This window comes from Callospermophilus lateralis, unplaced genomic scaffold (assembly GCF_048772815.1).
Source record: "Callospermophilus lateralis isolate mCalLat2 unplaced genomic scaffold, mCalLat2.hap1 Scaffold_63, whole genome shotgun sequence".
NCBI classification, from domain to species: domain Eukaryota; kingdom Metazoa; phylum Chordata; class Mammalia; order Rodentia; family Sciuridae; genus Callospermophilus; species Callospermophilus lateralis.
Genome location: NW_027514713.1, coordinates 1,324,218 through 1,468,396, shown reverse-complemented (window position 1 = coordinate 1,468,396; position 144,179 = coordinate 1,324,218). Strand labels below are relative to the sequence as shown.

Sequence of the window (144,179 nt, the reverse complement as noted above, 5' to 3'; positions counted from 1 at the left end):
AGAAAGAATGAATACACAATGACTGCCTTAAACAATGAGAGTATTGCTCCTTTTGATCTATGACAAGGGGTAAAATGGTTCAGATACTTCAGGACATATGCATTAGTCCTGATATATCTGTAGACACTCACTTCTAATATATCTGAGGATATATTATTGCATATATATTTTGTAATTAATTTATTCCATAATCCTTTTGATCAGAATATATGATTTTTCAGCGGACATGGAGGGAACAGCTCATAAGCAGTTTTCAGGTCCTGTAAGCTCTTGTGTGAACAGCTTACTCCCATGCAGAGGGTAAGAGGAGCCTCATCTAGCAGGCAAGGATCTGAAATTAGTTTTGCCTTCCTGGAACATCAGGTATCCTGGGATGGGAAGAGGTCCCAATTTCACCCCTGAGCTGTAGGCCACCAATCTGTCTCCATAGTGTCCATCTGGTCTCTAAAATTAGATTCTACCCTTCTCCAATGTTTTATTCTAGCTCTTAAGAGCAGATCAGGGCCTCAAACCTTAATCAGTCTGCACTGGGAAAAGATAATACTAATAATACTACTAATAATATTCTATTAGCTATTAACCCCTTGTTCACACCCATCTTACCTTCATTCTTCTTCAAGCAAGCATGTAATTCCTGTCAACATCAGCCCAGTGACCAGATGCAATCTGCTTCTTTCTCCCTGAATAGAGTACTATTACTGTTGCCTGGAGTCTATTTTCAGAGGTGCTTAGGGCCTCCAGTCCACACTCCTAAAGATTGAGTCTTGTTCAGATTAGGCTTCAGTTTACCATATTCTATTACATATTATGTGCATTTACAGGTTTCAGACTCTGAAGATAATTGCCCTAAACCAGAATAATGATCATACTCAGCCTAGGGACCATTTCATTTGCATCCCCAAATGGCTGCTGCTTGTGAACTTAAAATTTTGCAGGTCCTATTTAGACAAGAAACTATTGCTGCTAGGAGATATTTGCCTTTTTGCAGCAGTTAAGCAAATCTGTTGTATCTTTGTGGCTATGTTCAGACATGAGCTATGTATTTCCCGAATGCATAAGCAATGACCTTCTATAGGTTGTTAGTATAGTTTTTAGAAAGCAAATTTTGAATAATAAATTATGAATGTCTTTAAAACAGATAAAACATAATTTACATATTGATGCATGCTCAATACCTGTTCCTCTTAGTTGGAGATTAATGCTATTAATGATGACTTGCTGTGTGGATATTGTACAAAATCATGATTCTCCTTGAAAGTATTACTTCAGAGATTGTGTCATTAATGAAAATAATGGCTAAATTGTGTTATGTGCATGTATAAATATGGCATAATATATTCCACTATTATGTTTAATTATTATGCACCAATAAATAAATAAAATAAAATATCACTAATCTATGCCAAACTAAGTAGTTAGTTTTATTAGGTGGTAGAAGAGATGGTACCCTTGTATATGTCAGTAAATAAATTTTTTAAAAAATACTTCATAGGCTCCTAATAAATTTTTAAGTGTTTAAAAAAATAAAAAACAAAAATAATGAAAACAGCATCCAACAAGTGTTTTTAATGATAAAAAGAAAATACAAATGAATTAGTAACAGAAAACACTTATATATTGATCCTGGATATGCCAGTTACTTTACATGTATTAATTTATTTAATTCTTACAGCAAGTTGATAGGGATAGAAGCCATATTAATTTGCAACTGTCTCAGAGGAGTAAAGTTAACTAGTATTTGGCAGAGTTGGAATTGAACCCAGAGAGCTAAAGTGTTTTTTTTTTTTTTTTTTGGTCCTGGGGATTGAATCCAGGGGCACTTTAATAATGAGCACATCCCCAGCTCTTTTAAAAATTTTGTTTTGATACAGGGTCTTGTTAAGTTGCTTATGATCTCACTAACTTGCTTAGGCTGGCCTCAAACTTGGGATCCTCCTGCCTCAGCCTTTTGTGTTGCTGAACTTATAGGCATGCACCACCCTGGCCAGAGTTTGAGCTTTTAAAAATCAGTTTTATCTTTTGTTCTATTTTAGTCAGATCTACAAATTGGATTGCTTATTTTTCCAACACCTGGCATTCTTTCTCTACTGGTTTGAAATGCTTTCTGTTTCAAATACTGAATCCCTACCACCTGGGATGTTTCCAGGGCATCTTAATGCCTTTGATGTTTTGTATATAAATTATCCCAAAGATAACCATTTCAATTATCATACATTAATTCTTTTTAGGAATAGAGAATGAGTAGAATTAAGAAGGAAGGGGAAAAAATATAGACTAAGAAACAGGCAGCATATTGAATGAAGAAAATAAAGACAATCTTTGATCATGAGAAAAGGTGAGGAAGGGATATATGAAGTTAGAAGGAGCCAGAGGGTATTGACCTGTGTTATAGTTGTGGGTTTTCAGGAAAAGAGTAGGGAATTTTAGAAGTCAGTTTTAAAGAACCAGTAACGTAGGTACCTAAATTTCTCAGGTATAAAACTTAGAGGCAAAGTGGATAGTAAATTTCAAGAATAAAAAAGGTCCTTTTATTAATTGGAGCAAACATCTATCATGAAGTCATTTGAAAATCCTCTCTCTGTCCCTCACAGGATTGGGAAGTGAGTTGGAGTAGAGGGAGAGGAAAGAGGGCTTCACATTGCCCTACTGATTCATTTCTTTGGCTTGTTTTCCAGCATCAAATACTTTTCCTTCCCCCTCTGCTAACATTTCCTTTTCATGGGAACCAAATTCTTGAATAAGAACTTGAACAGGAATAGTGTTCTGCACTTTAAATTTAGAAAATGAACCATTTTCTGTGCTAGAGAAAAGTCTGTGTCTGAGAACATTATCTCTATAGTGTACTTCGTACTTCCCGCTTTGCCTTTTCTTTCATTGTGCTGTGTTATTTATCTGCTATCCATGTAAATTTCTGACCAGCACAATATGAAGTATTATATCACAGCCACAATAGTCCACTGACATCTCAGTATAAATATTTCTGTAAAAATAAAAATAAGGCTGTGTTGCCAATGTCTTACTAAGGAAAAACAATTCACAAATATGTCAATGTAAGTTTGTGAACTACTTTTAGATATCCATTTTCTTCCATGATGATTACCATCTGACACTGTGCAACACACTTTTATGTGAAATACCACCAGAATAATTATGGGGTACTTTAATTCTCTTTATTTCTGTGTGTGTGTTTTTTTCTCTTTCTTTTTTAACCTCATTAAAGGTTTATTGTTTTCTTCCAATGTTAAGTGCCTTTACAAAAGTAATGATTTGTCAGACATAAAGGAATACATTTTGTTTTAATTTTTGTAAACCAGTCTGAGCAATTGTCACTGTGTCATTGTTCTTTGGATGCTAAATAGAGAAGAACAAAGGCAATTTCCAGACTAGTGGTCATGCATTGTTTCTGAATAGGCCATCTGAGATTGGCCTGTCATATTCATTCAATCAGCCTATGTGATTCTCATCTAAACTTAGACCTTGTAGCATCTCACTAAAATAAAAGCTGTGCTCTAGCTGTGCTTCATGTATGTTACCCAATTTTTATTAGTACTCTGTACCCTAAGACCTGTCAAGGATTTAGGAGGCAGACATCAATCTCTGTGAGATCTTTTAGTTTGATCCTGATTTTTCCCCCCTCACTTCCACTCTTGGTGAATTTCCAAATTTATGGAATGTTGAAAAATTAAATGTATGAATAGAAAGGTTGATATGTATACACAATTTGGGGGGGACAAGTTGGAATCCAATACATTGTGAAAGATCCAATATTTTAGACCACACACAGCCTCTGATTTAGAATGGTTTGATTTGGGAGTTTTTGATTTAACAATTGTGTATTCAATAGAAATCATACTTTGAATTTCAAATTTGAATCATTTCCCTGGTAGTGCTGTGCCCTCTGGTTCTCTCACCATGCTGGGCAGTGACCTTGAGCCCAGCTCCCAGGCAGCCAAATGAACCTCTGTGATTGATCATGAGGGACAACAACTCATACTGTACAAAGGACCTTGTTGTAAGCAAGGATGTTCTGTACGTTTGGTCTACGAAATAATTTTTGACTTATGATATTTTCAAATTTACATTGGGTTTGTCAACACGTGACCCCCTCCATAAATTGAGGATATTCTGTAAATTTTGTAAAATTTTCCACCAGAGGTCTGAATTATGTTTGTTTTGATATTAAGGAATTATCCAAAAGTAAGAGTCCCTTAGATTGATTTGGTATTAACAGAGGAGCAGAGAAGAGAAAGCAGTGGATTTCCCTTGTAAGTTTGTTCTTTTCAGTGTTAGGATTAAGAAATATTGCTGTAGATGTAGATAGTGATGGTAGTGGCAGGAGCAGAAATACCAGCTATCACTTTTTTGGGCTCCTGGCTGTGTCTTTGTACTGTGCCAAGTGCCAACTACAAAGACCTCCATGTAATCCTCTCCATCTTTTTGAAGCAGCTATTATTACTAACCTGAAATAGTAGGTGAGGAATCTGAGACTCAGAGCCCTTGGTATTTCATAAATGTTTACCACAGAACAAATTGCCACCCCCAGGAGACATCTGTGTTTATGTATGTGTTGGATGAATATTTCCAGGTGTGTTGGGGGAGAGGTAGAGTAAATTTTGAAGGGCTTCCAAAGAGTCTTCTTCACTTTCTTCCATTGAATTCTCCCTAGACTTTCATGTATCCATGGCTGTTCTGGAAAGAGACATTAATCACCCCAGACAATATAGGGAACACAGGATCTTCATGAATCAAATGATCCTTCAAATGAATATACTAAGCAGGGGTTATTGCCAACAAGTTGCCTCATTACAAACACAGTTTAAAATAAATAACAAGAAGTTGTTCCAATCCTTGTGTAAACTAGGCATATGCACGCCTGTCAGAGATGACTCTAGCAAATATCACTTCTAAGGGTTAACATCCCACTTAATATTAGATTCTTTGGGAAAGTAAAAGTTAAGTAAAATAGGCCCCAATTTTTGCAGGTTATTTTTGAGTTTTTAATGTCTTCCCTCTCATCATGGGAGTGCTTTTTCACTTAAACACTTTAAATTTATGTGTCATTTTAAAACTTAGAACTCTGGAATAATCAGTACTAAAAAATTGTAAGAGCAAAGAACCTTAGCAAAGACTCAAGATTGTGATTACAGAAAAATGAGCAAAGCAGGCTTTGCATTAATAAAAAGAAAACAATATTAATGTGTGATTGCATGCCATTTAACATTAAACTTTGATATAGAGTTAATAGGAAATAGTGGTGACTGTGGCAAACTAAAGTGAATATGTTACCCCCTTAGCTCTAGCCTGCTACTGTTGAGGCTTATAGATAAGCCCCATCCTGGGTTTCTCTAGGTGAAACCCAGGATGAAAATTCAGAGACTGTTATTTTGACTCTATGTGAATGCTTCCCTCCCCTCCAGTTTAAATGGTAGAAGTTAAGTCAATATTTTAATTGCATTGTGCTATGTTTAGAAATACCTTCATTGTTTTTGACCTCTACATTAGAGTTTGTGGTTTTAGGACAATGGAAAGTTAAATGCCCTATTAAAATAATATTTTTGCAGGTTGAGTTGTGAGATGAATTTATAGGAATTGAATTTGCAGAAAACAAAAACAAATTTAAAAAAGTTAAACAAAACCAACAACAATAACAAAAGACACACTTAAGAAAAGTTTGCATTTTTGTAGTATTTTACTATAGGCATCTCAATGTTTCCCAATTTTCACTTTGACTTTTAACAATCTCATGCATAGCTGTAATTTTTAATGTTTTGGATTTCTCTTTCATCTTTTCCAACTTCAATGTTCACTTTTTCAGTCATCTATTAAATGTCTTTAAAATTTGTGTCTTATATAAAATATACCTGTCATGTGGACAAATGGTGAATTTTTTTCTCCTGAAAACTTCTGAAGTTTTGTTACATTTATTTTTTGTCTTTTTGAGGTGAAAGAGACTACACTACAAATGTTTTAATTGTCTTTGAATCCTGGCTAAGGGAGTCTTTAAAAATTTAAAGAATGAGATAAAAATTTATCTTTGCCCAGCTTCTGAGATGAATGAGTTTTAGTTGATCTGAGAAGGAGTAAAACATCTTTTGTGGGAAATTGAGCAGATATTAAAAGTAACAGTGACACAAGTCCCTATAATTGTGAATCATAATGACCATCATAGTCTTTCACTGGGGGTTTGGCCTGCAGTCTTTTGTGGGCAGTTATTTGAGTAACCCAGGTGTGATCGTTCAATGGCTTGCAGAGAAGTGAATACCCTTGAGGGCGGGTCTTAAGTGCTACTGAATAACTAACAAGTGATTTATTATCCATACATTGTTGCTATTTTGTATGGATGGAGCCTTGTTATGACAGCTGAAGGACCAGTGAATGACTCTTCCAAAGATGAAAAGATGCTGCCTGTGTTCTGTAGGGATCTGTGGTCTGGTGGGAAGCAGGAGTGCAAACCAATATTATTTTATAACAACTGCTTAGTGTGTCTGAGTGGGAAAGACACTGCTCACCACACTAGAGTGCACAGGGAAGTCTTGCACAACAAAAAAATTACTCAGCTCCAAATGTTAGTGGTGTCAGGATCCAGATATGCTGCCACATGTGGTGGAAAAGGAGATGATGTGCTGTCCTGTTCCAAGTTGCTCATGCGTATTTGGGAAGATGATATACCAGGGAAATTAATTATTTGGATTGCCCAACCTCTAGAACAGTGAGTAACAAATTTCTATTCTTTATAAATTACCCAAGTTAAGCTGTTTTGTCATAGAAGTTTGTTTGGATAAGACAGTCCTTAGGGGCCTGGTAAAGATGTCTACATTATATTCTTTGCAGGTAGGGATACTTTGAAGATTTTATGCTGGATAGTCAGGCTGCTTTACATTTTCAAAAATGATCATTGACAATTGCATAGATAAAAGTTTTAGGGAGATGGGAATAGAGTCTAGAAGTTAATAATAAGAAGTCTAAAACCTATGGTAAAATAATTATAAGACTATTTTGAGTTGGCCATTTTCATGAGTTTGCAATTTTTGTTATTTTCTTGCCAAAAATGAGATGGAAGAATACTGGTATCCTTTTCTTTGGGGGTAATCAGGAAATGGAGAGGGAGCCTAGGGCTTCCCCTCACACTGAGTCTTAGGTATACAGCAGGGGCCAGACTAGGAAAGACATAGGGAAGGAGAGCAAATAAAGCTGACTTGTGTGAGAAATGATGCTTGGGACATGGCAAGAGAAAGGTTGAGTTCAATGAAATGGTAGCCTTGAGTGGCGCAGATTTATGGTGATGAATCTTGAGCATTAAATATGGAATTACTATAAGAGTTCTCAAATATTTTGTTTTTCAAGTTATTATAGTGAAGTTATTACACAGTTTTAGCACTTAACTTATTTTTGTCTCATATATTTTAGGCAAGTGCTTTACTACTGAGGTGCATCCTGTCCCATTTGTTTTTATTTTTTTAGCTAGGGTCTCTCTAGGTTGCCCAGGGTAGCCTTGAACTTGCAATCTTCTCTCAATTTCCTCAGTAGCTAGAATCACAGGCATGTGCCACTGTGCCTGGACTAACCTTCTTACCTACTAATATACCAGATGATTTACTATTTATTATACATCTGGCTTATTCCCCCAGAATAGAAGCAGGGACTTTTGGCTATTTTCTTCATTAGTATGTCCCATATGCCTAGACCAGTGCTTCCCCAGGAGTAGTTTGCAGACGTTGGGCATTTTGTGAAAACGTTTCAGGAGATACACAAGGTCAAAACCATTTTCAAAGCAATGCTGTGGACTTGCTTTTCTTTTTTTATTATTCTGACATGTGCAATGGTGGTGCAAAGGCAATGGTGCATAAAACACTGATTGTTTAGTGTGAATCAAAACAGTGGCATGGACCTTTACTGAAAGTAGTTACTGTGGACTTTACTGTCACCCACTTGTAAGGGGTAAGGGGAGAGACAGTTTTGCTTAAGAATATTCTTGCTAAAACTGTAAAGATGAGTTTTATTAAAACCTTGGCTGTAGAGCACATCGTTTTTAATATCCTGTGTATCCAGAAGTGCTTCTGTTGCTTGTCCAAGTATGATGATGGTCTCCAGGAAAAGAACTGTGTGTCGGCTTGAGTAACTAGGAACATCATATTTACTTGAAATCATAGTTTGCAGGACAAACTATGGTTACTATTTCAGAGTATTTGGGCATTTGGCAGACATTTCCTCAAAAAAAAAGTTTTGAAAGAGAGTCTGTCACTTCAAGGAAAACAACTGATACTGTTGATGATAATAGAATTCAAGCTCTTAAGTTAATTTGGGGTTTGGAAAATTTGTGTTCGTCTCTGTGAGCTTGACAGCTTTCTAATACATAATGACTTTTCTGATTAGCTGACTATGGTATTAATAAGTGTGATAAATTCCTTTCATTATTTGATGAAGTATGACACTATTTGGAAGATAGCTATAATTCTCAGTGAATCAATGCTGCATAAAATATTATAAAAAGCCACACATGGTTGAAGTTATCCCTTCAACATGCAAGATAGACCAATGGATTTTAATGTAACTGTATGAAAATTTAACAGATATTATTTCCAATTCCATACTACTAGTGACTTTTAAGAAACTGCTATTTACTGAGTTTTGGCATTGCATGGAGCAATAATACCCATAATTGAATAAGTTATAACAAGGAACATACTCTTCCATTTTTGAACTATTTTGTGCAATGGGGTGTATTTTCTTCATATAGTTCTATCAAAAGCACATATGATAACAAATCAAATCAGAGCATTCATGAGAATTCAGCGAAGCACTGAAGAAATTTTCAAATATTTAAAATAATATACTTTTCATTGAAATTTTAATTATTAACTTCAAAATAAATTTATAAATGAATGAATGAATGAATGAATAATTATTTTAAAAATCCTCACATTTAATTTCCGATATATTAAGCAGTCTTCAAGTGGTCAATTCCTGTATATTTTTTATTTCACTGGATTTTTTACACTGTTGAGTAGTTAACCACTGCCTTGTTCTCAAAGCTCTCTATTTTCCTGGTTCTTGTGACACCATCTTCTTCTTAAGCCTGTTATTACCTTCTTTGGTTTCATTTCTTCTGCCCTGGCTTCTAAATGTGATTGCCCTAAGATTCTCTCTTGGGGTCCTTTATCTTTTCCATTTATACACTTTCTCCAGTGGACAGGGGTTGGTTGTCTCTTCTTTTTTCTCTTTCCCTGGGTTATATGTTCATGCTAGTGACACTCTTTATCTTCAGTCCTGATCTCCCTCACAGAACTGCTCCGATTGGTACAGCCAACTCCTGGCTTGGGATCTCCGTATTGGTGTCCAGTAAACATCTCACACTCAACATGGCCACAATGAACTCTGATTCTCTCATCCCAAACCCTTCTCCTGTATCAGTCTTTACCGTTCCAATAAAATGGCAGTACATGATTAAGGCAAATTCAATGGCAAGTTTTTTCATTTATTAAGACTTTATTTTTTTCTCAGGAAAAAAGTCAATCTTTTAAAGAACTGTGATGTGATGATATTAACTTAAATTCAAAAAGATAAAAGGAAAATACAGTTTATTTTTATTTTAAATTTGTTTTTCTAAAATGAATGTACTTTTTTTATTTCTATATCAGTGTAGCCCCTTTGAAATTTTCCCTTTCTGCCATTGCATATAATATGTTATCTCTGTCCACACTAAATAGTCATATTTCCTAGATGATAGGGTATTGGTAAGATGATTCTGAATGTAGAATATGTATAGGAAAAATAATGATTAGTGCCTATATGACATTGTGAAACTCATATTGGCATCATGTGTCTAGAATCCAAAATGTAAAATCTGTTGGACTTTTGAGAGTGATCTGTTATGTGTGCCTCTTATGGTTTGTGTAAGAAGTGTCTCCCCACAACTTGTGTGTTGAAGGCTAAGTCCTCAGTGCAGCAGTGTTCAGAGGTGGGATTTTGGGAAATGATTGGATCACGAGGTATCTGACTTCATCTATGGATTAATTCATTGATAACTGAATGCACTATTGGGAGTTAGTGGAAACTGTAGTGGTTGGGGGAAGTAGATCACTGGGTTTGTGCCCTTGGGGACTATGTCTTGTCCCTGGTCTTTTCCCCCCACTCTTTATTTTCCACCCGCTCTCTCTGCTTGCTGGCCATTGTGAGCTGAGCAACTCTCTTCTACCATGACCTTCCTCCATGATGATCTGCCTCACCTCATGCTCAGAGCAATAAATGGAAAAAAGTTGCAAACCAGGAGCTATAATAAACCTTTACTTCTTTAAGATTTTAACGTCTGGTATTTTGGTCATAGCAATGAAAAACTGGCTAACAGTGCTGGATTGATACAGTATGGGGAAGGAAAAAATTGAGGGAGACTAATTAGAACATTATAATGATAAGAAAATTGTATTTGGAGAATGAAATTTTTGCATGTCATGGCCTTACTATTGAACTAGCAGCAGCACAGATGTACAAACAAGGAGAAAAGAGATTGCTGTCATCTTCCTCTTCTTTCTTAATGAGTTTCCTCCTCCTTTTGACCTCTCAGTAGCAAATTGGTGACATTTTTAGGGTTATGAAATTTTGATCAGCACATTTAATTTAACATGTGCTTTTATCAAATATATGATAAAAGGAAAACAATTTCTGTTCTCTGAGTGGGAAAAAGGTGGCTCATGACTGGAATGGTACCTAGGAAGTTGTTGAATGGGCCACTGTTAGAGGAATGCTGGAGTACTGAGTGTATTGCTGTAACACCTGTGGGTTGAAAAGTCCTTGGAGTGGCACCTGCCAGCCTCACTTACTCCAAATTTCACATCCAATCATATTTCAACCACCTATCTCTGTATTTCTCAAGCCTTCCAAGATGATCATGACCAGTGTGTAGTCCAAGTTGTAATTTTCATGGGGTGGGGTGGAAGGCAATCCTTGGTCAGGGACCCAAAAGCCCCACAAGGTTGAATATGAAGGTGATGGACAAAGATAACCATTACTTGAGTTCAGAGTCAGAATGAAATAAACGGACCTGTTTTCCCCATTAAGAGTCACATATGTGCCCCTCTAAGCCTTGTTTTTTTTTTTTCCATCTGGAAGAATAAACATTAGAGATTGTCCATCAAAAGGTGGTCCCTTGACCAATATGCAAGTCACTGAGGAGTCCTGCTCATAGTGCAGATTCCTGAGTTGTAAACTAGTCTGCTGAATCAGGCCTTCAAGGACTAGGGTTAGGAATCTACATTTAGGAGAAACTCTCTAAGTTTTAAATACAATATAGAGTTTGAGAATCACTGGCATTAACAGCTGTTTTCCAATGTTTATTTTCCCATATACTTGTTTCAAAATGAAGATTGTCTAATTCTAATGAAATTGTGCACAAGCGATAATAAATGAATGCAGACAGAAAACAGTGTATAAAATCCCTCATATATATATATATTTGTCTAGATTACTAGTGCTTCCTTGATTGATATGAAGATTAAATGCCCAATTGCCAGAGACTGAAATAACTCTGTGGATACTGTTTGTTAAAGGGTGGTTCTGAAAACATGTATTTATTTTTGTTTTCAGGAAGAAAGACTTAAACATTTTCTAAAAAATGTCAACAGTTTTTATGATTGTGCATTTCCAGTAAAACATCTAAATCTGCCTTCAATGTTGTATAAAATGAAGCCCTTAGGAAAAATAAATGCTTGGTCAGAGATGCTAGCATGTTCCAGGTTTCCTTATATATACAGTTTAACAAAATATTTCATAATGTCCTGGAGGATAAGAAATTTAAAAAATTGTCAGATAAAGATGTGGTGTACCTTATTAGTTTGTATGTTCCCTTTTAACTTACATTTTGACTCAACTTTGTAGCTTTAAAATTTTTGATTTCATAATGTGACTGAGTTCTATTTATGAAGAAGGGGTTTATAATTGCAGAGGTGAAGTTTAAATTCTACTTGCACGAGAGGTTACCTGTTGACTGTGCGATCAATGTAAAATGTAAACTAGGCAAATAAACCATCCATGTTATTTTAAGACTAAATAAAAAGATCTAAAGAGAATATCTGGTATAAGCCCCTGGAAAATACTCAAGAAAAGCAAAACTAAAATTAAAAATTAAACAGAATAAAACCAATTAAAATGGTACTCAAGAATAATTTTCCATGGTCATTTATGATAACTTCAGATAATAGTTCAACAATTGTATCACATATTTTCAATAAAAATAAAGGTTACAGCTAATACTTATTCATTGTATTTAATTTAGCTGATGATAAAGAGTTGGGGCTAATAGTGGTTTTTTGCATCTTATTTTTGTTAGGTACTAGGAATTGAGCCTAGGGGTACTTTCCCCCTGAGCTACATCTCCAGCCTTTTTAAAATTTTTTGATTTTGAGATAAGGTCGGGCTAAGTTGCTGAGATGATTTGAACTTGGTATCCTCCTGTGTCAATCTCCCAAGTTGTTGGGATTATAGACTGGGGCAACTAGTTTTGAAATGTCTTTATAGTTATAGAATCTGAAAGGTGAATTGGTAGAATCAGAAATATGGATGATGTTGATGCTTATGCTAGAATTGAGTTCTTGAGGGCTCATTTGTTTGATTTCTTTTTAATGTTTTTTTTTTAACAAAACACATGTTATGCTGAATATTTTGAAAATAAGGTGCACAAAGGCCACCTTCCTACCACATGTAGGAAACTGCTGTTTTCATTTTGGTATATATGCTACCTATTTTTTTCAGTATGAATAGACACATTATACATGTCTGTAGATATACATATATATTAGGTGTGCTACTTAATACATGGGTTTCACCAGAAAATATTTTAAGAATATCTGTCCTATATACACATTTGCATATGTGTTTACATGTAGTTTTCTTCACATTTCATTTTTTTAATGGTGCTGGGATTGAATCCAAGGCCTTCTGCATGCAAGGCAAGCACCCTACCAACTGAGCTACATCCTCAGTCCCTTCACATTCCATTTATGGTTGTACTTTTGTCATAACTACAAAAGTATCATTTGTATATACTGTATTGTATTTAATGATTCCCTTATTGATAGACCTTTCAATAGTTTCCAGTATTTCTCCTTTTCTAATCAATGTTCTGACCCCTCAACGCATACCCTGCTTTTGTTTTTTGGTAGTAGGAATTGAACTCAGGGGCACTCAACCACTGAACCACATCCCCAGCCCTATTTTGTATTTTATTTAGACACAGGGTCTCACTAAGTTGCATAGCTCCTTAGCATTGCTGAAGCTGGCTTTGAACTGGTGATCCTCCTGTCTCAGCATCATGAACTCCTGGATTGTAGGTGAGCGCCACCGTGCCAGGCTCTGAAACCCATTGTCTGAATATTTTTAGGATTAATTTATAGAAGTAGGATTTCTAGATTTAAAAAATGCCCTTTTAAATTTTTGAGAAAGGTCTGGGGATGTGCCTCATTAGTAAAGTGCTTGCTCAGCATGCACAAAGCCCTGGGTTCAATGCCTACATCCTAAAAAGAAAGAAAAAGAAAAAGAAAACCCTTTAAGATATATTCAAATTGTCCTTAGAAATATGTAGCAATCATAATTTTGGAACATTATGAGCAATTGTTGGCTGTGTTAATCTCTTAAGTCTTTGTAAGTTTTTATTAATCTCCTAAATCTTAGTAAATATAACCTACTAAAGATATGATTCTTGCCTTAGGTTTTTGTTTGTTTGATGAGATAGCCTGAGGTTCTCCTATGCTTCTGTATCACCCTAGTAGTTGATGTCCTGTACAGTCCTGTCCTGTCCTGACTTGCAGGTGGTGGCAAACTTCTTAGACAAGGGAAGGAATGAATTATTTTTGGTGGTGGTTCTGGGATTGGACCCAGGGACTCTTGCTTATGCTTTACCACTAAGCAACATTCCCAGGCTCTGGATGACCTTACCTGGTCACTATATAGTTAATAAATGATGTTTTGAGGGTATAAACCAGATTTGCTAAATGGAATGTCTCCTTTTCCTTGTCTTTTAAAACTTTGTTTTTAAAGCTCAATATCAATCAATCATTATGCTCTATTTAGGTATCAGTCAAAGCTTAATGGCCACTGAGAAGACTCTATCCCCTCCCTTCCACAATCTGGGGATGGAAGCCAGGCCATTGAGCATGCCAGTCAAGCTGTCTACCTCTGAGATACATCCTGAGCTTGAGTCTGGATCTTTGAAATACTATTGTGCTCATCTATCAACCACAGGGAAATGAAGAGCTCTGACCTGAACCCAGAAATTTAAATTCTGGCTTTCTAAAAGTGTGTTGTATGGGGTGGAAGTGAGGAAAGGAAGTTCTTTCATTCCATTTAGAACCTGAAAATGGTTATTAGAAAGGATGTGTGTGTGTGTGTGTGTGTGTGTGTGTGTGTGTGTGTGTGTATCTATCTATTTCTGACTCTCTAAGTTCTAAGGGAGTCACCTCAGAATTCCTGGCTCTTTTTTTTATCAGAAATACTATTTTTTTTTATTAGATTTTGGTCTCTTTGTACTTTGCAATGCTTACACATTTAGGAAACACCTGGCCCTAAATATTTACTTCAGAACTTAGAAAGCCTGATGGATAAATTTAATTCATATATATTTGATCATTTTTGGCTCTGTTCGACATCATAAAAGGAGTTTGATTCTCAGGTAAAGAGCAACGCACCAGGATTTGACATATGGTAACAAAACTGTTTTCGGCACCCGTCAAAGCTTAGTGGCCAACATTTTACTCAACTATTGGATTTTTGAGCTTTGTTTTTTTTTTTGTAAAAAATGAATTGAATCTTGATCAACAGCCAGTCATTTTTATGAACCTTCTGTTCCCTTCATAACGTCTTTTCTTGTTTCATGCAGGCATTCTTACATATAATGAGCCAGTGTGCTGCAGCAAAGGTGGACAAGAATGTAACAGAAGAAACTGTGAAGGTGAGGGGGTGCAGAGGGCATGAGTTCCCCATAGATAAGGTGGTCCCTGTGGGATGCTTTTTCAGGACCTTCAATGTGACTGTGGTTCTATTCTAAGTTCCTGTGCCAGTCATTTGCATTGGTAATGGTATGAAAAGGTGTAATTAGGGTTTGGATAAAGGGAGGTCAAGAATAGGGCACATAGGGCATAGAGAATTTTTTTTTTTCAAATCAAGATCTTAGAGACATTTGCAAAGAGAAAGGAAAAAAAAATTCTAAGAAATACGACTAAGAACTTCAAGTTCTAGGAGAGGGAGGAAGTCGAGGGAGGTGTCAGATGATTGCTAGATGTTGTTCAAGAAGGCAGGCGTGGGCAAATGCGACTTCCTGTCTCTGTGATAGCTAAAGAATTCAAACCTGGATATTTTACTGTGGTTCATCAGAGAAAGTCCATATGATATCTTTAAGTCAGACATAAACATATAAATATTTTCTTTTAAAATGTAGGAAAAGGGTGCTGGGGATGGAGCTCAATGGTAGAGGCCCTGGGTTTCATTCCCAGCAAAACACACACACACACAAAACACCACACACACACAAACACACACACACACACACACTAATGAAGAAAAAATTGTGAAGAAAAGAAAAAGGATAGCAAATGAAAACTAATTATACTATAGTGATTATTTAAATTGTATAAATTTCAGAGGATATTTTAGGTTCTTCTGACCCCATTTCCTCAAAATTTAAACATCTTTCTTTTATTTTTTATTTATGCATTACAATTATACACAATGTTGCCATTGTTACATATTTATACATGCACATAACATTTAATTGGACCCATTAACTCTAGGTTTCATCTATCATATTGAACTCTGTTAACTCTGAGTGATTTGGGCTCTATTCTCAATATAAATTATGTCAAGAAAATATATTAATGAGAAGCACAGTTACATTGACTCTTTTCCTTTCTGTGGGGAAATGAACAATTTCTGTGCAATTTTATCATTCCATCAAGTGCACTTCCTCACAAGTGCAGGGCAGAGCCTGTACTTAGAATGTCTTATTACTGACATTATGGGAAAACTTTTCTCAGTGAATATGTATGTCTTTTTAGGAAGAATAAATGCTAGTCTGTGACATTTATTCTATTATTTTTGCAATATCTAGGAAAGGAGTTTCCCAAAAATTTTTACTGACATAGCAGTTAGAGGGAGCTGAAAATTTTGAAGGTCCATGTTTTCCAGATGATATAAAAATATAACTTTACATGAATTTTAATTTAACTAATATGAAACTAGGGATAAAAATAGAAAGGAAATTGGCTGGTCAGGTAACAAACTTCATATTGAATGGTCTTCAGAATGTTCCTTTCACACTCTTGCCCATGGTTACCATATCACACTTTCTGGTAATTTAAAGAACCTATAAAATCAGATAATGGCGTATAAAACCAGATTCTTGTGTATACATTTAAGTGCCATTGAAAAGACATATGCCATTTTCTGGGTCTAGATGCTTTTAGAGAATACCAGAATCAAAATATGTCTTGCAAAAGCTGATTTTTTCTTCTTCTAGGCATTCAGATGGATATAGTTGAAAGAAGATAAAAGGTTATGAGGCAAATAATGATCTATTGACAGCAAAGTTGCGGATTATTGCTAGGCTTTTATATGTTTGCTTAATTTAAGATGACAGAATTTTTGTGATGCTGTGAGTGAAAATACTAGGCAATTTTGAATCAAATACACAAAATATTTCCACCATTTACATGTTTGTCACTTTCACATATTTTTAAAAACTTCAAGACAATCTTGGCACCTAATTGGATATACACAGTATTCAATATGAAAGAACAAATGTAGGTGCAGCTATTCATTTTGGATATTTTGGAAGGAAAATATGTGTATCCATTTGATGGTGGATTTTTCTGGGAGGTGATGTGCTTTGGTTCTAAACCAGTGAAAACTTTGAGGTACCCTGTCAAGGACCATGTTACTGGCCATATTGATTTTCTGATCATAGTACAATCTTTTTTTTTTTTTTTTTTTTTTTAAAGAGAGAGTGAGAGAGAGGGGGAGAGAGAGAGAATTTTAATATTTTTTTTTTTTTTTTTTTAGTATTTGGCGGACACAACATCTTTGTTGGTATGTGGTGCTGAGGATCGAACCCGGGCCGCACACATGCCAGACGAGCGCGCTACCGCTAGAGCCACATCCCCAGCCATAGTAAAATCTTTTTAGTCTCTGGCAGATAATTTGCTGCTGTACTGCTGTTCCCTGCAGCTTGAGGAAGGGAGAAATAGTTCAGTTTGAAAGGATTAAGAGAAAGGATAAAAATTATAGGCTGCCTGTTAAAATACCCTGATAGTATGTAAGTGTTTTTCAAAAGTAGAGTAGAGTGAGTCACGTTTTACCAGAAAAGCACAGTCGTGTTTCAGTATGATTAGAAAAAGGTAAAGATTTTTTTCCTTAGTGTCAGTCAGCTAGTGTAATGAGCATTATTGATTAAAATGTTAGGATCAATAAAGATTTAAAGTTACAGTAGAGGAGACCTTACAGAGGAGAAAAAGGTTATGGTCTGTTGAGTAGGGAGGCAATTGAATGCTTTGTAGAAAATTGATTTCTTAAACTTGAACTGTCAGTTACTCTGCTTGGCCTTCATCAGCATGGATTCTTCTGCAGAATTTGCACAGAAAACAATATGCATTCCTATAAGACTCATACACTAAATATTCGTGAACATCATGTACAATGAAAAGTTCATTATTTAAGGTTTTCCAAAGAATTCTCCATATATATATATATATATATATATATATATATATATATATATATAATTTATGTTTTACATATATATAAATATATATAAAAATATATACATATTCATATTTTGTCAGATTCTATTATTTAAACAGTAATGTTTTAAATCTCTTTTTTTCTCAACTCATCAGTATCAAAATCTACCAAACATATTGGACTTTTTGTGCTACAGCCTCATAACCAAGGATCAGGAGTTAGATATTCCTTACACAGAAGCAATTCCACTGTTATTTGTTTGTTGCTTATTACTGTTCTTTATAGAAGAAAATACTGGACTGATCTGGAAAAAAATACATGAGTAGGATACCAAATCATACAGGGGTCAGTGCCAGAGTGGAGAAAAGACTGTAATCAAACTATCAACAAGTCAAGAAAGGAAGTAAAATCCACTAATCCACTAATACAAATTTTAGGGAAAACATCTCAACATAATGAGCATTTGTTTTTGAAAGTGTGTACAAAAATAACCCTAAACAATCCAGAGGCCAGTACCTGAAAATAGTAACAAGTAAACATGGGCTTTAATGGGTGCTGTGGAGAAAATGTGGAAAGGTATAAAAAAAAAAGGCTTAAGTGGAAGGAAAAGAACAAAGGCTGACAAGTTCCCTCACTTCTGGTTAGGACACATTTCTCAGGGCTATTCTTGCATTATATTTCCATATAACTAATTTAAATTTCTTTTAAAATTTTTACAAATAATGTTTTAGATTGGGTCCAAAAAATAATTTTTTAAAATCAAACTTGAACTTAGTGAAACAGTGAATTTCACTGCTTATTTTTCTAAGATATTTGTGCATGCATTTAAATGCAATAACTATCAATATGTAGAAATGAATGATAAACATTACAAATTCATTTCTTCTAAGTTGCATAAAATATCAATAAAAATAATAGTTAATTATAAAAGTTATTTAAATGCCTTTGGAGGAGCTCTTTTGCAAACAACTCATTATAGGTTCGTTTCAATTTTGAATTCTTAGTTTTGACTCTATAACCTGTTTTCAGGTATTCTGGATAGAGAAATCAGTAGTTCATGGTCTAGCCCTTTGATTCTGGAGAGAGAAATCAGTGGTTCATTGTCTATCCCTTTGATTTGGTGGATTTCTGATCTTGTAATCAATAGTTCACACTGTCTGGAAGAGTGTTTTAGAAACCAGTGTGTTCTCACTTCCTCATTCCTCGGCACACAGGTGCACCCTGAGTGTAACACTGGAGCAAGCCATCATTCTAGCCAGGAGCCATGGGCTGCCACCTCGCTACATTATGCAGGCTACAGATGTGATGCAGAACCAGATGAGTCTAATGCTTGTTTAGGGGAATTTTAGAACTCCCTGTGTTTGAAGGTTCCTTTGTTCATTCATCAGGTCAGGTGTCTGACTGATGCCTTGGTGTTTAGGGCACTTTTCCAGACACATGACTTGGTAAGGTAAGTCGTGGGTGAGAAGCAATCCCGTGGGATGAGAACTTGGTACAGACTCTTAGGTAAGGGTTCTCCAATAATTTTGGGCAACCATGGAAAAAGGAGGTCTATGCAATAATCTCAAGGAGAAAAGGGAATCGGCTATGAAAATAGACAGGAATGGACTAGGGGCTTGTGTAAGGGACAAGATAAAGGACATTTGGAATTTTCTGGAAGTTGTAGGTGATTTAGTAAACCTTGAAGAATGGATTGAGAGAGGGACAGGCAAAAAGAGATGGAAAAAATTTAGCAATATGTTTACTCATTACATACTTCTGGTGATCTCTCAGACTTCCATGCTATGCTAAGAAGTATATGTTTTATTTCAAGGATAAAGTGCTGACTTCAAATTTTGCTTTAGAGAATGAATAAACAGCCTTTGGGCTGTGTTTAGGTCACTGGAATACTCATAGTTGAGAATGTACTCTCTGAATTAATAGAATAAACTTTGTATGCCATCACCCAGTAGCTTTTTTAAAGAGTAATAGCTTAGTTTTTATCTTAGTTTTTAACATTTAAAATTCTTAAAAAAAATAAAAAAATTAACTAATTTCAGTTTTCTAATTAGGAAATGGGCTTAATCTAGAAGAAAAGGCAACCTACAGAATGACAAAAAATCAAAAGATACTAGTTTTTTGTTAGTTAGTTTGTTTGTTTTTTACTTTATTCTATCACTTTTAAGCTACCACAATAGCAAAACTCTTTATTTGCTGCTTTGGTTCAAGTTGTCCAGTGATAGTGAGTGATTAATTTTTAAGGTATGCATTTGCAATTATGACTGCTTGTATTTACCAAAGATTTAGTGTATAACTCCTAAGGAGACACATATATCCCTCTGGGCTTGCTCCCAAGATTACAGTACAGAATGACAACCAAGCCAATGAAAAAAATCAACAAAAGATTACCACTGAGCTCGCACCTGCGCTGTAGAGATCAGGAACAGTGAGGGCATATATATGACACTTCTGGGTAAGAACCCAAGAACCGAAGATTGACAACCAAGATCTTAGAAGGTCAAAGGATTTACTGAGTAAAGGTTAGTTCTAGCAGAAGTATGGGATAAACTGTTGTCCAGCTGCAAAGGACAAACATAGATGCAAACTGCCAGAGGGTTCAGGAAGAATTTTTGGAGAGTAAATATGCAAATTATCTTTTAAAAAGTAAATCAAAATAAACTTATGATTAGTCACATTAGAATTGTATTTGCATCGTTAATTTTATTGTATTGTGTCTCTCTTAGAGTACCAGGTTCCAGGATTGGGTTCTGGAAAAGGAATACTAGTGGGGAAAATATAGAACTGGAATAAGATGTGCCATATAGTTAATTGTATTGTACCAATACAGTTCCTGGTTTTTATCATTGTACTGTGATTAAGTAAAGGGTAAACATTAGGAAAAAATGATGAAGCATGAAGAAAAATCTCTGTTCCATTTTTATAAATTTTCTCTAAATCTAAAATTACTTTAAAGTGGAAAGTTTTAGCTACTCAATTGGAATTCTTTAATCCGTCCTGTCTTTTGTCACAAGTACCACTACCATGAATGTTTCCCTATATGCCTTTGTATTAGATCCATCTTAAGAGATTGGGTTTTTTAGGTTTCTTTTTAAAATTTTCTCCCTTTTTCTCTTCCCTTGACTTAGTTCAGTATTTGGAAGCTGGAATATTTCAGTTTCTTTTTTTAATGTATATTTTTAGTTGTAGATAGACACAATACTTTTATTTATTTTTATGTGTTTTGAGGATCCAACCCAGTGCTTTACTTGGCTAGGCAAGCACTCTACCACTGAGCCACAACCCCAGCTTCAATTTCGCAGTTTCTTAAGCACCCTTCCTTTACCTATGCCCAGCCAAAAACTCTGCTGTATGGTTCTCTATAGTAACTGATTTCCATTAGGAACTGGACAGTAATTATAACTTTACTCATGAACTTGACCAGTTTTAGAAAGTTTTTTATTCATGATGATCATTTTTGACTGGTGCTCTGGCACATGCCTATAATCCCAGCAATTCAGGAGGCTGAGGCAGGAGGATTTCACGTTTAAAGTCTGCTTCAGCAACTTAACAAGGACCTAAGCAACTCAGTGAGACCTTCTCTCTAAATAAAATACACAAAATGTATTGGAGATAGCTTAGTTGTTGAGTGCCTCTGGGTTCAATCTCTGGTCCCAAAACCAAAGAAAAGAAGAAGATCATATTTAAACTATGAACTTTGAGATAAAATTCTTAAACTTCAGAGATCCATATTGATGAGGCTTTTCCAGGAATTGCTTTAGAACTATTTCAGAAAGCCTTTTCTTGCTAAATATTATTAAGTTTAAAATAGTCAACTATTTAGCTAAAAAAAATAGGTGCCTGACTGTAACAGGACTGTGATTTCTGTTCCAAGAAGGTGGTGGAACAGCAGGTATTTATACTTAATTGTTTCCTATTTTCAGCATTTGAAGTTATTAATTATTGAGTCTAAAAATAAAGATATAGATGGGATGTTGAACAGGAAGCTGTTAAACTTATTTGAATGGTTCAGATGTCTTTAGAAATAATTATTAATCATTTTGAACAGCATAGCATATTTTTTTTTATTTCCCCCCTTTGCCACTGGGAATTGAACCCAGGGGATCTACAACTGAGGCATACCCCCACTTCTTGTTATTTTTTACTTAGAAACAAGGTCTCCTAATTTGTTTAAATCTTTGGCAAATTTCTGAGTCTGACCTTGAACTTGGTGTCCTCCTGGCTCAGCCTCCTGAATCACTGGGAATACATGTGTATACCCCCATGCACAGCCTTACAAAACCTTCATGCCATATTTTGATTCTTAAAAGCATTAATTTCAAAGATGTTCAGGTGCTGATTTCTCTTAGTCCTTAGCCAGTCTCTCTTGATGTTAAATATATTGTTGGAATAAGTATTCTACATTCAGATATTAATGATATTTAAATAAATAGTAATACAATTTAGAGCTAAAAGTGATTTTCCTGACTTCAGAGAGCAAGAGTTCAGAACACAGCAAAGAATTTGGAAGTGAGAGACTGGACCCCTCGATCAGCTCCAAGAAAAGTAAATCCCTGCCTTCTCTTTCCAGAGGGTTCAGCAGCTTTTGTTCTGCATGACTAATATACCTACTTTAGGATATGCCCACTATCATTCTTATAGTATTCCTGGGAATTGACCTCATAAACACCCAGTAACTAAATGTGATTAGGGATAAATGATCATAATTAAATGGATACCCTCCTATTTTGCACATTCCATTATGAATTTTAAAAAAATCCACATGGATAATACTAACAATTTTAATCCAGCTGGGCCAATAACCAAGATGCCATTTTCATTTATTCTTCTATTATCATTCATATTCTTTCTTCTTTTGGGATTGTCTTTCCTATCTGTGTCTATATAGAAGGCTCCTACTTAACCCACAAAATCTACTTTAGTTATCATCTCCTTCTAGTAGTCTTGTTTGTGTTCCTTTTCTCTTGTTGTCCTAGGTATCTTGTATATTGCTGTATGATAGCCCTTATGTTATTATATTATGCTGTGGTATTTTGTTAACATGTTTCTGTGCCCAACCTGAGTAAGAGTTTTCAGGAGTCAGTATGGATTTTAAATTTTATTCCTTTGATCACCATAGACATGCAATATCTAAACTGATTTCAAGAACACTTGAATGAGTAAGCATATTAACAGGGCTATTGTCTGAGATGCTAAATATTCACAGTTCATGCACCATCATAAGAAAGGACACCAGTCTACTTTTAAGACAAATGAACATAGTTAGCATCCACAGAAAAAATGTTTTCCTCTCAGTTTCCCTGGCGATTAGGGTAGGCAGTCATCTATCTTGGAGTGGGACAAAGCTAACTAATTTCTTCTACATTCAATTGGTTTTATACATTTGCCTTTGGACAGGAAGTAGTCTCCTGCAAACACTGTCATAGACAAGACACTTTTTTATTTGTTTTTATTTGCAGCACCATTACCAGAGCAAGAATGAAGACTGGAGCATTTGTGAAGTTATAGTTTATTCTGAAAAACTACATGGGAAGTGAAATTTCTTTAAAAAGAAAAAACATATCCCCCACCCGGAAATGGATGGAGCATTCATTTTATAGTTGCATTTCTTTTTAGTGCTAACTCCTAACTCTGTTTAATTCTTGTCTTGTTATCATTATCATCCATATTTGATTAGATTACAATCTACCAGTTTCTATTGCTGAAGAATCACTTCTCATAAGCATTGTCTCCTCAATGCCTTGAGCAGACATGGTATATTATATAACAGAGCCACTGAAGTGTAAAAATCTCAATAAAAAAAAATGACAAGATAATGGTTCACATGATGTTTTTAGCTAGATCTTATAAGAACTAATAAACAGTGGGTTTGGGATAAGACTTTAGCATCCTGATCAATAAGCCAATATGCAAGCCGAACACAAGAAAAGCAATGGATGAACTCACTTTCTTCTTTATTGGTTTATGTAATACTTGAAATGAAGCACAATAAAATTAGCCTGCTATAAAGTTAAAATAATAACCCTGAGAGAGAGAGAGATTAAGAGTAATTTTAAAAATGGATTTTATTTACTCTTTTATTCATTCTACAAGCATATATTTAGGACCCAAGAAATGCAGCCCACTCTGTTATGCCTCATGAAAAATGTAAAACTGAAATAGAAGTAGCTCTGGCCCTCAAGGAGCTTTTAGTTAAGTAGGCTTAGTGAGTAAAACATCATTGTAAACAAAGGTGGAATGTGAGAAGCTGTCCTTGGAGGGTGCAAAGAGAATTCTGAGCACAGAAGGCTGGGATTCCTCCTCAGCTGGAACAGCACCCCATCCTCAAAGGCAGTGAGTTGAAAGACACATTTGCCTCTCAAGCTCAGACCACCCAAAGGCAAAGCTAGGGTAGTGTTTCTGGAAGGTACCTTCACAAAAGTCTAGTGTGCTCTCTCTGCCTGAGATGGTCTTTGGTTCAAATCCCCCGCCCATCTACATCATAGTACACTACATGTGATAATAACTGTGACACAAACCAAGCATAAATTATCATGAGAACATGGAAGAATCCTGCCCAGCCAAAGGAGGGAGAAGGAAGGTCACAGAATGCTCCTGGTCTAGACATGGGGGCCCAGAGAAAACATCACATTCTGCAAACCATACTTTAGTCTGTGTGACTGACAGTTGAAAGTGATTTAAGAATAATGTAAAGCAAAGCTGGAGATGCAGGCAGGGGCCAGACCAGAAAGAGACATACCAGAAATACTGAAGAGTTTTCATCTTAACTTGAAGACAATAGGGCAGCATCAACAATCTTCCTACTTGGAAGAAGATCTGACTTTTAGAATTCATCTCAGGTGATATTAGAAGGGTCTATTTCTAAGACTGAAGATAGAACTTTGAAAGGGACTATTGAGAACCCTGATGGAAGGGTGGATTAGAACAATGCTTAGAAGGCAGACTTATTAGTCTTTGGACACAAATTGAATGAAGATAAATAGGGGAATGGAGTATTCCAGAGTGACTATAAAACCTTTGACTTGGGTAATAAAGGGTTTTTGGTTATTGCCCCTGAGATAGTGGATCACAGGGACTTCCATGTGGTTTTATTAGTGGGCAGTTCAACACATTGGTCCAAAGCCAAGGAGAGGCAAATAGGTGGAGCTGTGGTTCTATGAGTCATCAATATTTAGAAAGTCAGTGAGGATATAGAAGTAAATTTTATTGCCATGGTGAGTGGATAACAGATGAGAGAAGATCCAGAACCCACCAGAGAAATGCCAATAGTGAAGAGAAAGCAAAGGAACAGGAGTGACAGTCAAAGGAGAGCAATTGGAAATGTGGAAGTAAAATAGGAGCTGGTTGTTCTGGAATTCAAAAAAGGAGAAAGTGGCTGTGGTCACACCATAGAAAGAGTGAATGTAATAATTTTGGCAATCAGAATGCTAGAGAGGAGTGTTAGGGTTTAATAGTGCTGAGGTAGGTTGGTTCTGAGTAGTGACAACGGAAAGTCTACTCCTGGGAGCAGGTTTCCTGGACATCTTGGCTTCATCACATTTTGCATACTCCCCCTCTAGGAATCATTGTCTGAAACGTGTCAGAAACTACTTTTGGTTTTAGGATATCAAGGTGGATGAGAAGCTTTCCATGTGCTCCAGGCGCTTGCAGTCCAATAGAATGGAAAATAAAAATAGATTTGGGCGATTAATGAATGTATTTTGATTGAATGGTGCTGAAGTAGGGGTTAAGGGCAGACTTCCTCTCTTTGGTTTCCTCATTTGCAAAGCAATTGTCAAATTTTCATCAACAACCAAATATGACACTCCAGATGTCAGATCACTAGTTGTGGCATATTGGCCTTGCTTTCTGTTACAGAAAATCCAGAAGTATTTTGCTGTAAAGACTTTATTTGTGTAATGGGAAGACCACATCATACTATAGTGGTTAAAAATGAAGAAAAGAAGAAAAGTGATTTTGAGGAATCCCAGATTCTGCTATATGATCTTAGTGAAGTCTTCGTTTTTTGAGATTCTATTTTCCAATCTGTAGGATAAAGACAATTGTCTTGAGATAGAGTACCATTGGTACAAGAACCTCAGATGAGGCATTTACGTTGTCGTCTCTATTAATAAATGTTATATTTTTTCCCATATTGAAAGATAAAGAGTGTGGGCTGGGGTTGTGGCTCAGTGGTAGAGCGCTCACCTAGCACGTGAGAGGCTCTGTGTTTTATTCTCAGCATCACATATAAATAAATAAATAAGATAAAGGTATTATGTCCAACTACAACTACAACTAAAAAATAAATATTAAAAAAAGAAAGATGAAAAGCCTGATCTATAGAATAAAGTTTGAAAATTCTTCTCTCTGCTAATTTGAATTTGGACTGAATCACCAGCTCCAAAAATGGCTCCCTGAGCCCAAACAGGAATAGTAGAAAGTGGAGCCAGGAACAGACCTCACTCCTGCAGGGCACTGGTAGGCATGAGTGTAATGAGCTAAAGGAAGAGCCCCAGATGTTGGGCAAAAAAAGGCCTCCCGGTGCCCAACAACTTAGCTGCCAAAATACAAATGCCTCAGAGCACAGCTGGAGTCCAACTCTTTACCTATTACATTTTACTTCCAAACTTCATCTGCCTGCTCTGAATTCCCAGAGCTCTACAATTTCCATTACAAATGTGTCTGAACTCAAATAACTGTGAGTTTCTTCCAAGAAGCCTCAGAAGCTGAATCTGTCCAGCTCCACAGAACCCAGAGCTATTATTTCATTAGGTGATCACAGAGAGTAGCCTTTTCTCCAATTTGCAAGGCAGACATTTCAGACTCATCTACCCAGTGGCATTAGTTACATTCTGTGCAAACATGCAGAGCAAGGTAACGGATGTGGTGGCACAGCGCAGATCTCATGGGGCAGGACATCCACCACGCATCCTCCTCTTTCTTTTATACCTGAGTAAGGCCACTGTGCTTTCTTACTCCTTATGCAGCACTTTCAGGGAAATAAGAGGACAGAAATTAAGGAGGAAAAAAAACTTCTGATCATCCAATTTTTTCAGCCCTGAGAAAGCAATTTGAAGTAACACCCAATCTTTCAGCTGCAAAAAAACATTTCAAGTACACCAGCTCAATTTAATGCATTCTCTTCTCTAGTAAAGATGAAATAAGCTTTTATAATGTGACATGTCCTTAGTTCACTATTCATCTCTTCCATGTAGATAACATATAGAACATAAACCACCTTCCACACTTGAAGTACGTTCAAAGATAATACATTCTGCGTTTCCTAAGAAAATTCATATTTTTAACCAAATTTTCAACTCTAAATTAAAGCTTTCTCATTCTTCCCCATTGACTTAGAATTAGCATGGAATTAAATGTCAAAGGAGAGGGAATTTATAATTTACTAAATAGGTTAACAATTCATTTAAGCTGTGTTCAACATAATGTGTAAATGTGAGTGAATCACTTCAGCTAGCCCTGAGTTTGGACTGCTTTTGAAAAAGGGAAAAGTTGGGGCTCAGAGTGTAGCTCAGAGGTAGAGTGTGTGCTTAGCATGCATGCAATCCTGGGTCCAATCCTTAGCACCAGAAATAGATAAACAGATGAAGGGGTAGTTTCAGATTCTGCGTTTAAAGAAGTCATTAGCTTAAGCTCTGCAGTGGCACCAGTGTGGCACCTTGGTCACTATTAGGGGTAACAGGTGTAGTCCAATCTCCAACCACTCTAGTTCAGCCTCTCTTCTTTCAGGATACACTGAAAGTTATGCACATGGCCTTGAGGTCACTGGAATTAGGGTTATCTGGCAGCTATCATGCTCACTTTTACTTTGGTTTTAGAATTAGGATTCAACTATTAAAAAGAAGGTGGAGACTGGAACTTGTGTAACCTTAGATAATTCCTTAGAATTTTTTTGTTAGTGCTCAAACAAGTAGACCTGGGCTGCAAAGGGGAGCGTCTCCAGGCATCTCCACAGTTAATGTTGATTTTTTGACCCACTTTAGAATCCACTGACCAGGTAAGCGATAGACGGCAGAACCAGGTGCCCAGTCCTTAGGAAACCCCAGCTAGTGTGCCTTTGAGATTCAAGCCTCAGGAATCTGCCATATCAGGCCATTCACATCCACACTACAGGCATAGTCCAAAATGCAGTTAACTTCAAAACTGGTCAAAAAACCAGCAGAACCCTGTGAGATAAGAGCTGGCTTCCTGTAAACAAGATATTCATAATGATAGAGGTGATGGCAATTATAATAATATTACCTCCTGGAACTCAGAGCATAGATTTTTTCACTACCAGCAAGCTAAGCAGGCTTGGATTGGCAGCACTGGAGCAGAACAGCAGGTTTTTAAAATGCAATGTTGCATAATCAGTAGCCATTGAGAGATGCAAAGAAACCTGGTTTTCTAAATCACAGAACCAAAATTTTAGAGTTTGCTTATTCATAAGCTATGTTTAGTGAAGTAAACAATGCATCCTTGACTTGCAGAACCAAAAATAATTACTTTCAATGTATTTGTTATACCAATAAAATTATATCAGGTAAGGTACAAAAAGTGGGCACCTGTCAAACTTACCTGTGCCTCTTCTAGGCTGTACAAGCTGTGTGAGCCCCCTTCCTTGGCTAGAGAAGAATGAAGAGAATCCTAAGGAACCAAGCAGGTAGAAGGTTCTGAACACTGGCCTTAACCAATACATGCTGGTTCAGCATCCTCCACTGAAAATAAAAGAACTGCATTTTTTCTTTCCTCTATATGTTTTCCCATGGTGTTTTATAAATAATGCTCAGTTTATACTTGGATATTTATGCTGGAAATGGGTAGGAGTTCATTCAGACTTCAGCCTCACAAAGTGATCTCTGATGATATGTCTTCATTTTTGGACAAAAATTCATCTCCAGAATTTATAGAAAAAAAATGTCCAAGATAAAAATATTAACTATTGGTCTCCTCTTGGATTCATTCATTTGATTGTATCTGTTTTCAGTTTCCCCAAATGGACACATGTAATAATGGATAGTTTTTCTTGAAGAAGTCTGTCACTGAAAAACACATGGTCACACTTGGCACATCCTCATTTGAAAGTTAAGAATGGTATAGACTGAGAGGCATAGGTTTTTCCATCCCCCATTCATGTCAGAGGAGGGTATATGTGTGGAATCTGGAAACAGATGCTTCTCTGTTTGTCCTAAGGGCTGCTCAGTAGAGGAGAAGAGAGTTTTCAGGCCTCCAGCAAAACTTTCTTCCATTACTTCCAAGTGTACTTTATGCTCATGAATAAGTCCAGTGAGCTGGTGCTGTCCTTGGTCTCTGCTGTGGGCCTGGCTTCCCAAGGATACCTGTCTTGCATGCTGTAGCATCAGTTGCCCTGGGTAGAGCATGGTATGGGGATCAGGAAGGTGAGGGAAAGGGGAATGGGTCAAGAAGAAAAAAATAAACCTATGCAAAAACTCACATGTCTACCTTAGAAAGAAACCTAAAACTCAATTTTTTGAAGCCTTTCCACAAGATGTCAGACTCAAAAGAATTTACCATCAGGAGTGCTTTTTTCATCCAAGTATTGTACAAGATGTGAAAAATAAAGCTTTACTTGTTATACTTTAAAAGGACCACTGGAAACCTTGATTGTGGACACAAAGTATATTCCATGTTCATCCTAAAGTATGTGTAATTTTTGTCATTTCTGCATTGATATAATAGTGTGGTTTTATCATTGTGAATAATTAACATTTTACTTTAAATTCATGATTCTCAAAATAATGGAAAGATTCTTCTTGTGTTTATAATAATTAGAGCCACACTTTTCTTCACAACAGGAGGAAGCTCTGAGAAAAGTATCACTAGGCAATTTCATCATCATGCAGATATCATGTGCTTACACAAGCTGAGATGGCTATGACATCATTAGATAGTGTAATTTCTGGGACCCCTGTCATATATACTGTCCTTCATTAACCAGAATGTCATTATGCAGCACATGACTGCATGTGGATTTAGACTAAATATGTGAAATAACTATGACTTAGGCAAATCATTATGAAATTTTAATTTGCAAAATCTAATAATGGCTTTCATACTATCATTAAAAATCTCCATCACTAGCAGTTGTGTTTTGAATAACAAAAATAATGTGTTCTATATTATGTCTGTAAACTTACTGGTCAAGGTAATAGTTGTCATTTGGCATGAAAGCACTTGAGACTCTTCTGTTGAGCCCATAGGTACAGCGATAAACAAGGGAACCAAGATCAAAGTTTCCAGAGAAAAAGTTGGACATTTTGAGTTTAATTAAGATAATGACCTTCACATAAGTCTCTATGTTAAATAACTCTTGACTCTCAGAGGTCTCACATTCTTGACATTTTCAGCAAGTGATCCTGAAGGCTCACCTACTTTGTAATTTTTTTTCCTATTCTAAAAATTCAATAACTTTCAACACAGGGCTAATGAGTGAACACAACTGGATAATTAGCTGGTACTTATCATGTTGTCATTACTGTCTTCTAGTCACCATCCTGGCAGTGATCCTCATCAGAGGCCTGTCACCTAAACATTTTACTTTGCCACATCTCCTGGGCCCCACTATCTGCTCTTTAGGTATTTACAAATTAACATATTTTAAAGGGTCTAATCTCTATAATAGAATATGCTCAATAATATTTCAGGGTTAAATGTAAGTGTACAATCTATCAGTGTATATGCCACTTACTAAATTCATGAAAGCCTGAATGGTTTACATTAACATGAGTCACTGTTTTTTTTTTTTTTACTATAATAATATCTGTAACTAATATTTACTAAATGATCACTGTGTGCTAAGTGGCACCTCTGATTGCTTTTCCCACATTTTATTACTAATTCACAAAATCCTCATAACATTGATATTAGTTGGTATTCTTTTTATCATTTCCATTTTATTTACATTTGAGGAACTGAAGCAAAGAATGTTCCAGTGACTTGTACAAGTTCGTATGACTCGCAAGTGATAGAAGCAAAATTTGAACCCAGGAAATCCTTTTTTTCTGAATATGTTATGCTGCTTTTCCATGTTGATATAACAACTATTGTAATATTACCAATTACTTGCTAGTAAAGTTGGAGTTATATGGCATGTGTTGCCATGAAAAGATACATATTGAGCTGAAAAAAATAGTGAATGGGGACTGGGGTTGTGGCTCAGTGGCAAAGCACTTGCCTCACATGTTTAGATCACTGGGTTTGATCCTCAGCACCACATTAAAAAATAAATAAAAAATAAAGATATGTGTCCATCTGTAATTAAAAAAAGTGAATGGAACTATGTGAAATGCCTTTAACACATGAAAATCACAGGATTTCCTGGACATTTTACCATTTGGATACACATTTTGAGGAAACCCAGGGCTGTTGCAAACTGAACAAAATATTTTATATCATTGCCTTATAATCTAAGATGGCAGTTTTAGATATATATTGTATGCCTGGAATGTAATGATATAAAATTTGACTGTTAATTCCAAAACAGTGGTAATAGTGGAAAAACAAAACAAAAAATTATCTAATGGATCAATTTTTTCAATACCATAATATAAATATGTCTCCTTAAGATACTGGACATTTAATTTCTTTGAATTTTAGAACCATCTTCCTCTGTAACCATGGTTCCTTCAAATATTGCTAAAACCTGCTAACTGTTCATCCAAACTCTGGATTTGGACATCTGCCTCTTCCTACCTAAAAGGGAAGGAGGGTCATGCTTTGAAATTTGGGATCTCTGCATAGGACCTGACTTAAAAATAATTAATTAGTGGGGCTTTGGTTGTGGCTTAGTGATAGAGCACTTGCCTGGCACATGCGAGACACTGGGTTTGATCCTCAGCACTATTTAAAAATAAATAAATAAAATAAAGGTATTGTGTCCATCTCCAACTAAAAAGTATTTTTAAAATAATGATTAGTAATTCAAAATCAATGCATCATAAATATTATCATAACTGATACATGTTTTTTAATATTATAAAATTTATTGTGCTGTTAAAGAGTATGAGGAGTTTGAAAACATCTATTTCCATTAAAATTTAAAGATGGGGAAGAATTTCTGTATTAGTTTTACTTTTGTTAGCTATGTGATGTTGAATTTAGTTTGTAAGCTTTATTTTAAAAACCAGTATCCCAACCTGAAGTCCCACACTCTCTTCTGTCCCTTCAAGTACATTTTTCCAGTGGTTTAGAGTCCTGTGCATTTTGGCTACTCTTCTTGCAGCAACAATATTCAATTTAAAATGAGGTCAACTTCTTAGGATACTAAAAAACATATGACATTGATTACAACTATTCATTTAAATTCTGTGATCATTAAACGAAAAAGGAAATGAAGTTGATCTTAATGATAACTGTACTAGCCAAGAAAATGAACAGGCAAGCAAATTGTAAGGGACAAACTGATTTAAGGAAAGCAAACCCTTTTCAAGTCTTCTGGCAGCACATTTTATAGGCAAGATTAGTATGTATTGATTTGGAAGTATTAGGTTGAGAATAATTGCTCCATGAATTTAAAAACTAAGAATATATTTTTACCTAAAATACTAAATATTCTTTCACTAGATGAAGTAGATCTTTTTCTGTATAACATGGTATAATGCTGATTATTGGGCATCTTTTTTATTCACTTATGTTTCTATAAACTCATAATAAGGAAATGTAAAATCAATAGTCATCCTTCAGGTCGCTTGTACTTTATATTTTAATTTAAATGTCATTTTCCTTTACAAGTACTATTGAAACTAGAGTGGACTGTGTTGCTCCTGAATTTTTGGAAACTATATTTAATATTTAAGGACTAATTTTATGTGTAACATCTTACTAAATTTTAGTTTGACAACTCATATGAATAGTGACTTAATATATATATATATATGCATTTACCTGTTTGTTGAATGGGTTGTCAGTTCTCTTCTTTAACTATTAGGGGAAAAGATTTTGAAACAGTTTAGGATGATCTGAATTTCAATTATGAAAAAATATTTTGTATTCTCTCAAGTGTTTGCAGTTTTAGTGATAATTCTCAGCAAAGCCTTAACTTTCAGAACAGGTTGGGAAAAATATAAGAGGGGTTGTGACAAAAATAGACCCAGGTGATTCCCTTTACAAATACTGGCCGCCACTATCTTCCTTGGTGCTGTAATTCCAAAATAGTCATTATGGCTAATCTTTGGTTTCAGAAGAATTTGGCTACTTCAACAATTTTCCATTAAAAGCAATGTCAATATTCATATTGGCAAGCATCTATGAGGAGGCATGGAAGACTGTTACATGGCCTGTGTATCTTTTAGCCTTTGTTCCCTAGACACAGGCCTACTTCACTCAGGATAGTTTGCATCTCTCTCTGAAAAGAGATTTCTGAAGTCTACTAGGTGTACAAAATGAGATATATCTGTGTGTATGTCTATATATATTGTATGTATTTACTATTGTTTTTATGATAACTCATTATAGAAGTCACTGAGATTCTTATGTCTTGTTTTACATTAAGATATAAAAAATGGAATTGTTCAGTGTATGTAATGTAGACATCAGAGCTGTCCAAAGTAGTAAGTGTACTTGGTTGAACATGTTTCAATCACTGATGCTGGTTTGATATATTTTAGTCTGCTTTTTGTAACCATTATTAAATGCCTGAAATAATAAGCTTATAAAGAAAAAAGCTTTATTTCAGTTTACAATTTGAGAGGTTCTAAATGATCACTTGGCCTCATGGTATTGGACCTGCAGCAAAGCAACAGATCCTGGCAGGAGTACATGGCAGAGCATATACACTCAACTTGTGATCAGGAAGCAAGGAAAGAAAAGGGACCAGGGTGCTGCAGTCCCTTTCAAGGGTACACCCCCCAATGACATAACTTTTTCTCATAAGCCCCACTTGCATGGTTCCACCAGTAGTGCCCTCTACTACTTGAACCTTTGAGGGAAATTCAGAATACAAACCATACTACTCACAATTCAGTTTGAAATTATTTGATCTGGCTTTGCCATCAAGAAGTAGCTGATTAAAAAGAAAATTGTTAAGTTTTAAAATTACAGTTCTACTAGAAACAGGAAGGTTTTGAAAGTTAATAACAGAATAAATAACAGAATAAATGTCATGTAGATATTCAACAAATGCTTTCAAGATTTTGTGGTTGTACATGGTGCAGCTGGTGGGTGAAGTGTTTGTGTTGGTTTTTGGTTCAGAAATCTTCAGTGTGTTTGTGTTTATTTATCACTTGTATGTTTTAAAATGGCAATATTTGTAACAAACCTATTCTAATATCATGTGCATATAAATATTGTATATAGTCAAGAATACTAAGTTGGTGAAATACTCTTGAAAACACTTTCAAATTTGAATATCTAATGCTTCAAGCAAATTTATTAGTTTCAGATGAATATGTATTTTTGTAACTGCCAAGTAAATGAGTAGAATGTAGCTTGTTGATTAAAAAATATTTTTATAAGTACTCATTTACACGGTATTTATTATTTTAAATAGCAAAATATCAAATTGGTTCTATAAATAGTAATTGTTTTAAGTATATCTATATTTAACATCATATAACATCCCAAATTTAATGATATATTTCATCTTAATGTGTGATTAGCCCTTTTCTTGTAAAATATCTATGTAATATAGTTCTGATCACTTCATATTTTGTGTATGATTAAAATTATCAGAGTGCATTATGTATTTTATGTCATTTATTTGTGTGTGCATTAAATATTGAAATAGTAACATTGTATCATAAATATCAACAATAAAGGGAATTGTAGTGTAAGCAGTGCAGCTTCTTTTCATTTACATGTAATTAATTCCTCTTACATTCTTCCCTGACTAAAAGACCAACTATGAAACAGATTTTTTTTTCACCCTTCAAAACTTCACAAACTTGACTGGCTCTGTGGGGTGTGCCTGGAATCCCAGGGACTTGGGAGGCTGAGGCAGGAAAATCACAAGTTCTAAGCCAGCTTCAGCAACTTAGCAAGGACCTATGCAGTTAGTAAGACACTATCTCGAAAATAAAAAGGGCTGGGGATGTGGCTCAGTGGTTAAGCACCTCTGGGTTCAATCCCTGATATTAAAAAATCATAAGCTCAGTTGAATAAAGTTGATATGTGTACATGAAGCAAATGTATATATATGAGCTGGAGAGATAGGAACTACTAGGAAGGAACCAGAATCAGAAGCTTGATAATGAGACATGGCATAGGAAACTTCATGGGAGATAAGACCTATGCTGTTCTCTGAATTAACTAGCTGAGCTTTCAAGGTGTCTCCAGTACTTAAATTACATATGAGCCATCTTCCTGGTTGCTGAGGGTGTTACAAATACACATTATTCCCTAAACATAAGCTTAAAGAAATAGGTATATTTAAGGTGATTCATGGAGTGCACAGACCAAAATGTTAACTACCAATGGAAAGCAATGAGAAGCACAGGCAATAGAAATTGAATTTAGATTCAATTAAACTTGAACTTCTGGAACATCTACAGATTACTTAGCAGCTACTGAGCTAAGCTGAAGAATTTGTAACTAGAAACACATATATGGCCATTGTTGTAATGGAATTTACAGGCTAAAGGAGGAAACATTGATATTAATATAAAAATGATGGGAGAAGGCTAGGTTAGCAAGGGCAGTGGCTTTCAGGACAAATAAAATTAAGCAGAAGGATAAGAGAAACTTTTTAACCTTGTTCGCTAGAACTGAACGACTCTAAGACAGAAATGCACTGGTATTTTGGTGGGGTGGTGAACAGATTCGTCTGGACAGAGGATAAAGATGTGCCAATGTGATTAGAAAAAGACAGATGGAAAATAAGATGGGGTTTGGCTGCTGTGCATCTCTGAAGGCTGAGCTAAGAGGTCTGGACATAGAGAGTATAAGAAAATTGAGATAAATAGCTGATGGCAGTGATAAGGAATTAAAAATTTCAAGTGGGAAGCTTGAAGAATCTGTAGTTGTTGAAGGTGTGGGCTAGCTTTGGAAATGTCAAAAACAATATTAATGGAAGAAGCAAAAAATCAATAACTGGATTTTACTATTTGCAGATTGCTAGTAGGCTCTGAGATGGCAAATTTAATACTGCATTAAGAGTGAGAAAATAGTATCAGCAAGTGTAGCCTGTTTTAAAATAGCCTTCTGGCCCCTTGTGTTACAGAGATGTTCCTGGGACATATAGGCACCCAGGCACACACCATGAAAGATTTGTGTGAGTGCATGTGGGGGTAAAATTAGGTTTGAGAAACACAAAGTTAAGCAAGTTTATTACAGGACTCCCCAACCTCCTAATGTCATAATAACAAACGTGATTTTGGAGGAGAGACGTGGTATGCAGTATTCTTTGATCTCATGAGAAAATGGGATGTGTATTGTGGAAGACTTGTTAATATTTCCCTGAAATTCAAGTATTCATCAAAGGACAATATGGGGAAACTATTCTGGGAAATAACATGAAAAGAAAAAAATAGTTAAAACACTAATGGGGATGGCAGTGTGTTTACCTGATGGGGTGTCACTGAGGCTTGAAGGAAGAGATGACAAGTATTTACATAAGTGAACAGTCACAGCAAGTTAGGGTTAAAAGCATTATTCTTTCACCCTGAACCTATGTTCAGGACACCATGGCCAGGAAGAGCTTATTCCACGGGAATTCAAAGGCATCCTCTTCCTTCCCATGCCTAGTCATGTGATGCGATATCTGGTTGGAGGGCACTTTGATATGTTAAAATTTGTCTCCAGTTTGCTCTGATTTCTGGACTAAATTTAGAATACTTGATAGCGATGGCCTAGGTATCAAAAGTTAGATGACTTAAAGACTAATTTTTTCTTCACAAGAAGTATTAAAAAGACATAGACTGTATGGGGTTCTCCAGCTTGACCTTGGTTGACCACTTGAAGATTATCTAAATGCAGTAATATGAATTCTGATTGATTGCTCAAAGCCAGATCATACTGTGACAGTATAAACCCCTAGATTTAGAAAGATATTTGTCTCACCTATGCCACCTCCAAGATTTCTTTAAATCTGAAATTTTCCAGATAACTAAATGTGGACCCTCTTCCTTGTGAATCCATGGGAGCAAGTTTTAGTACCAGACTGCCTGGAAATTCAGCAAGTCCTAGATGTATTAGACTCTCTGCCCTTGACTCACTATGTTGCTCTCATTTAGCAGAAGCCTGTGAACTCCTTGCCAGAAAAGTGATAAAATGTATTATTCCAGAGCTGTGTACTCAGAGGGAAAGGGAGTGATTACCCCATGATATAATAGAGTGTTCTGTTGAGGGCACTTTACTTCAGAGGGATGAAGACAAGTGAGAACATAAATAATGGTCAAAGAATGACTAAGGACATGTGGGGATTGATTACCAGGAAATATTAGGTCTACTAAGAACTGCTGCTGTTCTGACTGCCCACATGTTGCCTCACTGTTAAAAATGTTTACCGGAGGTTAGACATTAGGACTTTACCTAACTTTAGCAAGGAGGGAGCTAGAAACTGGAAGCTGGAAATACTGAATGATGAATAGACTGGAAGGTGCTGAGAGGCTTCTACACACAATCTCTGAAAACCTTATTTGAGTTATATAAGTCATTAAACAGATGCTTTGCTGGGAGAAACTTCTTTTCTTCATTCTCTTCTTGAGATTCTCAACATAAAATTAACTATCTTAAAATCCACAGTTCCACAGCCTTTAGTGTATTCACAATGTCACCTTTATCTACTTACAAATAGTTCTCATCACCCTGAAATGGGGAATTCTAAAATTAAAGCTTATGTTATATCGAGACAATTGAAGATTCACATTTTTGACTAATGTGGAGAAGCAGTTCAATGAAGGATGGATAGCCTTTTCAACAAATGGGGCTGGGATGGTCAGATGTTTGTAGGCCTGAAAATGATCCTCCAACTAAATGTTACACACTACACACAAAAAAATCAACTCGAAATGCATGGTGGACTTAGATTTAAAATATAAAATTACAAAATGTTGAAGGAAAAAATAGAGAAGAAATTCTTAAAGATCTAGAGCTAGACAGATTTTTTGAGCCTTGACATAAAGAAAATCATGATCCATAAAAGGGAAAGTTGATAAATTGAACCTTATCAAAATTTAAAACATTTTCTATTTTAAAGCCTATCTGAAGACAATGAAAAGTGAGTTGCAGACTGGGAGAGAAGTGGAAAACCATCACATAAATCACTACTTTCTGAAGAAAAGAATTCTGAAAGAAAGTTGCAAAAGATTTCATGCTGTATCATTCATTCATACAAAAACTTTCAACCAGCAAAATGATAGAAATAGACAACAGATTCGTGTGTAGACAGGAGGGAAGTTGGTGTGATTAGGAAAGAGCAACAGGAATTGTTTTTACTTGACAGTATTCATGTCAATATTCTGGTTTGAAACTACTACACTTTTCCAAATTGTAAACCTTTGGGGGAAATTAAGTAAACAATACATATGATCTTTACTTAGTCTTAAGAGCAAAATACCTGAAAATTAAATTACATTTGTCAAAGTTAATAAACAGTATGATTGCTTTCTTGTCCTGTCTGCCTTCTAGCATTGGTCATTCAGAAAGTCAGTTGCACAAATTGAGCATTTCCTATATGAAAGATTTGGTATTAGCGTTTGGTAACCTGTCAAGGTCCTGAGGAATTTGTATTTCAGAAGTAGCAGCAAGTTTGTTGCCTGATTAAAAATCCCACTTCAGGACTTAATAGCTCCATGATCATAAGCAAGTTATTTCCTTTAGCCTCAGATTCCTCAAATGGTAAATTTATAATAATAATGCCATTTGCTCCATATGGCTATAAGATTAACTAAATAAGATCAACTAAATAAGATCTATAGATCAGAATTTAGCATTGAGCCTGACAGTTAGAAGCACCATTAATGGGAACTAAATGAAAGAGTATTAACTATTATGGGATTGATCTAAGTCAGTGATAGAAGGAAAGATCTATTCTCCAGAGACATTTCCTTAAGACAGATGGCTTCTTTGAGGAATTGAGAAATAGAATTTGAGGAGTTGTCTGCAGTTTGAAAGCATGGTTTCCCATGTGAAGGAGTTGTAGTGTATCTTGTAGGCAGGGATGAATCCTTGAATATTTTCAAGCAGGGGAGCCAATTAACTGATCAGAAGAGTTACTGTTCTGATGATTCATATAGTGTTTCTCAGGCCAAGCCCATCAGAACTTCTTGAGGAATTGTACTTTGGGGTACATTCTTAGTAAGCTTTCCAGGTTTGGGGGATTTTATTTTTTGATACCAGGGATTAAACCCATGGCGCCAAACTACTGCGCCATTTCTCACATCACTTTTCTGTTTTGAGACAGGGTCTGGCTAAGTTGTTTAGGGCCTGATAAAACTAGCTTTGAACTTGTGATCCTCCTACCTTAACCTTCTGAGCAGCTGGCATTATAGTTGTGCTACACTGTACTGGGCCCAAGTGGTTCTTTTTTTGTACATTTGTATTTGTAAATTGTTAATCGAAAAGTGGTAGAATTCTTTTTTGTTGTTTGGTACTGGGAATTGAACCTAGGGCTGCTTTACCACTGAGCTACCCCTCCACTGCAGCACCCCCCCCCCCTTTTTGAGGAAGGGTCTCACTAAATTGCATAGGGCCTTGCTAAATTGCTGAGATTAGCCTCAAACTTGTGATCTTTCTGCTTCAGCCTCTCAAATCCATGGGTTTATAGGTGTGCACCACTGCACTTGGCTAACAGTAGTGGAACTCCTTATTGTTGTTGTACACATAAATTTATTAAAAGGTATAGAAGTTTCTGTTGGGTCGGGTAATGACACCAAATGGGCCTATCCTAGATAAAGTTGCTAGATAATCTCTTGACTCTGGAGAACAGCCTGATACACAGGTGAGCATGTTTCCAATGTTGAGGCTGTTTACGTTTTCAGAATCCCAGATCAATGGCAGTTACTGATCCCTGGAACTGACCATCCTCTGGGAGATACAGCCTCCCCTGGGCTGAGGTACTGCCACCAGGTCTATAGCCTGTATTTCAGCACTCCATTCTCAAAACCTCATGAAAACCCAATGTTCCAGGCTTTAGTACTCAGCTGCTGGCGATCCTTTTGCTAATATGCAACGATATGATAGGGCACTCCCTTCAATAATCTATATTAAGTCTGCCATTCAGTTTTCTCATATTTGTGCACTTCTCATGGTGGGCCAGAGTCCTGGGTCCATAATTTTGCAGACCCCAGGCACCTGCCACAGTGATCCTCCATAAAGTCTATAGTGAAAAGCTGGAATTCTTAATGAAAGAGCATCTGAGAAATAAAGATGAGGAGATGTTTTGAGAAAGATTTAGAAGGTAAATTAACAAGAGTTGCCAATCCATAGGGTGCAGAACAGTGATTTGTAGAAACGAGATGGGATGTTGACAAAGTGTTTAGTTTGGACAGTTGGTCCCCATAGTGAGAGAAGGCAGGATGAGTAGCAGACTAGGAAGTAATGAAAACACATGCCCTTTGGCACAAGTTGAATTTGAGGACTTCTAGATGGAGGTAGCAAATAGACTTGTGGAAAAACTCATCTGGATTTCAAATGAAAGATGAGAACTGAAAAACCATCAAGTGTATGTGAATAATTAAGGCATCAACAGAAGAACGTGGGGTGTGTAGATTGGAGATCTGAGGGTACCATCCTGAGGCACTAAAATTTAAGCAAAAGAAAAAATTCTGTGAATGAAATAAAAAACACATATTTGAAGTGGTTGGGAGGAGAAGATCCAGTTAATTGGGTGGCCATACAAGTAAGAAAATGGAGTTCAAAAAGGGAATCATCAAATGATTTACTGGATCCTATGACTGAGAAGTAGAAAGAACCTTTAGTCCTTGAACTATTTTTATTTTTATATGTGTGTGCTTTCTTAAATTTTAGTTGCAAAATTTTAATGGGCTTTTCTAAAGATCAGGAACATTTTATTTTTTAAAAAATTTTACAGCAATAAACAGTCCTATGAGAATTCCTATTGCCCAGCACCTTTATCAACATGGAATGATATTTATATTAGTCCAATACTTTTAGTGTTAAGTACCAGAACCAAAGTATGAGTGGCTTTGAAAGCTAAAACCAACACTGAGAGACTGTAACAAAACTCTAAATGCTATAGATGACTCTTCTGGGCAAGACCACACTTCATGGTTAAAATGGTGATATCAGTAATTTCTCTTTATCTCCTTTTGCCCTCTTATACTGGCTGGCTCCTAAGAACAATCAGTTGACAATAAAGAAATAAAACGGAGAAAAATCTAAAAAAATTCAAATTACCACTATTTGCAGATGATATGGTCCTATACCTAGAAAATGCAAAATGCTGTACCAAAAGACTGCTAGAGCTAATATACAAATATGGCAAAGTAGCAGTTTAGAAAACAACATACAAAAATTAATAGTTTTCCAATATGCTAACAATGAATCTGCTGAGAAAGAAATCAGGAAAACAATCCCATTAACAATAGCCTTAAATAAAATAAAATACCCAGGAATAAATCTAACCAGGGAGGTAAAAGACCTCTACAACGAAAACTAGAAGAAATTGAAGAAGACCTCAGAAGACAGAAGACCTCTCATGTTCATGAATAGGCAGAATTAATATTGTTAGAATGAACATACTACCAAAAGCAATACACAGATTCAATGCAATCCCCATCAAAATGCCAATGACATTCTTCACAGAATTAGAAAAAAAAAAAAAGTCCTAAAGTTCATTCGGAAGAATAAAGAACCCAGAATAGCCAAAGCAATACTTAGTCAATAAAGCAATGCTAGAGGTATCATAATACCTGACTTCATATTATTCTACAGAATTAGAGTAACAAAAACTGCATGGTACTGGCTTAAAAACAGACACATAGACCAATGGTACATAATAGAAGTCATGGAGACACACCTACATATCTACAGTCATCTGATTCTTGACAAAGATCCCAAAAATATACATTGGAGAAAAGACAGCCTTTTAACAAATGTTGGTGGGAAAAACCAGTTAGCTATTTGAAGAAAAATAAAACTAGACCCTTCCTTCTCACCCTGCACAAAAATAAATTCAGAATAGATTGAAGGCCTAGGAATTCCACAAAAAACTATGCAACTACTAGAAGAAAACATGGGGTCAACACTCCAGCATAGAGGCACAGGCAATGATTTTCTCAATAGGACACCTTAGGCTCCTCAAATAATGTGAAAATTTAATAAATGGGATGGCATCAAGTTAAAAAGCTTCTGTACAGAAAGGAAACCATTAAGAATGTGAATAGAGACTCTACAGAGTAGGAGAAAATCTTTGCTAGCTACACTTCTGACATATAAAGAACTCAATAAACTTTGTAAACCCACCTCAACCCCCCAATAAACCAACTAATAAAAGGGCAAATGAAACAGCATTTATCAAAAGAAGAAATACAAATGCACAACAAATATATTTTTAAAAATGTTCAAGATCATTAGAAATTAGAGAAATGCAAAGAGAAACTACATTGAAATTTTATCTCATACTAGTCATAATGGCAGTCATCAAGAATACAAACAATATTAAATGCTAGAGAGGATGTGCAGAAAAATACTTTTACACTGTTGGTGAGATTATACATTAGTAGAACCACTGGGTATATCAGTATGGAGGTTCCTCAAAAGACTAGGTATGTAACCACCATATAATTCACTATTTATCCTAAAGAATTAAAGTCATTTTACTGTAGTGATACATGCATAACTATGTTTATAACCAAATTATGGAACCAGCCTAGATGTCCATCAGTGGATGAATGGATAAAGAAAATGTACACATACACAATGGAGTTTCACTCAGCCATAAAGAAAAATAAAATTATGTCATATGCATAAAACAGGTAGTACTTGAGACTATTATGTTAAGAAAATAATCCAAATGCAGAACATCAAGGGTTGTATATTTTCTTTCATTCACAGAAAGAACAATCACAGAAAGAACAGCAACTGTGATAATAAGGACAGTCAACATGTAACAGCATTTACAAGCCAGGGCATGTAAAGGCATTTTACATGGATGATTTTGTTCATTCTTTCATCAAATGCATGAGATATCTGTGATTATCTTCATTTTACAAATGAAGACACTAAGACAAAGTTTTAATAACGTTTTTAAACTTGGTTTTTAATTGCAGTAAATACATGTAAAATTTACCATCTTAACCATTTTTAAGTGTATAGGTCAATGATATTAAGAACATTCACATTGTTGTACAACCAATCTTTAGAACTTTTAATCTTGCAAAGCTAATTCTTTTTTTTTTTAAAGAGAGAGTGGGGGGTGGAGAGAGAGAGAGAGAGAGAGAGAGAGAGAGAGAGAGAGAGAGAGAGAATTTTTTTAATATTTATTTTTTAGTTCTCGGTGGACACAACATCTTTGTTTGTATGTGGTGTTGAGGATTGAACCCGGGCTGCACGCATGCCAGGCGAGCGCACTACCGCTTGAGCCACATCCCCAGTTCTTGCAAAGCTAATTCTATACCCAATAAACAACTACCCACTCCTTCCTCCTCCTAGCCTCTGCCTCTATGAATCTGACCAGTCTTAAGTATTTCATATTAATGGAATCATACAGTCCTTGTCTTTTTTAACAGGCTTATTTCACTTAGATCAATGTAATTGAGTCCATCCATGTTTTACTATGTGTCATAACTTCCTTCCTTTTTAAAGTCAAATAATATTCCATTACATATATATATATATATATATATATATATATATATATATATATATATATACCATATTTTGTGTATTAATTCTCTACTGATGGACACTTGGGTTGCTGGTAGCTTTAGGCTATTGTGAATAATATTCTGTTATGAACATGAGTGTAATATTGTAATAGCTGATCTTCTTGCCTATTGTTAAACACACTGACCTCATTAAAGTTCTTCTTACCCTACGGCCTTTTTGCTATCCTTCTTCTAGGAAAGCACTTCCCAAATTCTCCTGGATCAGTCTTATACTTAGCTCAACTCTTTGCTGAAATATTAGCTGCTAGAAGAAGAGGCTGTTCCTGTCAAACCCATCTAAAAGTGCATCTGTCTGTGTTGCATTCCTGTAATCCTAGCAGCTCAGGAGGCTGAGGCAGAAGGATCACAAGTTCAAGGTCAGTCTCAGCCACATAGTAAGATCCTAAGCAACTGAGCAAGTCACTGTCTCAAAATAAACAAACGGAAGATTTGGCTTAGTAGTTAAGCACTCATGGGTTCAATCCCCAGTACCAAAATAAATAAATAAAAATAAAGGTGCACCTCCACAGGCATGTGGCTCTATTGCACTTACTTTGCTATATTATTCTTTAGAGCACTTGTTGACATTAGGAACATGTTATGTATTGTATTATTTGGTTATTTTTTGTCTCCTCCTACCCTCAAAGTTATCTTCAAGAATGCAGACTTGGCCTATTTGTGTAATGCTCTATTTTAAATGCCTAGAACAGTATCTGGCAATAAGTAGGTGTAAGCATTTATTAATGAATGGGTGAATGAACAAATGAATGGAGTGGTGGAATCTGTATTAGAACCCAGGCCCTCTGCTTCCAAAGCCTCCACAGGGAAGCCCCCTTGTCTTATAAGATGGATGGAACATGAGAATGGAGTTTCTAGGTGGAAGAAAACTTGTGGTTGGGATGAAGCTCTTAAAGTATCAACCAGGTGCTGAAGGTTGAAGAAACCAGATCCAGGCATAAGAATGATAACCAAAATAATATCTTAATAATGGGTGGAATGGTAGCTCCTAAAATCTATGTCATCTATTAATCCCTGAAAATCTATAACTTTGGAAAAAGGATCTTTGAAAGTGTAAATAAGGTAAAGATTATGGAATGAGATCATCATGGATTATCTGGGTGGACACTAAACCCAATGACAGATAACATTAGAAGAAAAGGCAGGGGAAAATTTGAGATAGAAGAAAATCCATGTGAAGACAGACAACACGGATGAACCTGGAGGTCATTGTGCTAAGTGAAAGAAGTCAGACATACACAAATACTGCATGATATCATTCCAATACAGATTCATAGAAATGGAGTAGAAAAGTGGTTGCCTAGAGCTGAGGGGAGGGGACTAGGGAAATGGAATCTGGGTGCAAGGGTTTAAATTTTCAGTTATAAGATAAGCTCTGGAGACCTAATGTAAAACATGAGAACTATATTAATAATAATGTATTGAATATGTGGCATTTGCTACATGAGTAGATCTTAGTGTTTTCACCATAAAAATAACTTTTTGAGGTGATGAATATGAACTTGATTGTGCTAATGACTTCACAACTTACATCAAAACATGTTGCTGTGCACCATGAAGTATATAAACCTTGTCAATACAACCTATCTAAGATGGGAAAGGAAAGTCAACGAAACAGAGATTGAAGTGATACAGCCACTAGAAGGGATCCCCTGAGGCCACCAGAAAGTGGAATAGGCAAGGAAGGATTCTTCTCTAGATCCTTTGGGGGAGCAAATTCAGGCAGACATTTAGTCCTCTAAAACTTTAAGAGAGTAGATTTCTGTTGTTTTAAGCCAACACCAAGTTTGCAGTAGTTTGTTAAAGCTACCTGAGAAAACCAATATTTAGTGAAGCAAATTTAGTGAAGCAGAATTGATTAGGAGAAAAGGCTGGAGTTTAATGTTCTTGTTAGAGCCAAGACCCAAATTAGCAACAGCAAAGTCACATCTTGATGCGATATGTGTTATTGCATGTAATATTTCCTATTCCTCATCTGCAACCTGCTGGGCTGTGGCAATGGAAAAGGTTTCATAGGGCAACATCTCCACATTGTGGAGCTGGCTGGGAAGGTGGGATGGAATCAGCAAGTCCAGACAGCTGAGTACAGTAGGCTTAACAAGCTCCCTGTGCTGCTGGCTCCACAATCTTTATGATTTTGCATTCTTCACTCTCCAAATGCAGAGGGTAATAAAGATGTACAGCAAGTAATAAAATACTGAAGGCATTGAAAAAAAAAATCCCTACAAAGTGAATTATTGTCCAAATAATAAAAGAATTCCTATCTTTTTTACTAATATGAGAAAAACATTGAGGGAGGGGGCAAGAGGGAGAATGGATATAAACAAAGTGTGATTATGCATGTGTGAAGATGTCACATAGAACCAACCCTCCCCAAAGGCCAACTGAGATCTTAAAATAAGAACTGTATGCTTCAAAAAAAATTTTTATCCATATATGGATTACAATTTTTAAATAATTAAAAAGAAAACTTTTTTAACTTAAAAAATTTATTGTGAATCAACAATTTTAATTGTGTATGTTTATGGTGTACAAATTAATGTTATGATTTATGATATAATGTGCAATAATTAAATCAAGCTAATTGCTATTCATCATCTCAAATATTTTTTTGTGGTAGCAACATGACATTTACTCTCAATAGCTTTGAACTATACTGTGTGATAGATCTCATGGAGAAAACATAAACTTCTGAGACTTTGTACCCTTTGACCATCATTTCTCCACCATCTCAACTCACAGCCTCTATAGCCCAAATTCTACTCTCTTCTTCAATTACTTTGTTTAGTTTAGATTTCACAGTAAAAAAGCTTGTATGACAACAATTCTTCTTGGTCAGGAAAAACCACATAGCAACTGAAAATGTGTGGTATTTATCTATCCCAGACTTATTTCACTTAGTGTAATGTTCTCCAATTCTATCCATGTTGTTTCAAATAACAGAATTCCCCTCTTTCTAAGCATAAGTGGTATTCTTATTGTATGTATATACCACATTTTCATTATCCATTCATCACTTAATGGACACTTAGGTTGTCTATTACTTGACTTTGTTAAAAATGCTTTAGTGAATATGGGATAGCAGATATCTCTTTGACAAACTAATTTCAGATCTTTTGGGTAAAAACTCAGAAATGAGACTGCTGGATCCATTTTTATTTCTTAATGAAGTATGCTAACATTCTTCTAAGAAAAGGCGTGATCCATTTTTCCTCTTCTTTTTTTTTAAGAGAAAAGTTTTATTAAGATACATTTAGATAAAGTCCTTTCCCAAGACAGAGAAAGATGAATTAAATGATATGCTCATGCCTATTATAGGCTTACACTTCTAAAATTTCTTCAGTGACTATTTATCCTAAAACACTATTTCATATAAAAATTTTTAGAACTTTAGAATTATAATTACATCACATAAAATTATATAGCTGGTGCATAGTCTAACTGGGTATTTTGTATAATAACTTTTAATTCCAGAACTTTATGTTTACTGTTATAATTGATTACAATTGTCTTGGGCTGACATTAGCTTAATAATAATATTGTAATTGTATCAAAGACAGACTACTATTACTATCATACTAAGCTAAAGTTTTTGAAATTCCTCCAACTTTATTTTCAAACTATGTGACAAGCTTGTATGGTGACAGTTCTTCTTGGTCAGGAAAAACCACATAGCAATATCCCTGCTCATCTCTGCCATAATTCCCACATGGACTATTTTTTGGTTATCAATCTATTTTGCATCTTCATGCAGGTGGTATGGAATAGTGGCAAGAGGAAATATATATACAACAACCGACAGGTGTGAGTAAGAACTCTTCTGATTCTGTCATGAACTTGGCTAGGCTTTGAAAGATATGAATGGTTCTGCTAGATGGAGTTAACAAGGAAGAGCATACAGGATTTATGCTAAGATGTTCAGAAAATAAAAAGGTCTTGCTAATTGACTATTATTATGTTATCTTTTGCAAGGGAGTCTGAACCAATCTTTGCTAATAATGGGCACATTGACAATAAAACATGTTAACAGGTTAAACCAAAAGGAAAGCAGGCAACCAGATCATATTGGAAATTAACAAAGCACTGTGAGGGTCATGGAGGGTATATAGTGCCTCTTCAGCACATCTTCAACCTTTGCTAACTGCTTCATCATAAAAACTGAAAGCTGTAGTTTAGTTCAGAAAATAATTTCTGATTGTAGTAGAAGAGTTCATAAAAGCTTCTCTTTGGAAATTAATATCATCATGATGTATTTGGCTTTAAAGTGCTTTATTAAAATAAAAGTCTAGAACCTAGGCAAATATATTCAGTTCATATTTATGAAACAGAGAAATGCTTAAGAATTAGACTCATGGATAGAAATGTATCTCACTGTGAACATTTCTGATATATGAATATCCTGATTAAAAATAAAAACTCATATTGAGTGAGGATAAGTATTTTCAGAAAGTAGGGCAGCACTTTCAAATTGTAAGCATCTCTGCTGTGGTTGCTTAAGTTGAAGAGAATACCCACATGTCTATCAGATGTGTCAGCAATGATGAGGTTGGGAAGGTGGCACTGTGCAGTGGAGAGAACACAGGAGACATGATCTGTAAACCCAGGCCCTCCAGTCTGTCAAGTGGCTTATGGAAAACCCGGGATGTTTGAAGTTTTGCTTTCACATATGCTGAATTAGAAAGTTGGGCCAAACCAAATTTAAGGCCCCTTCCAGTTCTAAAAATATGGAAAAGGGAGCAATGAAATGTTCAAGAGTTCCAAATGGAAAAGGAAGATCATGAAATACTTCTCAGAGAAGATAGAATTGGAAATAGACTTGAGAGGACACAGTAATTACCTAGTCTCCAAGTCCAAGCCCAATTTTTCTTAAAGACAAGAAGTGCTCAGATGGCTGAGGAAAGGTAGAACCCATTTAGTTCATCTTTAAACAAACCCCTTAAATTGTGCTGAATATGGAAAAATCCCCCGCCCCCTTTTTGCTTTTTCTTCCTGAGGACCCTCTCTTCCAGCATGTTTCCATAAAGCACAAGTCACAATGTCTGAAGCAAATGTTTTTCAACAGACATGAACCCGCTTAATTTTCCTGACAATGTGTGCAGTTATGTTAAAAACTTGCATACTCTTGGGAAAAGATAGAAAGATACTGGCAAGCCAAAACGCCCAGAGGGGCAGATATATATATATATGTGTGTAATATATATATTACAGTGCTAATCTCTTTTTTTTTCAAAAAGTTTTTTGTGTGTAAACCTTATTTCCATGCACTGTTATTACACATGGCTACTATGTTCTTATCTGTAAGAGCCAAAGTTAGATTTTTTGTTACTGTTATTTCTCCATGTATTTTGGAGTATGTGACACATGCCTTCTTGAAAATTGTCTTTTAAAAAATCTGATTTAAAAGACAAAACAAACTAAAATAAACTCAGCAACAACAACCAGACAGCAACCCCTTTATCGAAGTCTGGAGGATTTCCACAAGTATTCTTCAACTAACTAGGGGCGAGGCAGTGGGTATACCTCTGAGATTTGGTTTCTGCAGTGCACATTCATTTTGGTAAATAAGGACATATTGAGGGATTTAAGATGTCAAGAACAAAGCAGGTGCAGAAACCAGCTCCAGATTGTGCTAAGAGGAAGGAGCCATCCCTAAGGAAATAACTAAGAAGGAAATATGTCTTAAATCTGTCTTTGCTGCTGGAAAATGGGTATGAGTTTGATTTAAATCCATAGCCCTGTTTACAAGCTGGAGAGCTCCAAAGTGCCAGCCATACATTCCTAACTGAACTTCCCTTGTCCCCCAAGGCCTGGAGCGCCTATCTTTTATGACTTCTCTCTGCATCCTGAGACCTCATTCTATATCAATACCTTGTAGGTTTCCTTTAAAATGCAGGAAAGGTGCTAGGCGTGTAAGCCTGGTAGTTCAGCTTCTCTGCAGGCCGAGGCAGGAGGGTCACTGGAGCCCAGGAATGTGCGGCCAGTCAGGACAACCCTGTCCCCTCTTTAAAAAAAAAAAAAAAAACAAAAAAAAAACAGGGGGGGATGGGCAGCAGAGGCGAGGGACATTCCTCCCTCTCTCCTCCCACTCTCCGGACTTCACACCTAGGGTGGGAAAAGAGGGTGGGGGCGGGGCGCCCAGGCAGGCCGCGGGGCGGGATCACTGCAAGCGCTCCAATAGCCCTCCAGGCTGGCCCTGTGGACACCGCAGCCAATGAGCAGAGGCGGGAGCATGGAGCAGCACTGTTGCAAAACATCCAACCTGGGCCTCCTGCGCCAGGGCGAGGGCGTGTGTGCACCCGGAGTTCGGGGGCGGGGTCTAGGGGACCAGCTCGGGATGGACAGCCTGGACGCTTGCAGAGAGCTGCTGATTGTTCCTCCGCGAGGGCAGCGGGGCTTTCGCGGTGCGAGTTTCACCCTGCCGGCGCGCGCCCTGCCCGTGGCGCTGCCACAGCGAGGCGCACGGGGCCCTGCGAGCCCCAAGAAGCCGTCCAGCCCCAGGTCTACAACTTTTGCGTCCCATCCCAGAGGAAGATGCCCGCCGGCGCCTGCGGCCGGCAGCCCGGATTTCTAGGCGTGCTCCAGACAAGATGGCGCGGCTGGTCCGGGGAGCGCTCGGGCCCCACGATGCTTGCCTTTCCTGCTCCTCCTGTGGCTGCTGCTCCTGCTTCAGCTGAAGCCGGCGTCTGAAGCCAGCGTCGCCTGAAGCCGGTCTGCGGGCGCCCTGCGCGACCGCCCTGCGCGGCCGCCTGCACTTGCGTTGGGGACTCGCTGGACTGCAGCGGGTGCGGACTGGCGACGCCATCCGGGGACCTACCCGCCTGGACACAGAGTCTGTGAGTGCCGCCCTTTCCGCTCTCCCTGCGTCCCGGTGGCTCTGTCACTAGGGCATGGCACGGGGCCCCTGGGTTTCTTACCCGGGAAGGGGTGCAGATTGGTTGTGTTTGGAGTTGTGTAGGCTGCAGGACTTTGCTTGGGGTGGCAGAGACTAGGTCGTGCATGGCGGGCAGGGAGAGAGAGCGTGTGTCAGGGTCTGGAGGTGAGCGAGTGTGCATCACGAAGGTTTGGACTTACGCAAGTGTGGGTCGTGGGGATCTGGAGGTGCGTGGGCCTGCCATGGGGTTTAGAGAAGGATGATCATGGGTCTTGAAGTTCTGAAGGGGAGTGTGTGTATCTTTTGAGAGTCTGGAAGTGAGTGATTCACTTTGGGGTTTGCGGGGGGCGGGGGAAGATGGGGTCGTGAAGGTTTGAAGGTGAGCATGTACCTCTTGTGGGTTTGGAGGCCAGCCATCATGGGTTGTGGCGGTTTGGAGGTTAGGGAGTCGGACTGGTGGGGTTTGTTGGAAAGCGGTCGTGGACAGTGAAGGTTTGGAGGTGAGTGAGAAAGCATGGGTCTTGGAGGTCTGAAAGTGAGCAATAGGTGGTGTAAGTCTCTTAGGGTTGTGAAGGTGAGCAAGTGCGCCTCATGGGCCCATGGACATGAGCAGATTGTGGATCCTGAGAGTGAGCATGTGTACCTCATGGGGGTCTGCAGGCCCATGAGTGTGGGTCCTCTGGGTGTGGAGGTGAGAAGTTGTAGGGTTAGTGAGTGAGTGAAAAGTGGAGATGAGCGTATTTGTGTTATGGCTGAGGATGGAGGGCGGGAGAAGTCTGGAGCAGAGTGCAGAATTCTGCGGATATGATTTTTTCCTCTCCCACCTCTTTGGTGTTGGTACTCCTTAGTATTGTAGTGGGGATGAATGAAGGGGACTCCAGTGTTCCACGTGCATTATTTATTAATGAGTGTATGTGTGTAGCAGCCTCCAGATCTGAAGGACCATAGTGACTTGAGATGGTTGTGGTGGTGGTGGGGTGTCAAGGGATCCCTTCCAGAACGTACTCAGGGGAAAGGGAGCTTTTTAAGAGTTCTTAGAGATCTGGGAGTACCCAGAATTTGTCCTTTTCTGCTTGATTGGCATGTTAGGGAACTGTGTTCCAGATCCTTCCTGCGTGCTCCCTGGGGCCCCAGTTGTGCTTCATGATCCAGTGGGGTTGGGCCCACCCTCCAGTTTCTCCTCCGTAAATGGTGCAAATTAGTTTTGGAGTCATGCTGCATCAGGAGAATGTGCCAGGGTCTTGACTGATTTTAGCAGTTTGTTTCTCCCAAAAGAGCACATTTCTGTGCTGTCAGGATTTTAACTTGTCTGGAGTTGGTGGGACACTTCTTAGAGGAGATTTGGCAGGGGGGAAAAAAGACTTTCAATTTCTGTAAATAGGGTGGAATAGAATGACCTTTTTTTTTTTTTTTTTTTTTTTTTTTTTTTTTTTTTTTTTTTACTTATAAAAAATTCGGTCCACGAGTCAAGTCCTGTCCATTTATCAGGAGCAGCATCTCTGTAGACCTCTGAGTACCTTCCAGAAAAGGCCTTGCTCAAATAGTCCACTTCTCAGTTGAATGTCATCTTTCCCAGAACATAAGGGAGGCGCAGCTATAACCTCAGGCATGACATTCACTGTTTAAAAAGGAGAAAACTGGTGATAGAAGTTTTAACCAACACACCTGTGGTTCAATCACAGAACACACAGACTGAGCCTGGCTACTGTGAGGGAAAGAAGAGAAGTTTTTTTTTTTTTTTTTTTTTTTTTTAAGGTGAAGATCTTGTGTCTGTCACAATGGGGCACATCTTTAGCTTGGCCTACAGGACACACTGCTCCACAAGCAAGTGCCATACAATGCAGAAGCTGGTGAGAACCCCTTAGTTGTGGTTAGGTGCTATCTGTCCCAGAAGAGTTCACTGACCCAGGGAAAAATCAGTGGTCCTAGGGTACTGGGAGGCAGAACCCACTACTGCCCTGAAGTAGTATTTTATTCAGTTGAGACAGCCTGGAGAGTTGTGGTTTTTCCTTTAGTGAGTATGTTCACCTGTTGGAAGTGTGACTCCATGCCATCTGTCAGAGGCACTGTGAGGAAGGCTCTTTAGCTCCCAAACAGTAACTTCCGGGAGAGGACAAAGTGTCCTCTTGTTTGCACTTTCCTGTAGTCACAAGATCCACTTTGCCTTGTCCTTTTGGGAAGCAGAACACAGTTTTTTGTTTGTTTGTTTTTTTAAAGGCTGTTCTGTTGCCTAGAGGTGACATTTCACACAGTTTAAATAAATACCTTGAAAATTGCACTCTTTTATACTCACACGTTTGATGATCAATAAATACCAAACTGGGTATTTAGAGCTTCAGGAGACTTGATTACATTCATTATGGTGTTAACTGATTAGATCTCAAGATTTGAGCAGTGTGTGATTTTTGGTTAACATGGGGTGACACGGCATACAGTATCCTTTGAAAAATATCTGTGCAGTTTTATTTCTGATTAAAAAGGAGTCACGTAGATGTGTTTTCCCTCTAATTTTTAGTTGTGTCAAACCATTAGTCTTACTCTGAAGTTTCTGTGAGAATATTTATACAGTTTGTATTCCTGGCAGTGATTCTGCAAGGCAGGAGTGGAGAAAGTTTCTGTATCTGATACAATAATGTTTCTTGTATTTTCATGGCGTTTACACCCTCTAAGTCCATCATGTCTCGAAAATGCTTTGAGCTAGTTTATAAGCACATGAACCAGATTTTACTTCAGCCAGTTCAAACAATTTCAGGCTGTGGGTTTGAGAAAGCAGGAGACCTGGGGCTTCATGGGACCTCCCTGCCCCCCAAGCAGTGCATCTAATTTGGGAATTGCTTCTAAGCCTAGCATAAAGGAAGTCAAACTTTTTAATAGTGAATGTGAATGTATTGTGAATAGAAAGAATAGAGCTGGTTGAGGGGAACATAGTTTCCTTCATAGGGCCTGAAGAAAATTTAATCAGTGCAGTCACATATAGTAGCGGAGCCATAACTGAGTCTCCCGATCCCATTACGTAGGTGAGATTGGCATGGTTCAACCAGCACATTCATAAATAGCAGCAGACACTGCCAAGCCTTATTCCAGCTTCCAAGAACCTTAGTAGAAGCTGAACTTCTTAGAACTCAGATGTGTGATTTCTTTGAAATTATTTTGGGGAGCATGGCTTCAGGAGATCTTTAAATACACTCTACCTTAGACTCTTACCTGTGGCGTAAATATAAGCACCATATTTAGTCACAGAATGATGTTGGCTTAAACGTTCTGAAAACTGAATTATGGCCTATTGGAATTGTGAGTGGGGAAGCAGGGAGGTCCTGGAGGCAGAACAAACCTTCATTCTTGTTCTTTATTGAGGGAAGATGACCTGAATTCAGAAGCAAGAGCATCACTCTAGTATGCTGATTTCAATTCTTTTGGAGAAGCTAAAGAGAAAAAAGGAATTTTTTCTACTTCCCATCCTGTTTATGCAAATTAGATGACTAAATCCTTCCCGAACTTAAACTGAGATTTATTTTCTTCCTTCCTTCCTTCCTTCCTTCCCTCCCTCCCTCCCTTCCTTCCTTCCTTCCTTCCTTCCCCTCTCCCACCTCTTTCTTTCTCTAAGTACACAGCTTGTCTAGATGGTCCTTCGGTATTCACTTCTGTCTTTTTATCTCCTTGCCTTCATATCACATAATCAACCTCAACAGACCTTGAACATCTGATTTTGAGGTTTTTTTTTTTTTTTGAATAGGGAGTGATTTATGTGTTTGTTTTGTGGGGCTGGGGCTGGAACCCACAGCCTCTCACATGCGAATAAGCACAGGCTCATCCCCGGAGCTGCATCCCCAGCTCTCAGGACTATTTTAAGCCCCAGACATGGCAGAGAAAATCCTGGAAGGTGCAAAAGCCCTCAAAGTTTAGGACAACTTGAGCTCAGAGTCTATTTTTTTTCTTTTCTCCAGCAAGTGTAGAAGGTGGGCCTTCCTCTCCTCTCAGCAGTGGTGATCTGTGGCTAGTTCCCTTAGCACTTTTTTTTTGAGTCAGCAGAGGTCTCTGGTAAATAACACCTGGACTGGTGTGAGTGTCTGGCACACCAGCTCCCAGTGCTTGCAAAACCATATACACAGCCAGAAGAGCATGCTGCTTCCAGGAAGTGGATTGTTGATGGAACTGAGTGATGGATGCAGAGGCTTGCTGCCCCATGGGGTGGGTGCTCCTCCTTGTTTGGAGGAGAGGAGATGCAGAGAGCTAACTGAAATAAGTGTTCTGTAGCCATCAAGGGCTTCCTCATGCAAAATGCCTCTGACTGGCTTCTCAGATTGAGTGCCTGTGTATAGGACATGAGTAGTTTGGCTCCATTGAAGGGCTATGCTTTGCCTAGGAGAAAAATTAGGCACTCTGATGTGGAGACATTTGGATTTCTTCACATCTCTATTGGAAACAGCACTTAGAAATGACTAAGTCATACTCTATTCTGCACTGTCCTAAAGACTAGCCAACTTGAAATCTTATTGAGTTGTGGGTCTCCAGTAGTAGTTGGTTGAATATGAAATCTTTTTTTATTGTTTTTGTTTTTTTTTTTTGATACTAAGGATTAAATTCAAGGGCACATAACCACTGAGCCCCATCCCCAGCTCTTTTTTATATTTTATTTAGAGACAGGGTCTCACTGAGTTTCTTAGGGCCTCACTCAGTTTCTGAGGCTGGCTTTGAACTCTTGATCCTCTTGCCTCAGCCTCCTGAGCTACTAGGATTATAGGTGTGTGTCACTGCACCTAGTGAGCATGATATCTTGTAAGTTTCTTAAATGGGGGGAGAGCTGAAAGCTGTTGACCTAAAAGGAAAAAACTTAATTTTCTAAAGCTATGAGGGCAGGAACGTGGTAAAATGGAAAAATAGCATGTGGCTGAGTTTCAGAAGACCTTGGGGTTTCTCTGCTGCTGATTGCCAATGGGATCTTGGGCTGGTCCCTTAATTTCCTATCTGTTGAGGGCTGTTTGACTTTCATCTCTACCTGAAGTGCCTGAAAACTTGGGTTGTGTGATGGCAGTATTTGCAGTGCTGCTGAGCTCTGTGTTTACTGCAGGGGACTTGAGTGTAAGGGAAGGACACCCATGGTTGCTGTGCTTTGTGTGGAAAAGCACACAAAAGCATGTTCAGGTTTATGATTCTGTCCTGATTGAAACAAAGAGGGAATAACATCACAGGATGGTCGGTGTTTAGTATACTTAATTAAAGAGTACTCTTTTGGGGGCAATAATGGAGATCAATACTAAGGTTACTTTACCACTGAGCTTCATCTTCAATCTTTTATTCTTCTTTTTTAAATTTTAAGACAGGCTTTCACTAAATTGCCCAAACTGGCCTTGTATTTGTGAACCTCCTCAGGCTCTCAAGTTGCTGGGATTACAGGCCACTGCGCTCACCTTTAAAAATGTTCTGCATCCCAGTGGCTTGGAGGCTGAGGAAGGAGGGCTGTGAGTTTAAAGCCAGCCTCAGCATCTTATAAAAGCCCTAAGCAACTCAGTGAAACCCTGTCTCTAAATAAAATATAAAAAGGACTGAGGATATGGCTCAGCAGTTAAGCACCCCTGGGTTCAATCTCTAGCACAAAATAAAATAAAATAAAATGATGTTCGCATGTTTGATGCCTCTGAGTGCAATCTTTAGATTGAAACCTCAGGCAGCCAAGAGCAAGAGGGTGTGTGGTAGGAGCCTCAGTGAGGGACCCTTGCATAGACCTTTAGGTGTTGTTGAGGAAAAGCAAATATCCCACAAAGAAAGCACAGGTTGAACATTCTTAATCTGAAATCCAAAATAGTCCAGAATCTGAAATTTTTGAGTCCCCGCATGACACCATGAGTGGAAAATTACATACTGTGAAACTTTGTTTTCTTTCACATAGACGTATTTTAAAATGGTATATAAAATTACCTCCAGGTCATATGAATCATAGGTGGATTCATGTATAAACTTGGGTCTCATTGCCATGCATACATTCTAAAATCAAAAAAAAATCTGTAATCTGAAACACTTTAGGCCCGAAGCATTTTGGATAAAGGGTGCTCAACCTTGCTTCCTTTTCCCTTTAGGCTCAAAGAAAACGTTGACTAATTCCAAGCAAGGGGCATGGCAGGTTTCAGAGGAGACCTCTCAAGTGTACCTTTCAGGGTGGAAACTCAGCAGCCTAGTATGTAGAGCCCAGTGGTTTCCTTCTGCAATTTTGAATCTCATTCTCCTCCTTTTATTGATCCAGTTCAGACAGAATTTTCCAGTCTCCCTAGATGTGTCTGGGTTGCTTCTTCGTCCAGTGACAATTTTGAAAAATTTGTTTCCTGTAGAAATTAGACTCCTACAAGATTTGCTTACCATGCAGAATCTAGAAGCTTTTATTTTCTATGCCTTAAATATCTACATTTCTTCCACATGAAATTTGTTACTGCGTTCAGTGGAAATTCTTGAGCTTTTTTCTTTTTTCTTTTTTTTTTTTTTTTTTTTTGGATACTGGGGATTGAACCCAGCATTGCTCTTCCACCAGCCACATCCCCAGCCCCTTTTTATTTGGAGACAGGGTCTCCCTAAGGGCCTTGCTAAATTGCTGAGGCTAGTTCTGAACTTCTGATCCTCCTACCTCAGCCTCGGAAGTGTTCACTCATTCGTTATCATGTAAATTTTTCTAAGTTGAAACTCACTTTTGACTTTTTCTCCCCCCCCCCCCCCCGCTTTAGAATACGTCCTTATAATTTGGAGCTTTGTTTGGGGGTACAGCTAAAAAGCAGTGAAATTGGAGTCACAGTTAGTGGTTTGGAACTTCTTGACAAAAAGTTGAACAGGACTTAGACTACTTAAGGACCAAAGGAAACAGTCCAAAAAAATTACATTTTCAAAAAAGCTTTTTCCCTGTAAGCCCCTAAGATGACCTTTTTTCCAGTGTGTTTTTTGAGGATCAAAGTAGGCCAAGTGATCTTCATACCCTTCCAGGAGCCTAGTATGTCACTATCAATCATTCTGTTTCTCCTGGGATTTCCTTCTGGTGGATCTATTATTTATCTCTCTCCTCTCCCAGAGGATCCTCTAAGTCTCTCTGATTAGAGAACTCTTCACACTTCCCTCTTTTATTCTCCTTTTTGCTTAGAAATTTGGGGTGTTCAGTTTCATGTCTGTAGGAATCCTTAAAAAATATTTTGCTTATTGCCCCAGGGCTTTCTGTCTTGGGGATGGGCCTGTTCTTTCAGGGCAGAAAGGGTTGCAGGATTTCCTTGTTTATCTTCGAGGGGGGGGGTTCTAACAAGCCTTGCCCCTCAAGTGTGAGTATTCCTAATTGGCCAGTGGGGAGTCCTTGACAGAAGTGACTTGGGAACACAGATGTGCAGGAAGGACCATCTTCTTTGCGCCGATGGCCTGTGTTCCACTCAGGAGCCAGCAGAAGGTACAGAGACAGATCCAAATCTCCTCCACTGCTGGTGCGCCTTGCAATGTAGACCCTCTGCAAGAAGCCATGGCTTGTGGTTTGTCTGATTCTGTACGTCAGAGAGACTATTTGACCTAAAACAAAATTATGGATGATTCTCCCCTCCTTTCTCCTTATTTTTTTGCCTGAGAACCACTTCAAAGTATCAGATGTGTTGGTGCCAGATGCTGGGCAGTTATTGTTAAAAGAATTTGGAAATATAATTGTAAGCAAACTTTGGTGGAGCAAAAAAGCAGATGGAGGTGAGTTCTTACTTTGAGGGAGAGAAGGGAATTCCAAATTTTTCCTCTATTTGGAACTGATGTCTCAGAACACTTGTTCTATGAGATGGATCATCTGTGAATTCTACATCTGGGAGTTATATATTGGGAAATGGCATTCCTTTTAAATGTAGAAGAATCACAAAAGTTTAAAGTTACAGTGTAGTTGGAAAATTCTAGTCAGAGTTTTTTTTAAAAAAAATTAGCATGGAGGTGAAATTGGCAGAGTGATTGGATATGAGAGTATGAGGCCAAAACTAGACATGTCCATATATGGAAAACAATATGATCACTACACTTATTTCTTGATATTCCTCCCTTTTGTTTTGAGACAGATGACATCTTTTTAAAAAAGTCACCAGCATCAGCTAATCAGAATCAATACTTAAAGCAAATGTGACTTGAGAGTCTGAATTGAAGCATTTGTTTTGAGCTTTTTGAATAAGTTCAGGCCCTGCTCACCAGTGATTAGCCCAGAGCAATGATTCAGGGTCTTCAGGGGGATAACACTGTGTGTTCATCCTGTTTGAACTCCTGCATCCTAGGTGTCTGGGTGTGAGAGGTGTGGGGGAAGGGATGGAGCAGCCATGTTGTTATGGGGCTCAATGATAAGAGTGGTGGCCTCTGGGCAAAGTTGGTCAATGTATTTAGTTTCCCTCTATAAAATGAGGATAATTAGTGGGTGCCTACCTCACTACACTTGTTATGAAGACAGAAGTGAAGTAATGTAGGATTTTTAGGACAAGGCAGAAACTTGAGGAAATGTTAGAATTAAAATGACAGCAGTAATAGCAATTTACATTCTCTTGGCAGCAGGATCCATTGTCATTAACTAATTGAATCATCATCTTAAGCCTATGAGACATTACTTCCATCATTTTTTTAAAAAAATATTTTTAGTTGTAGAGGGACATGCTACCTTTATTTTATTTATTTATTTTTATATGATGCTGAGGATCGACCCCAGGGCCTCACATGTGCTAGGCAAGTGCTGTACCACAGTACCACAGCCCCAGCCTTTTTAAAAATATTTTAATTAGAAAAAGGGTCTCACTGAGTTGCTTAGGGACCTCACTAAGTTGCTGAGGCTGGCTTTGAAATCATGGTCCTCCTGCCTCAGCCTCCCGAGCTGCTGGGATTACAGGAGTGCGCCCCACCTCACCTGGCTCACCTCTGACTTATACATATGAGGTCCAGGTGGTTGAATGACTTGTTGGGATTCAAACCTGTATCTACACGATGGTATCTAGAAAGAATACTGCTCTTCTTGCACTTACTCCATTTCAAATTTGTAAATCTCTTAAGGCCAGTCATGGGTCCTATAACTCTTGGGTGACTTAAAGCACCTAGCACAGTTCTGGCCATATAGCTGGTGCTCTATAAATGGTGTCTCAAATGTGATTATGAAGAGCATGCTTCTTCTCTAGGCATGTGTGTTGGCATCCATTTTTGGTTTTCCTCTTTGGTGAAGGGGGTTGGTGGCATGTACATATGTCTTGCCATCTGTTGTTTATTGTTTCTTTTAGTTGTGGTTTGTGTCCCTGCTCCATGTTTCTTTGGTTTCTGGAGAAACTGCAAATATTATATGCTGGGGGATCAAAAAAAAAAAAAAAGTAAACTATTTATAAACAGTAAAGAATCCTTGGATTTGGAAAGTGTTTTTCTCAAATAGGTGTATATTTGGTGACTTTATTGTAATCTCACTGAGGCATCATTGTTAGACAGTTTGCAATCCGAGGCATATCTCAAAGACAGGTGATTCCTTGCCCAGCTTTGTGTGACCAGCTCACAAAGAGCCTTGGTGATAGGCCCTGGTGTTAATGCTGACCCGGTGGTGTATTTTTAAATCAAGAACATATAAACAATTTAGCCTGCCAATGGAGTTTATACTCTGCCTGAAATCCTTGGCATGCTCTGGGCTGGGTGGCGCTGAGAGGTACATGTGGTCTTGGGAGAATGCTGTGGCCACCCTCTGCCTCCCACCATTCATTTAAAACAGGGGAGGGGGTGTGCAGCAGAGAGAGGGAAGGAAGGGGAGATTGTCAGTGATTTTGCTGATCAGTTTTATGTTAAACTTTCATTTTATATGCTTTTTCTGGGTCAGGTTATGCAGACTTTATTGGGGAGTAGAGGACCTCTTGACTCACTTCATTTATGGCCACAGGGGGCCTTTGCAGAGTTACAGAATGGAACCTGCGAATCCAGCTGTTGGCCATCCACTGGCCTCTCCAGGTTTTGAAGCTCCTTTCTATCGGATTCCACCTGCCTCTGTAAACCTGTGAGTCTTGTCAAAGCTTCCTTACAGCTGGGTGTGGTGGTGCACACCTGTAATCCCAGCAGCTTGGGAGGCTGAGGCTGGAGGATTGTGGGTTCAAAGCTAGCCTCAGCAACTCAGCGAGACCCTGTCTGTAAATAAAATATAAAAAAGGGCTGGGGATGGGACTTAGTGGTTGAGTGTTCCCAGGTGTAATTCCAGGTACCAAAACAACAACAACAACAACAAAAAAACACTTTTTAACACTGTGAGAGTCCCATGAAACTTACATGCAGTTCCTTCTGTCTGGAGAAAGTTGCTCCACATTTGCCTTACATCTTCCCCCAGAAACCATAGCTGACATCCCATTTGACTTGACTGTCCACCTGGGGGATTCTGCATTCCTTAATATAGACATTTTAAGGGATTAGCCTGTAAGCCCCCTGAAGGCAGAGACTGGCTTTGTTTCTGATTCACTGTTATTTTCCCAGAATCTAGTCTGAAGCCTGGGGCACATTAAATGTTCAACACAGGGCTGGTGATGTAGCTCCATGGCGGAGAGCTTGCCTAGCACATGTGAGGCTCTGGGTTTGAGCCTCAGCACCACAGAAAAATAAATAAATAAAGGTCTGGTATCCCATTGTCGACTCACAAAATGTTTTACAATGCTAGCACAGGTCTGGGGTTGAGACTCAGCGGTAGAGCACTCGCCTCGAATGTTCAAGACTCTGGGTTCGATTCTCAGCACCACATAAAGATAAATAACTGAAATAAAGATATTGTGTCCAACTGGAACTAAAAAATAAATATTTTTTAAAAATGCTTAGCACAGATGCTAATATAGATAAGAACATGGGTATTCATTTTATATAGTCCTCAAAGTCCTATGGATATGGCTTTCCCAGACAAGTAGAATCATGTAGACCTCCCAGGGCTCATCAGTCAGTACATTTTCTAGTTTCCTCCTCCCCTCATCCAAGATACAGGTGTGGAGGAATTTAGAAGGATGGAAAGAATAACAGATAGCTAGAACTTACAGAAGATGGACAGGCCAGCTGATTACCTGCCATGTTGATTGGCAGTCTTTGTAGCACTTCTGAATTTTGCTGAGAAGACTTTGAAATTCCATGTCCAGGTATTGTCACTGAAATCCCTTTCTCATGGACGAGGTGCCTGTGACTTGTCTCTCACAGGGGATCCCTAGTGGCTGGCTTTGGCAGGTGGGCGGGCCTCCACAGGTCTCCCCTTGGTGGTGGTTTGGCCAGGGCGCCCACTGAACATTTCCCCACTGTTGACATGGTCTGTCCTCTGCCCCTTTGCTGGAGCTGGGTTGCAGAGCTGGCCGTGGGGAGGGTTGCTTCTCACATTGACCAAGGCTGTCTAGACACCTTTCCCCTTGTGGTCATTTTGCTCAGTTTATGCTGAGCCCTCACCAGGCAGCTAGTTTTGGTTGCTGGGGCTCTTAGTGCCTTTGCCAAGACCTCTGCTTTGACAAGTATGATTACCAGGCCAAGGTAGTTTTTTCTCACTCTTTTCTACTGTCAGAGGGAATAACTGCTCTTCTTGACCAGAGGTAGTTGTTCAGCACTCAGGGTGGGTGACCGTGCCTTCAGAGCCAAAGTACTGATTTATGGAAACCTCTGCGGCAGGAGGGTTAAGGGCAAATCAGCGTGTAAACCTGGCCCCTCTTCTGTGGATCTCAGAGGTGAGGCACACGGCCTTTTCCTCCACAGCAGCAGGATCATTGCTGACCTGGCTCAGTGTGGGTCCTCCCTGGGTCATCGCCCAGAGAAGCTAAGGAAGAGCAGTTGGAGAGCTGGGCTCTGCCCCTTCTCAGACGTTGCTTTTAATGGTCACTGAGGTCTTGGGCTGTGGTTCTGCAGGGAGGCCTTTGTACCTGAGGAGCTGAACTAGTTTTCAGGGTTGGGTTGGGAGGAAGCTGTGTGCTATGGACCCATTACTCTAGTTCAGAGGTTTAGTTACTTTTATCTGAGATAAATGTTATGTATTTATTGAATAAGGAGAATACTACAATAGAAAAAAGACTCATTTATCTCATTAACTAGTGATAATTATTTTCACTTTATTGTATAAATCCGTAGTAGTGGCTCTGGTTGAATACTTGTTCGAAGCTATAAGCAAACAAGTAGTTTTGCAGTACTGGGGATTTAACCCAGCAGTACTCTATCACTGAACTACATCCCCAACCCTTTTTATTTTTTATTTTTTTAGTTGGTGATAGAACTTTATTTATTTATATGTGGTGCTGAGACTCGAACCCAGTGCCTCACACATGCTAGGTAAGTGCGCTATCCCAGCCCCTTATTTTTTTATTTTGAGACAATGTCTTGCTAAGTAGCTAAGGCTGCCCTTAAATTTGTGATCCTCCTGCCTCAGCCTCCAAGTCACTGAGATGACAGGTGTGTGCCACCATGATGGGCTTGAAGTTCTATATTTTAAAGACTAAGTATCAGGAATATTTTCTCCAGGCTTAAATGTTTATAAAGGGATGGTTTAAGTCTTTAAGTCTCTCTCTCTCTCTTTGATACCAGGAATTGAGCCAAGAGGCACTTAACCACTGAGCCACATCCCTAGCCCTTTTCATTTTTTATTTTGAGACAGGGTCTCACTAAATTGCTGAGGCTGGGTTTGAACTTGTGATCTTCTTTCTTTAGCCTCTGAACCACTTGGATTATAGGCATGTGCTGCTGCACCTGGCTAATTTAAGTTTTAATTAAAATCTCTCTTATATTGAGCATTTTAAGTTAGTTTTTCCCTAAAACTTTGTCAGATATCCTTATATGCATAATGTTTATGCATTTCTTTCCTTAGGTTAAGTTACCAAGTCCAGAGTGCTCTGGATATGCGAATTTTTCAGACTTCTGATGTCACTTTGCTCCCCGCCAAAAGGCAGTCAATTCACATGTGAACCTGTGCTTGCCTTTCTCACACCCTCACCAACATGAGATGCTGCTTTCTATTCCTGTAACCATGTACCCGTGTGGTGTATAAGGATTGCTTTGGGTTCATCTGCATTTCCTTGGCTGAAAACTTTTCACAGGTTACCCACATGCATTCGTTTTGAGTTTCCTTCTTTTTTTTTGATGCTCCATTTGATAAATGACCTTGGTGTGGACTTTGAGCATGAGTAGGAGTCTGTACCTCTAGGACTAGGGCTGAGGTGTTCCTGGGCAAGTGCAGGTGTGATTCCATGGAAAACTGCTTCCAGTGGGCATGGTCTATGTTTTTGACTCTTCATCCCATCCTGATTATGAGTTCTGGAGGAGAACATTGCAGTGGTTCTCAGGCTCTGGGGCTCTCCCAGGCTGCCTGAGCCCTTGCACAGCCGGCTTGACTCCCATGCCCTGGCTGCCCTATCTGTGGCTCAGTGTGCTGGGTACCTATAGCTGGTAGGAATCAGAGCAGTTTAATGTGGCTGAGAACCCTTCAGGAACAGCTTCCAGGAAATGGAAATTATTTTAAAACAAATTGATGTGGTTTTTCTGTCAAACCTACTTGGAGCATAAACAATGTTGGCCTGTAAGCTGCTCCCCTTCGACAGACGGGCCCGTGTTTAGAGTGTGGCTTTCAGCAGAGTAAACATGGGTCTCGAAAGCGAGTTGTCACTGTGTGTGTCTGACTCGAAAAGTAAAAGTAGTGCATGCATGGAAAGGGAGTCTCACAGAAAGTTCTGACATCAGAAGGTGGCATTTCTCAGTCATTTATTTTCCTACCACCAAAATTACCACTTCCTTCCAGGTTTTATTTATTTATTTACTTATTTACTTATTGATTGATTGATGATTGATTGATACTTAGGATTGAACCCAGTGACACTTAACCACTGAGCCCCATCCCCAGCCTTTTTTGTATTTTATTTAGAGACAGGATCTCACTGAGTTGCTTAGGGCCTTGCCAAGTCCTGAGGCTGGATTTGAATTTGCGACCCTCCTGCCTCAGTCTCCCGAGCTGCTGGGATAACAGGTGTGCACCATAGCATCTGGCACTTGTAAAGGTTTTAAAAGTGAGAAGTCCTTTGGTGTTAAAAGGATTAAAGGGAAAGAAATACCCAGTCAATGTCTATGGTGAGATAACTGATTTCATTTTGCTCCTTTGCCATCTGGGGAAATCAAAAACATCTTGCAAAATATTTTACTGTGTGTGTGTGTGTGTGTGTGTGTGTGTGTGTGTACATACACTGACACCCTCTAGACTGTGCATCTCTTGAGTTCTCTGCTGGGTTCAAGGTGGTTCTCCCACCCCCAGGGACAATATCAGCTGCATTAAATTGGCCACAGCCTCCCTAGAAGGCAAAACAATGCTTTTAAGGTCCTGATTATGTATTAATGAACAACCAGGCCAAGGCACACTTGCCAAAAAAGCTACAAAGGGAGAAAGCCACCTGTATCAGAGTGAACTTTGCTCTTAGAGTGTGGATGATGTTGGGTGGAATGGGTTTATTGCACAAGAGGAGCAACTGGACTCTTTGATGTGGGTTAGCATCCTGGCCCCATTAGGTTTGGGGACTTCCCAGTGAACTGCATCTTTGCTAGCCTGGCAGTGCTATTCGGTAGTGCCTGGGTGTTGAAAGAACTGTTCATGGCCCAGAGTACCTGTCTACCTGTGCACGCAAAGGTATGGCCATTCATACCCATTTCAAGTCACCTTAAATTTGAATGTGACATTAGCCAGGCATGGTGGTGCCTGCCTGTCATCCCAGCAGCTTGGGAGGCTGTGGCAGGAGGATCATAAGTTCAAGGCCAGCCTCACCAACTTAGTGAGGCCCTCAGCAACTCAGAGAGACCCTATCTCTAAATAAAATACAAAAAGGGCTGGGGATGGGGCTCAGTGATTCAATCCCTGGTATTAAATTAAAAAAAATAGAGTGACATTGAAACCCCCAGTCTCCACACTTTTCCTCTGCCAGGACTTTTCCAGAAATAGCTTGCTCTTATTGTCAACTGTGCCTGCCCAACCACAGGAAGGGGTTAGATCCTAATCTTAATCTAACTAATTTATTTCCCCTATTGTGGTGACATTTACTCCTGCCTTCTGGCTTTTTCCTAATTTCTGAATGACAGGCCACTGGGAGCCCTGCTTTCCACAGCCTTATTAAATAATTACTTAAAAGAAAAAAAAAGGATGCTCTTATGAAATCCTGAGAAATTGTTTTCTGGTGAGGGATAAACTCCAGCTGAGGTCTCTTGGCTCCTTCTGGGAAGCAGAGAGAAGAGAACTTGGTGGGAGGGAGTTTGGGTGGTAGTATCATGGTTTCACCATCTTAAATTTGGATATTTTGTCGGGTCTCGACTTTATTTGGTACTTAGAGGAAAAGGTTATTTCTGCATTTTTGTGGTACAGAAGAAACTGCGCAACTTTTTCCCGTCTGGGCTTTTGAAAGCCTGCTAAGACAACAGGATTATTTCCCCAGGCATTTTTGTATTTTAATTAGAGACAGGGTCTCCCTGAGTTGCTAAGGGCCTCATTAAGTTGCTGAGGTTGGCCTTGAACTAGTGACCCTCCTGCCTCAGCCTCCTGAACCCCTGACTTTCTAAGTCATTGAGGCTGATGTCAAATCTGAAATCCTGTGTCAGTGTCCCAAGTCACAGTTATTATACACAGGTGAGACCCTGAGTTTTTAGGATATTCAGAATGATTTAGTCATCACCACTCATTCTGGAACATTTTTATCACCCACACCAAATTCTGTACGTGCTGACAGTCCCTCCCTGTTCCTCCTTCCTCCCATTCTCTGGCATGACCTAATTCCTGTGTCTGTGGATTCACCTATTCTGGGCATTTCATATGAGTGGAATCCTATAGTGTGTGGCATCTTTCATACTTAACTATAGTGTTTCCAAGATTTTTCCATGTGTAGTGTGTATCAGTCCTCATTCTGTTTAAAAACAAATTTTTTTTGGTACTAGGGATTGAACTCAGGGGTGCCGAGCCACTGAGCCTCATCTTCAAACCCGCTTTTGTTTTTAATTAGTTGTAGATAAATCCACATCTTTATTTATTTTTAATGTTGTGCTGAGGATGGAACTCAATAATGCCTCACACGAGGCAGGTGCTTTACCATTGAGCTACAGCCCCAGCCCCCCTCAGCCCTTTTTTAATATTTATTTTAGACAGGGTCTTGCTGAGTTGCCTAGGCCCTCTCTAAGTTGCTGAGGCTGTCCTCGAACTTGTGATCCTCCTGCCTCATCCTCCTGAGCCACTGGGATTACAGGTATGCACCACCATGCCTGGCTCTTCATTTCTTTTTATGTTTGAATAATATGCAGTTGTTGAGCTATACCACATTTCATGTATCCACTTACCAGTTGGTGGACATTCAGGTTGTTTTGTCTTCCTGGATGTTAAGAACAATGCTATTGTGAACATGTTTCTACAAGTTCTGCATGGGTGTATGTTTTCCTTTGTCTTGGGTACTTAGTGAAGAATGGGTTTGGTGGGGCAGATGGCAACTCTTAAACTTTGAGGAACTGCTAGGCTGTTCCTGACGAGGCTGTGTGCACCTTTTCTCACTGTCACCTGCATTGTATGAAGTAACCCATTTCTCCATGACCTGGCCAGTACTCAGTATTATCCTAGAGGATGTGAGGTAGTTTTGATTTGCATTTCCCTGTTGACTGATGAGGTTGAGCCTCTTTTCCTGTGTTTATTCTCTAGTTGCATGTCTTTGTAGGAGAACTGTCTACTCAGATCTTTGCCGTGTGTTAATTGGGTCAGCTGTCTTTCTCTTGTTCGGTGTGGGCAGAGCTCATCATAAAAAGACCCAGGTATTCCAGTTTCAAGTCTCACACCCCAGATAGTTCTGATTCTCCTCTCCAGCTTACCTTCCTCAGTGAGAAGAGATTTCTTTTTAAGGTTTTTCAGATTTCTGAGATCTTCCAGTGGAACTGTAAAGGGGTACTACCATTGCTTCTCAATTTATGAAGAGGTCATAGCTCAGTAACCCTTCAGAATTAAAAAATGTTGTAAGTCTGAGATGTATCAAAAAGGCCCAACCTCCTGAGCATTACGGGGGCAAGGGGGGGTCAGCAGAGTGGGTTTTTCCCCCCTGTAGTCACAAGGCTCCCCCTGGGAGCCACAGATACACTACCACTGCACACAAACCACCCAGAGGGCATTCTACCTCTGTTCCAGATCAAGTATGATTTCTCCTGAACGTATCTGGCTGTTGAACCACTGTAAAGTCAAAAAATAGTTAAGTGGCCAGGGTGCTGTGGTGCACACCTGTAATCCCAGCACCTCCAGAGGCTGAGGCAGGAGGATTGTGAGTTCAAAGCCAGCCTCAGCAACAACAGGACCCTAAGCAACTCAGGGAGACTCTGTCTCTAAATAAATTACAAAATAAGTTTGGGGACGTGGATCAGTAGTTATGTGCCCCTGGGTTTAATCTCCAGTATCAAAGTTAAAAAAAAAGTAAAAAAAAAATTGTATAACTATCCTTGTCTATTAACTGGCCCCATCTCTGTGGGAGTAAGGCGGGTAGTAAATGTGGTTGAAAAAAGCAGTCACTATTCCCTCTCTCTTTTTTTTTCTTTGGCAGTACTAGGGATTGGGCCCAGGTCTTCACATGGGATAAGCTAAGCAAGTGTTGTCCCACTGAGCCCCAGCCCCAGCCCAAGCAGTGGTGATTCTTGGAATGAATCCGCAATTCCAGATTGTTCAGGGGAGCTTATCACAGTGTTTGCTAGTAGGAGAATGGGAGAATCTGCTCTGCTCTAACTTGAGGAGATTTGCTGTGTGTGTGTGTGCATTTATTGATCTCCCCGTCTGACTGCTTTCTCCACTCCAGGGTGATCCTGCCTGTGCCGCCGCCTGAGCTTTGCAGCTATAAATTAGAAATGCAGCACTGAGGCTGTCTAATTGTGGGCAGGGTAATTGCTCTTGGACAGGTTTACAATAGGAAGGTGTGAAATGCTTGCTGCAGAATGGAAGCTGAGGGAGGGATGACATCTCGAACTCGGGTGGCTGCAGGGTGGTGGGCTGACACAGCTAATTGAAAACTATGGCCCTGATGACTTTTAATGGGAAAACAAGAAACCAGAGAGAAAGTACCTCATGGAGTCCCTCAAGGAGGTCAGCACTGAATTTCTGCAAAGCACTTGGAACCTCTGAACTCAGTGTGCATGATCAGACCCTCTGGTTTTGGTTTTGATTTTCTACTCTGTAGTCCCATTTTAGAACTGAATGGAGGGCAGGGTGGGAGGGTTGGGGAGTGGTAAACTGACACAAAGACCTTTTAGGTGCACTTTGAAAGGATCCTGACAGCCTCACCTGAGGGGACTGCTTAGTGAGCTGCCTGGTCATTGGGCTGACCTCTCTAGGCTGACCTCTGCAGGCAAGTGAGGTAGCCCTTGGTTGACCCTCCAGGTGGCATTTAATTTTTTTTTTACTTTATTTTATCTTTTTCTTTTCTTTTTTAAAGATGTACATGACCGTTTGGTATATTTTGACATATTCTACATACATGGAATATAACTTATTACGATCCCATTCTCGTGGTTGGACATGATGTGGAGTTTCCCTGGCTGTGTGTTCATATATGAACATGGGAAAGTTCTGTCCATTTCATTCCACTGACTTTCCCATTCCCACCCCCCTCCCTTCCCTTCATTCCCCTTTGTCTGATCCAGTGAACTTCTTCCCTCCCCCACTCCTTTATTATGAGTTAGCGTCCACACATCAGAGAGAACATTCAACCTTTGGTTTTGGGGGACTGACTTATTTCACTTAGCCTTATAATCTCCAGATCCATCCATTTACCAGCAAATGCCATAATCTCTTTATGGCTGAGTAATATTCCATGGTGTATAGAGACCACCTATTCTTTATCCATTGACCTGTTGAAGGGCACCCAGGTAGCTTCCATAGCTCAGCTATAGTGAATTGAGCTGTTGTAAACATTGATGTGGCTGCACCACTGTAGTGTGCTGATATTGTGTCCTTGGGGTATATGCTGAGGAGTGAGATAACTGGGTCAAATGGTAGTTTCATTCGAAGTTTAATGAGGACTCTCCGTACTGCTTTCCAGAATGTAATAGTAGGCATTTTAAAACTCCTGAATAGACCTTGGAGTTTCATTTATGATGTTTAGAAACTGCGAATCTGCATTTTAAGAAATATTTTAGTTGTAATTGGACACAATACCTTTATTTTATTTTTATATGGTGCTGAGGATTGAACCCAGGGCTTCGCACATGCTAGACGAGTGCTGTACCGCTGAACCACAACTACAGCCCTGGGAACCTGCATTTTAAAACCTACTAGGAACGTTGCTTTGGAGTCTTGTGTGCAAGAGCCCCCACCCTACACTTCCTGGGCTCAGCTACAGGTCCTGTATACCCTAAGCCCTGCCTTCTCCTGTAGTTTCTTGATACCAGCAACTTTCTGAGATCTGGTCCAAGTAGGACTGAGTAGATTCCCCCTGCAGAGCTTTTTCTGGTGTGCCTTGTATTCCCCTTCAGGTCACAGATTAATCTCCTTTCACCATGGAGGGCCATTCCAGAACATCTAGGTGTGAGATTGGCTAATGTCTTTGTCAAGAAGGCCTCTGGAACATGTCTCTGCTTCCTGGCTTGGCCTGGTTTCTTCTGATTGCAAATTCCTTGAGGGCTGAGCCTATATTGTCGACCTGAGTGACTCTGGAGTCCAGCACCACTCCTGGCACATATCAGGTGCTTAAGACACAGTCTTGTGTTCAATGACCTTTAAACCAATTGTGCACGGCCCTTGGCTTTTCTGCTGGACACTTTTCTCCTGTTTGTGAAGTGCCTGACTCTGCACACCTCTCAAGGTGGCCCGCTGTTGGCTGCCCTATACATCTGCCCTTTTGTTTGGTTATTTTTGGGGTGCAGGTACCAGGGTTTGAACTCAGAGGCACTTGACCACTGAGCCACATCCCTAGCCCTATTTTGTGTTTTATTTAGAGACAGGGTCTCACTGAGTTGCTTAGGGCCTTGCTAACTTGCTGAGGCTGGCTTTGAACTTACAATCCTCCTGTCTCAGCCTCCTGAGCCCTTGGGATTACAGGCATGGGCCACTGTACTCCATTGGCTGTTACATTTTTGTCCCTGGGGTTAACTGTTTGCCTTTTCAGGACCACTTGTACACATTGAGATTGGTAGTTGGTTAAAACCAAATAACCAAAACCAAAACCTGCACTCATTTCCATTCATTTCAAACTCCATGTTCACAGCTTGCAGAAAAGTCCTTTCAGAGGCATGATGGAAAATGTGTGGAGATGGTGCAAGTGATAGAATGTCCCTTGAGGTGTGTGGTGGTTAATATTTGACTTGTTTAGTGAGGCTTACACGGACGTATGTGGCCTTGTTGCTATTATGGATTCCTGAACCTGGGTTGTGCTGTGGCTTACAGTAAGTCCCCAACTTTGGAGCTAAGTCAGGCCCTGAGGTTTAATTCCCTTTGGTTAAAACAACAACCAGCGACTGTTGGGTAATCCTCCTACAAGCAGCAGATTGGAGGCACTTAACTAGTGACTGGAGAAGACTGCATTGGGTCCCCCTTTCCCTTACCCTTGTCCCCAGTACACCTAGATAGGATTTTATGGTTCTGTCTCTGGCTCAAGGAAGAGAGGTGGTGAATGGTTGGTCTGTGAGGAAAGGGAATGCAGGGGTGTGTCTGGGATGCCAAGGTGTGTCTTCATGGAATGAGACAGGCTGCCTTGTGGCTTGGCATCTTTGGAGGTTGTCTGTTTAGAGGGGCCAAATGAGAAATGGGAAAAGCATGATCACTATAATGTCTTATAAGCAAAGCGGGGTCCCTTGGTGCTGCATCTCTGCATTGCCAAAGCTGCCTACCTGGGCTGTGTAACCCAGAGGCCAAGAGACTGGGCTTGTGGTGTGCCTGGCTTCATATGCTTGCAGTGCTGCCTGCTCCTAATGGCCACAGAAGCCATCGGTTAAATGAACCAGTTGTTCAGTGAGAGCAAGAAAAGGAGTGTTTGCACAAACCACCTTTAAAATTTCTTATCCTTGGTGAAAGTCAGTGGGTTTGTGAATTATTAACAGGAGTGTACATGAGGATATACTGGCTGTTTAAATGTTATATATACTTTTTATATAAGGAAAGAAATGAAAGCTGACTCCATTCTCAGCTGCTACCTTTTTTGGCTGTGGGCCTGCTCTCAGCAGAGGCAGGAGACTGGCCATTGGCAGACCACATGGGCACATGGGCACACGGGCATCATGTCAGCTCATCACTCACAGTCACATTTTGCTTAGAAGGCAGTGGAAGTGTTTTGCAGCCTGTTGGGAGGTATAAAGGTGAAGGTATAAGTTCCTTACCAGTGCCCAGAGTCCTGGACAGGGACATGGGAGGGCTGCCCATCTGCTGGGGAAGGTTGTGTCATCAGAAGGGTAGTGTAGCAAGTCAGTGAGATCTAGCCTGAGAAATCTGTCCTGTCACTTGCCCTGGGCTTGCAGGTCCTTCTTTAATTTGTCACTACACAAAGAGCCATCCACTAGGGCTTTGATTTACACAGAAGGGTGTCCCCTTGGTGGAAGCCAGGAAAGCTCATGGACAGAGCTCCAGCTTAGCACCCCATTGAAGACTTTGAGTCCTGGGGAGAGACTTGGAGAAAAATCCATCTGTGAACCTGGTTTCCACTATGCACAGATATTTCCAGAGTCCCCAGAGCCTCATACAGTTGATATATATTTAATTTGTGCTTATTAGTTATACATGACAGTAGAGTGAATTTTGGCATCATACATACATGGAGTCTAACTTCCCATTCTTGTGGTTGGACATGATGTGGAGTTTCCCTGGTCGTGTGCTCACATAGGAACACAGGAAAGTTCTGTCCCATTCATTCCACTGTCTTTCCTGTTCCCATCCCTCTCCCTTCCCTTCATTCCCCTTTGTCTCATCCAAAGTATGTCTATTCTTCTTGACCTGCCCCCCTTATTGTGAGTCAACATCCACCTCTCAGAGAGGACATTCAGCCTTTGATTTTTGGAGGATTGGCTTATTTCACTTAGCATCATAGTCTCCAGTTCCATCCATTTACCGACAGATTCCCTAACTTTGTTTTTCTTTATGGCTGAGTAATGTTCCACTGTGTATATGTACCACATTTTCTTTATCCATTTATCTGTTGAAGGGCACCTAGGTTGGTTCTATAGTTTAGCTATTGTGAATTGAGTTAACAGTTGAGATTAATGGGCTAATTATTTCATCTGATGTTTACCTGGGAAGACAAATTGTGACTTACTGGGAGTGGTACTAGTGGTGGTGTGTGGCAGGGGGCAGAAAATGGGAGGCTAAAGGGGAAGGGGGGAAGGAGGAAGATGTTGAGGAAGGTTGTAGCTGAGCATAAAGAAGGTTTCTTTATAGCTTCTTCCATGCTGGCTGGAGTTGCCTGCTTGGTGAGGAAGTGACACTCAGAAATGCCTGGGTTCAGTTACTTTTCTGCGGGGTCTAAGCCTTGCTCATTTCCAGTGCAGGAGCCATGCCTAACCTGGGAAGGGAGAGAGCAGGTGCCTCGTCTTCTTTCCCTGCCTCTTGATTGTCCTCAGGTGCAGTGCCATTTGATATTGGTTGTTCTACAATACTTGGAGAGCATTATTCTCAAACTGCCAGGAATACAGCCGACATAGTCCACGGGCTCTGCAGCCAACCAGCCAGCCTCTATGGCAGTGGCAGAGAGGAAACTCAAGGTGTAAATGAATCTCAGTTTGGGGCTTTGTAGTGGCAAATGATGTGAATGAGTGGATTGAAAAGGGTGCCTGGTTTATATGGCCGTGAATACCCAGGCTGTAGATAAATATTGACACCAATGGTGGGACAGGCCTACCATTTGTCTCCTGCCTCTAGGAAGAAAAGCTCTTTTCTCAGGTGCTCGTGACCTTATAAACCACCGTGACAAGTTGGTGCAGGTGCGCTCTGTGCTGCCACTCGGGATTTGAGAGTGGGTGGTTTCCATCTTGGGCTTGTGCAAGCTTTAGCCTAACCAGATCTAAACTTGCTTTGGCTTATTGATCCCAGTTGTGTTTGTTGCAAGTAAATGTTTCCAGCACAGTTTTGCCAAGTCATGCTTGTGTGACCTCACAGACTGATCTGGGGTGGGAGCTCTGAGTGGGGGGAGGACTTCAGAGTGGGAGGCCAGTCCTGGAGACTTGGTGAAATAAGGGTCGAATCTGATATCTGGATGCCCTTCTGAGCCAACTGAGCCTGCATCCTGAACCATGCTTTCATTTCTGTAAGTGGAATTGTCTTTTCGTAAGGTGGTTTGTTAAAAAAAAAAATAGGACTCACATTCTGTAGGTACAGTAATAATTATTGGCTGAGGTACAGTTTAGGAAGTAGAATTTATTGATAAGATCCACTTTTTTTGGTACCAGGTTGAACTCAGGGGCACTTGACCACTGAGCCCCATCCCCAGCCCCATTTTATATTTTGTTTAGAGACAGGGTTTCACTGAGTTGCTTAGCATCTCACAGTTGCTGAGACTGGCTTTGAACTTGTGATCCTCCTGCCTCAGCCTCCCGAGTGGCTGGGATGACATGTGTGCGCCACCATGCCCACCTGACAGGATCCACTCTTAAGACAAATGCCTTGGGAGTAAATGACCTAGAACTGCACACGAATGTTGTTGAGTGTAGATACAGAACATATGGAAGAGGTGAGGCATCTTTTTAGAGGCCTTGGTGAATGAATGAGTCAAAACAAACAGAACCCCAAAGAAAACCACAGCCAGGTTTCCAATTGACATAATGCTTGACTGTATTTAAGGATGGAGGTCACACAGATTATCTGATGCTTTATCCCTGTCATTTCATGGCATGTGAAGTTTCTTTTCAGGGGCAGGTATTGAACCCGGGGCACTCAACCACTGAGCCCCATCCCCAGCCATTTTTTGTATTTTATTTAGAGACAGGGTCTCACTGAGTTGCTTACAGCCTCGCTAAGTTGCTGAGGCTGGCTTTGAACTCATGATCCTTCTGCCTCATCCTCCTGAGCTGCTGGGATGACAGGTGTGCTGAAGTTCATATTTTAATAAGAAACCAGTCTGTAAAATAATGCCTGCTGAAAAGCCGTGTTGTCAAACCCGATTTCATATATTCTCAGCATTTCAACACCCAGCAGTTGAGGTCTTGCCACTGCCCCACCGTGGTGGGGAAAATCGTCTTTCAAGTTGAGAGTGTTTGGTTATGTCATAGTGTTATAGAAAGAAACACTTTTGCCTCTTGGCTCCAGCTGAGCATTTCATAGCACACATAAAACTTAAAAAGCCCCATGGAAAAATGGGCAGCATGAGATCCCACTTTGATAACCAAGCCACTAAAGTCTGTGACTCACTGGGCAGCTGACCTTGCAGATCTCTGCATCTTCTTTTTTTTTTTTTTTAATTTTTTTGGTTCTGGGGATTGAATCCAGGTCTTTGTGAATGTGAGGCAAGCACTCTACCAACTGAGCCATATTCCCAGCCCTTCATCTTCTTTAAAATACTTAGCCAGAGATAATTGTGCAGCTCTTGAAATGTTGTGAGTAGATTCTGTTTTCTCATTTGGTTGGTTGAGAGCTTTCAGTATTAATTATTGGTACAGTATTAATTTTTGTAGTTAGAGTATTAATTATTGGCTGAGATACAGTTTAGGAAGTAGAATTTACTGCTAAGATCCACTTTTTTTGGGGGGGATACCAGGGATTGAACCCAGGGGCACTCAACCCTTGAGCCATATCCCCAGCCCTATTTTATGTTTTATTTAGAGACAAGGTCTCAATGAGTTGCTGAAGGTCACTCGAATCTCCGGATTCGAGTGGCTGTCATTTTTTGGTTGTGGGAGAGTCTAGAAAAGGGAGACAGGTTAAGCCTAGAAATGTTTGAAGGAACCTTGCGCTTCATCCAGGGCAGGACAGCATGAGTTTTATATTTGCTTTATAGATTCTAGACGCTCAGGCTTCACACGGGCATGAAGAGAGGTCACAGAGATGTTGTGGGGGTGATTTCCATTTAAAGATAAAGGACCTGGGCAAGTAATGGAAGTGATTGGGCCACCTGTGGGGTTTCTTGTCCAGGGGATTCCTTATGAATGGCTTCACTCTTTTGTCCTTTAATTTTTTTTTTTTTTTTTGGTAATTTGGTATGGAGGTGGGGGAGGAAGGAGAGTCCAGTAACATTAAGGTAAGCTGTTGTTTGTACAAATGTGTTTGCTTAAGACAATCCACTTTCATTTCCTTCTTTGCCTGCTTGAGGGAGGGAGACAGGCCACTTATGATACATTGGTCCCTTTGTAATCCAGAAGTAGATCTGGCTAGAATCCCCACCTAACTATTTACTTTACTAACAAGAACAAAAGCTTCTGATGACTGGTGTGTCCTGAATCGAGTCACCACCAAATTTTATTTTTTTAATCTTTTGTCACACATTTCTATAATAGGAAGGGTTTACACTGATATTTCCTCTGATTGGATTATGTTGGTGAATTTGTCAGAATGGAGGTTAAGTGAAAAAGGCACAAAATGCCTTGACTGTTTCCTGATTCCTGGAAACTCCAGGGTGACAGTGACTTTTAAGGATTCAGAGGGAGAGAGTGTTTTTTTTTTTAAATTTGTTTGGACCTTTTTATCTCCATCTTTGGCACCCAGAGGAGGAGTAACACATGGTTGGGGGTTTAATTCCTGAAGAGTCCAGTTAGTGGCATCGGATTTTCTTATTCTTTTATCCCAGGGAAATCCTGGGGTACACCTTCTGCCAGAAAGACAGACTTGGCATTTGCCACCTTGTTCCTGTGGCCAGGAGTACTTTTATGAGGCTATGTTAAAATAGTTATTTTCTTCCCTGTGCCTCAGGTGTGGGCCCAGAGTGTGGGAAGTCCTGAGTGTTACAAACAGACTTGTGCTAGTGTTGGGGAAGGAACTCAATCACAGGATCTCCTAGGGGGTGATTGTGTCAGAATGTATGCAGTTCTGATGCATGGTACCAGGAAGTCGTCCCAAAGGTTACTGGTTTGCATTTTTTTGCCCTAATTAGCTATACATGACAGTAGAATGCATTTTGACACATCCTACATAAATGGAGTATAACTTCTCATTCTTCTGGTTGTACATGATGTAGAATCACACTGATTGTTAATCATATATTCACATAGGGTAATAATGTCTCATTCATTCCACTGCCCTTGTCACCTACATATCCCATCCCTTCTCTTTACTCCCCTCTGCCTAATTCAGAGTACCTCTGTTCTTTCTTAGCCCTCATCCCCTTACTGTGAATTAGCATCCATATACCATAGAAAACATTTGACCTTTGTTTTTTGGAGGGTATTGGCTTATTTCACTTACCATGAGAGTCTCCAGTTTTATTCATTTACATGCAAATGCCATAATCTCATTTTTCTTTAAGGCTGAGTAATATTCCATTGTGTATATTTACCACATTTTCTTTATCCATTCATCTTTTGAAGCGCACTTAGGTTGATTCCATAGCTCAGCTGTTGTGAATTGAGCTGCTATAAGCATTGATGTGGCCGTGTCACTGAAGTATGCTGATTTAAAGTTCTTTGGGTATAAACGAAGGAGTGGTATAACTGGGTCAAAAGGTGGTTTTATTCCAAGTTTTCTGAGGAATCTTCATACTGATTTCCACAATGCTTGCACCAGTTTGCAATCTCACCAGCAATGTACCTTTTCTCCCACATCCTTGCCAACAATTATTGCTGCTTGTATTCTGGATAATTGGTCTGCATCCTTTTTGGATGCACCCCAAATGAATGAATTTTAAAGCTGCAACATGTCTTTAACAGCTAGACTGAATCTTACTCTGGTGGTTGTGAAGGTAGGTGGACTCCTGAAAGTGCACATTTATAGGGGCAGAGGGTACAGGTAGAGGTGTTAAGAAAGAAGAACCATATAATCTGTAAGCAGAAGCACTTGGAGAACCTCAGATTCCAAATTTATCTACTTGAGTGAAGCATCTTTTTCTTCAGCCTTATCAATCTCTCGCTTCCTGTTCACTTTGAGTTGTTTTCACTACTTCAGAGGCAAAAGTCTCCACTGCCTGCCTCCTGAGCATGGTTTTCATTTAGGAGACTTCTCTATCACTCAGCTGGGAGGACCTCCAGCCTCTGGGCCAGAGCTGAGCACCTTGTGCTCCTGGGATCAGAATGGCTCCCCTCTGGTGCCATGGGTGCTGCCTCTTGGGCCTGCATGGCCTCTTTGAGGACAGGGAGGCATGGCCATCCTCAGTTCTGCTGGACAAGGTCCAGGATGAGGAAACTGTGGTGTGAGTGGTAGATATGCAAAGTCCTGTAGAGTTTAAAGACTCTGAAAGGGTAGCTTTGGGATTCCCTTATGGAGCCTGTAGAACAGGGAGGCAGTCCTGAGCATCAGGAATCACTTCTGGCCCTCTGCTCTCCTTTGCCATTTCTACCAAGCTTCCCTGTAATGCCAAACTCAAATGGCAGCTTTATGTGCATCTTTACTGCTGATGATCCCAGGGACGTTCCCTGGGAGGGTCAGGTTATGGCAGGTAGCTAGCTCTTCCCTGCCCAAAGGCCATTTGCTTGTTTAGTATTCACCAGCTGCAGGGCCACTGTGCCAGGGTGCCTCTTCTAAATTAAATTAATTAATCTTTAGGGGCCGATGATGCACAGACCATGTAAATGAGTGACTGTTAGGGAGATTTGTAGGCTCCCCCGCATGCCCCCAGGACCAGCCTCCACCAAGCCCACCTAAACAACAGAATCCACGATACGCTTAATGGCTTCACGCACCAGGCTACAATTTTGGTAGGAAAACCAGATCCTAGACGCTCCTGTTTTAAGGTACGATCCACTGCCTTTGGTGATGGGAAGAAAAACGGTCTGGGCCTCTTGATTATTTAGTTTGGAGGTTTTAGGTAGATGAACAAGGAAATACTCTGTTGCTATGGAAGTCAACTTTAATGGCCCTATAGATGAACGCTAATGAGGGACTTGGCCCTGGGATTGGTGGGGGTTCATAGCACCTTTGGATCACCTGCCGCTTGGGCTGAGGGTCTGGGGGCATGAGCTCCTCTTCTCACTTGGCTCTAATGCTGGTGGTGTGTCTTGCTCTTCCCTCTCTAGGAGGTCCTGGTTTCTTCGCCGTTTTATTTGTTAGTTTTACTTCCTAGGCTCCGTGCCTTGGTTTACCCTTCTCCGCTCTTTTCTGAAGAGAACAGTGCTGTTTTTACTTTCTTTCAGGGTTGGCCTAGAGAGGTCTTGCTTTTTTTTCTGATAAGCCTTTCTCATCACAACTGCTCTTCCCTGCTTTGAATGTCACCACCTGGACTCAGTGTTATCCACACCACGGATGACAAATTCAAATAGCCACTTGGATACCTAACTGCCAGTGATCCCAGAGGGCCTGGCTGAGTAGCAGTAAAGAGTGGTGAGGTCTTGGCACATGGGCTGCTTGCCAAGCATATGGAGCCCATTGTCGGTATCAGCAATGCTGTCCTAGCTGTGGTTTTTAAAAGAAACTGAAATATTTATTGATTTATTTAGGGAAACTTCAGGTGTTTCCAACTCGTGTTCAATCAGAAACCAATTTCCCTGCATCCTGATTTTGGCCTAAGTGGTACCTATTTTTATTTTACCCTATGCTTGCCACCCAAGGGCCTTTGGCTACATTTATTTGATTAGCAGTCTTTACCTGACCCATAGGTTATGAGGTCATTCAGGTCAGGTACTTGATCTCTACCTTAATTTATATCAGAATTTTGACAGTGTAATAATACATGGTAAGTGCATGCTCAAACATCTGTCCAGTCTGGCTTTTATTGGATTACCAGAGGAAGAAGATATGTGTCTGTCCGACAGGACAGGAAGAGAGATATGAACTTAAGGTGGAGAAGCCTCCCACCTCACAGAGTTACACAGACAGTTAACATCTAAGGTATTATACTTCAGAGGCCCACACTGATTTGCTTAGGAGATTTTAAGGAGTGAAAATAGGCAGTGGCTTTGAATCCTTATATGGCTGATATGTGTTATCTCCTCCTGAGTCACCTCCCTCATTCCCGCAGAGAATGGTCTGTGTCATGTTTTCACAAATTAAAATAATCATGACTCTCTACTGAACTCTCTGAAATATAATTGACCCAAAGCTCACAAAATGAGCTGAATGAATGGTGTTGAGATTCAAATCACTTTTCTTTTTTAGTACCAGGGATTGAACCCAGGGACGCTTAAACACTGAGCCACATCCCCAGCCCCCAGCCTCCATTTTTTTGTTTTTTATTTAGAGACAGGGTCTCACTAAGTTATGTAGGGCCTTGCTAAGTAGCTGAGACTGGCTTGAACTTGCGATCCTCCTGCCTCAGCCTCCTGAGCTCCTGGAATGACAGGCATACACCACTACACCTGACTGAACTCATTCTTTTGATTGATATTATACGGGATGTCATCTGTCTCCATACCCCAGGGCAGGGAACATATGCTGCTTGGCTTACTTAATAGAGTGGCAGCAAGTACAGCATCTTCTCCTGAGCAGAAATCCTGGGGTGAGGATGCTAGGAGAAGATCAAGTTTAAGGTGCAGTTTTATCATTTTATAATAATCCTTTAATGTGTATTCTCAGGCTGTTTGGTTCTGGTTTTCATTAAAGACAGGAAAGCATCACTATAGAAAAAAAAGAACATCTGGTAATCTAGGATTTTTTATTTTATTATTATCATTATTATATTTTGGACCCCAGGGATTTAACCCAGGAGTGATTAGCCACTGAGCCACATCCCCCTCCCTTTTTATAGTTTATTAAGAAACAGGGTCTCACTGAGTTGCTGAGAGCCTCACTAAGTTGCTGAGGCTGGTTTTGAACTCACATCCTCCTGCCTCAGCCTCCTGAGCCCCTGGGATCATAGCCAAGTGCCACCATGCCCAGTAGAATCTTTTAATTACTTGGGGGAGGGGGGACACAAAAAGTAATCCAGGATAGGCCAAGCAAAACCTGTCTGCCAGCCACATATGGCCAGAAGACTGCCAGTTTTTGACCTGATCTGGGCCACTGGCTCTTGAGGAAGTAGTTCTGAGTCACGGGCTTGTTTCTGGCTCCCTGTGTGGCCAGGAGTACAGCTGGGACTCACGGGGTCTTACACCGTCTCCTGATGGTTCTGCTTTGAAGTCACTTCCCTCTTTCCTCCCTAGCAAGTGTCTACCTACATCCTTCAGCTACTTAGAATAAAACCATCCACAGCCCCACCACCTCTGATTTTCCTTTAAAGAGCCAAAATCATCTCCCTAAAGTCCAAAAGTGCTGTCAACATTCTGTTTCCTGGGCAAGGCTACCTAAGAAGAGAGTCCTTCCTAAACATGATTATCCAGAAGCCAAGCAGCATCAGGATTGACAGTAAGATTCCAGGACAGAGCCCCAGAGAGGAAGACCGTGTACGTAGAAATGTGAACTCCCGCTGGGTCAACCCAGAAGCAGGGAATTTTTTGAGTTTCAATGAACTGGAAAAGGCACGTATGAACAAGTGTCAGGGCTGCCTGGAGAGTCTCCTGTTGGACGCTTGTGGGCAACATAGAGCAAACCCAGGGAGGAAGCTCATGTCTCCTGAACAGCCACTGCCTTGTGATGGAGTTGCCCTAGCATTCAAGTTCAAGAAAAAGAGGTCCCTAAATCCAGAACAAGCAGCTGAGCCTCAAATGCTCCATCAGGCAACAGGGAAAATAATTGACTGTGTTCTCCCTTCTACAGTCAAACATACAATCCTCACAGGCACTGTTTCATTGGCCCAGTTCAGGGAGAAAAACTCCCCATGTGATTTTTTTATTTTTAATTGTGGGGAGTTATGTACAACATAAAGTTGACTTCCTATTTTAGCCATTTCTCAGTGGGCTGTGTGCATGCCTACATTCACACATCAGGCAACCATCACCACCACCCAGTTCAAGGACCTTCTCAACATCACCAGCAGAAATTCCACACCATTAAACAGGACTCTGTCCCATGTGTCCACCACCCTTGGAAGCCAGCCACTCTAGATTTCTTGTTCGAATTGCAACCAGATGGTACCTTTCCTCCTGTGAATTGCTGATTTTGCTGAAATCAGTGCCTTCGAGGTCTAGCCATGCCCGGATAGTGGCACACACCTGTCATCCCAGCAGCTCCAGAGGCTGAGGCAGGAGGGTCATGAGTTCAAAACCACCCTAAGAACTTAGCTTGACCTTGTCCCCAAACAAAATGTAAACAGGCCTGGGGATGTGGCTCCATGGTTAAGTGCCCCTGGGTTCAATCACCAGTACCAAAAAAAAAAAAAAAAGTCCACCCATGCTGTCACACATGTAGAGTTTCTTTTTAAAGCTCAATAGTCTTCCTTTGTATGGATGTCCCACATGTTGTGTATCTAGTCATCCATACATTTGGGTTGCTACTGTGAATAACACTGTTATGAACACTGGTGTGTTTTCTTAAAAAAATGTTAAAGAGGTTTTTAAATAAGATTTTTTTCTTTTATTGTATTTTAATTCTTTGATCAATATGCTTACTGTCAACTCATTTCTCATTAATTAAGGAAAGATGCTCTGCACAAAGGGTTCTCATTAATTAAGGAAAGATGCTCTGCACAAAGATGAGTTCTCATCTCAGGCCCCAGGAATAATCAGTGAGCTAACCAGTGGAAACCTCAGCTGGGGCTCTGTTTCCAGGTGGCAGCTGACATGACACACATCTAAAGCATCTCACTTATTTCAAGGAACACGGTTGCCCCTTCCCAGGCCTGACATCTGAATGGGTCTTCAGTTGAAGGTTTTAGATTCTCCTGTCAAAATAAATTCATCTCTCAGCAGGACAGATGCCATCCAAGGCATGCCTGTACCTTTCAGTAAGGAGCCCAGAGCTGGAGGGGAAAGAAACTTGGGGGGGGTGGGATTTAGTTCCTGCCAATTGCAGCTTTCATTAAATATTTTGTCAGCCATTGTCATAACACAAATTTTTCCTGTTCTTTGCACAAAGGGTGCAGAGATCTTGGAACAATGGAACAATGGAGCCCAAGCCCAGCCATAGATATTCTTTCAGCTAATCTGCTCAAAGAGGACCGTGCGGTCCACCATTTGCAGAACACATAAGAGGCACCTCGGCAGAGAACAGCTCAGGTTTTACCCAGGCATATCAGAAAAGGCAAACTGTGTAACAGGGTAGGACAAGAGGGTGCCCAAAAAGCAGGCTTCCTGGCAAGACCCCAGAGAGCCACGGAATGTCAAGAGCTAAAATCTTTCTATAGCTAAGAAGTCCCATCTCTCTCTAAACCTAGCCAACTAGCCACGTGGCCATGTATAGTTAAACTACCTAACAGTACACAAAATTATGGATTCAGAGCCAGGCATGGTGGTGCAGGCCTGTAATCCCAGCAACTTGGGAGGCTGAAGCAGGAGGATTGAAAGTTCAAAGCCAGCTTCAGCAACTTAGGGAGGCCCTAAGTGAGACCCTAAGGCACTCAGTGAGACCCTGTCTCTAAATAAAATACAAAATAGGGCAGGGGATGCGGCTCCATGGTTAAGCACCCTGGATTCAATCCCTGGTAACAAATATGTATGAATTCCTTTTTTTTCAGTTGCCAATGGATCTTTTATTTAATTTACTTATTTATATATAGTGCAGAGGATTGAATTCAGGGCCTCACACATTCCAGGCAAGTGCTCAGCCACTGAGCTATAATTCCAGTCCTCACCAGCCATATGTCAAGGTTTCAGGAGCTGTTTGTGACCTCATGCCATGATGCAGATGGACTGTCCATCATCACCATCCATCCAACTGTGCTGGATCTAAATCATAATCAAGCAGTATTTCTAAACCTGGGGATAACCAGTAAATGTTTCAAGTAAAACAGCACCTACAGGAGAAACTTGAACTTTAAAAATAAAAGTTCGGTGTAGTTCGGTGGTAGAGTGCTTGCCTGGCATGCATGAAGCCCTGGGCTCCACTCCCCAGCAGCACAGAGAAAGATGATGAATGGTAGGGTTAGAGGAAGAAGAGGAGGGAGGAGGAGGAGAAGAAAGGAGGGGCCTGGGGTGTAGCTGAGTAGGAGAGCACTTGCCTGGCAAGCAGAAGGCCCTAGGTTCAATCTGCATCGCTGCTAAAAACAATGATTAAAATTATAAATATTCATTTCCTCATAACTCAAGAGATTTTTTGAAAAGGGTGATGAAATATGGTGGGGTGAGGTGTATACTGATGCAAGCCCTTTAAAGCACACAAAAGACCATCCTGACAGGGGAAAGGGCCTCAGGAAGGCTTAAGTCTCTTGCAAGATGCTCCCACTCGGAACTGCCCTGAGCGTAATCCTATAGGCTTAATAGGTATTTACCTAATCTGACCAGCACCTTCCTGGATTACAGCTGAACCACATATTATAAACTTGGCAAATGCTCTTCGGAGCTGGCGAACAATAATTCATTGACTTCTTGGAAGTGGAGAGATGAGAAGTTCCGTTGATTTTTGAGTAACCGGTGGCAGGGAAAACAAGCCCACTTGGTCCCCACAAACCCGTGCTGCCCATGGACTACTGCCTCTGTAGCAAAATGCTTGGTACATCTTGGACAAGAATGAGATGCTAGCTCCCCATGGAAGGACTGGTTTCCAGTCTAGAACCAGGTATTCCTCTTCAGTCTCATTTCCCAGCTAGCCTATGCCCATTTCTCAATCCTGGGTGGACTCCTGAACGTCTTCTTCCTTTGCATAGTTGAAGCCTCCAGATGTTTGCTCAGCTGAACACCACAGCTGGAAAATGGGGACTAGACAACCCAGTGACCCAACTCCTGAGCACCAGTGGGCACCCAGAGATGGCCTGGGAAACGTGTTTTCTGGGGCATCACAGGCTCCGTTCGCCAATCTCTTCCTCCACCTCAGAACCTGCCCTGTTCACCGCAGAAGGCACCTGCTTTTAAAGAACTGAGGAAGAGCGACTGCCCCTTCAAGATTTCAAGGGGTGCGAGTGAGGAAGACCATATAACCTATTAGTTGTTTAATCCTTTAAGCTAGTGAGACTGTTTCTGCTGTTTTTACCTTCTGAGGAATTACACACAGTACACACTAAGTTCCAATGAAATTACCAACACGACCTTCCCTAGAACCATACCGTAAGGTTTGGTTCCCATTTTGAGAATGGGAAATTTAAAAACAAATTCTAGACTAAACTGAGCACCATGGCACACACCTCTAATCTCAGCAGCTTAGGCAGGAGGATGGGTATGGGGTTCAGTGGGTAAGCACCCCTGGGTTCAGTCCCCCCCCCCCCGCCAAAAAAAAAAAAAAAGGATTTCCCATAAGAATTCATATTTTGAGCCTTTCTGGAAAATGAAGATTTACCTATGCTGGCTCTTTTTTCTTAAATGGAGAGCAAATGTCAACTGTTAAGTATGCTGGTGTCCTGGTCATTTTGTCAGCTGCATGAAGCATCCGCTCTTTGCATCTCTTGCTTCCATGGTTTCTGAGAGCCCTTCTGTCATGTCTCCTCCAGGTCATCTCTCAAGTTGCCTGTGATGATATGAATTATAGCCTGAAGCTTGCAGTATCTTTACCTGTAGAAATGGTAGCCACCATCCCCTTCACTTGCCATGATAATCCACTCAGAGTAGAGGAAAATCTCAGTCCTTTTTCTGACATGAGAAATTCTCCCTTTGTGGGTTTTCTTTCTCAGGTCTAGCCTGTTGGTTTCTATTTACCCATTGATAAATACCCCCGAGTACAAGCAAGCCCGCACTTGACTTCAGTATCTGGCTTTAAAAGTTATCACCTGGGCTGGGGCTGTAGAGTGCTTGCCTAACACGTGTGAGACTCAGCATTCAGTCCTCAGCACCACATAACACGTTTGCTTATTTATTTATTTTTATGTCCATCTACAACTAAAAATAATTTTTAAAAGTTAACACCTTCAGTCTTTATGGCCTCTTAATTTCTGGACAAATGGCCTTTAATTCAGGCTGTGACATAAACACAGAAGTACCATTAGTTTCCAGTGCAGCTTGACTTTTATTTAGATGAATGTCTTCCATGTCATAGGGAAATGGCTCTCAGTTCTAGGTTAGTATTGATTGAAATGTCTCTGGAGTAACCTTAAAAGATTGCTGCCACTTAGGTGACATTTTCAGAGGCAGACTTTAAACTCCTGATTACTGGGGCTGCTCATTGTCAGGAATGTCAGTGGAATGAATAGCTGATATGAGAAACGTCAACCACTTTGGCCTGCTCGGGCTGGGTGGACTTAACTTTTGCAGCAGGAGTATGGAGTGAGAAGCTGTGGCTGATTTGGAGATCACATCTCATGGTTTCTGTCCCCAAAAGATGAAACTGGTCTAGGTTGAGGCTATGATCAGAGAAGCTCACCCTTCTTGGTGTTGGAGGGTACAGCTGGGGATGAATGGGAAGAAATGTGTGATTCTGAGCTAGTGAGACAGCTGGTATCACCTGAGAAGGCTGCTCTGCCAGCTTTCCCCTGTCTAGGGTTCATACCAGTGTGAATGTCTTAACACCGGGTTCCCTTCTTCTGTGTGATGATTGTGGCATGGAGATACTGTGCTCATAAACAGCCTTGTAATTCCAAATCTTGTAGTTTCTTTTTGTAAACAACCACTCAAATTGCGTTTGAGCAATTTTGAGTCCTGAATTCTTGTTTAGACCAGGGTTTCTCAATCTCAGGATAGTATTGACACGTAGGGCTGGATACTTCTGTTGTGGGACAGTGCCTGTGTGCACAGTAGAATGTTGAATAGCAGCCTTGGCCCTTTACCCATTAGACACCAGAACCACCCATTCTCCTCTGTCTTTATGTCTCTAGACATTGCCAGCTGTCTCCCCATGGGGGGGGGTTGTGTGTGGGGGTTCATCGTAAAATCATTCCTGATTGAGAACCACTGGCTTAGACAATAAAAGGCTTGAACCACCTTTTCTTCATTTCTTTACTGCTGTTTGATGTTGATGCATTAGTCAAACATTAATAAAAATGTCATTAAGAATAGCCTTGATATGCCAGTAAATGGTTGGAGCTGGAGACTACCATGCTAAGTGAAATAAGCAAATCCCCAAAATCCAAAGGCCAAATGTTCTCTCTGAAATGCAGATGCTAACTCACAATAAGGGGTGGGGGGGAGAATAGAAGTTCATTGGATGAGACAAAGGGGAATGAAGGGAAGGGAGGAGGATGGGAATAGGAAAGAAAGTGGAATGAATGGGACAGAACTTTCCTATGTTCATATATGAACACACAACCAGGGAAACTCCACATCATGAACAAACACAAGAATGGGAAGTTAGACTCCATGTATGTATAAAAGAATAGCCCTGGACTTTTTCAAAGTATTTGGTGCAGAGTATTTGGACCAGGACACCTTAATGTGGATAGGGGTCTGGCTCACTTTAGGAATTCTTTACAGGTTGTTAGGTGATAAAATGATATTGCTTGAATCCATTGCCTCAGGTGGTTGGCATGTTCATTGCTTGCCTTTCAGGCCTTGTTTATGGATGCAAGTGGGCAGGAGAGGTATATTTGTAAATTTCAGTAGCAAAAATGTTACTTAAAATAATGCATGAGACAATGGGTATTAGGAGGGAGAGGGCTTAGATTTTTGGGGGGAAGGGATTAAGTGGGGAAGGATAAAATTTGTCAATTCGGTGCACAATGCCAAGTATAGATTATTTTTTTTTCCTTTCCTTTACCAGAAACCTGAGTTACAACAAACTCTCTGAGATTGACCCTGCTGGCTTTGAGGACTTTCCAAATCTACAGGAAATGTGAGTGCTTTCCCTAAATCTCTGTATGGTTGGTAGAGGGGTGGGGAGAAATTGGAGAAAATCCTTTCATTTTGGAACATTCCTTACTATCCGAGATGGGCAGTGTAAGCCTGTGTGAGGGGGTATTTTCATCATTATGTCTTTACTGACAAATGACAGTACAGTTGTCTGTGGTCAACCACAGTCTGAAAATATGAAATGGAAAATTTCAGAAATAAACAATTCATAAGTTCTAAATTGACATGAATTATTATTATGAGTAGTGTGAGGAAATCTTGTGCTCCTCTGCATGGTTCATGATTTACCCCTTTTCCCATTGTATCCATGCTGTATATCCTACCTTCCCGTTTGTCACTCGGTAGTCATCTCACTTTTCAGGTTGATTGTCATGGTACTACAAGTGCTTGAGTTCAAGTAACTTTTATGTACCTAATAATGGCCCCAAAGCCTGGCTGTGGTTTCTTTTTAGAGTTGAACAAAAATTAAAATTGGGGCATTTCCTCTGACATCATCTGGGCTTCCACTTAACACTTCTTTGAGCACCTTTTTCTATGCCAGGCACTGTCCTGGGTGCCTGAATAAGACATGAAAATGGGGAAGGGGCTCAGGAGAGGAAGGTGGGGCACTTGACTCCGGCATAGAAATTTTGAGGGCACCCTAAACTCAGCATTCGAGGTAATGACTATTTTGACGCAATGCTTAAAAAAATCAAAATTAATCCCCCCTCCCTCAAATATCTATGAGGAGCAAAATATAAAAACTTTGAACTGAGGTAGAATCAGTACTACTGATCATTTTCCTCTTGCCCAAGACTCCAGCATGGCTTGACATAGCACCGTTGCTGACACTGTCTGGATTTAAACTTTATTTGATATTTTGTTCATAATGGAATTTACTTTGCATTCTTTTTTTTCCTCCTTACTAGGAATGAACCCTGGGGAGCTTAACCCCTGAGCCCCATCCCCAGCTCTCTTTTATACTTTATTTAGAGACAGGGTCTCACTGAGTTGCTTAGGGCTTCTCTCAGTTGCTGAGGCTGGCTTTAAACTTGTAGTCCTCCTGCCTCAGCCTCCCCACCCCACCATCATTTTGACATTAAAAAAAGGAGACATTCTTTTAACACATTCTTTGTGGATGCTTCAGACGGTGCTCTCAGCATTGGTCTTGCTAGCTCCCTAGTTCTTGTTTCTTGCTCACACAGGCTTTCGACTTCCATTGGGTTTTGCTCTCTTGACCACCAACCTCTAGTTTCCTTGTTTTAAGAGTGGAATCCCCCCACCCCCAGCACTGCCTTCCTGAGTGGGTCTTGTAAAACCAAGGTCATCTATTACAGACACAGTAGGGTGAAGTGGGGGTGGAAACACTCGTTTTAGTGGCAAGCAGAACTGGATTTTGACATTTGAGTTCTGGTTCTGACCCTTGGGGTTTTCGTTTGAGTCTGTGTCCCTGGACAGGTGACAGCTCCTCAGTGTTTCTTTTGCCTCCTCTGTGCCATCGACACAGTGACACACGATCAGTATCATTGTAGTTATTAACTGAAGATGATGCTTTGGCCCTGGCTATGGCAAAGGCTCACTGAGTATTATTTCTCTTTTGCTACTTTTGGAACTGGGCAGCCCTGGATGAGTGCTAGTATAGAAACACATTTTTGGAGACTGACAGGTTGCACCTTTTACCTACCTTGACTGCCTTCTCTCCCTGGTGCCACTCCCTGGAATCTCCAGACATGGTACCCAGAGAAGCAGAACTCCTCACTGAAAGCCTGTGGGGCTTTTTCTGCAGGAATTCTGATACTCCTGGAGATTGAAAGAGGTGTCAGGGATGAGTGGTGGGGAGATGGGAAAGGGTGTGGAAGAAAAGACAAAACAAACCAAAAAAACCCTCAAGAATCACAGTTGATACCCAGTTGCATCAGAATTAGCTGGGCCTGAGTGTTTCCCAGGGGGCAGCCAGTTCTCCCAAACCCCAAGGAGTGTCAGAGCCATGGCTGGCAAAGGAGCCGGGGGTGGCTTAGCAGTGGTTTAATTTTGGAGGCCCTCGAACCACATAATACTGTGGGTTGGTTAGAGGGAGAAAGCCAGCCATTTGGAGGCTCTTGGAGAACATGGGGGCACTTAGACAGCTGCTTCCAAGCCACATGGTCTGCACTTCCCGCAGCCCTGAGGGCCCACCAGGAGGGCCTCCACCCAGGAGGGTGCTGGACACCAAGGCTCTTCTATAATAGGAAGGCTGTTTACACAGTCCTCTGTGAAAATGGTGCTCAGCTCATGATACTGCTGCCTGGCTGAGATTCCTTGCTGTGGATACCCCTATGTGCTCACCAGAGCCACTGACTTAAAATGTTCTGAGGGGTGAGGAAGCCTAGCCTGTGTCTGCTATTGGGTATTTATGGCTCGCTGTGCTGCCAGCATCTAAGGCTGCTGCCTGCTGCCTCCCTATGTTCATGCACATGCATGAGGAGAGCGCATGATGGTTGTATGTTGGGCACAGGTGGGGTAGGGGTTGCTCTGAGGCACTATTTTTGGCTATGAATCACTACCACTTGCTAGGTATTTCCCATATATCTGTACCTAAACCTTTATGTTTCATTATTTCAGCTGTAACCTGACCAGACCCTATAAGGTTGGCACTTGTATTATTTTCATTGGTTGAAAAGGGAAACAAAGGTACTGCAAGTTTTGAGAATGAGGAGATCTGACTTTAAAACATAAGCTGGCTGGGATCAGTGGTTTACGCCTGTCATCCCAGCAGCTCCAGAGGCTGAGGCAGGAGGATCGGAAGTTCAAAGCCAGCCTCAGCAACTTAGCAAGACCCTAAGCAACTCAGAAAAACCCTGTTTCTAAATAAAATAGAATAAGGATTGGGGATGTGGCTCAGTGGTTCAGTGCCCGTAGGTTCAATCCCTAGTACTAGAAAGAAAAGAAAGAAAGAAAAGAGAAAGAAAACCCCCAAACCAAACTAAAACAAACAAAAAAATGCAAGCTGTGTAATCTCTTTGAAAAAATTTCTTTTCTGTCACTCTGTCTCAGTTTCTTCTTTTGGGATGGGATGATCATTCCTATTTTCCTGAAAGGGTTGGCTTGCCATTCAGGTTTGCAACAGATTCCTGGCACTGGGTCCGTGTTCACCCTGATTATTGTATGTACTTGCTAAAGTGACCACAGCCAGTCCTCCCCATGTCCATGGGTTTAATGGCCATGGATTCAACCAACTTCTGATTTAAAATATTGGGGAAAAATTTACATATACAACCATTTTTTTCTCCTTGTTGTTATTCCCTAAAAATACAAGGTAACAACTATTTCCATAGCCTTTATGCAACATTAGATAACATTCAGAGTAACCTAGAAGTGATTTAAAGTTTACATGAGGAGATGCATAGGATTTATACAAATACTGCTACAGTTTTCTGTAAAGGTCTTGGTCATATTTTGGTGGAGGGGTGGTTCCTACAGTTAACCCCACAGATACCAAGGGAGAGCTATATATTCTTTGTCATTATACAAAAATAATTTTAGATATTATGTATCATGAAGTCTTGCTAAAGCCATTATTTAGTATGCATTATTCTCCAGTAGCTAAAGCATAACCTCAGTTATTAAGTCTCTTAAAATCATGTTCCTGCGTGCTCCTGATGGCTTTCTCCCTCTTAAGAAACAAAACCAAGCTGATGTGGTGATTCATACCTGTAATCCCAACTGCGCCAGAGGCTCAGGCAGGAGGATGGCAAGTTTAAGACCATCCTAGGAAATTTAGGAAAACCCTGTCTCAAAATAAGTTAAAAACAGAAGAACCAGGGGCTGTGGCTGAGTGGTAGAGCACTTGCCTAGCATGCATGAAGCCCTGGGTTCAACCCCTAGTACGATAAATAAATAAATAGGTTAATAAGTAAGGGGAAAAAAGAAGGGAAACCAAAGTTCCAGCCCTCCTCCTGACTTGATTGTTAGTAGTTGGATCTCTGTCTAGTTGGAAGCAATTGGAATAACCATTCTGCCTACCAAGAACAAATTGGCAAAATAAATCAGTAAAGAAAAGGGTCCATTTTTTTTAAACCACTAATTCCAGCAGAGGACTGCTCTGCAGCTGGCTGAAAGACTTGTGAAGACCTCCTCAAGACTTATTGCTGAGGGGAAAAGAGCAGCACAGAATAGCCCACAAGACACAAGCTTTGTGTAAAATAAAAACACATGCACATCTCTCATAGCCTGCAGCAGGAGATTCCCCTTGGAGGCAGGCCAGTAGACTGAAGGATACAGGAACTTTTTTTTTCACTGTATACTCCGTGTATTCTTTTTTGAAATGGTTTGAAATATTTACTGTGTGCCTCTATCAGCTATTCAATCAATAAGTCTGGCAAGGAAAAAAAGATGCTATGACTCCATAATACTCCTTGGGTGCATTTTATATTGTTGGTTAAAAGGCCAAACTTCATTAAGATAATAAATGATGATGATGTTCTGTGAAATGTCCTTTGTAACATTTAAATGTAACTTTTCCCTTGAACTGAGCTAAGTAAGTGTAAGTTTGGGGAGAAAACTCAGGGACCCAAAAGTCCCCGCTGACCTTAAGGATTGAATGGGTCAGGTCTTGTGCGGGTTCTGCTCTGGGGTCAGGCAACCCTCGCAGCCCCCACTGACCTAACTTACACCTCCTTCCAGCTCCTGGGTTGGGCCATGATTCATTGTCCGATACATTTGAGGCACTTCTTGGTCCTGAATCATCAGAAAAATTTTTATAGAAGCCAGATATCTCAGCAAGAGTTTTAGGGCCTTTGATGGAAATCAGCTTTGTTTGGGGGCTGGAGGCTCATTAGCCAGAGTTTTTACATACTCAGTTTTAGGTTCCAATTCAAATCAAGGCAGAAAAACAACTTCAATGTTACCTAAGGGATTAGGAGCTTTCTGGCCAGCCTCATGCTTGTTGGCTTATTTGCTTGTTGCTCTTCTCTGATTTGAGGTCAATGTTCATCTCTTGGCCATGTCCCCCTGGCTGGTTACTTAAACTGACTTGGAAAATGAGTGTCATATAGGAAACAGCAGTAATAACTGGAAACGAACTCAAAGTTGTTGTGATGATTACTATACATAATACATACAGGGGTTTCGCTACAATCGTAAAGAAACAAGCTGGGCGTGGTGATGCGTGCCTGTCATCCCAGCAGCTCAGGAGGCTGAGGCAGGAGGATCATAAGTTCAAAGCCAGCCTCAGCAATTTAGCAAGGCCCTAAGCAACTCAGTGAGACCCTGTCTCTAAATAAAATACAAAAAAAGGGGCTGGGGATGACTCTCAGTGGTCGAGTGCCCCTGAGGGGATAATGATAAAAAACAAAACAACAACAACAAAAAAACCCCAGAAAGATAGTAGTTAAGAACCCAGACTTTGGGGCCAAATTTCCTGGGCCACTGCTATTTTCTGCTAGTGATGTTGGTCCAATTATTTAACACCTCTTATTTCAATGGAAACATTCCTGGGACCCACTTCTACGGTCCAAAAGATGAGTCCATAGGCTGAAAACCTGTTAGAGTTTCATCTGGTAAATAGTAAGCCTTTGGTTAAGTTACCTGCTACTCTTCTTATTACCACATCTTCTGTTTTAGAGTCAATCTCTAGGAGACACCTTGGTGGTAGCAGGCGCCTGAGCTGAGCTTTTCTTGCTCTGGTGAAAACGGAGGGTGTCCTCTCGTGATATGTGTGCTCATAGGTACTGTGAAATTTTCCTGGTCATGATTAAGGCTGAGGGAGAATTTTCAGTACCGTGATGGGAAATGGATCTCGAAGCAGGGTTGGGAGAGATAAAAGGTAGAAGCAGAAACCATCTGATTCAGGGGACCGTCAGATAACAGACTGTTAAAGTAATTAATTGCCTATTTCAACACACAAACAAGGATTTGCCACATGATACGGATCTGCTTTCTCTCTGCCAGATGCTTCAGTCATGAAGCTATTTAAACAAGCATTCTGTGTCCTACGGCCCAGTAATTGTCAAGCCTCATCCCTAACTGGCTTTGGCACCGAAGAAAGCAAATGGGATAATTCAAGACCTTTTTTTCTTTCTTTTTCTTTTTTTCACTTCTCCTATTCATTTCTGTAAAAGATGGCAGACAACTAGATGATTCATTTCAGGCAAATGTGGGTTCTCTACTTGTATGAATACAGCTGTCATGCCAGTGGCCTGTCTTCAGAGAGTGCCCTGTGTGTAAGATGTATCTCTCTTTAAAAATTGATAGCAAGATAATCCAGTTTTATTCCCTTGACTTTGCATCTCAAGTACAATTTCTTTCAAGCCCGTCACCTGGCAGAATGCCTGGACACTGCTTTGGCTTTCCTGAGGTTTCTTGGGCTCACATTGCAAGTCTGATTTTTGGATTCTTTTCCCAGATTTGGAAATACATGTCCATGTAAGGAGGCCAGATTGTACAGCCTCTGGGGCCATACCAGGCAAGCTGTGTCCATGGGATTTCATTTCCATTAAGAGATATCAATGGTGGAAAGAGAGATTATAGAACCTTCCAGCAGGAAGGGAACTTGGAGAGCACATCCTGTCTGCAGAGGATTTTCACAATGTCTGTGTGCAGAAAGAATGTGTATATGTTTGTTTTCCTGGAAGACCATCCAGAGACTCCATCAGAGTCCAGGGAAGCTGGAACCTCAAATGGATGAACATCTCTGAGTCCAGCCCCTTTGTTATTTCATAGTGAAGGCATTGAAATAATCAGTCCCATATGTGACCAGCATCTCAGAACCCCACAATAGTGAGCCACTGGGCTCCAGCTTTCTGTTCCTGCATGTTGCCCTGTGGTTCAGGCAGAGCACTGAGCAACCAGGAGGGGACAGTCTTTCCTCCCCAGATCCCTTCCTGACTGATTGAGCCAACCAGGATGGACTTGGGGCCACACTTGACCTGAACCTGTATCTGGGCCTATTCTCACTACTCAATGTCTGTTAGTCTTGATTTCTTTTCTGAACTTGATGTTAGTGTTAATTTCTTACCAGGGATGTGAGGAATAGTTAGGCTTTGTGACTTCATAGAACTTCTTTCTCTTTAAAAACTCACTTGTGGATTCTTTTATTTCACACCTCCTGTGGTGAATGCAGCAGGGGGTTTCTATTTATCGATCTATCATCTATCTATCTATTTTTTGGTAGCTGGGTTGAACCTAGGGTGCTTAACCACTGAGCAACATCCCCAGGCCTTTTTATTTTTATTTACAGCCAGGGTCTCACTAAGTTGTTTAGGGTCTCACTAAGTTGCTGAGGCTGCTTTGAACTCACGGTCCTCCTGCCTCAGCCTCCCAAGCTGCTGGGATGACAGGTCTGCGCCACCGCGCCTGGCTCACGGTGGTTTTGATTGGCCTTGTATGTTTGTGTTTCTAAATGCTTAACTTAAGTGCTCCATATGATCCATTCTCTCTTGCTTTTGTTACAGGTACCTCCATAATAATGAGTTGACAGCCATACCGTCCCTGGGTGCTGCCTCTCCACATGTGGTGTCTCTCTTTCTGTGAGTAGTGCCATCTGGGGGCTCTGGGCCCTGGTGGGTCCGTGGTTTTGGCTTGCTGACACTGGTGGCAGGAGAACTTGAGGTGGCATGCTTGCTCACTAGTGGAGAATGACCTTCATCACAGAAAATGCCTTGTTTGCTGTTCTGGGGTTTTGCAGAATCAAAAGCTGGAGGTTTTGCCCCCCACACCCGTTTTTTTTTCCAGCAGTGCTGGGGATGGAACCTCAGGCTTCACACATGCTAGCTAGGCATGTGCCCTACCATTGAGCCACTCTCCAGCCCTTGACTTGTCTCCCATTTGGGGGATGCTAGGACTTTTCTACTTGCTCTCTGACCCATGAAGTTGCAGCTCAGGTGAATAAACTGGAATTAAAGGAAGCCATGTGAATTATAAGATAGTAGGCTCAGCTCTGTGCCAGTGAATTTGGGACTGAGACTCAGTTTATTTTTAGGGCTCTAAAATATATATATATATATATATATATTAGAGCCATAAAAGTATATGTGTGTGTGTGTGTGTGTGTGTGTGTGTGTGTATGTATATATATACACATAATAATGAAGTGCCCCCTGGCCTCAGAAATCAGCAGAAAAAAGAGGAATTTATTGTAATGGTCAATGATAGACTGAAGTGAAATCTGGGTGTTCTTACAGAGAAAACCAAAAAGGACATAAATGGTTTTAACCAAAAAACGCAGTGAGGAAGCCCTGGGGTGTGATCATTTGAGCCTTTTGCCTTTGCTAGGGACGAGGCACCTGGTCTGACCCTGCTCCTGCAGCCTGACAGGTCTTCCCAGCTGGGAGTCCAGCCATGCGCTCCACCAGATTTTTTGGGCAGCTTCCTGAGCAGAGCACCCCCTTTCTACTGAATTTCCTGTCCACACTGCAGCCCTGCACATTTTTACTTTATCTTCATTTTGCTAGTTTTACAATTCGTTTGCTCACCTGTGTGCGTCCTTTTCTCTGGAACCCTGGAACTCAGCAGGCTGAGCAGGGGGATGTGGCAGGAAGGCACTATTAAGATCTCGGGTTAGCGTGTCGATCTTGGATTTTGGCTGGCTGCAGGCCCTGTGTTCAGGGAAAAGACTTTTGAAACACGCTCTGGAGCTGAACCTTTTTCCAGGCTGCTGAGGGTTCTTCAAGAAAGCCTGGGGAGGGGCTGGGTGGTGGCTCACCCTATCCTGAACAGTTGACTTCATCTCTGAATCTCATAAAAGAAAAATGTAATTCTGACATTTTTTTGGAGGGGAGGGATACTGGGGATTGAACCAGGGCACTCTACCACTGAGCCACATCCCCAGACTCTTTTATATTTTGAGACATGGTCTAGCTAAGTTGCTTAGGGCCTCATAAGTTGCCCAGGCTCGCCTCAAACTTGCTATCCTCTTGCATCAGCCTCCTGAGTCACTGGGATTACAAGTGGACAGGGCCAGGCCTAGAGGGAAGCAGAACATACATGAAGCACTTGATATCATGAGGGTCACCTAGCAAATATGTGATACTTGGTGGCTCTTAATGGTGGCTGGTTCTCACATAACTCCTTTGGTCTTGATGAGACCTCACTGTAGGCCCACAGGCATTGTAGGACGGTCTTTGTTCCCTGTGAAGGAATGAATATTGAAAGCAGGAAAACCATGACCCTTGAAGTATGAGCAGAGGTTTCACTTTCTTTTTTGTGCCCACTTGTTCTGTGCGCAGCACCTGCAAGGTGCCTAATCGTGGGCTACATTAAATGAGTCAGCCTTTGGAGAGGTGAGCTGGGGATGTGGAAACCCCCAGAGTGTTCCTCAAGCCAAGTGCACGGAGATGCTCATGAATCCTGAGAGCCCAGGTTGTGCACCAGCAGTATCATATCCACACCAGGCCCATTAGAAATGCAGAGTCACAGCCAGGCGGGCGCGGTGTTGCCTGCTTGTCATCCCAGAGGCTCGGGAGGCTGCAACAGGAGGATGGTGAGTTCAAAGCCATCCTCAGCAAATCAAGGAACTTAGCAACTCAGGGAGACCCTGTCTCTAAATAAAACACAAAATAGGGCTGGGGATGGGGCTCAGTGGTCAAGTGTCCCTGGGTTCAATCCCTGGCACACCCCACCCCCAACACCACACCAAACAAAGAAATGCAGGGCCACATCCCCAAAACCACATTTTTAACAAGCTCCCAGGCCATTCGGCCACTCATTCCTCCTTTTCTTGTTCAGTGAGGGAGCCAGGATAGCAGAGCATATCTTGGAGTTGCTAGAGAAGAAGGTGCGACTCCCCGAATGTATACTAAGTTGCAAATATAGAGGTGGAATTGAGATGGGACACTTGTGTCCTTCCAAGGCTTCTTTGTCCACCCCCTGCCCTTGGAGCAAGGAGCATGGTAGGTGACTGCGAGGCATCCCATGCCAGAGGCAGGAAGGCCCCCAGCTTGCACCCCGGGCCTGTGGCACTTGAATCACTTCTTGCTCTGCTGACTAAAAATACATTTCTGTTCCCTGGCCCCAGTGCCAGTAGCAGTGGGGCTGTCTGGCCTTGTTCCTGCTATTCCATTAGACTGCATTGAAATATGTTCATGAGAGAGAGAGAGAGAGAGAGAGAGAGAGAGAGAGAGAGAGAGAGAGAGACTCCCTTCTCACTCCGATTCAGTTTTGGAAAATGCAGGTTAGCATTGGCAACCTCTCTGGCCTGAAGTTAGTCTCCATCTGACTTGGGCAGTGATTTCTCTGAGACAACAGAAATGGAAGGGTCTTTATTTTCATTTTCTCGGAGGTTTTCAGACTGGATGCCTGGACTGAGTGTCTGCAGACAGTTAGGTTAGCAGCGTGACCTCTGGGGAACAGGAGTCTAGATGATTTTGCGGTCACCCTGCATGCATTTCTGGGTATCCTTTGTGGTCTACGTGAAGGATGGAGGAGAGAACAACAGAGGATGAGCAGAGAGTGGATGAGGGTCACTTTGTAGCCAAAGGACATTTTTCCCATTCTGACCCAACAAGGCTTTTAGCATCTTCATCCATGAAGCAGTGCCCATTGATCATCTTAGAAGAACATGTGTTCCTGATAGGTACTGTTGCCTTGCAGAAATTTAGAATTAAAATGTGTCCCGTGTTCTGTGAATAATTATTAGGTGTCTCCTGTGCCCCGTGAAGTTGTGTCCCAGAGGCTGTTCCAAGGTGACGTGGAAGCACTGACACATTGTCTGAAAATGTGCTAATAGTTACAAACTTCATTTTTGCTTGCTTGTAGCAGTGGGGATGGAACACAGGGCCTTTCACATATTAGGCAAGTGCCGTACCACTGAGCTGTACTCTGACATCTGAGAGTCCTTAGTCCCTCAGTATTTTATCCTGCCCCCACTTTTGGTACCAGGGATGGAACCCAGGAGAGCTCACCAATGAGCCACATCCCCAGCCCTATTTTGTATTTTATTTAGATACAGGGTCTCCCTGAGTTGTTTAAAGCCTCGCTAAGTTGCCAAGGCTGGCTTTGAACTCTGGATCCTCCTGCCTCAGCCTCCTGAGCTGCTGGAATTATAGGTATGTGCCACCCTGTTCAGTGGTTTATTTCCCTTTTTTGAGCAGTGGAGGATCAGAAAAATAAGCAAAATATGATTACTGTGAGGCCATGTGTGTTCGAGGAGACAATTTTGTTGCAACAAGTTTATAGACTAATGCAGAAAGGAAAAGTGGAGATCTGGTGTGTATCCTTCTCTGCCTCCAATGCAGGCATGACCTGGGACAAGTTCCTTTTTTTCTTTTTTGTTGAATCAGGCATCGATTTCTTGGGTGACCCAGAAGTAGAGGGCAGGGGCAATGTCACTGAAGACATGGTTGATCAGTCTGTCCAGTATCTGCTCTTTGTACTTTGTGTCTTTCAGCAGAAATAGCAGATTTGTGGTTTTCAGCTCAGACACCTGTCATCCTAGACTTGGCCTCTGGAGCTGAGTTCTTCTTCTCTGTCACACAGGCGTGCCCTGAGTTCTCAGACTCCAGTTCCCTTCTTTGCTGGGTGTCACACTTGGAAGGGTCTCCTGGGAAGAGGTTTTGTTTTGTGCCTGACTTTAATATCAAGGCTTTGAGAGAGAGAGAGAGAGAGAGAGAGAGAGAGAGAGAGAGAGAGAGAGAGAGTTTTGGGAACTTGGGTCCTACAGCACAATTTCAATTGGTTAATACTTTCTGTTTAATGGGATCTAACTCAATTAAAGTATTTGTCAGAGAGCAGCTTTGTTTGCATCTTGTCCTGAGGATAATACTAGAGCCATTTGTCCTTAATAACAGAAAGCATAAAACTCCAGGAAAGCTTTTAATAGGATTGGGTTGGAGCAAGGGCGCTAATTTCATAAAAATAGTTCTCAGAAAAAGAAACAGCCTTTTGTTAAATGGGAGCAGAGTCTGCCAGTCGAGTTTCACATTTGAGATTTTTTTTTTTTTTAATTCGAAGTCCAGGAAACTTCAGTTACAGTTCCCACAGCAACAGTAATTTTGTCTGAGGCATAAGCAACATTTCTGCTAAAGGAACATTTCTGCTTTTCCTGCAGCAGTTCTGCACTTACGCCATGGAGGAGGTTGGTTGTGGTGTGGAGGACTGATTGGTTTTCATTCCCGGGAGGAAAGCAGACAGAAAACTGATTTTCACTCTGAACCCCATGCAGAGGCCACCCTGGCTGTGTCTGCCAGGCTTCCTCTCCAGGTGGTGGTGGTACCTGTCAGAACTCACCTCTTCACCCTGCCACCTCCTTTGCTCTCTTCAACCTGTGTCCACCAGGTGGGAGATAAAAACAAAAACCAGGTTGACACAGTTACTTGTGACTTTGTGAAATTGCTGTCAAAATTCCTTAGGAGTGTGTGTGTGTGTGTGTGTGTGTGTGTGTGTGTGTATGTGTGTGTGTTTAAATACACTGAAATATTTCTAATCTTGAAAAAAAAATTTTGGGGGTGGGGCAGTTACTGCGGATTGAACCCAGGGGTCCTTAACCACTGAGCCACATCTCCAGCCCTTTTTTTGTATTTTATTTAGAGACGGGGGTCTCATTTAATTTGTTGAGGCTGGCTTTGAACTCATGATCCTTCTGCCTCAGCTTGGGATGACAGGCGTGCACCACTGCACTTGGACTCTTTGGATTTTTTAGATTGAGATGAAATTAATGAACTCAACATTTTAACTATTTTGAGGTATATACAGTTCAGCTTTTAGTACCTTCTCAGTGGTGTCCAACCATAACCAGTATCTAATGCTAAAACATTTTTACCACCACAAAAAGAGACCCCCTTCACACCCTCCACCCATCAGCATTCACTTCCTGTATTCCCTTCCTTTCAGCCTCTGGTGTCCACATATCTGAAAATGTCATTTGCTTTTTTGTTGTTGTTGTTTTGTACCAGGGATTGAACCCAGGTGTATTTAACGACTGAGCCACATCCCAGCCTTTTTTTATTAAAAAAATATTTTATTTCTAAATATTTCTTGCTGAGTTGTTGGGGTCTCACTAAGTTGCTAAGGCTGTCTTTGAACTTGCCATCCTCCAGCTTCAGCCTCCCCAGCTGCTGCAATTACACACATGGACCACTGCACATGGCTGTCATTTGCTTTTGAGTAAAATTTTTCTCTCCTGTTAACAAATGTACCTGGAAGACTTAGAGTATGAATAAATTAAATAAAAATACCTGAGATGGTTCTAAGTCCTCTAATTTGCTGTGACCTCTTAGCCGAAGAAAAACTGATTAAATAAAAGGGATGCAGGGCTGGGGATGTGGCTCAAGCCATAGCATGCTCGCCTGGTGTGCGTGCGGCCTGGGTTCGATCCTCAGCACCATATACAAACAAAGATGTTGTGTCCGCTGAGAACTAAAAAATAAATATTAAAAAATTCTCTCTCTCTCTCCCACTCTCTCTTTTTTAAAAAAGGGGGGGATGCAATATTTAACATCCTAGTAAATTGTAAGTCCCAGAAAACACAGCCTGGGAGGAAAGCAACCTGGTGTCCTGTGGGTGACCTCTCTCATAGTGAGGCAAGTGAGGAGCTGGAGAGATCACTGGCAGCAACCGCCTGAGCCCTCTTCCTGGCTGGATCTGCTAATGACATAAAATCAATGGGAATACCTAACTCTCTAGCAAACCCTCTAGAAAGAGAGAGAGAGAGAGAGGGAGGGAGAGAGGGAGAGAGAGAGAGAGAGAGAGAGAGAGAGAGAGAGAGAGAGAGGAGATCAATCTTCTTTACAGTCTCCTTAGTGCAGAGATCAATTCACATTAAAGTGTAATTAAAGAGCAGGTCTTGGAGGGGAGGCAGTCACAGGAGCCTCCACCCCCTAGGGCTGGGTGAATAATTAAAGTCCCCCTAAGGGCTCATCCTGCAAGCAAGGGGGGAAAGAGACCTAGACTTTAATTTTGGAAAATTAGTCTTGGCCTCGGGACCTGAGCTGGGACTGTCGGTAATTAGTCTTGAGGCACAGGTGAAATCATACTGAGTAATAAATAGATGCTAGCATTCCTCAAACTGATTACACGTGCACACGTGTGCTTGCCTGCATTGGGGCTGGAGCATTTATTCTTGCCTAAGGAGTGGGAATAAATGAGGCCTTTTTCCTTTCTCTTCACTCCCCTGCCATTAAAACTTCCTAATATGTAGCAAAAGGCCCAGCCTTTTCAGACATCATGAAGATTCATGTGAAGAATCATCTCTTGAGCATGCTATTTATCCCTGGAAGTATGAAGTAATAGTTGTCTTCAAAAATTGAGTGGTACTCTCAGATGGTGGAGATCTGTGTCTGTATTCAGTGTAGAACCTATGGCCACAGTTGAGGTGGGTATGTTTTTTTTCCTCACGATAAAGAACCATGCTCCTTCTGGTGGAGGAATTGCCTGCTGGACCATCCACCAACCAGACTAAAAGAAGACTAATCAATAACCAAATGTGTTAGGAAATATGGAAATGAGCCAGGTGGAGTGGTGCACACCTATAACCCTCCCCCCAGCCTCTTGGAAGGCTGAGGAAGGAGGATCACAAGTTGTGTGTATGTGGTGTGCTGGGGATTGGACCAGGGCTTGTGCATGCCAGGCAAGCTCTGAGCTATATCCCCAGCCTAGGATCACAAGTTTGAGGCCAGCCTCAGCAACTTAGTGAAACCCTGTCTCAAAAAATAAGAAAGGCACCAAGGATGGTGGTGCATGCCTGTCATCCCAGTGGGATGACAGTCGTGTGCCACCACTCCTGGCTTTGTGTTTAATGTTTTGAGGAGTCAGAAAACCATTTTCTTCAGCTTTCCATCATTTCACATTCCCACAAAGTTTTGATTGCTCCAAATCCTCACCCCTGCTTAACTTTTTTTTTCTTTTTTAATTTGATAGAGACCACACTGATGGGTGTGAGCGGATATTTAATCAGGGTTTTGTTTTGCATTTCACTTGTGAAGGCTGACTTCAAACATGGTTGCATGGGTTTGTTGGCTACTTGGTCCTCTTTGGAGAAATGTCTATAAAGTCCTTTGCCAATTTTAAAAAATTTATTTATTTTTATATGGTGCTGAGGATCGAACCCAGTGCCTCACACATACTAGGCAAGAGCTGTACCACTGAGCCCCAGCCCCAGGTCCCCTTTGCCCATGTTTTGATTAGGACATTTGTTCTCTGTTGCTGTCAGTTCTAGGGATTCTATATATACAGTCATGCAAGTCCCACCCTCCAAAAAAAATACCAATCCATGGAGCCTCAAGTCTCTTGTACAAAGTAATGCAATAGTGTCATATAATCAATGCTTTAAATCATCTCCAAATTTTTACATTACCTCATGCAGTGTAAATCAGTGCTGTGTAGATAACTATACCGTGCCATTTAGAGACAGGCACAGGGAAAATGTCTGTGCATGTTCACTCCAGATAGTTTCTTTTGCATTTTCTTCTACAGTTAGGGGAACATGCAGATGTGGAAGCTATGGGAATGTGTGGGGGGGTGGGTAGTGCTGACTATATTCTGGGTAGTAGCCCTTTGCCAGGTACCTGATTTACAAATGTCCATGCGACCCCTGAACTGACCTCTGTGGCTGCCAGTGGGTGGGGATGGAAGGTACGGCCTGTAGCCTGCCCAGGGGCGCCCTAACCATTTGATGATGTCATCTCCGGCTCCTGGGAGGGGGTCCTCCATACCATTCTCTTGTGCCTGCCTCTGAATTGCCACCCCTCCCACCTGTCCCATGGGGAGCCAGATTCCCTTGGTTAGATTTGGGGTTTGTCAGAGGCCTCGAGGGTTAAAGATGAAAATAAGTCATGGTGGACAGTGCCTTCCTAGGTGGGCAGGACACCCTCAGAGCACTTTCCTTAATGTCTGCTATCCCTTTAGCATGGTTTTCAGTTGGGTTGCCCATATTCCAGAAATGACAGGTTTCGGATGCATCATTTAGATGAGAAAACTGAGGAACAACGCCATTAGAGCTGCAAGGGATTTGATTCCAGTGAGACCCAGCAGTGAGCTCCTCTCTCCCTTTGAAGAGTTCCAGGATTTTATTTTTAAAAATTTGTTCTAATTAGTTATACATGACAGTACAATGCATTTTGAAACATCCAACATAAATGGAGTATAACTTCTTCTGGTTGTACATGATGTGGAATCACACCAGTCATGTAATTATGTATGCACACAGGGTAATAATGTCCCATTCTTGTACTATCCTTCCTGCCCCCCAAACACCCTCCCTTCCCTTTTTGCTTCCCTCTGCCTAATCCAAAGTACCTCTATTCTTCCCTACTCATCTGTCATTTTGAATTAGCACCTGCATATCAGAAAGAACATTCAGCCTTTGTTTTTTTTTTTTTTTTTTTTTTTTGGAATTGGTGTGTTTCATTCAATTAGGATGATAGTCTCCATTTCCCCCCATTTACTAGCAAGTACCATCATTCCATTCTTCTTTAAGGCTGAGTAATATTCCATTGTGTATATATAACACATTACTTTATCCATTCATCTCTTGAAGGGCATCTAGGTTGGTTCCATAACTGGGCTTTTGTGAATTGAGCTGTTATAAACATAGATGTGACTGTGTCATTGTAGTATGCTGATTTTAAGTCCTTTGGGTATTATGCTGAGGAGTGGGGTAACTGGGTCAAATGCAGTTCCACCAGCAAAGTATGAGGATTACCATGATTTTATCTGTGTGTGTGTGTGTGTGTGTGTGTGTGTGTGTGTGTGTGTGTGTTTAATCTCCTGTATGTCTCCATGCCTGGCACATGGGAGGTGTCAGTAGTGATTTGTGAAAGTGCATAGTGATTTGTGAAGTTGGATTAAACTGACCCAGAGAGGGCTGAGGATGTGGCTCAGTGGTGGAGCACTTTCCTAGCATCCATGAGGCCCTGGGTTTAATCCCCAATACTGCACACAGCCATATGACTAAACCTGGGCTCATGCCTACAAGCCTTTTATCTCATGGCAGTGGACTAGGTCCTGAAGATTGCAGAAGGTTATTGGTTTGGAACTGCCCAATTGCACTGGTACATCCTTTATGGTGGGTATATAAGTAGATGCAGGTCATGCCATGATTGTGTGCTTAGAGATCACCCCTGCGTTCTTGCCCCATACTTTTGCAAACAGCTTGTCCCATATGAGAAAATCCACCATAATCTCTGAAGCCAGCAGCTGATCATGAATGGGAAGAACAACAGGAAAACTCATTTTGAGTGTCACTAGAGGGTCATGTTATGAAAGAGCAAACAACTAGTAAAATAGGAAAGAGAATTCTTTTACTTTTTTGTATTTGATTTAGACACAGGGTCTCACTGAGTTGTTTAGGGCCTCAATAAGTTTCTGAGGCTGGCTTTGCACTCAAGGTCCACCTGCCTCAGCCTCCTGAGCCACTGGGATTACAGGCGTCCACCACTATGCCTGGCTCTTGTAGTTACTCTGCAAAAAGAAATGCCCGATTCACCTCCACTTGTGTGTTTCAGGCAACACAACAGGATCCACAGCGTGAACGGGAGCCAGCTGAAGGCCTACCTTTCCTTGGAAGTGTTGGATCTGAGTTCGAATAATATCACAGAAATCTGGAGTGGCTCCTTTCCCCCTGGACTGTACATAAGAGAGCTGTAAGTACTTCTGAGACTGGGGCTGTCCCTCTGCTTCTAGGTCAGCTGGAGGCCTCTGTTGCTCAGGTCTGTACACAGTCTGCATATTTCACTTCTGCTTTGGTCAGCTTTTTCACTACTGTGTGACTAAAAAAACCCAACCAGAAAATTGTAGAGGAGGAAAAGTTTATTTGGGTGCTGACAGTTTCAGATGTCTACATCCATAGATAGCAGGCTCCATTCCACAGGGCTCTAGGGGAGGCAGGACATCATGGAGGAAGAATGTGGTGGAGGGAAGCAGCTTACATGGTGATCAGGAAGCAGAGAGAGACTCCACTCTCCAGAGACAAATAGAGACCCCAAAGCCATGCCCCCATGCCCCCTCCTCCAGCCACAACCACCAGCCTCCAGCCACCACCCAGTTAATCCTATCAGGAATTCATTCACTGGTTATGTTAAATCTCTCACAACCCAGTCATTTCTCCTGGACCTTCTTGCACCATTTCACATGTGAGCTTTTGGGGGATACCTCACATCCAAACCATAATAATTTTTCAGCCCTGGGGATGGTGCAAGGCAGGATGGATTGGCCTCTGATGCCCACTGATGGAACATTTCCAGTTCCATAGTATTCGTCTGTGTTACACCCAAGGTGGACACCTTGGGCAGGGAGAGGTGGACTCGCCTGTCCTGGAAGCTCACCCCTCAGATAGAAGAGTTCAAGACTCTGAGGTCTGCCCTCATCACAAAGCCTGCTTTTACTCCCACTTACTGGGCTGCTTCCCAGCAGAGCTTGGAGAGAAGGCTCAGGGGAGCTTAGAGGCCCACACTGTAGAGAGAGCGCTTTGCGGACTCTCCAGGCTCTTTCTTCCTATCTTCGCACAGTGATCAGACAGCTCACAGGATCTGTCTGGGAAGGCAGCTCCTTGTTCTGTGTGTTCTCAGGACTGTGCTGATGTGTCTCTTACCCGTGTTTGGGCCCCATCTTCCCTGCGGTGTGGATGGTAGGCAGGAGTAAAAATGATAAAACCTGCAGCACCCACGGCCTGTGGGTAGGAAAGTGTTGCTCTGGAGAAGAATCTGAAGAGACATTTTCAAATCTGAGTGAGTTTCCATTCCCTTTGTCATCACTGTTTTGGAGTCATTTTGGAGCTCATTTGCGAGTCCTGTTTAGAGGTAGTCATGACCCATCTCTTCAGGGAAGATGAACCTTGGCCCCTAGATTTTCCAAGTCATTCTCAGGCTGCATCAAGGTGCTGAAATCAGAACAGGAGGCCTTGGCTTTTGTTAAGCCTCAAGTGGAGCCTGTCCCGAGGTGTCCAGCTGCTGCCTGACACTCCCTTGCTCAGAACCAAGAAATCACCACTGCTAAATGGAATTGCACTGACCTTCTGTCCCTGCAAGAAAGCAGGAGGGATTTTCTCTTATGGCAGCTTGTGGCTGCTCTATCTTCATCCCAGAGGCTGTTCTCTAATCTGGAATGTCAAGAACAAACAGTCTAGCCCCATTTTTAAAGAATCCTCATGTGCCCTCTGCTGGGGCTCTGCCTGATAAAGAATCCAGAGGAGCCTTGTTCCTTCCCCTCAGGGTAGAAGAATCCCTGGGCTTTCTCCTTTTCACTTAGGTGCTGTTTTTTGTTTTGTTTAAAAAAAAAACACCAAAATTTTGTCTAGGAAAAGCAGTAAAAAGGGTGTTGAGGGGTAACTTCTCATAGGAATACTGATTTATTTTATTCCCTCTATTTTTTCCCTTTTCTTTTCCACTGCTTGTTATGCTTTGCACACAGTATGACACACATATCTGTGTTGTACACTGCAGTCCATCCGCTCAGTACAGTCAAAGGAGATGACCCTGAAAAAGTATTGCTTGTCTTTTTTTGGCAGGGGTGGGGGTACCAGGGATTGAACCATGTGCGCTTAACCACTGAGCCCCATCCCCAGCCCTATTTTGTATTTTATTTAGAGACAGGGTCTCACTGAGTTGCTTAGGACCTCGCTTTTGCTGAGGCTGGCTTTGAACTCTCGTTCCTCCTGCCTCAGCCTCCTGAGCTACTGTTATTACAGGCGTGGTATGGCTTGCTTTTTAAAGAACTTGGCTTGGGTCTCTTTAACTAGAGGGTTTCTTTCAGGTATTTAAAATCATTTTAAGGAATTGGCTTGTACACACTTATTATGTAAGTCCAAAAATGAGACCCACTTCAGGATTAAAGACTGATTCCCCAAATCATGGAATGGAATCTGACCTGGCCTCTGAGCTGACTTTGTGCTTTGTGTAGGGCTTTTCTCGGTTGGCCTAGGGTGGCGGGCCAGGTGTGGCCCAAGGTTGGCAGGTTTGCAGCAGGGCTGGGGGTGGAGGTGTCTGATGGTCATTCCCACCTTCTTGGGCCCACTAACCACAGGTGCTGTGTGCTCTGGGCTGAGTGGAGGTTGACCTTGGACAGTCTTGCCACCTGCAGTGGCAGGGCAGGCTCTGAAGCCTCATGATAACAGGCATCTTCTCGGTAAACCTGTCCCTCTGGGTATGTCTTAGCATGTTTTCCCAGCTCGGATCCAGCTGGGTCTGGTGTCTGTAACAGAACGAGGAAGTCCTCCTATGGCTGTGACATTTTCTCTCCTGACTTGTTCCAGCAACCTGGCCAGCAATCACATTGGCCCCCTGGAGTTGGGAGCATCTGATGGCCTGTCCCGGTCACTGCTTTTTCTTTGCCTGAGCAAAAACAGGATCACCCAGCTTCCTATAAAAGCATTCAAGTTACCCAGTCTGACACAACTGTGAGTACAGAAACCAGCACTTTAATTAAGGTTATAGCCCAATTTTATGGGGGCCAAACTTCCCCAAGGTCCTAGCACCAAATGCAACCCCTACTCCCCCACCCGCCCCCAGTAAAGTTTTGCATGAACCGTAATTAATGCCCCTATGTAAACACCTAGTAAAAGCAGATTGGAGCTGGGTCTGGTGCCGGTGGCCCACCTCATCTTGCAGGGATGAGGTCCACTGAGTATGGGTCCATGCTGGTGTCCTCCTTGATGACATGAGGAATCCTGCTGGTTAGCTAATGTGGCTAGTGCTTAGGCTGCTTGCATTCTGTTTATTTATCTCAGAGATTTTAGTGTTGTTTTTAAAGTTACCCATAAAATATGTACCTCAGGCTTGATGGTATCCTTGACATTTATTGAATTTAGCAGGAAGTTAGCATGGCTAGAGGTGGTAAGCAGGAGATGGCAATCTTTATCTCCTAAATCTTACAAGGTGGTTGATTTATGATTGTCTCTTGCTTTTTTTTTTTTTTTCTTTTTGGTACCGGGGATTGAACTCAGGGGCACTCGACCACTGAGCCACCTCCCAAGCCGTATTTTGTATTTTATTTAGAGACAGAGTCTCAATGAGTTGCTTAGGGCCTCTCTGAGTTGCTGAGGCTGGCTCTGAACTCTCAATCCTCCCACACCACTGGGATTATAGCCCTGTGCCACCATGCCTGGCTCTTGATTGATTGATTGATTGATTGATTTTTGGCTTCTTTTTATTATTGGAAGAGTAAATATCAGGAAAACAAGCCAGTAGTCGAAATTTGGTTTAAATTGATGAGAACAGTTGTTGAGGCTCAGCAGGGTGTGGATCCTGGGCTGTCTGCGGAGAAGGTCTACATGATGCTGAGGAGTCACGAGATGCTGCAGAAATACTTCGGGGAAACCAGGGCTTTCCCATTAGCTCCGCGTGTCCTTCCCTGCCCCTCCAGGCCACCCAGAATCCTTTTGGTCCCCCAAGGCTCTCTAGTACTAGAGCCAGCAGATGAATGTGTGTGCTTCATGGGGTGTCCCCCACTGCTCTTGCTCACTCTGTACCATGCATAGAGATCCCAACAGATGCACTGACTGAAAATGTTCTTGCATTTGATACCCACTGGCTCACTGGCACTGGCGGGGAAACTCGGGATGGGTGTGTGTGTGTGTGTGTGTGTGTGTGTGTGTTTGTGTGTGTGTATGGAATGTGCACAGGGAGGCTCTGAGCCTGTGGGCTTCTTCTCTTCAGGGACCTCAATCGGAATCAGATTCAGTTGATCCAGGGCCTCACGTTCCAGGACCTGGATAGCTTGGAGGTGCTGAAGCTCCAGAGAAACAACATCAGCAAGCTGACTGATGGCGCTTTCTGCGGGTTGTTCAATATGCATGTGCTGTAAGTGTGGGCGGGCCCTCTCAGGGCTCCAGCCCAAGGGTGAGGCCATGGCCTCTCCACCCTTCCTCTGTGGGGAGTGGGGCAGCCTGTGTGTGTCCATTCAGCTGAGCACTAGGTGGAGAGCAGGCCACCTTTTCCTTTTTCTTTCTTTTTTTTTTTTTTTTTTTTTTGCTACCAGAGATTGTACTTGACCCCTGAGCCCCATCCCCAGCCCTATTTTGTATTTTATTTAGAGACAGGGTCTCACTGAGTAGCTGAACATCTCACTTTTGCTGAGGCTGGCTTTGAACTCATTATCCTCCTGCCTCAGCCTCCTGAGCTGCCTCGATGACAGTCCTGCGCCACCATGCCCAGAAGGCCACCTGTCCTTTGAGCCTTGCTGTGGTCCCAACTCAGTGTTTCTACAGACTCATCCAAATCTGTTTGTGTTTCCATAGTAGAGTAGGAACATCTCTTGGAGGAGGTTTTTGTAAATCAGGTCAGGTGTTGCAGGAAGGAGCCCCATTCCTGGGCCTCCTCCCACCCCCCACTTCCTCGCTGTGGAACAGATCCTTCCCCACATCCTCTTCACTCCCACACTCCACAGGAAGCTCCTTCCCTCCCCATTTTGGGTTTGACAGTCTTCCTTGATGTGCAGGTGGACCCAAAATGTATAGTTCATCACAGGAGATTTATTTCTGTCTTGTGAGCTCATCAAGGCACTTGCTGCAGATGTGCAGCTTTTATCAAGAGAACATTATCTTTGGCCAGATGTGTCCAATATCAGAGCTGAGGCCTGCCAGAAACAAAGGCAACATAAAAAAAAAGGCAGAGGAACACAATCTGCTGTCGTTCAACATTTAAATTTTTTTATTTTTCATCAGAGGTAATGCCTCTGTGTGAATGAATCAGATAGTAAAGGAAAGCAGCTGCTGCCCACCCATTGTCTGTCCCCTCCCTCCCCCTTCCTCCCCATCCCCATTCTTCTCTCAGGAGACAGTTGGGTCTCAGCAGTTCCTCTTGGTTTTCCTGTTTGTGGTTGGTTACTTCCAAGTTGACACACCTGCACCAGTATCTTTACCCACTTCTTTCCTTCACTACTTGTCTTTATAACTGAAACCAAGCCCAGAAGCTTAGGTCCAGGCCCCACAGTGTACTATGCAGAAGCATCTCTGCTTTGCATGACCAGGATGCCAGTGGCTTCTCCTCCTTCACCACTTCAGCTGGACTGGAGCTCTGTGGTGCATATTACAGAACACTCTTTCTTCCTCAAGCCTGTCATTTAGAATCTGAAGTTCTAAGTTGATGATGGTCTGAGGATGAAGAGAATTTTCAGAAGAAAACAGTGTGAGGCTCTACCGTTTCGTTTTTATGTGGAACAAATTTATACAAATTAGGGCCAGTGATGGTGGTGTGTGCCTGTAATCCCAGTGGCTCAGGAGGCTGAGGCAGGAGTATTGAGGCCAGCCTCAGCAACTTATCAAGGTCCTACCCAGCGAGACCCTGTCTCTAAATCAAATATAAAAAAGGGTGGGGGTGTGGTTCAGTGATTAAGCACCCCTGACTTCAATCCCTGGTACCAAAAAAAAAGAGCAAAATGTGCATCGGTAACTTTCATGAGAGAAACCAGGTGTCTGGGCAGAGTTGTCATTGGTGAGGATTCTGAGAAGTGAGGGAATGCCACATGGATGCTCTTCATTCAATGGGGTCATATCCCAAGAAGCCCACTGTGAGCTGAGGATGTCATAAGTTGAAAATATACTTAATTTCTAGTCCCCATGTCATCCTAGCTTGCAGCACAACACATGGTAGAGTGTCAGTTCTTTTCTCTGGTGACCACAGGGCTGACGGGGAGCCGTCTGTCTGCCACTCCCAGCATTGAGAAAGGATTGTACCAGGTAGGAAAGATCTAGATTCAGAATTCCAAGTGGAGTTTCTGCAGAATGTGTGCTAGTCTCACACCTTCATAGAGTGCAGACATCACAAGTTGGAATATTGTAAGTCAGGGACCTACTGTGCATACTGAATGAGTTTGTTGGGAGCCAGATCCTCACACTGCCCACAACCCCGATGTACATTCTCCATTCCTCTCCATACAGCGCCATGAGGTGGATTCATCTGGATATTTCCATTGCACAGGTGTTCAGACTCATTAAGCCATCAAAATGGCAAAATCAAGATTTAAATCTTGTAGTCATGGAGCCAGGAGTAGTGGCACACACCTGTAATCCCAGCTGCTCAGGAGGCTGAGGGAGGAGGATTATGAGTTCAAAGCCAGCCTCAGCAACTTAGCAAGACCCTAAGCAACTCGGTGAGACCCTGTCTCTAAATAAAAAATATAAATAGGGCTGGGGCTGGGGCTCAGTGGTTAAGCACACCTGGGTTCAATCCCCGGTACCAGAAAAACAAAAATCATACAGTCATTGGACCCCAGAGCTAATGCCATGTCTCCTGGCACAGTAGATTTTATCAGTTGGATGAGGATAAGGACTGCCTCCATTTTCCCCTTCTCTCTCTGTTCCTTTCCTGGCTTTGCCCTTGCTGAGAGCTCCTCTGCCCTCTCATCTGTCTGGTTCACTTTGACTCAGCTAAAAGTGACTTATGGCTAATGTCCCCTGCCCTTCCAAACTTTCTGAGTATGTCTTGGCCTTCAGACCCTCCACTGGGGTCTGCCAGTCTTCTCTCCATCATGAGTGTGCACACCAGGGGGTCTCCAAGCTTACCATGTGCTCTTACATCCTCAGTGTGACCGCCGTGTCTAATTGGAGCACTGACCAGGCACACTCCGGGTATTGGGTAAAGGTCGGACCCCTTGACCCTGGGCGCTCTCATTGCAGACACCTCGAGCACAACAGCCTGGTGGAAGTGAACAGCGGCTCCCTCTTCAGCCTCATGGCCCTGCAACAGCTGCACCTCAGCCACAATTCCATCTCGTGCATCCACCGTGGCGGCTGGAACTTCTGTCAGAAGCTGCGTGAGTTGTAAGTGCCCTTGGCTTTGATCTGTGGAGGCACATCCTCCAGAGCCCAGAGAGCAGTGGACTAGAAAGGGGTGCAGGCCTCGGGGGCAAAAGCAGCTCAGAGGCAGGCCCACCAGTGGCCCTGTTCTGGCAGAAAGAAGGATAGATGTCCAGGCCAGCCAGGCTCAAAGCAGGACTGTCAGGGCTTTGAGCTCCAGGCCCTTCCTACCTCCTAATTTTGGATTAATAGAGGTGTAGCCTGTGGGTCCCCATGGGGAGCCTCTGTCCCCAGGGATTTCTTGGGTATGGAAAACGCTCCTGAAGTTAAGGGCTCTGTCTGGGAAGGGCAACCTAAAGAACCCTTCTCACTGTAGCTTCTTGGAGAGTGATGGTACCTTAGGCCTCTGGGCCATGGTGTGGCACACCTGTAATGCCAGTGACCTGGGAGGCCAAGGCAGGAGTATCACGAGTTTGAGGCCAGCCTCAGTAAACTAGTGGGACCTATCTCAAAAAAAAAAAAAAAAGAAGCTGGCAATGTGGCTCAGTGGTAGAGCACCCCCTGGGTTCAAGCCCCAGTATCAGAGAGAGAGAGAGAGAGAGAGAGAGAGAGAGAAACAGTGTGTTTGAACCACACTGGGAGCATGAACAGAGCAATGGAGACCCGCTGACTGTGGAAAAATTTGTGTGTCCTCAGCGCTTGTATCTCTGTCAGCGTCCCCAGGGACCTGGCTCTTCTCTTTACCTGTCGTGCCTGGTGGAGGAGGTGGATGTGAATGGAGGCTCACAGTGCCCCACCCCCCACCCCCACCCCACATCCCTTTGGAGGATCCCCAGGCGAGACACCCAGGCTGGGACTGAGGGCACCTGAGCTCACTGTTGCCCAAGCTGAGAGCCACAGTGGTGACCCCTGGAGAGGGAACCTGGGTCCCCTCTCTGTCCTGCATGCACAGCCGGAGCTGCATAGCCGAGGGTTGGAGAATGTGGCCATGTTCCCGTGTCTGCACCCATTTCTAGATTTCTGCTTGTGTTGGGGTTACAGGTCCTTGCTAGGTGGAAATTTTCAGTTTTATAATGCTCTAGTTTAGTCCGGTTGGGTTTCTTTATTTTTCAGGAGAGTTTGGGAGGGTTTTCTCCTTTTCCACTTGTCGTAGACTTGGCCTATAAAAATTGTTACTTAATGTGAGCAACAGTTACGGGTGCCAGGCACACTCGTGGGGGCCTCGGAACTCCATGCTGCGCTCACTGCCGGAGTCCTTACCCGGTCCCTTCCGTTGTTTGTCCCTCGCATCAAGGGCTCACATGCATCCCTCTGGTGACCTGGTGTTTTGGTCTCTGTGGGTCAGCGGTCAGAGTGTGTGCCATGCAGCAGCCTGCCTCTCCCTCCTGCTAACTGCCCTTGGACTTGGGGTGTTAGATTCGCCCTCCTGGTGCTTTAGGGTGCTGCTTCGTCTCTCTTGTGGTATCCGATGACAAGCTCTTTGCTCAGGCAGGGACCGCATGAGGGAACTCCAGGGATGAGTGGTTCTCTGTTGTCCTAGGCCAGGAGCCCTGGGGAAGCAGGGCAGGTGTTGAGTCCCACAGTCCTGAACCTGTCTGTTTCCTAGGGTGAGGAGCCACCATCCTGCTACACGGCAGAGGGTGTGTGACCTCCTGGGAAAAGCTGCTCCAGAGCCTTGATGGGGCTTTGAGTTCCCTGCTCCCCTTTCTGGCTGTGGACCGCTGTCTGCTGTGCCCTTTAGAGGGGCCAGGGTCACTGATGCATGCCTTGACCAGTTCTAGAAGCTTGCCATGTTCTCAGGTCACCTCAGAGCCAGGCTGAGGGTTGCTTTCCCGCCCCTCCCCTAAGCCAAATTCCTTAATTGCAGGTGAGGATATAATTTTGGTCTACTGCCAGGTCCTATGACTGACAGACACCATAACTTATTTCTCCAGCAGGGAAAGAAGGCTGCCTGCTGCCCCCCTTTAAAAACCCATTAATCTTCACTGATAATATTTTTCTTCTTCCTGACCCAGCCCAAACTTCCCATTTTTCAACCAGAGGTGACCCATATGCCAAGTGACCAGCACCAGGGTTGTGTCAGAAATGCAAGGGTGTCTGGGAGGAGGTTTGGAGTCTCACATGCAGGCTAAATGGAAGATTTTGGGTGTGTCCTGTCCTGCTCACAGGGAGGGTAGGTGACACTCAGGCCAGAGCCTCCAGCCTGAGGCTGAGGCCCTGCAGTGGTTGTCCCAGGCAGGGATGCATGGCGCCCTCTGCTGTCCAGTGCGTGGAGTGGCAGCATCTGAACCACAAGGGACCTATCCAGGGTGTCGGGCCTCTGCCAACAAAGGTCTGAATCACGACCAGCCTGGATACCAGCAGGGAGGTTTTGTATTGTGTGACCTTGTGCCATCACCAGTTTAATCATACCAGGACCTGCATGGCCATTCCCGTTGTTAGACTAGGTGGATGACCTAGCTGCACGTTTACTGTGAGATACTCCCAGTCCACGGAGATCCCACGGGCTGTTGTAAGCAACTCCATGAGGCCTGATAATGACCTCAGCCCCTCCACCTCTCCAGGATCCTGTCCTTCAACAACCTCATGCGGCTGGATGAGACGAGCCTGGCCAAGCTGGGCAGTTTGAGCATCCTGCACCTCAGCCACAACTCCATCAGCCACATCGCTGAAAGCGCCTTCAAGGGACTCAAGAACCTGCACATCTTGTATGGCATTCACTGTGGAGGTGACCGAAAGACAGCGTCCTGGGCAGGAGAGCAGAAGAGGGCAGAGCCGGCCCCCCAAAGGCCTCTCTGGGAGTTCTCTGAACTCCACTCCCAATGGCTTTGGGTGGGAATTGGACTCCAAGCTGATGTGTTATGTGTGCATAGCTGATGTTGAATGTCTTGTTCCCCTGGGTTGGTGCCTGAGGGAATGACAACCCTAAAGTGTGGTGTCACCAAGCAGAAGCTGCACATTGTGCCTGTCAGGACACTGGGTCCTGCTGTTTAAGTGAGCATCCCCAGGTCAGCAGCCACTGCCACACTGTCCCTGCAATCATTTTTTTTTCTTTGTATACCAGTGATGGAACTCAGGGGCACTGGACCACTGAGCCATGTCCCCAGCCCTATTTTTTATTTTATTTAGAGACAGATCACCTAGGGGAAAGGAACACTCCAGCAGCACCAGGAAGAGCTAGATTGAGAAACTATCAATGGCTGGGCTTGAGGGACTATCTGAGCTCAAAACCTGGAACAAGGAAGGGCAATGTCCACCTGGTGGTCACAGAGGGCTCTGATATTCTTAGTGGGAAAATACCTTCATTTAGGCCTGGCCAGTGGTGAGCTAGGATGGACCTCAAGAGTAGCTCACCTCCCCATTCAGAGGCAGATCCGGCAAGACCAGCCTCTCAAGCTCTCCAAAGGCAGGTCCAGGCCACCTCGCAGGGACTCTGCATGGCTCCTCTGTGCTGGCATGCTCCACACTGCCCAGGGGAGCCCTGCAGACTGGGGCCAGCCCATCCAGATGGGGCAATGCAGTGTGGTGGCCACATCTTCCAGCAAAGCCATGCCACAGAGTTCCCAGTGACACTTGGAGAAAACCCAGCAGAAGAGGGGATCCAAGCAGCATGGTTCCTTCCTTAAGTGGTCACTCAACACCAAGCACAGTGGTCAACCTAGAGCTGTGCACCAAGATCTGCTTTTCTCTTTCCTGTCTAATGCATAAAACTTCGCACACCATGACAGCAGACAAGACAAAACAGTATCGTGAACCCCAGGTGGGTGCCACACACCACTTGTGTTTTCATTACCTTCTCTGTTTTTCCTCACTGAGAGACTACCCAGCCTGTCTCTTGTGATGCTATTGCCTGCCTCACCCCCAACCCCCTTCAGGGGCCCTTGGAGACAGAGGGCCAGGTGGAACAAGTGTGTGTCCAATGGATTTTATTTGTTTGTATTAGTTATGTAGGACAGTAGAGTGTACTTTGACATATCATACATATGTCAGATCATCATGGAGTCTAACTTCCCATTCTTGTGGTTGGACATGATGTGGAGTTTCCCTGGTCATGTGTTCATAAATGAACACAGGAAAGTTCTGTCCCATTCATTCTACTGTCTTTCCCATTCCCATCCTCTCCCTTCCCCTCATTTCCCTTTTTCTAATGCAATGGATTTCTATTATTCCCCCAACCGCCCTTGTTTTGGGCTAGCATTCACAAATCAGAGTGAATATTTGACCTTTGTTTTTTGGGATGAACTCATTTCACTTAACACAATAGTCTTTGGTTTTATCCTTTTATCTGCAAATGCCATAATTTCATTCTTTAAGGCTGAGTAATATCCCATTGTGTATGTACACTGTATTTTCTTAATTTATTCATCTGTTGAAGGGCACCTAGGTTGGTTCCATAGCTTAGCTATTGTGAATGGGGCTGCTATAAACATTGATGTGACCATGTCACTGTAGCATGCTGATTTTAAGTCCTTTGGATATAGACTAAGGAGTGGGATACCTGGATCAAATGATGGTTCCATTCCAAGTTTTCTGAGGAATCTCCAGACTGCTTTCCAGAGTGGTTGCACCAATTTGCAGTCCCACCAGGAATGTATGAGTGTGCCTTTTCCCCACATCCTCACCAACACTTATTGTTAGTTGTATTCTTAATGATCGACATTCTGACCGCAGTGAGATGGAGTCTGCAGGGGGCCTTTGTAGGCCCTAAAGTGCATGCACCTTCAGCCTGTCGTTGCTCCTGAATTCTAATAGAAGGAAAAGTGTTTCCTCTCAGAAGGGGCAGGACTGTGTGTGTCCACCCTGGGATCTTAGTGCAGGTCAGCTTCCCCTGCCTCTCACTAGACAGGCTGACCTTGCGTTCTTTCTCCCCCCTTTTCCCCCACCCTGTCTCTTCCTGGATGTTTGGAATCTGCAGGACTTTGTTTGGGAACAAGATCAAGTCCATGGCTAAGAGAGCGTTCTCGGGGCTGGAAGGACTGGAGCACCTGTGAGTATCTTGCCAGACCTTGCCTGACCCCCAGGCCTGCCAAGGGTGGCCATGGCAAAGTCAGCTAGGATTGAATGGCATCTTTGTAAACTGAGAAACAGGCTGTTTAGAAGCAGCAGCTTCTTCAATGCTGGCCCTTATCTTGCCTGTGCCAGAGCAATCACAGAACACATGGCCAGTTGGTGTGATCCCCATGAATGCAGCTGGTGTGCGGACAATACCTTCCTCCCTCCGCTGCCCTGTGTCGCTGCTTCCCCCTCTCCTCCCTGGGCCCTGGTCTCCTCGCCACCCCCACAAGGCCAGCCATCAGAATGACACATACCCCACCCCACTGGGAGCTTCTCTGGATGTCCCTGGGAGTAAGGGGACCAGCCAGCCCTGAGATCTTTACATCCTTCTGGGGTAGCTCCTTCGAGTGGGTGGGCTTGAGTCTGTTTCCTCTTTGCACCAAGTTCAACCCCAGTTCTTCTGGGAGAGCCTGTGGCAGTTGACTTGCTGAGCAGGCCTGCACCCGCCTCTGCACTGCCCCTCAGACAGGTTGGGTCCCCGTGTAACCACACGTGCTGTCAACACGTGTGAGAGCCACCTCCTGTGAAGTTATCACCTCTGGGTCACATGAAACCAAGGCTGTCACGGAAAACCTCTGAGTCTCCTGGCTCAGACACGGGGCTGGCTGGAAGGGCACCTGGGGTTTATTGGCACAAGTCCTTGTGTTGTGTTTCAGGGACCTGGGAGAGAATGCCATCAGGTCTGTGCAGCTGGACACCTTTATCACAATGAGGAATCTTAAGGAACTGTAAGTACCGAGGCTTCCTGGGGCCCTTGTGAATATGAGGAAGAACTTCCAGAGTAACAAATCCTTGTAATTGCTTTATGCTCACGTTTTTAATAGCTATGATTGTTTATGGGTAGATGCAAGTTATACTGTTTAAAAAAAATACTATGGGGAAGCTGGCTTGGTGGTGCATGCCTATCATCCCAGCAGCTCAGGAGGCTGAGGCAGGAGGATTGCAAGTTCAAAGCCAGCCTCAGTAACTTATTGAGGCTCTAAGCAACTCAATGAGACCCTGTCTCTAAATAAAAAAAAAAAAAATAAAAGGGCTGGGGATGTGGCTCAGTGCTTAAGTGCTCTGGGTTCAATTTCAATCCCCAGTTACCCCCAGTTCCCAAAAAAGAAGTGGTGCTTACTTGGGATCAATAGGTAGAAAATACCTTTTTTTTTTTTTTTTCCTTTGGTGTGGCGGTACTGAGGATGGAACTCAGGGGTGCACCACCACTGAGCCACATCACCAGCTCTTTTTGAGACAGGGTATTACTAAGGAAGAACTGAACATTTTCAGAAGCTAGGGCAACCCCCGCTCCAAGCAGACAAAACAAGTTCTGGCCTCAAACTTGAGATCCTCCTGACTCAGCCTCCAGAGTTGCTGGTATCCCAGGTGTGCACCACACACCCAGCGACAATCTTTTTCTTAAAGGTTGATGTCGTGAATATTTTGGACCCTGGGCCACAGAGTCTGTGTAGAAACTCCTTGTCAAGGTTGTTAAAGCATAAAGCAGCCATAAATAGTACATAAGGGAACAGGTGTGGCTGTGTGCCATTGAATTTGTACCGCATAGCAGCAGCAGCCTGCAGGCTGTGGTGTGCTAACAGCTGTTTTATATAATGTCAAGTAAATTCTTTTCTAAAAAGAGGGTGATCACCCCTTTAGTTACCCCAGGGACACGTTCTCCTCACTTGGGTTTGCTTAAAGGGAAAAGCCCGCATGGAGAAGGGCTTCTTGAAGGAGCCGGGTGGGTTTGAGCAGCAGGGGCACTGATGGATGCTCAGAGTTGGGGTGCCATGTGACTGACTGGGGCTAGAGGAGCTCCCCAATATCATGGCCCAGGCAGAGCGATGGCCTCACCTCCTTTCCCATTGCCACACGCTACTGATTTTGTGGCCAATAAGTTCCATCTGTAATGTCAGTCCCCTGCAGGTCTCACTGAGTGAGCATTCTGAGATGTGCCTACGAGATGCCAGATGCCAGAGGGTGGTCATCTTTGTGCCCTGACCTAATCCCATTCCTGAGGCCACTCCAGGTGGACCCTTGATTGGGGCAGGGAGGGTAGGAAAGGGGAAAAGGCCCAATCCCCATGAATAAGAGCCCAAGAGGGCAGGCAACATTCCTCTGAGAAGAGGGGGTGCTCGAGCACTTGTCCCATGAAGAGCTTGTGCTGAGGAACTTAGGGTGCTCTTGCCAATGAGGGTCAAGAACCTCCAAATGGGAGCTCATGGCAGGCTCACTGGGGCCATGTGGCTTTGTGGAGAGCCACATAGGGAGGGAGCCTTCTGGGCTTCTTCCCTACTTCCAACCATGGCTGCTCTTCTCTTGTCCATCTGGGTGAGAGAGATTCTGAAGAACAGATTTCCCCAGTTCCTCTTCTTGACAAATTATTCTGCACTGTATGGGCTGTAGGGCTGGATACTGAAAAAGCAACTAGAGGGGAATGTTGGTTATAAAAAATCCCTGGGCTCAGGAGGCTGAGGCAGGAGGATCGTGAGTTCAAAGCCAGCCTAAGCAACTTAGTGAGGCCATAAGCAACTCAGCGAGATCCTGTCTCTAAATAAAAAATAAAAAGGGCTAAGGATGAGGCTCAGTGGTTAAGCACCCCTGAGTTTAATCCCCAGTACCAGAAAAAAAAAATCCAGATCTCCTGGGATGGGTGAGCATGATCTGTGCAGTTCATAACAACTTTTCTCTCCATGAAACTTCCAAATGAGTCAGGAGTCCAAAAGATCTGATTAAATGGGAAAAGGGTATCTTGGGAGAAAGAAGGGAGAAAGGAGAAAGATTCTTCTTTTAGGTTCTTAGGAGACTGTTGACTAGTGGAGAAGAACTGAACCCTTTAGAAACTTGGGCAACCCATCCTCACCCCCACCTCACAAAGAAAAAAAAACCCACACTGTCTGGCTCTGGCACTGAGCTTGGTCCCCACCTGGGTTCCCATCAGTTGCTGCATGGACCCAGCTGGGGCTGGCCTGGGCCCAGTCCTCTGGAGGGCCCAGAGGGTTAATTCCCATTTTTTCTTCCCAATGGCACAAGGCAGGTTGTGCTGTGCACTTTGTGGCCCTCTGCGTAAATTTCCACAAGGGATGATTAGAAACACACTTCGAGTTTGAGTCATGAAAATGCACACTCTTAGCCAGCGAAGTATTGGGGTGGCTGGAAAAGGGAGTAGGAGGGGGGGCATTTCTGTTGGTAGCTGTGGAGGCTGAGCTTTGCCTGAGTGCTGAAGACGGGCAGGAGTCAGTGGAGGCTGGGCAGCTCACAGTCCCCTCTTTCTAGTCAGCCTGGCTTTTGTCTCTAACTTATTGGGTGGTGTGGCCAGGTTGTCCTGGGCCCTGGCCCAGGCTCTGCCTGCAGGCTTTCCAACGCAGTGCCTTTGGGAACTGAAGAAGTGCCCCCTGGAGGTTGAGCCTGAGGAGATTCTGATAGTGGGAGTTCCTGCTTGCTCTTCACCAGGAAGGTGAGGTCCTGGTGCAGCGAGGCAGTCACAGAAGCTGTGCCTGGGACACTCTCCTCCCTGCACAGGAGTGAAGTGGGCATTTCTGTTCATCGGCTGCCATCCCACCCCTAGAGTAACTCCTTAGCAGGACGCAGAAAGTCAGCTGCCTGATAAATACAATCCAAAGCCTCAGGCCTACTCTATGGTCTGCCCTGGGCCAGGCCTCCCTATTATAATGGCTTTAAGATAAATCATTTCAGTTTTCAGAGAAGTACCTTCTGACCTTACCTCTGGGAATGATTAGGAAACAGGTTGTTCACTCTTTCTTGCTGATTGCTAGTTTGACACTTTCTTTGCTCATTGGAAGTCCTGGGGAGGCTGAGACAGGAGGATTGTGAGTTCAAAGCCAGCCTCATCAACTTAGTGAGGCACTAAGCAACTCAATGAGACCCTGTCTCTAAATAAAATACAAACTAGGGCTTGGGGATGTTGCTCAGTGGTCAAGAGTCCCTGAGTTCAATCCACAGTAACTAACAAACAAACAAAACCACATTCAGAGTGAAAGAGAACAGAAAGCCGGTCCCCATGGTTGCTTTGTTGGTCTGAGGGATGCAGCAGCTGGAAAAACAGTCTGGACTAATGGCCAGAACCATGTGTGTGGATTTCCTAGGCTTACTGTGCCCCTTTCTGTCACTGAGTGTCAGGGACATGACAGGGAAGCCACGTGTCTTTGTGTCTGCCCTTCTCATAGGTTGGCCACTGCTCTTCAGCTCAAGCCTGGGCTCTCCCAGGACCAGGGCAGCTAGACTCTCCGGGTGACTTATCTTGGTGTGTGACTCCTCAGGAAAGAATGTCCACTCTGATGGCCATTCTGATTTCTGTTTGAAAAGCTTATCCTCAGTTGCTGAGAAATGAAAAAGAAAATATTCTCTGTTTTAGTTGGAGGCTCACAAAACCCAAGTTGAACATTCCCCTGCTCCCTGGGCAGGGGCAGTTAACTAATGAGCACTATTTAGGGAGAAGGACTGCATTCTCCCAAATTCCTGAGTGATGCTCCTGTAGAGAGAGGGGCAGGCAGGTGGGACGTGTGGCTGAGAGGCTGACATTCAGAAGTAAGAAAACATGCAGCTTTGCCAGGTGTTGTGGAGCTCGCCTGCAATCCCAGCAGCTCAGGAGGCTGAGGCAGGAGGATCACGAGTTCAAAGCCAGCCTCAGCAACTTAGAGAGGCCCTGAGCAACTCAGCGAGACCCTCTCTTTAAATAAAAAAATTACAAGGGCTGGGGATGTGCTCGGTGGTTAAGTGCCTCTGGGTTCAATCCTTGAACCCAGCTTGGCCAGTCAAAAAGTAGCAGCCATAAAAGAAAAAAGAAGACATATTAGAACTTGTTGCAGGGTTGAGATCAAAGTCCCAGGGCTGGGGACTGAGTTTGGACAGGGAGATCTGTAGAGGTAGGAAGTGCCCTAGGAGGTGATCCAGCCTGGGGAGAGATGGAGGGAGAAGGGGAGTAGCTACAAAGTGCTTCTCCATGAGGTGACAAAGATATCTTAAAGTTGACTCTGGTCATTACAATACCTACTCGTGAATGCACCACAGACCATTCAGTTGTGAACTTGAAATAGGCGAGCTGCAGTGTAAGTGAATTGTTGCTCAGTAAAGCTGTGTGTGTGTGTGTGTGTGTGTGCGTGTGTGTGTGTGTGTGTATTATAAATATAATTTTTACCTGTCATAAAAATGTGTCTCTTTAAAACATGAACTTTGGATTTAGAGTCTTCAAAATTTGTGTCATCACTGATTTATAACATTTTCATCACTTCTGAAAGAAACCAAAACCCCATGCTTTAGTAGTCATTCCCTCTTCTCCTGGCCACCAGCCGTGGCGGTCACTAGTCCACGGTTGTGTGTGACCTGCCTGCTCTGAACAGTTAACATGAGTGCCGGTGGACGGCATGTGGCCTGAGGAACTCTCCTTTTCTTACTTTGCCAGGTCTTCTCCCCCAGTGGGGGGATTGTATCTGGGGCTGAGCTACCCCCACCCCTGAGCATAGTTTTGCTTTATTTTCAGGTATAATTGGGCACAACACCTTTATTTTATTTGTTTATTTTTAATGTGGTGCTTAGGATCAAACCCAGCACCTCACACATGCTAGGTGAGCGCTCTACCACTGAACCCCAGCCCCAGCCCCAGCCCCTGAGCATAGTTTTAAAGCATCAGTTCCTTTTCTGTGAATGAGTGACATTCTGCTGTATGGATATACATTTTGTTTCATCCATGCATTAGATGGCGGATATTTGATGGTGCTTACTTTGGGGATTTTATGATTAATGTTGGTGTGAACATTCAGGCACTAGTTCTGTGAATTCTCTTGGGATTGCACCTGGGAATGAAATCTTTGGGTCCTGTGGTAGCTCTAGGTGTGACTAAAGAACTGTCAAACTGTTTTTTTCAATGTGGCTTCAGGATTTTACACATCTGCTGGCAATGTACGAGATTCTGGTTTCTCCTCATGCTTTCGGACACTTGCTATCTTTTTTATTTTAGATTTTGCTAGTGGGAACAGAGTAGAATCTCATGGTAGTCTTAACATTTCCACAATGACTCATGATGTTGAACAATTTTCTATATGCTTATTGGATCGTGCATAGCTTCTTTGGAAAAAATAGCTACTCAAGTCATTTATTCATTTCTCTATTTTGTTATGAGTTATCAATTCTGAATATTAGCACATTCAAAATTCTATATTTGTTATGAGTTGTCAATTCTGAATATTAGAATCTTCAGAATATTAGACCTCATCGGGTCTATGATTTGTAAATAGCATTTCCTAGTCTGTGTATTGTGGTGGTGGTTTTTCAGTTTCTAGAGAGTTATGCAAAAATTTCTTTAGAAATATTTTTAGGGCCAGGTGCAGTGGTGCATGCCTATAATTCCAGCAGCTTGGGAGGCTTAGTCAGGAGGATTTCGAGTTCAAAGCCACCCTTAGCAATTGCAAGGCACTAAACAAACAAACAAGAAAAGAATTCCATTTACAATATTTTTTTGGGGGGGACAGGTACCAGGGATTGAACCCAGGGGTGCTTAACCACTGAGCAACATCCCCAGCCCTATTTTGTATTTTATTTAGAGACAGGGTCTCACTGACTTGCTTAGTGCCTTGCCATTGCTGAGGCTGGCTTTAATCCTGCCTCAGCCTCCCAAGCTGCTGGGATTACAGGTGCACGCCACTGAGCCCACCTAATTGTGATATTAACTGTGAATTTTTCAGAGATGACCTTTATGAGGTTGAATAAGTTTCTTTCTTATCCCTAATTATTTGAATATTTTTATTATGAAAAGCTATTGAATTCTGTCTTGTGTGTATTCTATGTGTGTGTGTTTCTGAGATGATTGTGTAGGGTTCTTCCCCCCCCTCTTTATTTTATTGATAATGGTCTAGTACATTGATTTTTGAATGGTAAACCTTGCTTTCCTGGGATGAACTTAACTTGATTATAGTATGTGATTCTTTTTAGGTGCTGTACATTTCAGTTTGCTGGGATTTTTGCTGAAGTTTTTGCATCTATACTTATAAAAGACATTGTTCTCTAGGTTGTTGTTGGTGTGTGTGTGTCATGTTTTTCTTAGGTGTTTGTTGTTAGAGTAATAGTTGTATAAAATTAGTTGGAAGATATTCTCTTTACATCTACTTGTCAAAAAAAGAAAGAAAGAAGAAAGAAAGAAAGAAAGAAAGAAAGAAAGAAAGAAAGAAAGAAAGAAAGAAAGAAAGAGAAAAAAATACTTTGGAAGTTTTGGATTGGTTCTCTCTCTAAATATTTGGTAGAATTCACTTGAGTCTGAGCTTTTCCTTATAGGAATTTTTAAATTCTACATTTAAAAATTCTTAAATTCTAAAGTGTCTCCTTAGTGTTGAGCCAGAATTTGTTTCTTCTTGAGTCAGTTTTAGGAGTTTATCATTTCAGTCAGGTGGTCTGGTTAGCTGGGTACAGTTGTTAGAGTGTTCCCTATTTACCTTTGGCAGGAAGAAGGTCAGTAGTGGAGTGCCCTTTTTTGTGCCTTCTGTTTCTCCCTCCTGCCTACTAGTTGAGCTAAAGGTTTTTCAATTTTCTCTATATTTTCAAAGAACCAATTTTTGCTTTGAAGTAATTTTCTCATTTTCCTTTCCTCCTTCTTTCATTTCTGCTCAAATCATGATTAATTTCTTTTTCCTGCTTGTGGTGGGTGTAGTTTATTATTCTTTTTCTGGGTTCAAAAACTGGATTATTAGTCCTAAACTTCTTTAATACAGGCATTTCCAGCAATAAGTCCATGGGCACCATTTTAGGCGCAGCTTCCAAGACTTGAAAACTAAACGCATTGTTTTCATTCAACTCAGAGCATCTTCCAGTGTCCCTGTGACTTCTTCTCTGCTGTGCGGAAGTGCACTGCTTTATTTCCACAAGTTGCTTCCCAAATACTCATTTCACTGTGGATTAAAAAGTCATTCCATTGTCATCCAAAAAGATACTTTGTGTGATTTCCATCTTTTTAAACTTATTGGACCTATGTTTTGACCTAAAATATAGTCTTATCTTAGAGACTGTTCCGTGTACATTTTAAAAGAATATTCTGCTGTGGTTCGGTGGAGAGTTCCACGGGTGTATATTAGAACTAGTTGGTTAATACTATTGTTCAAGTCTTCTTTCTCCTTGTGCATCTGCCTAGTTTTTCTGCCTAGCTTTTCATTGGAAATAAGAGTATTATTGGTACATTGTCTGTTCTTCTCTTCAGTTCTGACAGGTTGTGCTCTACATTTTGTAAAGCTCTGTTAGGTGCATATATTTATAATTTTTATGTCTTCCTGATGAATTGACCCATTTGCATGATAAAATATTTTGTCTCATATTGGGTGACTGTTTAATTGTCTTAGGATCTAAACTGCCTCTTGTAGGTAGTGTATACTGTGTCATAGTTTTTTTTTTATCCATTATGGTTCTCCTTGCCTTTTGATCAGAGTGATTAATTTGTTTAATGTTTTGTTTTGTTGGAGCGGGGGGTGGGGCGTAGCAGGGATTGAATTCAGGGGCACTCACTTAGCCACATCCCAGCCCTAAGTTGTATTTTATTTGGAGACAGGGCCTCACTGAATTGCTTAGGGCCTCACTTTTGCTGAGGCTGGCTTTGAACTCACGATCCTCCTGCCTCAGCCTCCTGAGCCGCTGGGATTACAGGCATGCACCACCACAAGTATTTCTTGTAGGTCGGGTCTGGTAGCAGTAAATTCTCTCAGTTTGGATATTTTTTAAAATTTGGGAATATTTTAATTTCATCTTTATTTTTGAAAGATAATTTTGCTGCACCTGAGATTTCCAGACTTTTTGAATACTTTGAATATTTCTCCCTCTTGACCTTCCTGGTTTTGAATAAGAAATCAGCTACAAATACTTTCGAGGATCTCCTGTACATGATAAGTTATATTTTTTGTGCTGTTTTGAAGATGCTTTGTCTTTGGCATTTGACGCTTGACTATGATGAACCTAGGCTTTTTGAATGAATTTTGCTTAGAGTTAATTAAACTTTTCAGATATGTGGGTGCATGTTTTCCATCCAATTTATAAGTTTGGGTACATCAGGGCTTCAAACATACTCTCCTTCCTCCTTGTGTCCTGTGCTTGGTCTCGCATGATCTGTGTGTTGTCATGCTGAATGCTTTTGCACAGTTCTCTGAAGTTCTGTGTATTTTCTTCATTCTCTTTGATTCTCAGACTGGATATCTCTGCTGACATGTCTCAAGTTCACTGACTCATCTGCAAGCTCAGTTCTGCTACTGAGCCCTCTAGGGTGGATTTTTTAAAAATATTTTTAGTTGTAGATGGACACAATACCTTTATTTTACTTAGGTTTTTTTTTTATGTAGTCCTGGAGATTGAATCCAGGGCCTCACCCATCCTAGGCAAGTGCTGTACCAGGGAGCTACAGCCCTAGCCCTAGGGTGGATTTTGTTTTGTTTTGTTTTGGTTCTGGGGATTGAACCGAGGGCCTTGTGCATGCAAGCCAAGCACTCTACCAATGGAGCTATGTCTGCCCTAGGGTGGATTTTTAATTTCAGTTACTAGTAAATGCCATGGTTTGTATGTGGTTCATTTTTATAGTTTCTGTTCATTGATCATTTCTCTTGGGTAAGAAAGTGTTCTCATGCTTTAATTCTCTTACACATAGTTTTAGTTTTTCAAGAAATTTTATAATAGCTAATGTTGTTTAATTAGTCCAAGATCTCAATTTCCTCAGGGACAGTTTGTATTGACATTTTTTTCCTGTTTCATAATTGGTTGTTGAAAATTGGACATTTAAGATAGAATAATATGCTGGGCACGGTAGCACCGGCCCCATCCCAGCTGCTCAGGAGGCTAATGCAGGAGGATCTCGAGTTCAAAGCCAGCCTCAGCAACTTAGTGGAGGTCCTCAGCAACTCAGTGAGACCTTGTCTCTAAATAAAGTACAAAATAGGGCTGGGGATGGGGCTCCATGGTCGAGTGACCCTGGGTTTAATCCCGAGTACCAAAAAAAAAAAAAAATGTAAAATGACATGGCGAGTCCCGACTCAGATCTTCCCATCCTCCCCCAGGTCTTGCTGGCCTATCACCATTCCTTTAGGGCCTCTCCTAGATGAGTGTCGTGGAGCCTGCTCTGTACAACCCCTTGAGTTCCTGGTTGGCTTGCTAGTGAGTAGCCAATAGGTGGACACAAAAGTCCTTAAGTCACCCCAATCAGCAAATCCTGTGTCCTTCACCCAGTTTGTGCATGTATGTGCTGGCATGTGCTCTCACTTCCTGCTTGTGCATGTCTGCCATCTCAGCACAAGCAAGAAACGAGGGCTCCCCCGAGGTCTTTCCAGGGTGTGTGTCCACCCTGCACGAGGGCGTGCCCTTCCTGATTCCCAGGACTCTGGTGGACCTCACAGGGCTTGCTGCTGGCATCTCCTTCGCCTGACTTTCCTTCAGTTTCTTGACCACTGTCCTGTTCACCCCGACGGGCACACTCACCTTGGACAGTGGCATGGTTACACAGTGGCCACTATTTTCATCAGATGCCTGGGGACAGGGCTTTCTGTGGTGAGCCTTCTTCATGAGTGGGGCTTTCCAGGTCTTGGCCTGACCGGTCACACAGTGACACTGCTCTTATGGGGCTTTTGGGGAAGCTCCACCTGTCCCCTCAATGGTTTCTAGCTGCTGAGTCTGAAAGCTGTCACAGAGTGGGGTGGAGGCAGGTGGGACTTGGGTAACTCACAACACCAGAGAACTCCTGTCTCTTTCTAAGAGGCCTCCATTTTCTTGAGTCCACACCCCATGGATCATTGTGTTTGATTTTCCAGAAATCAGAACCGTTGATTTTGACCATTTTTCAGTACTTTTATCATTTGAAGGAAGTTCAGATTTCTGGGAGTTCCAACATTCTGGAAGCCATTGTGCCAGAGTCCTTTGTGCGGACACGACAAGTGGCACATCTTGTGTGGCCATGTCAACAGGTGCAATGGGTGTTGGCCTCAAGGAAGCTTCCAGAGGGCTGGGTGACCGGGCGCTGGTGGCCCATTTGTAGTCCAGGGGTATGCTCACGGCCTCACCTGAGTGGAGCCTGGTGTCCCTTGCCTGGTTTTGTGCGAGCATGACAGCAGCTGGTCCCTGTCTCTTAACGGTGGCCCTTCTCTCCCCAACGACTTCCCAAAGCCACAGATCATCACCCAGCCAGAGATGACAATAGCCGTGGTGGGCAAGGACATCTGGTTCACATGCTTGGCAGCCAGCATCAGCAGCTCCCCCATGACCTTTGCCTGGAAGAAGGACAACGTGCTTTTCATCACTAATGTGAAAATAGATGACATGGGCATTTACAGCTGTACTGCCAAGAACTCGGCAGGCTCTGTGTCAGCGAATGCCACCCTGACAGTCTTAGGTTCAACCCTTGGTGTACTCTGGGGGGTGTGTGTGCTCATGTGTGTGTAGGGGTCTGAAATGATACTGAGGGGAAAGCCTGCGGAGTTGCTCTGTGGACCTTTGGGGTTTCAGGGAAGTGTTGCTACTGTTTGAAATTTGGGGCTGCTTTTAGTAATTTTTCCTCTTTTAAAAAAAAAAATTGTTTTGGGTCCTGGGGATTGAACCCAGGGGCACTCAACCACTGAGCCCCATCCCCAGCCCTATTTTGTATTTAGAGACAGGGTCTCACTGAGTTGCTTAGGGCCTTGCTAAATTGCTGAGGCTGGTTTTGAACTTGCAATCCTCCTGCCCCAGCCTCCTGAGCTGCTGGGATTACAGGCAAGCCCCACCACCCTGGCTCCTATCTCTTTAAAAAGAGTAAAGGCCAGTGCAATGTCAGAGCCTTGAGCAACTGGTGACCAAAGAGCATGCAGGAGGGGTGTGGTCTTACTCAAGAACAGGGACTCAGGACAGTATGGGAACAGGAACTTTTATGACCATAGAACAGCGATCTTCTGAAAAGCTTGTCACTCTGACAGAAGCCCTCAGGTGGGATTGTGCCATGTTTAGATAACCAAGCAGACCCACAGCACTGAGGCCCCAGAGTGAGTGTGCTGTCCCTTGATCTCTTGCAGAGACCCCATTCTTGGTGGTACCCTTGGAAGACCGCGTGATGTCTGTGGGGGAGACAGTGGCCCTCCAGAGCAAAGCGACTGGCAGCCCCTCCCCCCGCATCACCTGGCTCAAGGGGAACCACCCCCTGAGCCTCACCGACAGGTACCACCTCACCCCCAGCAACCTGCTACTGGTGGTCCAGAACGTGGTGGTGGAGGACGCGGGCCAGTACACCTGCGAGATGTCCAACACGCTGGGCATGGATCGCGCTCACAGCCAGCTGAGCATCTTGCCCACACCTGGCTGCAGGAAGGACAGGACCACCATGGGCATCTTCACCATGGCCATGGTGTGCAGCATCGTTCTGATGTACTGGTGTGGTTGTGCATCATCTACCAAACCAGGAAGAAGAGCGAGGAGTACAGCGTCACCAACACAGGTGGGCACAGTAGCCGTTCATTTCCAGGGCAGGAGAAGTCAGGTCCACACTCCTCGTCAAGAGCTCTTGTGCTCTGGGAATTCCAGGACCTCTGGGAATGTGGTTATGGAGAACTGAAGCCTTGGTCCTGTGGACACTGGGTTCATACTCTGGGCAGAGCCAGAAATGGAACTGCCTTGGGGCTGGGGCTGGGGCTCAGTGGTAGCGCACTTGCCTCGTATGAGTGAGGCACTGGGTTCGATCCTCAGCATAGCATATAAATAGATAAACTAAAGCTCTATTGACAACTAAAAAAAAAAAAAAAAAAAAACAGGACTTCTTGCTGATGTCCTCCTCGTAAGCGGAGGTGGATTGTCCCTGAAACGTCAGAGTGCTGTGGTTTTGTTAGTTCTGTCTCCCTTCTTGTCACTCTTCCCCATCTTTTGTGGTCTCGCATGCTTCTGACCTGAGCTCAGGTAAAGCTCGGATCTGGGAGGGCCTCCTACCTGCACCGACTCCTTGTCTCTGCACAGCCTTGATGGCTGTTGCCAGGGGATCCTGTTCGGGGCCTGATGGTGAATGCGCATCTGCATCTGTATTCACCACAACCCTGGTATTTCATTGTCTTATCTCCTTGCAGATAAAACCATTGTGCCACCAGATGTTCCAAGCTACCTCTCTTCTCACAGGACACTTTCTAACCAGCAAGAAACTGTGGTCAGGACTGAGGGTGGTCATCAGGCCAATAGGCACATCGAGAGAGCAATGGTAAGGCCTCTGACACAGTGAGGTGGAACTCTATCTAAGTGACTGTCCTCCGTAGGTGGAGATGGCCTCTAGCTCCATATTCAGGTGTCTGACTTAGGTGGGAGGGAGCGTCAGGTGAACAAGGTGGCTGCTGGCCCAGCCCTCTGCTGTTCAGCTTAGTCCTGGTCTGTGCAAGCTCTGCAGAGGTTTCAACATCTTGTCTCTCAGGAAGGTCACCATCTGGGCTTAGCAGTAAGCCACCCAGTCGGGATAAGGTAGGACCACTGTCAGAAATAGCTGCAAGGGACACCCCAGGCCCTGAAACCAAGCCATGTTTCCACAGTTGGCCCTTGGTATCTGTGGGTTCGAGTCCCTACACACTAGAAATATCAAGGGCAGAGAAGGTGCACGAGCATGCAGCCTTCTCTTCCTTGTCGTTATTCCCCCAAAACACAATCCAACAGCTGTGCATACAAAGTTAAATTTTACTAGTCACGATGCTTAATCTAGAGGTGACTTACATGTGACAGTGTATGTAGGTTATGTGCAAATGTTATGTTATTATATACAAGGGATTTGAGCATCCCTGGATTTTGGGATCTGTGTGGGGCTCTGGCACCACGAAGGTACCAAGGGATGCGAGTACAGGGGCAGTGCCCACACCTGATCTGTATTCCAGACTCGCAGGGAAAGCTCTCTGCAGGGGGGTGCTGTTTCAGTTGGTGGGAGATTGTGAGTGCTTGCTGAGCTGAAGGCCAGGCCTGAGAGAGCTGCTCCTCTAACATGGCTGCAGATGCTCAAGGTCTGCTTGCTGGGAAAGTGGTACTAGAAAACAGGCCCATTGCCACAGTAGTGACTCACCACTGATAGAGAGACTAAAGCAGCAGTCCCACCTATCCTGCTCCTCAGGATCACTGAGACACTCTGCAGTTTCCAAACCGTGTAGTCTGTTGCAATTGTTTGTCTGAGAGATGCGAGCCTCTTCCCAGAGGATGATGTCCACAGCATCACACAGAGGCAGCCCAAGCTCTGTGTTGGGTACAGTAAAGAGTCCTGGAAATTGACAGAAAAAGCCACTGGGACACCTGGTCCACCTAAGATGGGTAGGTGATGCTTCCACCAGGAAAAGCAATGCCATTTTAAAATCAAGATCTGGGTTGACCCACTCACTAAATGAAGAGCAGGGAGATGCCTACATTTCCATCTAGCACTCTCTGAATTTGGTATTTAGTATATGAACAGGAAGCTCTGGCCTGGTGCCCTTTTAATTCTAAAAGAGTGTGTCTCTTAGTTCCTATTTATGGTAGAGTAAACCTGAGCAAGAATTTTCCAGAATAATAAGCAACATAGGGGGTTTTAGTATCTGTTTACCAGTGCTGTTTTGAGGCTAAATTTCTAATTGTTCAGAAAACTTTTAACCCTGCATAGTACCTAATTCAATTGTTGGGGTTTTTTCTTTTTTTTTTCTTTTGCCTCTGATCACAGTAGCGTGACTACATTCTCTAAGTACAAGTTTAGCTTAATCTGGGGCATGTGAGCAAGAAGGACCCTATCTCCAATAACGGCATGGTGTGTGCCCAGCCTTTCCTGTGAAGGTCTTTGGGGAGGGGGCATTTGCAGGGCCGGGGGGCAGGACCCCACTTGGGTGTGGGTGGGTGGCCTGTTCTGTGGGAGTTGCCCTGACCTGGCTCATCTCTCCTTTAGAACCCAGGTGGCCCTCTCATGTGCAGTGACTGCAATGCTGACATGGACAGTTAATCCAAGGAGCAGGCCTCCCACTCTCAGCCCACATGCAGGGACAGCACACAGCCAAGTGCACTGTGTGGCCAGGATCCCAACCAGGGCGACGGAGGAGATTCTCCACATCATCCTTGTAGATGGGTCCCTCTACCCCAGCAACCACGACAGAATGCTGACATCTTTGAGGAAGCCGGCAGTGTCCCTAGATGGAAAAGGTGATCTCTTACTGTCCTCCTGGCCTTCCTGGCAGCTGCAATGACCACCACAGCTGGTCATGCTGGAACTTGGCTCTGACAGCCTACTTTTTCCCCAGGGGGCTCCGCCTGGACTCTATAGTGAGGCTGTGCGATGCGGACCCCGCAGACCTGCAGCCCTGCCCTGCGTTCCCTTCAGGCATCAGGGAGCTCCCAGAGGCCTCCTTGGCCTTTCCTGCTGTCTCCAGCAAAGCCCAGCACTTGCTCCTTTCCAATGGCCACCTCCCCCAGGTGTGTGACTCCAGTCCCAAGTCCACACCACTGACAGGATAGCTCCCTGGGAAACAGAGGGGACCACTGCTATAGGTGCCCACAAGCTAGGATCTGTCTACCTAAGCTCTTGTCACACCAGTGTCCATGGGAAGGAGAGCTTGGGAGGCAGCCTGGGGTCAGCATCACTGAACTGTACATAGTTGGCACTTCCATGTGGAGCATGAGCTGGGCAGAGGACTTGCATCTGAAGCACAGAAATGCAAGAGGCTATTTGTGTACAAAAGCCAGAAAAAGTATTTGATAAGGTTGTACATAAGAGTTTCCAGAGATTTCCTATATATTATATATCTTTGACAGAGGCTATTTTAATCTTTGGTGCATAGTTAACAACAGAATTATACAATTTTGACAATATTATTTTCCTTTCAAGTTGCTGCTTCCTTGGAGTGGGGTCAGGAATAGTTCTGGTGCCTTAGTGCATGGCGGGAATTTAGAGACAAAAAAAACACATTTGTTTCCCGTGGTTTCTGATGGGTTTGGAAGGACGGGGCATCCTTGGTGTTGTGTGCCCTTTGCAGTCACGTTTGGCCTGTGTTGGTGGCTCCTGCAATGTGCCTTTGCCGTGAGGGGCTTTTCCCTGGAGGCTGCTTCTTTGAGGGGTGGAGTGAAGGTTGCTAATCCACCACAAGCCATGGGTTAGGATGGTAGACCTTTCTCCCTTCTCTGAAGCTCACTTTTTGTTAAAAGCAAATGTGGTCTTGTCCATGTTGCTGGATTGTTAGCTGAGGCTTTTTATTAAGGCAAAGGCTGCTGGTGTTGGTACCTGTGGATTTTTCAATAGTGACGTTTTAATTCTGCCAAAATAATATTACATTGGAGGATAAAAAGATCAAGTTCTCAGCCTTCAGAGCTACTTCTACTGAGGAGCTAGAGCAGGCCTATCCACACGCTCCCCTCACACAGACGGGACTGGGCATGGACTACCTAAGACCTAGACCTGGGTGTGTTGAGACCTGTAGCTAATGTCTTGTGAGTGTCAATGTGTAATTCACTGAAAATTACATTGAAACAAATAAGGTTCTTTTTAAAAAAATCTCAAAGTACATTTCTTTAGCCAAAAAGCTTAAGTGAGATATTAGCCAAATGGCTTCCTGTGTCAGATGTTCCTGTCAGAGGTCATCATTGTTCCAGAGGTCATCATTGTTCCATTGTTTTGTCCTCAACAGTTAACTGATAAATGTTACTTCCACCAAATATGTGAATTTGCTGCTTCTGAGAGGCAATGTGAAAGAGGAAGTATTACTTTTATGTACAAAGTTATTTATAGAAATTTTGGTACAATGTACATTGAAAACATGTAAAATATTGAAGTGTCTAACAAATGGCATTGAAGTATCTTTAATAAAGGTTCATTTATAAATGTTGAGCATATGACAGGAATGAAAATTGGGATATATGGTGTCCTTAGGGAGACAACAAATGGCCTCTTTTGGCTAGAAAAAAAATATGTGCAAAGCAGGTTTGCAGGTTAGAACCATGCAGCTTATTCAGCTAATATTTATTAAGCATTTGCTAGACACTTAAGCATAGGATACCATGGTAGCATGATAGGAAAGTTCTCTTACAGAACCTGTTAGTCTATTAGGGCAGGGATATTAGTTAAGAGCTATGATAAGGACCACATGGCAAGATCTAGATCAAGTTTCAAGATAAATTGTCTTTGAGGAAATTCTGTTTAAGCTGAATCCTGATGGTTGAATACATATCAGCTAAGCACTGATTGGAAAACTGTCGACCTTCTCTAATCCTCTAATGTCCAAATCCTGTTAACCAAATTATGCATTATGTTTTAAGCAATCAATACAAATGAGTTACTGGTACTCTAAGCAATTGAAATTGGCATGAAAAAGAAGTATATTTTCCATTCCTGGTCTAGAAGATACCGTGCTAAATATAGCATGACATTTCTTCATTTTAAAATGCAAAAAAGATAATGACTTTAAACATCTCACAAACAGCAATTTGTGAAAGTCAACAACAAATTCTTCACTCAAGCTTAACCAAATTTTGATAAAGTAAGTTCATTTTTAAAACATAATATATGTCACTTGGATGGTAAAATAGCATCCAATTATATGTTCAGTATCTGATGAGAGTCCAGAGGTAGGATGATATATATTTTAAGTTGTGGGTTTCTTTAGCAAGATTTACCAACTGGAGTATATAATGAAATATATAATGAGATCAGGCTAATGGATTTACAGGAAAAGTAGAATTGATGAAGAGGTCTAGGCTAATAGAAAAAAAAATGAAAGATAAGAGAATTGCTGATAGAATGTGCAAAAAAGGGAGATGCCCAGGAACTGCAGAGAAGAGAGTGAGTGACAAACATCACCAAAGAAAGTGGGTAAGGAATAAGATACTGAAATATAAAGCATCAGAAAAGGGATAGTTTTGGAGATGGCAAGTTTTAGGGTGTAGCCATGGGAGTAGATGGATGAAAGAAATGGAGAAAAGCAAGTAACTGTGAGGCTATGATGTTGATTGTATCTTGACATGGGTGGAAGATGGTGAGGTTTAGGAGTGCTGCTAAAGCTTTAAGTCATGTGTGAATATTTTCAAAAATCTGAAAATTACCCCAGTTGGGGATCAAATGGGAAGTAAATCTCAGTAATAGGGTATATGCAAAAATCAATGTAATAATCAGCCTACAATCCCCTATAGAAGGAGGAACAAGGAATTGCTTAGAAGTGATGGAATGCAGACAGGATGCAGCTCTGGCTGCATCAGAAAGAAGTGGTCATACTTCAGGCAAGAACTTGTGAGCCTGGGGTGGACAGATTGAGTATGAGGTGGAGTTCGGTGGAATAAAATGGGAAGAAATAGCTAGGGGCTGAAAAGAACAAAGATTTGGAAACCCAAGACCTTGGTTGAGAATAATAGAAATGGAAAACGAACTGCATAGGCTTGGGCTAATGAAAATGTTGATGAAAGCCAGGAATAAAAGTCTTGATTGTAGTTGATTTTCAAACTCTTTCTAGAGCTTGAATGTTAAAGTGTTTCCCTATTGATGCAGACAGGAGTACTCAGCTCTATAAGCCAGACAATAATCTCTGCCTGGTGGCTGACTTTCTGCCTTAAAATATGAGGCCTCTTAGGTGGGAAGTAGGCATAGCCAGGTAAGAGTCATGGTGACACATTTAGAGTTCTTCTGTTTTCATACAAACAGTTTTGCACACAAATAAGAGCCATCTTATGTAGGGACTGTCAGGTGGAATCATCTTGGGCATAAACTGGATCAGTTGACTTTAATAGGTATTAGTCAGCTTTCCAATGCTGTGACCAAATAACTGAGATAATCTTCATTAATAAGGAAAGGTTCATTTGGCTCACAGTTTCAGATGGTTGCATGGCCCCATGGCCTTTGGGCCTGAGGTGAGGCAGTACATCATGGTGGGAATATGAGGCACACCTGCATGTTTGCCAGAGAGCCAAGAGAGACAAGAAAGGTCTGGGATCTCAATATCCCCTCCAAGGGCATTGCTCCAATGACCTAACTTCCCTCCAATAGGCCCCACCTTCTAAAGGGTCCACCATCTCCCTGTAACACTAAAGGCTGATAACCAATTCTTTAAGACATAGGCTTTCGGTGGACATTTATCCAAGTGATAGCCATGGGTTTACTTGTGTTAGGATTCAGGGTTAATCCCATTCTTAGCATGGATCTGAGGTGAATTCCAAATTGACCAAAATTGGTAAATGGAGAGTTGGGAGAATGTAGAAAGAAAAGATAAATTGTCTTGCAGTTTGTCCTGTACACAGGCAACTCAAATTCTGTATAACTCTGAGAAGCCACAATACTGAAATCAGATCCCTATCACTTTTGGCAAGAATTTATAAAATTTTTCAAAATCTAGCTCCCTTGAACTGCATAACCAGATACAATTGAGGCAGCAGGTCAAAGAGTGGCACAGATCAATATAATTGTGGCTATGAACACATTGACAATCTAAGTCATTTAGGTGCAAGTCCTTACAAAATAGTTGCAAAACAGTTAATAATTTTAGAGACAGTCTATTTTACCTACTGAAGAAGAGCAAGTTTATTCTCTCCAATAGAGAGAGAAGTTTGAGGCAGACACAATTTACCTCTTTCACCTATCTACTTTGGACAAAATCTGCAGAGACTGATGATGAATGCTGAGGATGGGAGCCTTGTTCTAACCAGATGAGGACACATGCATCTTAAATGTTTCCCACAAGTACAGTGGCAGGCTCTAAAGACAGGTATCCTGGATATATCCTCAGTGTCCAGAGTATCTTTCAGAGCATGGAATCTTTCAGAATACAACAAACCAAACAAACACCACCACCAAGTTCAAGAAAAGAAAAGAAGGGTAACCTGGAAAATGCTTAGATCACAAGTGACCTTTTAAACCCAATAAAAGATGAATGTGCTATATAAAGACTCAATAATAACAATGCAAAAAGCAACCAAATGTTACCTTCCAGAGGACAATGGCATCATGACATTAATAATATACAAACAGGCTGGGAACATAGGTCAGGTTTTCTTTGTGTGGAGTGATTTTCTCTTTGCTTTTAATGATGTGAGATAAGCTCACAATTTTGTTTCTCAATGGTAGATTTTGCTCCCAAATTAGTTAACATAACCTGATGCTCTATTCAGGTACCAGTGTTTTTCAACTAATACTTTAAGCAAAAGGAAAGTGAAATGAACTGTACACTTCCAAGTTTGTTATATTTTCCCATTTGGGGATATACTTCTATTTCTCAGAACATATCTCCATTGTTAAACAGCACATGCCTAATTGCATTAATTAAGGTATGTATTTTATTATATATTTATAATTGTGGATTTTATTTCATTTTCTGTAGCTATATATTAGTACTGAATTTATTTCCAAATGGTTTCTTATCAGTCAAATGTCCCTTAAAAATTGCAACTCATAACACAAATATTGTAACATTCTAAATTTCCTAGACTCAGAGTATTGAGATAAAGAATTATCTTTGACCAAATCTGTTGGAGGCCATATATATAATATATAATTATATATAATATATATTTGTTCTAGTCATTAAGGCAGAGAGGACACTCTTTCAGAAACTCCTGGGTGGAATACCCCCACATAAGCGTGTCAAGTCTACACAAATTGTAAATAGAAGGAAGCCTAATAGAAGCTTCCTTCAACCATCTGGATTTAAGATATCAAAAGAAAATTGTAGAGGGCTGGGGTTGTGGCTCAGGGATAGAGCATTCACCTAGCATGATTAAGCCCTGGGTTTGATCCTCAGCACAAGATAAAATAAATAAAATAAAGGCATTGTGTCCAACAACAACTAAAAAACGTTAAAAAAAGAAAAAAACTATAGAAGTTGTAAAGGAAGAACACCATTGCTGGCTCATACAAAAATTTCCTACAGTCCCATATTAATCTTTGTGGAGTTCCACGAGGGAATATTAAGGGCAAATTGAAAAAAGCAGAATCAGCAATGAAACCCAAAGGGTGGGATATAAACTAAAGGAGATGTAAAGTCTAGAAAGGATTAGCTCCTGAGCACCAGGAATGTGATAATGAGCAAAGTCAATCTGAATCCAGCAAGTTCATGTGCTACAAGCAGAGTGGAAGGCACCTTGGCTTTTTATTTTCCTTTAATGTAGACTCTTACTGTACTGCATGTTGGCATGTTGGCCTATTTTAAAAATTAGACACCAAAGAATTTGAGTATTATTCTGTTAACATTGGAGTGTACACAGACAAGAGTGTTTGAACAGGAGAAATGAGATGAAAATTTCAGGACTCTTTATCTGGCAATAAGGCATAGGCTCAACTTCAGGCCTACTTTGAACAGTTAAAGGCAATATTCAAAAGAGAAGGAGTGAAAGCCTGACTAGAATAAATTGAATAAATAAGTATAGAAATGGAAAATAAATTGATCTTGGAAGAAGAATTGGAATACATTAGTAGCTTGTTAGAAATAAGGGGTTTCTGATTAGTTAATAAACTCTTTGATAATTCTTAGAGATACATTCAATAATTATGAAATATACTATAGAACACTTTTTAACCTAACTGCTGAATTTCCTACATGGAGCCCAAAGTCAATTTAATGACATTGAACTCGCCAGGAGATGAGTATGCCTCATGCACAAGCATCAATCAAACACTAAAAATGTAGAGATTTTCGAAGAATAATAATCAACAAAATGTGCATTATTAGCTCATCCAAGTATGTATATAAAATTTTCTTTATTTCTTCTTTCCCCTGCTGCTACGTATTTGGTTTGTGATTCTTTGTGAAATCTATTGGAATACCTGGAGATAAGACCCAGCTTTCCCTTCAGATTGTCCAACATTCTTGACACGTGCCTGTGGTATACAGGCTCTGGTCTTGAGAGCTCTGCAGTTTCTCACTGATCTCAGCAATAGCTGTTCAAACTTAACACATCACACCTTTGCTGATATCTGATGTGAGCAAATGGATCTTAATTCCCTTTCCTCAAGGTTGCTGCCTTCCCCCTACCCTATCTGTCTAAGCATAGACTCACTTCCATTACCATTTTTTTTGAGAGAGAGAGAGAGAGAGAGAGAGAGAGAGAGAGAGAGAGAGAGAGAGAGAGAGAGACCCGGGCCGCACGCATGCCAGGTGAGCGTGCTACTACTTGAGCCACATCGCCAGCCCACCATTACCATTTTTTGAGACTCTTGCTCCCATTTAAAATCCCAAAGAGTTTTCTGCCCCATCACCTCCATTCCCAATTCTTCCTCATGTATATATTCTTGTCCTACACTCAGACAGGACAATGTTGTCCTTATCTACAAAAATTTACCAAACATCATTTGGTTTGGGACTTGGAATGCTCATTTAAATCAATTAAAAACATTTCCTGTTTCCTAGACAAGTGAAATTTAAATACCAGGTTACTTGGGGGGGGGGTAATTTAAGGAGCTGGCTGTCCCCCAGCACTGGGATCATGGCAGTAGATCTCAAGTAGTTCCCTGCAGTTGTTTTGGCTCTTCTGTTGGATGGCCATGTCATCGATAGATGGTGCCTTGAAGGTTGTGTATGCACTGCGTTGTTATAAATGTCGTGGGAACTAAACCATGAGTGAGCTTCATTTTTATTCTATTCATTTTGGAATGGACAAGACATTATTTTCTGTTTCTTGAAGCAATACTGCCACACCTCTGAAACTAGTTGGAAAGTGAGATTTGGGCCTTTTAGATGTGTACTGTGAGGAAGTACAACCACAGGGTTTCTAAGAGGCCACTTTAAAAATTCATCCATTCACAAAAGGCATCACCTGATTCTGCCTAGCTTTATTTGACTTTTTGAACTGTAGAATATTTTGTTTCCTGGATGAATGGAAAAACGAGACCAAAAGAAATGCCCAAATAAAGACTTCTTAGTAGAAATCACTTTGTATTGAACTATGATTTCTCATGGTTGTGAGCAAATAGCCACCTGTCTCAGAGAAGAGACTGAATTCTTCTCTAATGGAACTTAGCTGGAGCATCCTAAAGCTATTACTTGAACAACAGTCTGTTAGTCTCCCTTATTCCTTCCCAAGGATGGTCTGGGATGAACTGTGCTTTCAAGAGTTTCTAGCATGACAAAGCCCAGGTCCCTTCATTTAAAATGCTTTCTGAACACTATTTTACATAAGACCTTCTGAATAATTTGAAAAATGTTGGCCATAGCAGAACTAGGCATGGTTTAATTTTACCTTCAGATGCTTCAGAGCAGAGTGGAGGAAACTTCAGATTCGGCTCTATTGTTTATAGCAGGGATGCTTCCTCTTGTTTATTTTGGGGAGTGTGGGCCAGGCTATTCCAGAGATTTTCCTGAATTCCTTCTTCCTTTATATTTCTATATTGAATGTTCTGTTTCTGCACCTATATTTTTGGTGAAAATTGTCAGAATCAAAATGCAGCCACTTGCTGGGTGCAGTGGTGCACACCTACAATCCCAGAATTTTCAGAGGTAAGGCAGGAGGATCACAAGTGCAAGGCCAGCCTCAGCAGCTTTACAAGGCCCTAAACAACTTAGTGAGACTCTGTATCAAAGTTAGAAAAAAAAAGATAAGGGGAATGGGGATGTGGTTCAGTGGTTAATTACTTCTGGGTTCAATCCCTGGTACAAAAAATAAAAAATAAAAAAGCCTCCCATGATAATTTCCTTACCATTTAACAGCTTTCACCAACCATGATATTGCAAAGCCAAAGGCATTAATTTAGTCTTTTATTTAAAAACACCATATCTCACTTAACTACCAGCTAAAAATTCACTCCAAGATTCTGTGACTTTTTATTGCCTTGCTTGTCAGCTATTTCTCATTAAATTTCTGCTGCCAGAGGAGTTAAATATCCTGGATACCAAACCATTTATCTTTCTCTCTGCACTCTACTTTCCACCAGCAGTGGAGTCTATAATTTTATTTCATTTCCCAGCAAGGCACTGCAGAGTTTTTTCTGATTCTCTGAAGTTCACAAATTTTTGATAATACCCAACTTTAAATCCTCTTTCTTTCTTCCTTCTTTTTTCTTTGTTTTATGGATCCTAAGTTTATTCATTCTGTTGTTCTGACTGTTACTTTCTTTGTACCAGTCCTTAGACTACTATGAGCCAATAGCAGGACAAATCTTCAAACCAAATCCTTTCCCATTATGTAAATAAAATGAATAACATTTAATTCATTATCTCACCTTTTTAATACATCACCTATAAAATAAAACTTTGTAGGTTGCTAAACCACACCATCAATTTCCTGTTCTGATCCTCTGCCCATACTGATTATCAAACATCTCTTCTTACCCAACTCAACCCTTGCAGCAATTCTGCTCTTCCAGATATATGCATATAAATGGTTTGAATGAAGTTCATGTCCATAAATAATCATATTTAGCATAAAAACAGAATTTTATGATTCCACCCTTACTTATGAATTCATTTGCTATAGTAGATTTAATAATTCCCATTACAAACATTTTATAGTTGGATGAAATAAAATTCAGAGAATAACATTTCAAATTGCCCAAACTAGATTCTGACTCTGTAAATACATTCATTTTTTAAGTTCTGAAACATGTATTTTCCCTAGTCTGTTTTGAAAAGCAAATGCAGACTTAACTTTTACAATATATTCAATTTTAATTCCTTTACTTTAAATGCCATTCAATTTTGGCAGATAAATGACGTTCCAGTTATTACAAAACATTAATTTAATTGCATGATTTCACAGCTGAAATCTGTTGGAGTTCTTTGTTTTCCTAACTCAGGGAACATAAGTGCAGAGAGAGTTCAAATTACTTGTTAAGTTACACACTCTTATTAAAGTACATATACTATGTTTTATAGGCTAAAACAATATTTAGGTATCCAACTACCTTTTATTACTTATTTGCACTTGGAGAAATTATTATCAAATATTATCTACATCATTTTTATATGCTGCTTTTGAAATTAGTCTTAGTATGTGCAAAAAACTGCTCTTTACTAGGCAAAACATTGAGTAAAACCAAAGTTTTATAAAGGTTTTATTTGAAGGGAAGAATTGAGCGTGATCTTAAACTTTTGATTTGGTATTTCCATGTCTTTTTAACATTTTATGATAAATATAATCTAGTGATTTTGAAAATATTTTGATCTAAGAAACACATGCTTTGTTTATATTATGTCTAATAATAAGTTTTAGTATTAGAAGAGTCTTGAACAATTTTGAAAATTTAGATCATGTGTTCTGATTCTTTACAATTCACAATTATGTTTGTTATCCACACATTGTATTACATATATGATATTATTATTTTTGTTTTATCATGTATTGGGGTTACTTGGGTTCAACAATTTTGGAACATGTAACTGACACCTGTAATGGTTCAGTGCTAGTTAAAGTGAAGGCAGTTGCAAGGGTCCTATGGAGAAACTAACAGAAAAGAACAGGAGACACTAATATGACATCCATGACCCCTAGCCATTGTCTGGATGGGACTCAAGAGTTCTGTGAATCTCTTAAATTCCATGCAAAATGTTGTATTTTTTGTTGATGGACATTTTTCCACCTAATCTTTCTTTGACATTTAAATTAATAATTGAGAGAGCTTTAAAAAAAGAAATTAAAACACCTGAACAAGAGAAGAAAGGGTGTTTATAAAAGTGAGGGGGATGTGTTGGGGAATGCTTCAAGACTTCCTGTGTTTGTCAGATACCATCTATTACAGACAAACTGTAGCTTGTCTGGCCAGTTAGTGGGAAAGCATATATACCTACTGCACATGAAGAGTTATAAAAAATGATCACATGTTTACAAAATAAATGTAAACAAGAATTTTCATAAACCTATATAATCTTATTTTAAACCATCTTAATTAGACATTGCAATAGCCATGTAATGAATTTCCTAAAATGACTTGTTAAATCTTAATGTGAGTTTGTAAATAGGCTCATCAAGCCTTGAAAACCTAATGAGGCTCCTTTGAAGCTGAACCACCTTATTAAAACAAGAATAAAATCCATAAATATTATAGATCTGGTGAACTGGCTTTGTAACTTAGCACTGCTATTTGATTTTAAACATGCTATATAATTAATTGAAAACTTATTATTTAAAAATGTAGGTTAAATGTTTCTATAGAAACTAAATTTACTTCCTGTTAAGAAGTTTCCCTTTCTTTAAAGTTCAAAATGACTTCTGATATGCCAGTGAATAAAGCTAGGAAATGCTTCCTTTCCAAAGAAACAGACCAGGCAACTTACAAATGTGTGACATAAATTTAAGAGGTATTAGGTCAAATTATGGGAAATGAAGCAGGATAAGAAGAACAAAACAGATCAAAGAAAGGGTACTCCTTTACATGCAAAGACCAAGAGCAAAGAAATTGCCCTAATATTGTCATATTTTGATTATTGTGGACATCATACAAAAAATGTAAAATATGAAAAAGAAAAGTCAAACTTAAGTAATTTAGACATACTCTAACATGAAAATTTTAAGGGTATAAAATACTGATTAATAGTGGTAAATCTGCCAAAGAAATCCAAAAGAGAAGCCTTAATATCCAAAATATACAAAATTTTTACCTCATGACTAACAAATTTCTTTTAAAACTAGAAATATAAAGCACACACTTATTCCAGAATATTTTTATAGGGCTTAAAATTTATTTTAAAGTGTTTAGAAATACATTAATTTATTTGTGTAGAAAAACATGTCTCAGTTCTAATAATTATTTTGTAAAACACAGTACTAGTTATCCATAGGTTTCATGTGTGTTAAGCAACATTTGAGGCTTACTCCATATCTAGGTCTTCCAGACCTGTGCTATATTAATGTCAAAACCATGTGTTTAAATGAGATAAAAAAAAAATCTTGCTTCAAACCTCCTGAAATCATCTTGATCATTGGAGGTTGATGCATAGAAGTCATGCATTTATAATCTAACTTTTATTCTTCATCTTTTTTTCTTCTTTTTACTATCAATCTTCCTATTTACCTGAATTTTGTTATCTCTCACGTTGAAGACATATGGATCCCCTTAATTTTGAATTTATTTAATGTGTTTTTAAGAGGGAAAAAAGTAGTTCAAAAAGAAAAAAGTCAACTTGCTGAATATTTATTGAACAGTAATAGCAGATAATGTGCTAGATACCGGGTAAGAGTAATGTGAAAGAAAAAAATACTGTATTCAAAATATTCATTCTTATTTGAATACTGTATTCAAAATGTCATTCAGGAAATGAGAAAGAAAAAGGTGAAAAAAAAGGAAGGAAAAGAAAAAGAAGAGTCTTACTTCTGCAATTCAGCTCCCACACTGCTAGGCACATAATAAGCATTTAATAAGTGAAAATTCACTAAATTGATTATAAAACATCGTATTTAGCTTTGTTTAAGCTCTTCTACATAAAAACCTAAGTACAACAGCTAAGGATGAAACTTTATGATCTCTTCAACTCCCTGGGCTTTAATATGAAGGGAACCACTTAATTTCTAATTGGAGTTAAGAAAAGAGACAGATTGTTTCTAAAATGCCATGAAGGTGCACTCTACA

General features: G+C 41.6%; 1 pseudogene; it reads left to right on the top strand.

Annotated features, from left to right (window-relative positions):
* Nucleotides 1–50,086: 50,086 nt before the first annotated feature.
* Nucleotides 50,087–132,199, top strand: LOC143389521 (leucine-rich repeats and immunoglobulin-like domains protein 1; annotated as a pseudogene).
* The last annotated feature ends 11,980 nt before the right edge of the window (nt 132,200–144,179 follow it).